Source organism: Eretmochelys imbricata, chromosome 10 (assembly GCF_965152235.1).
Source record: "Eretmochelys imbricata isolate rEreImb1 chromosome 10, rEreImb1.hap1, whole genome shotgun sequence".
Classification (NCBI taxonomy): Eukaryota; Metazoa; Chordata; order Testudines; family Cheloniidae; genus Eretmochelys; species Eretmochelys imbricata.
This window is the reverse complement of record NC_135581.1, coordinates 37,702,915-37,846,396: the sequence shown is the minus strand read 5'-3', so window position 1 is coordinate 37,846,396 and position 143,482 is coordinate 37,702,915. Positions and strand designations below refer to the sequence as shown.

The following is a 143,482-nucleotide window of genomic DNA, read 5'->3' as shown; positions in this document are numbered from 1 at the left end:
TTGGAGATAGATATATTAGCTCCAGGCTAAACAAATCCCTCGTACCAGGATAAGTTAAATGGCAGCTGCTCCAGGTCAATTAAGACACCTGGGGCCAATTAAGAACTTTCCAGAAGGAAGGGAGAACGCTAGGTTGATTGGGACACATGAAGCCAATCAAGGACTTGGCTGAAACTAGTTAAAAGCCTCCCAGTTGGTCAGGTGGGTGCGGATGTCAGGAGCTGTGGGAGGAAGTTGTGCTGTTGGAGAGACTGAGCAGTACACACCATATCAGGCACAAGGAAGGAGGCCCTGAGGTAAGGGTGAAGTGGAGCTTGAGGAAGTGGGGGCTGCTGTGGGGAAGTAGCCCAGGGAATTTTACGTGTCCTGTTTCTAAAAGGTCAGCTACCATAGCTGATACTATTAGGGTCCCTGGGCTGGAGCCCGGAGTAGAGGGCGAGCCTGGGCTCCCCCTTTTGCCCCCCCCCCGATTAATCACTGAGACTGGGAGACAACAGAGACTGTTGTAGCTCCTCACCTCCCTTGTTGGCTTAAGATGAAAATGGCTCAGTAGACTGTGACCCTTGTGTCTAGGGAGAGAAGGGTTACATGGAGGGTTACAGTGAGCCTCTGAGGCTATCAAAATCCACCAGGAAACATGGGACCCAAGGAGACAAGGACAGAGGTTTGTCACACCCTATTACATGGGTGGTACGCCCCCAGGAATGGTGTGTGGACCAAATTCATCCCAATTGTAGTATGTACATAAAAGGATTGAAACAACAATTCAGTTGGTGGGTGTGGGGACACACCTGGAACTGTCATTGGAAAAGGGGATTGTGGGCAGTGGGGAACACTATGCTGGTTACATGGAATCTGGGGGATGGGTGAGTAACCAAACAATTGGTAAGCCAAAATGTGAAATTTCAACAACAAATTAATGGCACAGCAACTATTGGCAGTTACCACAGGGTGGAGGACAGCAGTAGAGGTAAACTTGCAGTTAACTCATTGGACTTGCTGACATGGGTGGGGGATGGCTTCAGAAGACTAACATGGGGAGAAGTGTGTGTAGGTATTCAAAATGCTCAGTTAATAATGTTAATGGATATTATGAGAGATGCTTGGTCAGAACAATGGCCTTCAGTATTAAATCAGGAGGCTAGCCCATATTTATCCACAATTGCAAAAACATACCCATCTACCTGGAAAATAACATCCCCGACCTGTGGGGAGAGTTCTTGTGTAATTGTTACTATGATACCCTGGGAAGGAAATGCAAATAGGGTGGTCCCCCTTGAACCCTATGGGAGTAACTAGGGAAGGGGGAGCGCATTGGGAGCCACTAGGAAATAGGTGTGTGGGGGGGATGGAATGGGGGTAAATTGGACTGTCATCACATTATGCAGTTGTATATCCAGAGGAGGAATATGGATGTGCCCCTCTCCTATGACTATGGAGGAGCAGGATCAATGCCCTATTGAAAAGGGGGGGGCATTTAGGGGTAATGTATATGGGGTACAGTGTATTCTGTTGGCAATGTATGCAATCCTGGAATATAACACTGGGAGGCAAAATCCTTCCAGTGTATGACCAAATTATGAACTTCTATACACTGCCACCTGGACTGTGGTGCACCAATGGATCAGAGGACTTAATCATTGTAAACAATCAAACCAGCACCTACTACCCCATGCTGTACCAAGTAGTTGAATTGCTTTGGACAATACCAAATTTCACTGTGGATATTCAATGGTCACACAATATGGACAAAAGTACACAAAGATTACAAGAGCAACTTGCTGCAAGCGCCAACAGTTGGACACACTTACAATACACACTACAGGATGGCGCTGACAAAATTTTAACCTTATCAAAGAGGAGAAGCAGTGTTTTTGGTGGTGGCCAGGATGTTGGACCATACTGCAGTGGTCAGGACTCTCAGTGTTGCTGTGGATTATCATAGCAGCTGGTGTATTGTTAACTATATTTGTGTTACGTTGCATATGGAAACGATCAAGTGGGGGGCACAACCCCCTAGAGAACAGCCACTAATTATAACCTATAAGTAATGTAGTAAGCCCTCCCCCTCCAGTGTACTAGACAACCCGTACCCAATCTTCTCAGGCCCACTATACTGGGAAGTCTGGAACACTAACTGGAATAGGTGTAGTATGCCCGTACGAGAGAAGGTGCAGGGCACGGTACTACACAAGGGGCAGTGGGACAGATGGAGCATCGACACCTTCCACCTTGATGCCTGGTCCTATCAGGAAGTGTGTCACCATATGTCCTATGTTTTTCCAGGGATACCTGGGCAAGAGGATGGCAAAAGAAAAAAAAAAGGGGGGGGTTAGCGTGTTAGGATATAGATATTCAGGTCTGCCTGTAAAGACCTATACTTTAAGAATGTAGGTATATGTTTATCATTTAGCTAGTAATAGAGGTATACAAGAAAGAATCTGTGTAAGGGCCTTCTCTCACTGTCACAGTGTGAGGCCCTGTTCTTAGGCCAATGCCTTTGGCTAAGCAGCAGAGGCAGCCATAAGCTGGGAAGCGACTGGTCACATCCTCACATTCCAAACTAGTCAATATGGGGTTGTTAGCAAGGTGATCCGATCTATCACCTCCAGAGAAAGGGAAGAGTCTACAAGATGTAAAAGGAAATTTAGTTGGATAGTTTTCTGTCTGATAAGAACTTACTTATCAACAGTGGTGGATTAATGATTTTGCCGCCCCTAGGTCCTGAAATAATTACTGCCCCCACTGCCCCCCGTGCCAGCTCACCTCCGCTCCGACTCAGCCTCCTCCCCAAGCGCGCCGCCGGGTCCTGCTTCTCCCCCCTCCCTGCCAGCGCTTGTGCGCGAAACAGCTTCGCGCAGCTGGGAGGGAGGGGGTTGGAGGGGGGGACGCAGCACACTCAGGGGAGGAGGCTGGGCTGGGGTGGGGATTTGGGGAAGGGGACCAATAGGGGCAGGGAGGGGGTGGAGTTGGGACGGCAATTTTGGGGAAGGGGTTGGAATGGGGTCGGGGAAGGGGTGGAGTTGGGGCTGGGCCTGGGGGATGCAAGCACCCACCGGTGCCGGGGGAAGTTGGCGCCTCTGGCTGCACTTACAAATTTGCTGCCCCTGCAGATTTGCTGCCCTAGGCCTAGGCCTTAATATGCTGCTGCTTATCAATAGACAGCTGGGAAACCCCTATGTCTTTATAGGTATAGTTGTGAAATCCTCACTTCTGTATTGTTTTGTCATTATAGTTCCCACTTTGCTATTGTTTATTTGCATGGTCTCTGTCTGGTTCTGTGATTGTTTCTGTTTGCTGTATAATTAATTTTGCTGGGTGTAAACTAATTAAGGTGGTGGGATATAATTGGTTAGCTAATCATGTTACAATATGTTAGGATTGGTTAGGTAAATTTCAGTAGAATGATTGGTTAAGGTATAGCTAAGAATATTACTACATAAATTAGGGGCAAACAGGAAGTAAGTTGTGATTCTAAAATAAGGAAAAAGGAACTTGGATTTAAGCTTGCTGGAAGTTCACCCTAATAAACATTGAATTGTTTGCACCTTCGGACTTCGGGTATTGTTGCTCTCTGTTCATGCGAGAAAGACCAGGGAAGTGGGAGAGTGAAGGAATAAGCTCTCTAACAGTTGAGGTCAATACATTTGAGGGTGTGGAAAAACATCCAAAATATTTAATACATTTCAATTGGACTGCGATTGGTCACGATTAATTTTTTTAAGTTAATCGCTTGAGTTAATTGCGATTAATCGACAGAGCTACTGCATGCAGATGTGGTCACCCCATCTCAAAAAAGATATATTAGAATTGGAAAAAGTACAGAAAAGGGCAACAAAAATGATTAGGGGTATGGAATGGCTGCCGTATGAGGAGAGATTAATAAGACTGGGACTTTTCAGCTTGGAAAAGAGACAACTAAGGGGTGATATAATTGAGGCCTATAAAATCACGACTGGTGTGGAGAAAGTAAATAAAGAAGTGTTATTTACTCCTTCTCATAACACAAGAACTAGGGGTCACCAAATTAAATTAATAGGCAGCAGGTTTAAAACAAACAAAGAAAAGGAAGTATCAGGGGGTAGCTGTGTTAGTCTGTATCCACAAAAACAACAAGGATCCGGTGGCACCTTAAACAAACAAAAGGAAGTATTTTCCCCCCACAATGCACAGTCCATCTGTGGAACTCTTTGCCAGAAGATGTTGTGAAGGCCAAGACTATAACAGGGTTCAAAAAAGAACTAGTTAAATTCATGGAGGTCCGTCAATGGTGTCACGGAGTCACTGGGGTGCCCTGGAACTATTCTCTACGAAGCCAGTCAGGACTCTGGGGGAGCCTCGTCTCTCTGAGCATACTGTCTCCAGGGCAAGAAGCTTACACAGCTTCGACCTTCCTGGGTCTGACTTCGGAGCATTCAGCATCCCCTTCTTCACCGTGTGCTTCCTGCAGCGAGTCCACCCAGGCGGGGCTCCTGGGGAAGCCAGAGGGCCCTGCACCCCAACTCCACAGTCAGCAGTGACTCTCAGCCAGCTGGTAAAACAGAAGGTTTATTAGTTGACAGGAACACAGCGTAGGGCAGAACTTATTAGCACAGAAATCAGTGACTTTCAGCCAACTCCATCTTGGAGGGAGGGGAGCCCAGAGCCATGGCTCTGGTCCTCCCCCTGAACCCCCAGCCAGCCAAGACTGCCTCCTTTCCACCGGCCAAGCCTTAGTTACCCTCGAGCCCCTCCTCTGGCCTTTGTCTCTTTCCTGGGCAAGGAGGCCACCTGATCTCTTTGTTCTCCAACACCTTCAGTTGGTACCTTGCAGGGGAGGGGCCCAGAACTTCAGTTGCCAGGAGACAGGGTGTCGGCCATTCTCTGTGCAGACAGCATCACACCTGCCCTCTAGGGCTCTACAACAATTACACACCCTTATCCCACCACCTAAGATACTTAAGAAACACACAGGGGAAACTGAGACACCCACACAGTATTCAGAGAAAACATTAAGAACATTCCCACTTCATCACAAACGGCTATAAGCCAGGATGGGCAGGGATGGTGTCCCTAGCCTCTGTTTGCCAGAAGCTCGGAATGAGCGACAGGGGATGGATCACTTGCTGATTACCTGTTCTGTTCATTCCCTCTGGGGCACCTGGCATTGATTACTGTTGGAAGACAGGATACTGGGCTAGGTGGACCTTTGGTCTGACCCAGTATGGTTGTTCTTATGTTCTCCAGTTTACCCTGGCATGAGGGAGAAGAGAAGCAATGTTTTTACCTGACGTTTTGCCCAAGTGAGGGCAGGGCTTGACCCAATCTGGTAAAAAACCAGGAGTGATGAGTGTGTGTGGAGGGGGGTGGGGGGGGGGTAAGGATTCACTGTTCTTTCACTTTCCTTATTGTTCTATCTAGCGGTGCCAGACGGGAGTGCGTGACTCTCAGTACTTGTTCCAAGCCACTGGCCCTCACATAAGCCCACAGAAGTGTCCACATTTAGCACATAGTTATTGTGAAAAACAAGTCCATTGACCTCATTTCTACATCCTCTGGGCCTGCAAAGAAAGATGCAAAGAAAGTACTGCAACATCTGCTGCCTCATCATTAGGCCGTGTTCACTGAAACATCACTGGTAATTAGGGAATTAATTCTCATAGCCATTTGACCGCCATAAGGAAGGGGGTAAGGGACTACTGCTAGAGGTCACATTAAAACAACCTCTCTCAACTTCACACAGGCCACATTTGAAGGCCACAGACCAACCAAATGACCATTTCTTGGGAAAACCATTTATTTCTCAGCGCTCACAGGGAGAACAAGAGGGACGGGTCTAGAGTACAAAGGAAAGGAGATTGAAGAATCCTGGGCAAACCTCTGCCCCTTACCAGGCAGAACTTCTAAGAGGCCAAATCCTTACAGTCCTCAATTTTTAAATCACTTCTTGTGACTTCAGGACAACTTGCTCTGGTTTGCCTGAGTAAGCACTAGAGTATTTGAGACACTAAAGGCCATAGGAGTTTTGCTGGGAAAAGCCTAAAAGATCTGACCCCATTTGAACATAGAGCTGTAATTCTATCAAAAGGGTCTGGTTAGAGCCTGAGCAGGAGCAGCTGAATTTTCCACTCAGTCACATTCATTAATGTCTGTGGGATTAGTTCAGTTTTACACCAGTGAAAACAAGTGCAGAATTTTGCCCTCAGATTGCAACTCATTTCTTCATGTGCAAATTGTTTTATAGGGCCAGGCATTGCCTGAGTGGCTTTGTTCTGCATCTGCTGGATGTCGCTGGGAAACTCCATTGGATCCCTCCCTTTGAAAGCTCCAAAGCACAAGTCCCCCCACCCACTCATTCCCAGTCAGGGTACTGTCTGTCCACCAGGAGAGGAGGAGAAGAAGAGGCTCTTAAGGACACTATAACAGCACCACCCCATCTCATACACTGATGGTTACTGTGCTAGGGTCAACACCATGCTGTCTCCATCACAGCTCTCTCACTTTTCCTTTCTTTTCTGCTCTCCTCCATGGCTTTTCTCCTTTGAAGCACGAGCACCCCAAATTGGAGCCCATTCTTCAGCAAAGTTGGAGATTGGGTACTGGGAACTGCTGACAAGTCCATGTTGTTAGTGGGGTTTGAGAAAAGGCTGAGAAGGCAGCTGGCTTTCTGCCTATGCAGGGGACAGGCAATGGTTGGGACAAAGTGGGGGCCTTGGCCTGTCCCCAGTGATGGCAAAGGCAAAGGTCCCATTGACAGCAATGAGAACAAGAGTATGTTGTTAATGGGCCAAATTCTGCTCGCTCTTAAACTCAGAGAAGCCCCTTGATTCCATGGATCTAGAGAAGCCCCACGTTCGGCCTATTGTGCTTTTACCTCTCACGCACCTCCCCCGTGCAGCACGTGCCCCTCCTTGGGAGAAAGACCTTCATTCACACATTAAGACGGTGAAAAAACATCCTCCTGAGCGACAAAAGTTTTAGCGCTGAAAAGCACCATGGTGCTCCCAGCGATAAAGCTACTACTCCTCGTTCTGGGTGGTTATTTTTTTATCATCGTGACAGCTCTCCCCCGGCAATAAAGTGTGACTACACTGCCCGTGTCAGAGTCTCTCCACGGCAGATTTGCCACAGAAGGGCCACCAGCATTGGGTCTAGAGAAGGTGGCAGCTTTTAGCCTGCTCTTCCCCTCCTGTCTCAATGGTATCCCAGGAAAGCACCTCCTGCTCCAGTCACACTGCTTGCCTAAGTCTCTCTTAAGACCCTTATTTATGTTAGATAAGGGTCACTTGGCTGAGATGTGGTTGGGGCTTACAAGAAATCCACAGGGAAAGAAAGAGTGTTAAATCCCCAATGAAAATATCCTTAGCCCTGGAGTTTAACCAGGTATATGCCCTACCACAGAAGTTTGTGACACTAGGGAAAGTAACCACCTGTGCATTGTTGCACCCTGTATGGCAGACAGCACAACAACAGGGAAGGGCACCCATGTGTGTACAGGGAACTGATACTAGAACTTGGGCTTGTGCTTCTAGATCGCTTCTGAATGCATCTGGGATAGATTCTGGGCTGCATACTCTGGGACCAGGCTTCATCCCTAGGGAGTTTATGGAGGGTTGTCACAGACTCACCATCCTGGAGTGCCTCCTTCTGGCAAGAGCCAGCATCGCTGTCTCACCCTCCTCCTCCTCCAGACTGCAGTGACTTAGCCCTCCAGCCAGGTCATGCTGAAAGTCCCGCTCCTTCGGGGATAGCAGAGTCCTAACTCCAAGGATCGAGAACTCTTCCAACTCTCCCCAGATGTTTCTCCTCTCCCCCAGGCTCTGCAGCTCATCCTCGCTCTTGCAGACACTGCCTCGGAGGAAACCCAGCTCCTCCTGTGCCACTGACCCTCAGGCCTTCTTCCCCAGCGTTTCCCTTTTTTCCCAGGCCTGATTTAGGAACCCCCTTCTCCCCAGCTACCATCTCTTCCAACAGGGACAGGGTACAAGCTCCCTCAGTGGTTCCTTTCCCAGAGACAGAAAACTCCAGTCCCCGCTACCGCTCTGCTGGACCACCCAGCTGGCTCTAATCCATAATTACCCATCTCTTCTCCAGGTGCCACAGAATGGGCTAATTGGGGTCCCCAATTCCCACTAACCCTGTCATTGCCAGTGTGGGCTACTGGCCCATCACAAGAAGAGAGGAGTTTTTTCCCCTTAGCTCCACCTCCGATAGTGTGACAGAGATGGAACAATGTTTACAAAGCTTGACTCCATTATTAAAATGCCCGTGGAGCTCCATCAAGACTCTGTGCTTGTAACACTAGGAAATACCAACTGCCTGCAGGAGAAGTTTGTGTGAGCATTCTGTATGCCCTCTGCTACCCTACATGACTCTAGCACACCTTTATGAAAAGCAGCAGGGCTCACAAAACGTTGTATAACAAATAAATATTTATTTAACCCTTGATATTGCAGCAGAGGATATAGATCTGCTCTATGCCATGATTAGAGCTCAGCTGTCAAGGATTCTGGTCAACATCCCTTTGAGGAAGGAGCTGTTCTTTTGTTCTGCATTTGTACAGCACCTACCACAACGAGGCCCTGGTGGCCCATGCCATGGGTGAGCGCTTAGGCACTTCTACAGTACAAATAATGAATACTAACATGGTGTTATACTATTGATTGACAAATCACTCGGGGCCAGATTTTGGAGGCCTAACTGATGCGGGCCGTATCACCCTCAACCAGCAGTCAAAAATAATGGAGCAGGCCTCCCCAAAACTATGAGATTGGCTTAAAAGTCACGAGATACTAAAAGCAATACATTGGTGATTCTTTTATTTGCCTTCTGATTTGTGAGCCTTTCGGGCCATGTTTTCAAGATTTTATCCAGAAACTGTAAGGCTAAAAACATATTTGTTCTTAACTTAAAAGCAGAGAGTCTCACACAGTCATGTGACTCCAGGGGCTGAGACTTTAGGAAAAACACTAATTATGGCAAGACTTGCAACAAAATCCTGAGAGTTGGCAACACTACCTGTGATTCCAACACATTTTAAAAGAAGCTCTTTGCTGGGAACTCACTGTGCTCCAATATCTCCTTGCAAGTTCCCCTGGAGTTAACACTGCACCTCTCTACTGAGGCTTTTAAAAACATTGAGTCAGATCCTCAGCTGATGTAAATCAGCATGGGAGCTCTTCTGGTTTATACCAGCTGAAGGTTAGGCTCATAGGATCTGCTCCTATTTACACCAGTGTATATTTGGAGTAACTCCATTAACTTTAATGGAGTTGGTCTGACTTTATCCAAGTGAAATTGAGCACAGAATTTAGTCCAGAGAAGACAACAGGGAAAAGCAAAGAAATGGCAGAGAGCACTTCAGCTTGGTTATTAAATGAAACGAACAAGAGGCAACAGTAGCTCAGCTTTTATTGGTATTACCCCAATCACACACAGAATGCACTGAGTTTTCGGTATGTACATAGAGATATACATAAATGCAGGCATACAGCTTGATTTGGTACAATTTCCCCTGATACCCTTGAATCTGTGATCAGTTTTTCAGAGTCTTGCATCTAGTGAATCACTTATGTTCACATAACTGTGCTGTACCTCCAGAACTGTGTGGGTACGTCTACATTCCAGCTGGGAAGTGTCCTTCCCAGCTCCGGGAGATGTGCATGGGTTATCTCTGATTGAGCAAGCACACTAAACATGAGCAGGGTGGCTGTAGCAGCATGGGTGAGAGGCTGGGCTAGCCCCCTGAGTACAGTCCTGTCCGAGGTCTTAGGTAGGTACTCGGGTGATTAGCCTGAGCCGCCACACATGCGGCCACTACTATTTTTAGCTCAATTGGAGCTAGCGCATGTACCGCTCCTGAGGTGAGAACTACAGTGCAGACATGCCCAGCTCAGTCTATACATGAGCCCATGTGTATCTAGCCCCGCTCTACCGCAATTCCAGCTTATTCCTTGGGCTCCCTCCCTGAAGTTAATAGTAACCTTCCAATTCCTATTTTCTCTATGCTGCAGGATGTTGTGCCATCTCTAGGACGAGGTATCTATCCAGACCTCCAGTTGCAAGCATTTCTAACATGGACCTCACTCCTAACCTGATACAATTCTCATCCACTTCTCCTACCAATGATTCAAGTCCCACTCTATGCGCCTCTCCTTTGCACGCGGGCAGGCTTCCAGCAGGAGTGCCTTGTGATGTGGACATTTTCTCACTAAGGGTGGGCTTCACAAAGGCACGTAACTCCCATGAACTCAGTGAACCCCAGCCTAAGGGATTGAGATGTGTGATGTCAAAGGGACATTGCCAGACCAGGATTTTGGAACAGCCACTGAAGGGAATGTCATCCCTTCGAGAAGCCACCCCAGACTTTACACTGAGCCCAGTGTCTGCTTGGGACGGGACTTGGGGAGTCCTTCTTAGCACTTGGTGACTACTCATTAAGGGGAGCAGGTTACCCTGCACTGGAAGCCTCGTGTGCCACTTGAGTCCCAGTTGTATGTAGAACACCTAGCAGCACAACATGACCCTGCTGATGACTGAGTCCCAGGAGCCAAGACCAGGACTGTAATACAATGACAATGCCAGGTTCAGGCTTCTGCCTCTGGAACAAGGCTCCCCGCTGCCCATCACTATGGAATACCGTCCCCTTTACAGGAACTTTCTGTCACATGTCCCATGGAGACATTGCTATGGCAACACAGACCTCACAGTACCCAGAGTGCTTTAGAGCAGTCCATCCAGGCTAGCGCTGCTGACCGCCCATGATTGCACTGAGGGGCACTGGAGTCTGTTGTCCCGGGAGAATGAATTGCTGATGCCCAGTTGTCTTTCATCTCTCCCCAGCTGCGCCCATTCCAGATGGAGTCCTGAGGAACTTTTCTCTACTTACCTACTTTGGTTTTCCTCCTCCCACCCTCTGGATGAGAGGGCTCCGAATTGGGACCTGTTATTTTTTTACTGCCTGGCTCTGGGGGTAAGTCTAAGGCTGACCGATTTGAGGATAAACTATACCGTGAGCTAAATTCATCCCTGCTGTAACTCCCCTGACCCGAGTGGAGCACTGGGCATGGCTTATGCAGGGGGTGCTGTGTCCATTGGGGAAGTTAGGAAATGCTCCCATGTGGACCATTTCCCCACATCAGGATTCCAGGCTAATGACTCCTTACAGAGCAATAGCAGGATCTCTGACTTGGAGTGACAGCTCTAATAGGAATCTAACATCCCAGCTAGAGCTAAGGCCCAGCAGCACCCAGGGAACTTTGTACTTCCTCAGTGAAATAGATGCACACAGTGGATCCAGGCTCTGCAGCTCTCTGCCACTCAGCAGTGCTGGATTCAGGAACAACTTAGGGACTTGCACCCTGAAAACCAGCTGACACAGATACAATTTGGGCAGAGTGAGAGGTGGGACCTGCTGTTTCAAGAGCACCTCCTGCTGGCCAGTGGACATACAGCACTATCAGTGCTGCTCTTAGGGAAGGCAACACCTGACGGATTGTTGTAGGGCAGAGAAATGGTCAAGGATATAAAGGACTGACAGCAGCTCTAGAATGAAGGGGTGGGGATGCCAGTGTCTCCCTGGGCCTGGCCTTTGCACTGCAGTCAGGGGCTGAAACTGCTGTTGAACTGTTTCTACTGGGCAGGAGCAGTGGGCATCAGGCCTGGGGCAGTTGGCGGTAAGTTCCTCCCACAGGGCGTCTGCCCTCTGACTCCTAGCTCAGTCAGATTCCTACACAACACAGAGTTTAATTTACTGTACTATGCAAACCCCTGGCTTCCAAGTACCCTACGGAGGGTGAGTCTGTTGGAAGTGGAGGCTAAATAAAGCCTTGCTGCCTACTGATTTCTGTTCCCATTTACAGCCACTCCATTTAGGCAACAGGAAGTGGCTTTGGCTCTCTGCCCAGGACTAGATCCTGTGTGACACGCCGATGGCTAACTGGTTCCTTATGTGTCTGTAAAATTCCATTTCATTAAAGCAATAAGAGCACTCTGGCCATGCATATGAAGGGGATTATTGTACTCCTTGGACCATAGGCACCTCCTTGCCCGGGGGGTACTCAAGGCCCGCTCAGCCCCAGCCCGCACTCTACCCTTTCCTCCTAGCACCCAGGCCCACCCTGCCTCTTCTTGCCCCCGCTCCACCCCTGCCCCGACTCTTCCCACCCAGTTTTGCCCCCTCCCCCCGAGTGTGCCCCATCCCCACTCTTCCCCCTCCCCCCAGCACCTTCTGCAGGCCACGGAACAGCTGATCACAGCAGGAAGGAGGCACTGGGAGGGAGGGGGAGGAGGGGCAGTTGGCTGCTGATGGGTGCTAAGCAGCCCTGGAACACCCACGGAGTTGGTGCCTATGCCTGATGGTTCGAGTAACTTGCTTTCAGCATCACCTGAGATATACCTCACTGAAGTGGCCCAAGTTCCTGAGGCAACACACACCTACTGTGCACCCCTCCGTACCAGGCCTGTTCCTACTGAAGTGCCAAGATTCCAGCAGAACACTGGGAGCACTTCATTCAGCTGCTGCTGGGAGTCAAGGGCTGGGCTAGCAGGGGGCTGCAGGCTGGGAGTAAGGGGTACTGGCAGAGCTGTATGGGGAGCCCATGGCTGTGGCAAATCCATCAGCAAAGGGTGGCAAGCAGTGTTACATCTGAATGCATGACAGCTGCAATGCACCAGAGCCAGATTCTGCTCTTGGTTACGTCAGTATAAAACTAGACCATTTTCTGCAATGGAGTTGTTCTGGATTTATGGTGGTGTAACAGAGAAAAAAAATCTGATCCCCAATAGCTTACACTCAGAGGCCCAGCTCTCGGAGTGCCAAAGTAGCCAATGCTAAGCAACACGGTCCAGAGCAGCTTGCACAAAAAAGAAAACAGATACTGTAGCTTGCTAGCTAGAGACCTCTCGATTGCCATAAGAGATCAATGTTCAGACAGGAACCAGCACCATCAGGCCTTACAGTCACAGGATTGCAGAGAGCAAAGGGACCTATTGTGGAACAACACAGATTGTACAGGGGGAGTTTCACTCCAAACATCAAAAGGAAACTGACCAGGCCAAATAAATGAGAGTTTCTGGAGACAGTAGCTTTTCTTATTGTAAACGTTGCTCTCTCCTGCCAGTGCTGAGCACTGAACCAGCCACAGGGAGCCTGGGAGAAACTGCCCTCTTTGAGGAACAGGAAACAGGGCTTCCACGGAAGCAATCAGTCAGCCTGCAGCGACTGAATTTCAGAATGGATTAAGTATGCTGCTGTACAAACATATTGGGAAGTTTAGTCTCAAGAAACAGCAAATATATCTGACCTGGCCTCCCGGAGGAGATTGGGTTTTTGCCTTTAAAAAAAAAGTAAATGCAATGTCAAATGTGCAGCATCCCCCTCTTTGACATGCTCAGGGAGAGCCTTCTCTTCTTCATTTTACTCCAGGGTTTTTTCAGGAAGGCTGTGATGTCACTACTTCTGCAAGCTGCCACTGCACACATTGGGAACTGGAGCTGTCAGAGAAGCCAGTGAAAGTGAGTCAGTCTCGTGCATGGTGCAAACGGCAGCAGGAAGCAGAAAGAGTCTGGAAAGAGGAAAAACTAGGGCATGCCTCCTTCATCAGCATTCTGACGGGAGAGGGAAACCAGCCATTTGGATACTGGGCAAAAACATTTATAATTTCATGAAAAACTGCCAAATTGTTTCCATTTCATGAGGTTCAAAATTGAATCGCTTTTTCCATCAGTTTTCACAGAATATTTTTAAAAATCTTGAATTTTCAAAATTTCAATTTCCCCCTTTTCCCACAGATTGAAAGAAAGTAAATGATGTCTTGGGCAGAGTTGGATTAAGGTTTTGTGGGCCCCTCCCCACCCCTTTCACCTGTGGTCCCATCCCTGTTCTGCCCCTCCCCCCCATGGCCCTGCACCTGTTCCACCCAAGATCCTGTCCCATTCTGCCCCCAATGTGGCCCTGCAACCCGTTTGCTCCTTTCTGCACCCCCAAGACCAGAGAAGGTCTGTCTCCCCATCATGGCCCTGGGCTGCAGTGTGGAGTGAGAGCTACTCCAGTCCCAGGGCCACAGGCGGGTTCGAGTGCCTGGGCTTCCCCCACCACCCAGTGCTTCTGCCAGGGAGCAGGGTCAGGGCCCAGGGGCTTCCCGTGCCCTGTCTGCCCATCTCGCACTTCTGCCAGGGCTTCAGGCTTCCACCGCACATTGGCAGATTTTTGCCAGGGCCCTTGGACATAAGCCTCATTAGCCCGGTGGCTAATCCACCACTGGTCTTGGGGGGGGGGGGTCTTATCCTCCACCCCCAATAACTTTTCAAAACTTCCTCTACAGCACGGCAGAATTACAGTTTCCACTGGTCCCTGACACTCTGAGGTGCTGAGCACCCACAGCTCCCCATGGCTTTAGCTGGAGTTATGGGTACTTAGCATTTCTGACGATCCGTTACATAGCTTCTTGAAGGAGGGTCTGGCCCTTCTGTCTTGTGCAGCACTTCTTTGTGCCCAACAAGTCATTAACAGTGACAGTTACCTACATGCAGGCAGCCAGGGGGCAGTGGCTCCTGGTATCCCATGGAATGAGATATTTTACCATGGGGCAGGGAGGTGGGGCCGTGAATGAAGGAGCTGGAAAAGAACCACAGCTCTGGGGACTGGACTGGTCTTTCCAAGATCAGTTGCAGCTTTGTTACCTCTTTCCTGCTGTTCTCCAGACCGCCCCCCCCCCCCCCGCCCCTGGCTGGCGACTCCTAGCTCCCAGCACTGGCGTTTAGTGCTGATTTCAGCTTTGCCTTCACTGGAACAAGCCAAGTGCCCAGTGCACAGCTCTGCTTCTTTTCCTCCTGCAACGTGTAGTCTGTTCTCCAGGCACTGCCTCCCCAGAGCTAGTTACAGATGACTTTGCAAACGACTCCCCAAGCTGACTCAGTACCAAGGGCTGTGGAAATGGTGCCCAACTTGCTGCTGAGCAGATGGGTGCGTCAGCTACAAGTTTTCCCATTATATGCCATGTCAGCTGGCAAGCCCCATTCAGCAGCAGGGTAGGGCTGGACAGAGCGGCTCTTACTAAGTGAGAATTACTCAGAATGAGGGAACTCCCCCGTGAGCAGAGTGGGGGAGTAGATCAGAGTGGGGTAGACTGCGAGTAGATCAGAGTGAACAGGCATGTATGGCAACAGCTGGATTGCCCTCTGAGCAACGCCTCTGGGGATCACAGCTATACACCCAGGTCTCCATTTTATGCATGCTCCTAGGCAGGTGCCCTTGAGGGCGGAATGGGCAAAGGGGACCCCTTCTCTCCTCCCCCTCCCAGAGCACATTTGCAGATGGCAAGTGTAATTTGGTTGCTAGTGCTCTGGAAGTGCTGGGGGTGGGAGGAAGGGGGACCAGTCTGGCCAGCACTAACTGGCCAAGGGGGGATGTGCTGGGGCACTAGCATGAGTGCTGGGGAGAGCGCTGTAAAATAGCTAAAGCAAGTGCTGTAAGCACCCCCAGCACTCCTGCCATGTGCTGTGCCTTCTGAAGGCATAATGCGCCCCACATTGGCATGGTGCTGGCTCACAGAGACCACAGACATGAAAGCTGGAAGGAATCCGTTGGTTCATCTAGCCCCCTGCCACAACAGGCCTACCCCCTCAAGAGTAGCCTTCACGGCCTGGCTTTAACTGAAAGGTTTCCGTGGTCCTGAGTTCTAGCAGCAAGACAGACTTGGTTAGTGCCTGGGGCAGCAGAGTCAGTAGTTAGAAATTCAAGGCCCTACACAGACTGCTGTGAAACCAGCTGTGCTTCCAGCTCCAGCCTATCTCCCAAAGGGCCTGATGGTTCCATTTTGAGGCAGGTGAAACAATCATGGTCATTGAGCCAAGGAAGTACAAGGAGCAATGGTCTCAAGTTGCAGTGGGGGAGATTTAGGTTGGATATTAGGAAAAACTTTTTCACTATGAGGGTGGTGAAACACTGGAATGCATTACCTAGGGAGGTGGTGGAATCTCCTTCCCTAGAAGTTTTTAAGGTCAGGCTTGACAAAGCCCTGGCTGGGATGATTTAGTCGGGGATCGGTCCTGCTTTGAGCAGGGGGTTGGACTAGATGACCTCCTGAGTCCCTTCCAACCCTGATATTCTATGATTCTAAGTTCTTCTTTTTCTGGTCACTAATAAATACGATGGCTCTTGCTGCTGCTTGTGCTTGGCCTGGTTTTCCCCGGGCAAAGGGGCGTCGGAGGCTCTGAGTGAGTGGATGGCTCAAAGCGTTCTCCTGCTCAGTGTGGGGGATCTAACTGGAGATTGGTTTAATTCATTTACAGCCTTTGAAGTGAACAAGCAGATGTCTGAAGTGGCTCCCTTTAATCTTTACACAGCTGCTCTGGGTCACCCTCCCATCAGCCTCCACCAGTGCCTGCTGTGGTTGGGCTGCGAGTTCAGACAGCCTGCAGCCAGTTACCCCTCAGACCTGTGTTGGTCTGAGTACCTAACAGGCCTTCTTACAAACCACCCCGAAGGGAAGAGAAATGCAAACTCCTCGTGCCCCAAAATAGGGTGGTATATGGCATCATCCGCCATCCCTCTCTGAGAGCCCCCATGCAAGTCTGGGCAGGTGGGGGCAAAGCAGTGACATATCTGGGCAGGTGCAGGAATCTGAGGGGAATCCTTCATGGCCCCATCTCTCTTCCCCGCAGTCCTGTATTGCAGGGCAATATAATGCGTCACTGTCAGCGCCACTTACACACATTCTCCCCATGCTCTGAAATGCCTTCAGGGGGCAATTTAGGTCAATTCCGGCAAGGAAGAATGGGCAGCTGGGCTTCTGAGAAAGCTGTCCTGAATTGTGCTCTGACCACTGGTAGAAAGAACTTCTATGACCATTGCCAAGAGTGCCCTATCTCAGACTTGGCTGTGGTCACCAGTAAAGTCCCCACTGTTCACCAAGTCTATTCAAGAAGCCTCAGAAAGGTTCTTGAGCCTAAATAACAGTATAAACCCACTCCCATCTGCAGACAAAGTGTAATACCCTAGTTCCACCACTAGCTGCTGAGTGCAATATGGTTCATGAGTCTTATATAAGCAGAGGGAGAGAGCAAGTCCACGTTCTTGACCAGACTGATCCCTGGTGTAACTCCACTGGCGTCGCATTGCTTCCATCTGTGTGAAACTGCCAAGGGGCAGACTGGAGCTGCAGGGGAATACAGTTACTTTATTCAAGCTTCACCCACAACCCCAGACTCCTCCCCCATAGCATCAGGGTAGATGTTTCTGCTAAAATGACCAGCTGTGAAATAGTTAATAACGTTGATTTTAATTTATCAACATATGACTTCCTCGTGAACACCCCACCCTCAATACTCCAGATTAAATGGTGACACCCCCACCACACCCCCACGTAAACCCAACTCACGGGGCTTTTAGGGGAGGCTCCAAATGGCCATTCTTGTGGGCTCACTGATCCACAGGCATCTCTCTGTGTCCTGTTGAAGTGGCTCAGAGCAGGCTACAGTTGCTCACAGACCACGAGAGAAGAGATCCCAGGATGCTGCCCTTCAGTGGTTGGCCAACAGAAAGGAGACAGGATCTACTGCAGCTTTCAGCTCGAGTGATAACAGTTTGGAATGGAAGAAGCAGGGTTCTAGCCCTAGCTCCACAGAGGTATGTATCTGATTTATGTGGTAACTGTGTCCATTGTCTCTACAGCACATGGGTGAGTTACAAGCAGAAAGTACTTTACCTGCCATCTTTAGCTCAGCCGAGTGGATGGAGCTATAGGAAGGCCAATGGGCTAACAGGAAACACTTAACAGAAGCCCCTCTAGATTTTATCAGCCTTAGACTAAACAGTCATTTCAGACCTGCAAAAACAAATATGTGGCAGGAAGACAATTCACATCAGCAGGAAGAGGAGAAAAAATACCCGGGGGAAAAATTTTGCTGGACAGCCCTAGAGGAGAGCTCCACTGTGCACACTTTGATTAGCTGAGAGTATTGTTTCCAGCTCCTAAAGGGGAGATTTTCTTTGACATTTGCCCTAGTTCTTACTGAGTCTCAGAGCCATGACTTCAACACCAGTGCCTCGGTTCTGACCATAGTGGCATAACTCTGGATTTACACCAGTGTAACTGACCTTAGTGTGCTGGCTCTGCATTTACACTGGTGCAACAAATCCGAAGCAAGCCCTGCTAGTGCACATACCTGCAAACAGCCAGCCATTATGGCTCAGATTTTCAAAGCCAGTCATTGCATGTGGATGCTCAATTCCTGTTACTTCTAGTGCTGACTGGGTGTCCAAATCTTCTAGGCTGCCTTGCAAGTCTGAGCCCATATGTTCAACCATAGCTTACCCACTGCCTGGACATTAGCACTTATTTCAGTGCTGGTCAGAACACCAGAGCTATCCTGTACTCTGTTTGGGAAGCACTGCAAGATCTTTGATTTAAGTGCTACTAGGTGGAAGGGACTCAGAGTTCCCTGCTATCAGTCCCCGTAGAATGGAATATTTGCATTTACTTTCTGTAACTCCTGTTTACTATGTCCTTAAGGCAAACAGCCCAAGTTCCCAGCACTTCTGACTATTCCCTGGCCCCCATCCAGTCAGTCCTAAGCACATCCCTGCACTCAGTTCAGTCCCAGCCTTGTGCGCGGGGACTCATGTCCAAATCATATTTTGGGAGAGTGGATTCCAGAAGGATGCCTTCCCATGAGGTGACTGATATGGATTGGAGTTATTAACCAGGCCTCGGTACCTGTGCAGTGTGCCCAGCAGTCCCACATCTTTCCCTTACCTTGTAGCTATTGGGATATGTAACTCTCAGGAAATAGGCTGTATTAATAAATCAGTGGGTAGGTGTTTCACATGTTTCAGGAGGGTTACTTCGGCAATTGAAATGACCTTCCACTGAAGGGCTGGGGAACAGATCTGACCCCTTCCACTCAGAACGGAGGCGCACTCACTAGCTTGGCAGGTGATGGCAGCATTCCATGCTTCGAAACATGAGATCTTGGTCTGAGTCAACCTGCCTTCTTGTTCAGCAGGCTTGCAGGGTCAGGAGGACAGAGATGGGGACTCTTGATAATTAACAGCAACCCACTGGGGTTTTTAGTAGTAGTAGCCCATTCAGCCCTCTTCAGTTGTAAGGATCCTACAACTCAGGATCATGAGGGATTTATAGCGTCTGTGGGTGCAGGGGGAGATAAAGGTAGAATCTCAGAATTCTGCTGAGTGAAACAGAAGGCAAACACTGGCTGCATGTGTGTCTTTCAACTCTTATGCCCTGCCTACACTAGCCCTCAAATGGGGAGGGGCATACCCTTGTGGCTAAAACACAGGCCAGGGAGTCAGGAATACTGAGTTCTAGTCCCACCCTGCCTGTAACCTTAGGCAAGTCATATAATCTCTCTGGGGTCAAATTCCTTAATTGTAAAATGGGGATAATTCTATTTCATAGGGGAATGTGAGGATTGATTCCTTAATGTTTGTAAAGAACTTGGACACCAGCAGAAGAAGGTGCTAGAGAAGTGTACAGTGTTATTTAAATAGATTTTACTGAACCATTTTAACAAGCAATTTAAATATAACTGCTGCTAAAATGATTTAAAAACATGGATGAGGCCAAATCCTATTATAAACCATTTTAGATACTGTGAGCTAGCATAGGGGGGGTCTAAAATGGCGTAGAGTAGCAGAATTTGACTCCGTCCACCCTGGAGACCCAAACAACAGCTGAGCCATTTTAAGGGGTAGGAAAACTGCAGATGAGGTTTGACCCTCTTGAGATGTCATTATCTATCTCCAGTTCTCCATCTTTATTATTATTTGGTTTCAGTTGTGCTTCCACCATATCTCTATGAAGGCACACAGCCACATTGCTTTTTCTTTTTCGGTTTGCCTTAAAAGTATAGTCTTCTCATGGTAGAGAAGAATCTATATAATATAGTGCAGCATATTTCATACAGAACACCGACTACTATAGAATTGGACACAACACATACACCATGGTGTACTACTATGTAATACTGACTCTGTGCCAGAGTTAGACCTCGGCTACACTGCTGTAAATCCAGAGTCAGTTTGTTGGGGTGGCTCTAGCTTTACACTGGTATTACTAAGGGCTGGTCTATACTACCACTGAAGTCAATGTAACTTACATTGCTCAGGGGTGTGAAAAAGACACCCCCCAGAAAGATGTAAGTTACATTGATTTAAACGCTGTCCACAACAACGCTATGTCAGCGAGAGAGACTCTCCCACCAACATCGCTTCCACCTCTCATGGAGCTGGAATAATTATGCCAATGGGAGATTATCCCATCGGCATAGCATGCCTTCACCACACGCAGTGCAGCTGCACTGATGTAGTGCGGTAGTGTTGACTTGCCCTGAGAAAGGAGAACTTGTTTTTTTTAAAGAAAAGCCAGTCAGCAGAATGAATGATCAGAGTCAAGTGACATGTTTCTTGGCATAGTAACCAGCTAGAGTCATTGATAATTAGCTGTATTCACTGTCCCATAGGAGGTAGAAAATGGTCCCCTCCTCAAGTTTTCTATTCCAGCCCTAGCAGGTATTGGCAGGAACTATGCCAGAAGCTCATCCCACTTGGAGTAGGCCATCCAATACGGCCTTAGGTATCCTCCCTAACCATGAAGAGAATGCATTATATGCTGTACATATGGGATGGATGACAGACTGCACTGTACGTTCTGCCAGTGCCCAACCTTCAATTGATCTCCATTTCCTCGGTTACCCACCGCTGCCTACTGTAATGCCTGGTGGGGCTGCAGGAACATCCATGCTGCTGTGAGCTCCCTTGCAGGCAGTCATTCTTTTAGAAGCTTTGTCTCCTTTCTGCCGTTCACACAGAAAGAATTGGCCGAGCTTAGCAGAAATGGAAAATCCAGAAGAGCAAAGAAAAAGCTTATCTGAAGAGCCAAAGATCACTAAGCCAAAAGCAAATCCAGGATGAACTGTCTTTATCATTGACCCTCACAGTGGCTCCTGGGGATGGGCTAGTGCAGTCTTCTCACATACAACTCTGTGTATGCTGTCTCCTGTACAGCTTGTTCTGGAAGCAGGACACAGAAAAAGATCTCTCTCTCTCTCTCTTTGATAAGCTCTGAGACTGCCTTGCAGTACCAGCTCTTGATCAGGTTAACCATTGATGGAGGCTAGGACTTGAACTTCTGTCTTCCCTGGTGCTTATGAGTCCTGCATCTGACACAAAGCTCCTGCAAGCCTATAAAACATCCCTGAGGTTTCCTTTAGTTGGAAATGCCTTTATCATTTCAAAACTTTTTAATTCAGCATTTATTTTTGGTGCTGTATTTAGTGACTGAATACAATGACCTTTTGGAGAGCATTACACTCCAGCAGCACAAGAGAACATAGCACTCTCATTCCTCCAACATCAAGGAGGGGTCTCTAAGGACAGGACTGTGACCAGCCCCATGGAGCTACGCAAGGCAGCATTAGAGGGTTCTTGGCAAAATAATAGTCCTTGTGCTCCTAGAGCACACGACTAGACCCTACAGTGGCACTGGTCTCCAAAAGTGGGTGGGAGCTATGGATCTGTCCCCTCTCCTGTGCCACTTTGGCCAGGACAGCTGGTCTTACACCAGGCAGAGGGAGCACATCACACCCTTTCAGCAGGTGCAGCAAGGACTGTGCTTACCCTTCACTCCCCAGAGCTAAGGGAAGCACTTGAACTTGTTTCCAGGAGCTCCATTTAGGGCTATGCCACCCCCAATGCAGGGCTGTGCCTGAATGGCACAAGACAGACCAAGATGAGGGATATGGCCAAAACCAAAAATAATGAGCAGAGGAGGAAACGCTGTGGGTTCCTTTTCTTCAACATGTAGAGTACAAACTTCTGTAGAGAGCTAATTGAATAACATTCCCTGGATGCATAATTCGGCAGATCTGGGCTTTTTCTGTGAAGCCCTGGTGCATCGTTCACCGGCATTCAACCGATGTCACAAATGAATGAATGGCCATCTATGGAGCATTTATGTTGTGTCTAGTATTGGTACTGACTATCTAAGCTTCGAAACTGGCCATCCAGGTCACTCGTGGTATGACGCACCTATTCACAGTCAAACGCGTGTATGTGCAGCTGACCGCAAACACACAATGCCAAAGAGGTGTATTTGATAAAGCTGGAAGACATTTTTCTGGCAAGACATAATTCTGACAAATGAGACTTTTGGTCAAAAACAATTTTTTTGTGGAAAAAATTATTTTCAACAAACTATTCTGGTTTTTCATGGGAAAAAAATGGAAACCCAAACTTGAACATTTTTACTGAATGATTTTCAGATTTTGGAAACTGTACATTTTATCTGAAAATGGTTTTTGGTGTATCATTTTGGTTGAAAAATTCTCAAGAGACATTTGATGAAAACAAAAAACCCTCAAAATTTCAAGTAAAATAGTTACTGGCATTTTTTGACCAGCTCCAGAATTCAGCTAGATCATGCAAAACTGTTTCCCAGCTTTGCGAACACTAATGGGCTGGGGTGTAGTGGAATTCTGCATCTGAAATGAGAGCTGATTTGTAAGGGGAGAGGGTAATTTGATGAAATTTGATAAAATGAATGACATGCATCATGTAAAGCATACACGTACCATATGGGGAAGGCACTCTCACATCCTGGATTGACAGAATCATGTGTCAGGGGCTTTACATAGTCCCATACCCCTATGTAGAACTGGCTTGACATGAGTAATTAAACATGGAGGAGGCCTTATATCTTGGGAGACAGGATTAGGTAGGTAAATGGATAAGCAGGCTGGAAACAGAATGTCTGAGCTAGCTAAGATAAGAGGGAGAACACCCTGGGAATCATCTACTAAGAACAAGAGAACAATGGAGAAGAGAAGTCAGGAGTGTAAAGATGATGTAAAGAGTAAAGTTGAATATGGACAGCACGTGGGCAGAGCTTGCTATAAAGGGATTGGTTCCTGCAGAGTAATGCAATATATAGTGAATATAATGTATATAACGGAAGGGAGTTTCTGTATAACTTTGGATGTGTGGTATAGCCTGTGCCCACCCCCACATCTCAGTCTGATCAACTCAGCATAGCTTTGAGGTATGCCAAATAAAGGACCCTGAGTGATGAGACCAGTGTCAAACAAAGATCTTGGGGAACCAAGTGGACAAGGTCTCAGAGGTACCTCAACATAGTGGTTCCATAACGGATCAGATCCATTCATCTGAAGCAGGTAACACATGGTCTATTATACTTGGAGCTTTACTGTCAAGGATTGCAACCCAACAGGTTAGCAATGGCACTGGAAGGGTTTACATTTAAGAATGTTTCCAGGGCACTAAAGAAGTAAGTTAAGTCTAGGGGCGGACCCTAGGGACTCCCCAGAGAGGTATCAGGAGAACACTGGAATCAGGTGAAAAAGGAACTCCAATGGATAGTGCTTACTCCATAATAATAGTGCTGACTAGTGGCTGACTGCAGGCTCAGACCAGCTGAATGGCTAGGATGGCTGCAGCTGGGTGCAGTGTGATGAATGGCATTAAATGGGGGAAGAGGAAGCCCAGACTTAGTTTTAGGATTCCCACTTCAATCTACCACTTTCTGGAGTCACTGCATCCAGACGGTGAATGCTCCTTCCCTTAGCACACCCCAACTACGCTAACGCAGCCAGGACTCCCCTACACTCAAATTCTTGCATTTCCTCCCTCTGGATTTACTTTCTCTCCAGGGAAATCTCCATTTGGTTAGCAGGTTATACACTAGACCTGAACCCAGGACTCCGGGAGTTAACTAAGAAGAAATCACAATCCATTGCTGGGTGCTCACTGTGCTGCAGAAAGCAAAGCTAAGTGTGTTTGGTCTGTTGCGCCATTCTGCACGTGACAGACGAAATTACTCCAGCGAGCTCTGTGACGTCTGTGATCCCACTGATCAGCCCAACTCACCAATCTCATCCACAATATTCCCAAGGCCTCCAGGATGAGTGGCTTTCTCCTGTTTTAAAACAAACACACAGCAAAAACAAAAGAAACATCAATACTGCAGCCTTCTGTCCAGGACAGAATTAACTTCCTCTCCCTGGAATGATTAACCCCAGCTGCAGGTCTTTTACTGCAGTGTAGACATGCCCTATCGCTGCAGCAGCAGTGGGGCTAGAATTCATACCCTCCTGCTCAGAAAGCACAGACAGCTACTGCTTCAGCTAAAGGAAAATCTCCTTTACCTTTAGCAGTATTAGGGCTATGCCACACAGTCACCTGGTTCCATTCTACCAAGTAGAGGACACACTATAAGCCTATGAATTTTTTTTAAAATACAAAACAGTGACACTATTTCGTGCATCTGTTGCAAGACTGAAGCCCTAATTCAGGTGAGGTCTCTGCCAGTGTGAGCCTGAAAAAACACCACCACCATGAAACAAAGGGACTGGAGGGAGGTTAGTAGTGGAGCTTCCACAAGACTGGTCTTGGGCCCAATCTTATTCAATATTTTTATTAATGATCTTGGCACAAAAAGTAAGAGTGTGCTAATGAAATTAGCTGATGACACAAAGCTGGGAGACATTGTCAATACAGAGGAGGATTGGAACATTATGCAGAAAAATCTGGATGGCACTGATCAGAGATACAGAAATGAGATGACCTTCAATAGTACAAATTGCAAGGTCATGCTTGTGGGGTCTAATAATAAGAATTTCTGCTACAAGCTGGGGGCTCAACCACTGGAATTGACACAGGAAGAGAGAGACCTGGGTGTGCTGGTCCATCACAGGATGACAATGAGCCACCGATGTGATGTGTGAAAAATGTGTGATGTGTTATGTGTGAAAAATGCATCAGATGAGGCATTTCCAGTAGAGATAGAGAAGTGTTAATGCCTTTGTACAAGGCACTTGTAAGACCTTATCTGCAATAATGTGTACAATTCTGGTCACCCATGATCAAGAAAGATTAATTTAAACTGGAGCAGGTACAGAGAAGAGCTACTAGGATGATCAGGGGAATGGAGGGCCTGTCTTCTGAGAGGAGACTGGAAGAGCTTGGCTTGGTTAGTCTAGCAAAAAGAAGGCTGAGAGGTGATATGAGTGCAGTATAAAATACATTAGCGGCGTAAATACCAGGGAGGGTGAAGGCTATTTAAGCTACAGGACAATGTTAGCACAAAACCAAATGGCTATAAACTGGCCATGAACAAATCCAGGCTGGACATTAGAAGAAGGTTTCTAACCATCAGAGAGGTGCGCTTCTGGAACAGCCTCCCAATAGAAATTGTGGAGAAATTTATGAGAGCAGTTGTATGACAGGGTTGCTTGTGATGGTGCAGATCAGGGCAGGGTTCAAAAGCCCTGGGGCTCAATTCTGCTTTATGGCTTATGTTCCTAAAGCTCATGCTTCAGAGTTTCAGCTGGCCATCTGGAGGGGTCAGGAAAGGATTCTCCCACAATGTATTTGAAGACGGTTTTTTCCCCTTCCTTTGAAGGAATCCATCCATCAGGGATGGCCATGGCTGCAGATGAGACATTAGAGGAGTGGACCAGGGCTCTGTGGTGATACAGAGCATTGTCTCTCTCAGGTGCGGAACTGGCAGGTTCTTGTTCACATGCTCAGGGCCTGTCATAAATATAAAGAGAAGGGTAAACCCCTTTGAAATCCCTCCTGGCCAGGGGAAAGCTCCTCTCACCTGTAAAGGGTTAAGAAGCTAAAGGTAACCTCGCTGGCACCTGACCAAAATGACCAATGAGGAGACAAGATACTTTCAAAAGCTGGGAGGAGGGAGAGAAACAAAGGGTCTGTGTGTCTGTCTATATGCTGGTTTCTGCTGGGGATAGACCAGGAATGGAGTCTTAGAACTTTTAGTAAGTAATCTAGCTAGGTATGTGTTAGATTATGATTTCTTTAAATGGCTGAGAAAAGAATTGTGCTGAATAGAATAACTATTTCTGTCTGTGTATCTTTTTTGTAACTTAAGGTTTTGCCTAGAGGGGTTCTCTATGTTTTTGAATCTAATTACCCTGTAAGATATCTACCATCCTGATTTTACAGGGGGGATTTCTTTATTTCTATTTACTTCTATTTTTTTATTAAAAGTCTTCTTGTAAGAAAACTGAATGCTTTTTCATTGTTCTCAGATCCAAGGGTTTGGGTCTGTAGTCACCTAGGCAAATTGGTGAGGCTTTTTACCAAACCTTGTCCAGGAAGTGGCGTGCAAGGTTTTGGGAAGTATTCTGGGGGGAAAGACGCGTCCAAACAGCTCTTCCCCAGTAACCAGTATTAGTTTGGTGGTGGTAGCGGCCAATCCAAGGACAACGGGTGGAATATTTTGTACCTTGGGGAAGTTTTGACCTAAGCTGGTAAAGATAAGCGTAGGAGGTTTTTCATGCAGGTCCCCACATCTGTACCCTAGAGTTCAGAGTGGGGGAGGAACCTTGACAGGGCCTAACTGATTGCCATATGTGGGGTCAGAAAGGAATTTTCCCCCAGGTCAGATTGGCAGTAACCCTGGGGATGAGGGGTTTGCCTCCCTCTGCAGCGTGTGGCTGTGGGTCACTTGCCAGGATCATCTGTGTGTATCTCTGTGACGTTCTTCTCTGGCGTTATCTGGACCAGTGATCTGCTAGGTCACTCCAATCCTTGACTCTGGGAGCCAGCCTTACCCTGCTCTGCTGTGAGAACCCCCACTCCTGGGCTGTTCATGCACAGCCTCTGACATGTAAGCTGCTCCTTGGATTGTGCAACCAAATGACACTAGCGAATACCTCCAGTCCCAGACACAACCCTACGAACCTCTGTCTTGCAGTGTCCAGTTCTGCCCGCTGGATGCGGCAAGCTTATATGAGTTTGTCAATTTAGCAAAGAAATTGATATGTATCAGGCTTGTTATCACCAGGGGAGCCTCTGACACACTTCGAACCAAACACTGCTTCAGGTAGAATAAACAAACAAATTTATTAACTATAAAGATATGTTTTGACTTATAATCACTTAAAGTCTAACAAGTCAGATTTGGTCAAATGAAATAAAAGCAAAATGCATTCTAAACTGATCTTAATACTTTCAATGCCCTTACAAACTTAGATGTTTCTCACCACAGGTTGGCTAGTTGCTCTTCAGCCAGGCTCTCCCCTTTGATCAGTGCTTCAGTTGCTTGGTGTGGTGTCTGTAGATGTAGGTGGAAGAGAGAGGAACAGCATGGCAAATCTCTCTCCCTTTTATCATGTCCTTTTTCCCCCTCTTGGCTTTGCCACCCCCCCCCTTCAGAGTCAGGTGAGCATTACTGAGCCATTACCTTCCTTGCTGTTGCCTCTGTGGAGATAATATTTGGCTGATTCCCACAACTTACAGCATGTTTTAGTGACAACCATACTACACAATTCTCATAATTTCGTATGGATTAATGATACACATATATGGATAGAGAAATGACTTTCAGCAGATCATAACCTTTCCCCTGATATCTTACAAGGCATGCTTTATACGTAAACCACAATTATATGAAGATTAGGAATATGAGGGTTACAGCACCCTCCCCCAAGGTACAGAATGTCACAATCTCACAATCATTTCTGTGCTATTGCAGGGGACTTGGGCACTGGTGCATCTCAGTCCCTCCTATTCTCTTCCTGTGGCACAGAAGAGTCTAGTCTCCTGTGGGCTGTGATACTTTGGACTCATTTCGGTTGCTGGGGTGTGTCGGTGGCCTGTGAAATACAGGAGGTCAGAGTAGACAATCTGGCAGTCCCTTTGACCTTAAACTCTGTGATTCTCTCGACAGCAAGTCAGGACTCTTGGCTGCAGAGGCCAGTTGGAAGTGCCCCCCAGAACCTGCTTCCCAGCAGAAAGAGCAAGTCAAACCGCACACCTTTTAAAGGGGTCATTGCAGCAGGTTAGACACAACAAATCCTGCATCTTGGTTGGGCGTTAGGCTAGATGATCCTTGCGGTCCCTTCTAGTCCTATGGTTCTAAGATTTAACAAATGATGGTCCACCACAGCTGTCATTATGCTGCATATCACACCTATTCAAGAACTGCAAGACGACTAATCTTAGAATCTCCTGCTCTAGAAGAATAGACAGTTCTTGAGTTAAAGGAGAATCTGCATATATGGTTAGCAGTATAGAGCCTATGACAGGCAGTTGAGCAATTCTAATTCCAGCCAATACAGGGGACTGGTGCAGACAGATGCAAGCCAGCTCACTACAGTACTTTCCATTCCATCAAAGACAACAATTCACCTCCTGTGCAGTGTACCAGCGGTTGAGAATGCCAGTTCTACACAGAAAAAGATGTATTAAAAAGAGGAAATGAGGCCAAACTGGATTATGAAGTTCTGCACCAGTTCACAAAGTGTCTCACATGGGGGAGGAAATGACAACCTTCATGCGGTCTCCCGTTATGTGCAAAAACACAACCAATGTCATCAAATCAGCGACCAAACATCCTTAAAGGACCTCCAGGTCAGAAAATCAATGGCAATAATGGCCTATGTCAGAGCCAAACCTCCCTTCCAATAGGCCCATTGCTGCAGATTATGCAGTTCAATATCAAGGGACTATCCAATGCAAAGTATTATTACATCACAACGATACTGCAGACTCAAAACACTAATGTCCTTGCACTACAAGAAACACACTTGGAGAGTGCAGGCCACCAACTGATGATCAATTGATATGCCCTTGTATCTGGAAGCCATCATCCCAAGTATGGACTCGCAATGTACATAAAACATGACCTTAAGGATTCCATCCAGATCATGCCTATCACAAATCCCTACTCAACTGCCATCAAGATGGGTGATCTGACAGTTATAAACATGTACAAGCCACCATCAATGGAATGGCCATGTCCAGTGTTACCAACACCAAGCCATCCTACAATCTACATTGGCTATTCCAATAGCCATCATAGCCTATGGGGCTATAACAAAAATGACCATGCTGGAGCACAACTAACATGCTGGTCTTTCACAGAAGACCAGCACCTCCTCTAATGATGCCAAAAACAGTGGCATGTTCAGGCTGGCCCGACAGAGGAAGTGCTACACTCCCAACCTTTGTTTTTTGTCGCGTGACATCCGTGGCCACCTACTATCATCTACAAGTTCTCAATTACCTTCCCAACAGCCAACACTGCCCAGTTATGATTTCTGTAGATTTACATTTTCCACTCATTTGATTCCCTGCACTGGAATTTACAGTCTGCTGACTGGTCCTGCTATGCAATGATTGTACAGGGCTTGATAAACTAGATCTCACTATATCCAGCTCACCACTGCTTAGTAGGCCTACTAATATCAACCACCAAATCGAGGATTGCGAGGGCCTTCAGAAAAGCATTCACTCCTTGCTGGACAGAACAGAGCGAGACACTCTTCTAGCAATATCACGGCAACAAAAGCCCTGAAACTGCAATGGCACTGCTTGAGTCTTTGAACTCAGCAAGAAGGAAGAGGTTGTGTGAAACCGTGATGGCTCTTGACTTCACAAGGTCAAGCCACAAAACCCGGAAGCTCCTCTGTCTTTTAGGCAGTGTGGTTCCAGCAGCCTACCAACCATCTCAAGTAAAAATGTGAATGCCGTTGCTACACAGTTAACTGTCAACTCCCATGTGTCAATGGATAAAAACATCAGGTAAGTCCACAAACAACTTTACTAGGCATCAAACTAGTGCCAGTTGTCTTCACCCTTTTCTGCCCCCTATATAGAGTAGATGAAGTGGATATGGGTCTGTCCAACACTAAGGGCTGGTCTACACTACGAGGTTAGGTTGAATTTAGCTGCATTAGGTTGATTTTATAAGCAACGCTGTTCCGTCGACCTAAAGGGCTCTCAAAATCGACTGCAGTACTCCTCCCTGACGAGGGGAGTAGCGCTAAAATCGACCTTGTTGGGTTGAATGTGGGGTAGTGCAGATGCAGCGTTGTGCAATTTGACAGTATTGGCCTCTGGGAGCTATCCCAGAGTGCTCCAATGTGACCGCTCTGGACAGCACTTTGAACTCTGATGCACTAGCCAGGTACACAGGAAAAGCCCGGGGAAATTTTGAATTTAATTTCCTGTTTGGTCAGCGTGACGAGCTCAGCAGCACAGGTGACCATGCAGTCCCAGAATCGCAAACGAGCTCCAGCATGGAGCGAACGGGAGACACTGGATCTAATTGATGTATGGGGAGAAGAATCTGTGCAGGTTGAACGCCGATCAAAAAGAAGAAATGCTAATATATATGCCAAAATCGCATAGGGCATGGTGGAGAGAGGCTATACCAGGGACACACAGCAGTGCCGCGAAAAGTTAAGGAACTCAGGCAAGTCTACTACAAGACAAAGGGAGGCAAACAGTCGCTCCGGGTCAGAGCCCCAGACATGCTGCTTCTATGATCAGCTGCATGCCATTCTAGGGGGGGGACCCTATCACTACCCTACCACTGTCCGTGGACATCTGCAAGGGGGGAGTCTCACACAACGTGGAGGAGGATTTTGTGGATGACGAAGAGGGGGAGGAGGAGGAGGGGAATGTACAGCAGGCAAGCAGAGAATCTGTTCTCCCTGGCAGCCAGGACCTTTTCTTCACTCTGAAGCCAATACCCTCCCAAGGCGGGTTCCTGGACCCTAAAAGCAGAGAAGGCATCTCTGGTGAGTGCACATTTGTAACTTCAGTACAGGGGTGTGACGGATCCGGCACTGCAGCGCCCCTTTGTGGCGGGGTGGATGGGGTGTCGGGACCTCACCACTTTTACTTTCCCACGCCTGTCCTGTAAGGGCGTTCCAATGTGGCACAATGGCCGGTTTCCCTGTGCTCAGCCCTTAGTCGGGGTAGTGGGACCTAATGGCTGGAGTCCATGTGTCACCCTGAGTATCGGGCGGTGTGGCCCGACAGCCAGGGTCCACATAAATCGCTTCCTGCTTTGGAGCAGTGCAGCCTAGTGGCCGGAGTCCATACAATCCCCCTCGCAAGCGGGGTAGTGCGGCCTAGCGGCCAGAGTCCATACAATCCCCCTCACAAGCGGGGTGGTGCGGCCTAGCGGCCAGAGTCCATACAATCCCCCTCGCAAGCGGGGTGGTGCGGCCTAGCGGCCAGAGTCCAGATAACTCACCCCACACATCAGGGCAGCGTGGCCTAACGGCCAGAGTCCATATAACTCCCTCTCAGGCGGGGAAGTGTATCCCAATGGTGGGGGGCGGGTAGGGGGACCCAGGCCTGCCCTCTCCGCCGGGTCCCGATCCCAGGCTCTCCTATTGGTGGGGTTTCCCCTCGCGCTTAGCTTGGCGGGGATCCGCCCGCAACACGCCGAGCATCAGTGCAGCTTTAACGCTGCCCGTCTCTAAAATGCCCCTGGGTCACTTCCTACCCTCAAAGTCATCTTCTCCACTCCGGGGGGGGGGTGGGGGTGTTCCTATGAGTCCATCCCCTCCTGCCAAGACCTCCGTCTGGGATGTGGGGTGCGTCCCGGTTTGGTTGGCCCCTGGATCCGGAAGCCAATGTCATTTTGGGATGTATAAGTAGAGGCATTGCTAGCAGATCGAGGGACGTGATCATTCCCCTCTATTTGACATTGGTGAGGCCTCATCTGGAGTACTGTGTCCAGTTTTGGGCCCCACACTACAAGGATGTGGAAAAATTGGAAAACATCCAGCGGAGGGCAACAAAAATGATTAGGGGACTGGAACACATGACTTATGAGGAGAGGCTGAGGGAACTGGGATTGTTTAGTCTGCAGAAGAGAAGAATGAGGGGAGATTTGATAGCTGCTTTCAACAACCTGAAAGGGGGTTCCAAAGAGGATGGCTCTAGACTGTTCTCAGTGGTAGTGGATGATAGAACGAGGAGTAATGGTCTCAAGTTACAGTGGGGGAGATTTAGGTTGGATATTAGAAAAAACGTTTTCACTAGGAGGGTGGTGAAACACTGGAATGCGTTACCTAGGGAGGTGTTGGAATCTCCTTCCTTATAAGTTTTTAAGGTCAGGCTTGACAAAGCCCTGGTTGGGATGATTTAGTTGGGGATTGGTCCTGCTTTGAGCAGGGGGTTGGACTAGATGACCTCCTGAGGTCCCTTCCAACCCTGATATTCTATGATTCAGTGGCAGAGGCCAGAAAAGCATTCAGTGAATGTGACCAGAACACACAGGAGGGGATGCTGAGGCTAATGGGGGAGCAAATCGATATGATCAGGCACCTGGTGGAGCTGCAGGAAAGGCAACAAGAGCACAGACCGCCACTGCATCCATTGAATAACTGCCTGCCCTGCTCGCCAACTTCCATATCCTCCCCACCCAGATGCCCAAGAATGCGGTGGGCGGGGTGGAGGCTCCGGGCACCCAGCCACTCCACTCCAGCGGATGGCCCAAGCAACAGAAGGCTGTCATTCAAACAGCTTTGATTTGTAGTGTAGCTTTAATAAGGAATGTGGCCTTGTCCTTCCCTCCTCCCTCAACCAGTCCCGGGCTACCTGGTCAGTGATCTCTCTTTTTTTTTTAAATAAATAAAGAAAGAATGCATGGATTGAAAACAATAGGCAAACAGCGCCGGCAGGCTTTCAAACGTCCAAAGGCACATTCTACCACCACTCTGCACTTGCTCAGCCTATAGTTGAACTGCTCCTTACTACTGTCCAGGCTGCCTGTGTACAGCTTCATGAGCCATAGGAACAAGGGGTAGGCTGGGTCCCCAAGGATAACTACTGGCATTTCAACATCCCCAATGGTAATTTTCTGGTCTGGGAAGAAAGTCCCTTCTTGCAGCTTTTTGAACAGCCTGGAGTTCCTAAAGATGCAAGCGTCATGCACCTTTCCCGGCCATCCCACACTGATGTCGGTGAAATGTCCCTTTTGATCCACCAGTGCTTGCAGTACCATTGAGAAGTAGCCCTTGCAGTTCACGTACTGGTTGGCAAGGTGGTCTAGTGCCAAGATAGGGATATGCATTCTGTCTATTTCCCCACCACAGTTAGGGAACCCCATTGCAGCAAAGCTATCCACTATGACCTGCATATTTCTCAGAATCACTACCCTTGCTAGCAGAAGGTTACTGACTGCATTGGGTACTTGGATCACAGCAGCCCCCATGGTAGATTTGCCCACTCTGAATTGATTCCCTACTGACCAGTAGCAGTCAGGCATTGCAAGCTTCCACAGGGCTATCGCCCCTTGCTTCTCAGCTGTCAGGGCAGCTCTCATCTTGGTATTTCTGCACTTCAGGGTGCGGGAAAGCAACTTACAAAGTTCCAGGAAAGTGGCCTTATGCATGCAAAAGTTTCGCAATCACTGGGAATCATCCCATACCTGCAACACTATGCAGTCCCACCACTCTGTGCTTATTTGCTGGGCCCAGAATCGGCGTTCCACTGTATCAACCTGCCCCACTGCCACCATGATGTCCCAATTGCCACATCCCGTGCTTTCAGGAACATCTGTGTCCATGTCCTCCTCACAATTGTCCTCATGCTGGTGGCTTCTAGCCAGGTTCTGCACATACTGCAGGATAATGCACGAGGTGTTTACAATGCTCACAACAGCAGCGCTGAGCTGAGTGGGCTCCATGCTTGCCGTGCTATGGTGTCTGCATGGGTAACCCTGGAAAAAAGACGAGAAACGATTGTTTGCCATTGCTTTCAAGGAGGGAGGGAAGAAGGGAGAGGAGACTGACGACATGTACCCAAAACCACCTGCAACAACGTTTTTGCCCCATCAGGCATTGGGAGCTTAACCCAGAATTCCAATGGGCAGCAGGGACGGTGAGATAGCTACCCACAGTGCACCACTCCACCAACTTACTGCGCTTAGTGGGGACATACACAATCGACTGTATAAAATCTCTTTCCAAAGATCGACTTGTATAAAATCAACCTAATTTCGTAGCATAGACATATCCTAAGTCCAGGAAAGTGGCAGGAATGGACAGAATATACCCCAAGTTGCTGAAGAACCTTGGCCTGAAGGCAAGAAGTTGACTGGCAGATTTCTTCAGCAACATCCACTCTTTTGGCATAATACTGAAAGAGTGGAAGGTAGCCAAGCTCATAGCATTTTGAAGCCTGGAAAAGAGGCCACTGGCTCCAAAAGCTACCAGCCCATCTCCTTCCTTAACAGTTGCTATAAACTGTTGGAGCAGGTCCTATTTCAAAGGTTACAGCCAACTCTGGAGCAACTGGTTTCCAAAGAACAGGCTGGATTTAGAACTGGTCACAACTGCTGTGGCCAGGTGCTGGCTTTAACCAGCTACATAGAATCTGGCTACCAGCGAAAATTAAAAACAGCAGCAGCATTCACTGATATTTCTTCTGCATACAATACTGTATGGCACAAAGGTCTCCTGCTGAAGTTATCATTAGCTCTCCCAAGCCAATCAGCCACCAGACTCATCACCGAGATGTTGAGTAACAGAAGATTCACTGCACACCTTGGTGAGTCTTCTAGCAAATTATGAAGATTGAACAATGGCCTCCCACAGGGATCTGTTTTAATGCCTACACTGTTCAATCTCTATACCAGTGATATTCTGGTCACATCATCCCATAAATTCATGTATGTGGATGACAGTGTGCTAACAACACAAACGTCCTCTCTGAAGGCCACAGAAAAGGTCACGAACAATGAACTCTGGATACTTGAGACATATTTCAAAGTTTGGTGACTGAAACCCAACACTTTGAAAACACTTATTTCTGCCTTCCACTTGAACAACCACGATGCCAAAGTCTGCTGAAAGTGGACTTTTATGGTATACCTCTTTTACATGACCACAACCCATGGTACCTGGGAGCTACCCTGAATTGGATGCCGAGCTATCACCACCTTGACAACACTAAAAAGAAGATAAAGATGAGGGTTTGCCAGACGTTTGCTGGCACATCCTGGGGATGTGATACACATAAGCTTTGAACATCAGTACAAGCCCAGATTTTGTCAACAGTGGAGTATTGCATGCCAGTTTGGTGCAACAGCTCCCATACCAATCTCATTGACACTGAAATGAATGCTGCACTCAGGGTTGTTAATGACTCTCTCACATCAATGCTAATACCGAGGCTCCCACTTTAGGCGAGCATCACACCAGCCAACATCAGGTGAGACGTTGCTGTGGTCTGGAAGTTAAACAAGATTCTGGCCATTCCGGACCTGCCAATAAACCAAAACCTCAATTCACTGTCACTCTCCTGACTCATATCCAGGAAGCTTGCTGAATCAATGCATCAACGCCACAGGCCAACAGAAAGGAAGCTAGCACTTGCTGGATCAAATTGTGGAATGGTCCCAAACAAAGACCTCATTGAAGACCCAATAAAAGAATAATTCCAGGGTTCTGTCTTCCCTGTAGGCGGTGGACTGCACTGATCTTCATTCAGACAATGTATGGAAGGTATGGCTATCTCCTTCATGAATGGAAAAGTTAAAGAATCACCAAATTGTGACTGTGGTGAGGTACAAGCCATGTAACATCACAGATAACTGCCCCTCTCACGCTTACCGTGGTGGTAAAAGTGGGATCCGCCAAGCTCCTCTAGAAGCATCAGAATGGCTTTTGAATCTTAGGATTCAATTATAATCCCAGCCCACTTCTTTTTGATTGTCACATGAAAGAAGAAGAGGAAGTGGAAACTCATTGATGCTGTGACCCCCAACACACTGGTGCTGGAGGACTTGTGGGTTTGGTATTTGGGATAATAATAGGTGTGATATTCAAGAGTCTGTGAAGTTGAATGTAAATTTAAAAATTAACAAAAAAAAGAAACAGTAGTGATAAAAATAATTAAAAAAATATAAGAACTAGGCTGAGGTTTAAAAAATAAAAATTAAGATAAAAGAAGTTTAAATTAAAAAACAAAACAAAAACTCTCTCCCCCAAAGAAAAAGCTAACAACAACATGATGTAACTGAATCAATTTCACACACATACACATGGCTGAATCATATGACTTTCTACAATACTGCGGTAAGTAACTGAAGTCAACATAGCTTAGGTGGACTTACCACAGTGTCTACACCCCACTGTGTTGACAGGAGATGCTCTCCCGCCAACTTACCTTATGCTTCTCAGGGAGCTGGAATCAACCAGAGAGCAATCTGCCATAGGCTTAGTGGGTCTTCACCAGACCCACTAAATCAACACCAGCTGCATTGATCTCAGATCTACCTGTAAGTGTAGACATGGTCTTAGTACTGTTAACATAAGTTTCCCTATTTTCCCTTACTTGTTGCATCTTATTTTAACTTACAGTGTAAGCACTTCAGAACAGAGGCTGTGCCTTTCTATATGCCTGCACAGTCTAGCACAGTACAGCCCCAGTCAACAGTAGACACTAAAGTAATATAAACAATTACAATAATTATTAAGAACATAAGACTGGCTATACTGGGTCAGTGCAGTCCATCTAGCTCAGTACAGTGGCCAATGCCAAGGTGCTTCAGAGGGAATGAACAGAACAGGCAATCATCAAGTGATCCATCCTGTCGCCCATTCCCAGCTTCTGGCAAAGAGAGACTATGGACACTCAGAGCATCGGGTTGCAACCCTGACCATCCTGGCTAATAGCCATTGATGGACCTGTCCTCCATGAATTTATCTAGTTTTTTTTTTTTTTTTAATATAGTTTTGGCCTTCCCTGCCAACAAGTTCCACAGGTTGACTGTGCATTGGAATCTAAATCTGTATTGCCCATAAAAAGAGTCCATAATACAATCATATAAGTTGGATTTTAAACATAAAATCCTCTCTGGGTTTCGCACTGTGTTCTGCTTCTTCTGTATCACTCTTGCTTAGACTGTAATAACACTGGTAGTGTGGCCTTTGAGAACTGGACTAGGACTCAGGAGTCCTGGATTCTATTTGCAGGTCTACCACTGGCCTGCTGGGTTAACCTGATTGAGTCACTTCACCTCTTTTATGTCCCCATCTGTATAACGGGGATAATGATGCTGACATCCTTTGTTAAGTGCTTTCAGATCTACTGATAAAAAGTGGTAGGTGTTTATCTGGAGCAAGGACTATATTTACTGGACGTTCTGTATGATGCCAAGCCCCTTGATAATAATATGTTGAAATCAGATATATTTTTGCCCTTATGGACCAACTCCATGCTAACATCCATGGATTTGCCACCAGTCCTGCCACCTACTTTCTGAAGCCTTTAACAGCTTGTTGCTCTTTTGCTAAGAGCTCCTGGGGAGGGAGGACTCCTGGACAGCAGGCACTCATTAATGTCACTCTCTGGCTGTAACAGGAATCTCACATGAACCCCATTAGTTTCATTTGTTTCGAAGGGCTGCTGTGACTAACTGGGTCTCCTTGAATATGCCTTGGCGCTGGAGTCTGTATTTATCGCTAGCCCAGGAAACATGCACTGCCAATCTGGAACTGACCTTTGGGGTGGGGAAAACAGTTCAATTTCCCAACCCTTCTAAATGTCTTGAAGGGGCTCCTAAAGTAGGTGTTGCTGTTGGCATCGGCCTCTCCTGTCAGGTACCCACTGACCATCTCCTCCTGCTAGATGGGTCTCTTGATCTCTCCCCATCACCTATACTGCGGTAACGGCAGTGGCAGTTAGGTAAGAACCTACATAGATCAGACAATAAGCTGAAAGTCTGATGCAGACGGTTGGCTCACCCTGGCCCCAGTGTGCTGCCCTCTAGGATATAGAGATGGAAGTTTTTATAACAAGTTATCAAGCGGTGGGAGATATTGAACAAAGAAAGGAAAAATATAGCATGGGTGGTAAAATTATAGCTGATTATCTCTCCCTAGTTGCACTCCAGAAGTCCTGTCACTGGCAGAGACATGGTATGACATTAATTTGACCTTTTGGGTTCAAGGCTTCCAAGGGCTCCTGCATTTATGTAGCAGTCATGTGGAATATCATATTAGATCATATTGGTATAGCCTTACATTCCTGTGGGGGCCTGAGTGTAACTAAATATTGCCCATGTTGAGCAGTGGCATGTGACATCAGCCTTTCCTGCAAGAGCAGGAGTCTAAGATTCCTTCTCCACTGCTCACAGAATGTGTGCTACTGCTCAGCCAATGGCCCTCAGACAGTGTGTTATTACAGCATACAGGGATGGCACATTGTTTGGAACAAGTGTAAAGCAAGACCTGGCTTTCAGATCAGCAGCAGATGCACCCAGGGTTTTCACCAGTGACTTCGCTGATGTGTTACGAATTTAGAGTGGATTTAGGCATTGTAGAAACAAGCAGAAGGAGCAGCCTGGGGGTGGGAAGTCAGCAGTCTTTCAAAGAGCAAAGTTTTAACAGGAGCATTCAAGTGGCTGAAGTACGGGACAAAGGGCCAGAAACATGGACAGCATTAATCCCAGAACACTAACTCCAGATTGACGCAAATGCTTGGAAGGAGAGTGATGCCAGCTGAAAGGTACAGGCTTACCACCTGCTTGAAAAGAGCCTTCTCACATGTCTGCTGCCTAATGAATCTTACTCGTGTTCTGTAATTGCTCTGCCCCAACAGATTATTTCCCCCCATCTCCCTCTGTGACAATGTGCTATTTCAGGGCCCTCTCTGCTCCATCATCAGTTTTCACTGGCACTTCAGCTGCCTAGAACCTGAAGAAAGATATACGATTAGCTGTAAATCTGTCACTATGAGCACTGACACAAACACTTCATTATTATGTTTTGGCTAGCTAGCTGCTGTGCTAGATTCCATTCCGGTGCCCAAGGTTAGAAGAGAACTTGAAGCCTGGTTTGTCAAAACTTTGTTAATTTTCATTGGCTGGCTGAAACAACCTGCTATCTTGGTTTGACCTAGAATTCACCTTACATGTTCTTTCAGACTGGAGACTCTCTTCCCATCTGGCAGAAATGCCAAGGTCTAAATGTCCAATACACCTGCCGAGTCCCTCAACAGTTCAGCCTATCAAACAGTCTATTTTTGACTGCTGCAGCTCCTTGGGGGTGGATCCAAGTTCCAGTTTGATTCCAATTATGAGACAAAAGAATAGCATAAACAAGGCAATGTCTCTTTTCGACAAGAGCAGACAGAATAAATAGCTTGGGAGCAAAATCTGATAAGAAAGCTTGAGCCATACAGTTTCTTTCCTTGTGCACAACTGGGATAACTGCTATCCAGATTTACAAACAGGCTATCAGTTGATGGATCTGGTGATTAGCTCTTCTAAGATCTCATCTTTGGAATTTGTTTCCATGTATTGGACCATCATAGTTTGAATGTATTCACCTCTCAGGCAAAGCTGACCTGTTCACTCACAATTTTGCCTAATGGGGAGATTGTGGGAGTGTGTTGAGCTCTATTCTGTAGATGAAGTCTATGTTGTCTGACATGTCAATCAGTGAGAATATATATGTATTGTTTTTGACTTTCTGTCCATGCATCTAAAGAGGGTGCAATAGGCCAATTTTATAACAAACAAAATAAAGTTAGCAGACTGCAGTAACCAGAAGAGAAACATAATAAGCAGCATTTTTCACCACTGGAAAAACTGTGACCTGCATTCGATAATTAAGTTCAAAATTAAAAATTATGCCTTTAAAAATAAAGCAAATTTGGTACTTGTTTAAAAGTGTGAAGTTCGAAAGCCCTGGAGGCTGAAATCCTCTGGGTATCCACAAAAAGGTCTGACATGGACAGTAACAGTCTGTTTGCTATCTTACTTCTTGGGTTCTGAAAAGATTTTACTCATCTCCGCTAGTACCTTTGTTGACGTGTGTTTGCGAAGACCTGGACTGAGATCACAAACAGTCACACAAGCACTGAATAGTTGGACAGCAAGAATCTTCAGTCACTATCAACCTAGTAGCTTCTGAAGCAGCAACCTAGAGGTAAAAGGATCCCTATTGCCTCTACTCTAACCTTTGTGATATACACCCACCTGCTTAACTATACTTTTGTTATTGTTATTTACATCATTGGGAAAGGTTCTCTCAAAACTAAGAGCTGAAGAAAAGAGTTCCCCTCTGACACAGATGGCAAGGATATCAACTCTTGAGAACTATTACAGTGCCCAAAAGGCACCTCTGGTTGTATCTGTAGCATAAGTACTTTGGGATATGGATCCACTAGGAGACAATAACAACCAATTTCTATCCTGCCTTAATACTAATGTAACAATCACAAGAACTTTACTAGGCACAAGTTTGACATTTTGTTAAAATTCTTCCTCCAACGTTAAAGCAGTATGAAACAAAAGGCAGAAAATTGGGGTGCGGGTGCTATTTCCTCCAGACCAGGACTGCTCTAGAACCTGATCCAAAGCCCGCTGAATTTACTGGAAAGACTCCCATAGAGCTGTGGATCAGGCCAATAGTGCTGACATTTCATGCTATGGGTCAGATTTCCCCCTCCCATGGATAAACCAATGGCTCCTGTGGGATGGGCAGCAAAATGTCTTGAGATTCTCCTTGTGGAGTACCTTGCACATTATGATGACTGCTCATAACAATGCCAATTTGAATGCAACAGATTCTGCCCAAGAAATGCTTCCCATCCTGTGAGCTCCAATGACAGAACAATGAAAAGAAACTGTCACCCAGTTTTTTAATAAGAGAAGAACAATCCTTTAGAAGAAACAAAGATGGAGATAATTTGAAGGTCTTGTACAAACCTGTTTTAAGGGAATTTTGGTCTCCAACAAAATACACATAATATTAATAAAGCCAAATCCACTCCATGTTGATAGGCCAGTACATGAGCTGATGAAGGAGAATTTCTAAAGCGTTGTTACAGCCGAGACAAAGGTGAAGTAGATCTGCTGTGGTAGTGTTAAAATGTACTTCATGGAGAGCATTCATTATGATTCTTTTGATAGGCAAAGCCAGTCTTCAACTTTCTCCCATTCACTCACCTACAGTAGTGTCCAATCAGCATTGATAGAGAGGTGTGTGTGTATAAAACTAAACAGCAAAAATCCCATTAGCAGTTACTGGTAATGAGTGGCAAAAACATTAGAAACTTAAATTCAGCAGGCTTTGGATCAGCCTCTATAGCAGTTCAGTCTCAGAGGGGAAAAAAACCCACCCAATTTTCTGCCTTCCTTTCATACTGCTTGGATGGCAAAAAATATAAATTCAATTAATGCACTGAGAATTTATATGACACATTGCTTAACAACATGTTCCATGTGGTAGGACTGTTTTTCCAAAACTCCTGGCCAGAGCTCTGGTACAAACTCAATTAAAGGAGCTGGCCAAGGGCATATGACTGCACTCTTCGTTCCCTGTACTTTTCAAAATCCCTGGACCAAAGAGCATTAAATAAGTCATGCAAGCATCTGGTCAGTACCTTTATGTCTGGGACCATGGATGCATACATTACACACTTATATTACCATAAACTGCTTTTGTTAGCAGTGATGTCTCAGTCAATGCCTGACTCAAGTGGCAAGTAAAGGAAAAAGTTGAAACTATCCTAAAATTTCCCTAGTTATGATTAGTTCCTAACTCCCACAACTGCTCCCATTCTCTTCCTGAGAGAATCATGTCGTATCACACTCGCCTCCTTTTACCGCAGCTATACTCATCCAGCTAGGAGCAGAAGAAACACCATACAGCTAAGATGCTTCTTTAACCACACAGCAGTGATAAGACATGCAGCAAATGACCCAAAGCTGAAATATGTTTGCATAAAACAGTCACACAATTACGCAGTACAAACAAAGGTGGGGCCATTTGCAAAACTTCAGATCTGTGGTCTGATTTCAACCACTCCCTAAGTTTTAGGAATGATCAGATCTGTGGTTCTGATTCAGGCTCAGATCTAGTTTAAAAAAGCACAACTAACTTGTTTGGGACAAAACATAATTATTTTCTTCAGAATTCAAATATCCTTATGAATTTACATAATAAGCCACACCCACTCCCAATCCCTATACCTCCACTGAAAATTCTAGATCTACTATCATCGGGTTGGTTCAACATGACTAAAAACAGTGACAAAAATGGGGTGTCTTTTTAGACCTTATTTATTTGTATTGCCTAGCAGCCCCAGTCATGGCACAGGACCTCAGTGTGCTAGGCGTTGTACAAAAACACAGAACAGAAAGGTGGCCCCTGCCCCAGAGAGTTTACAATCTAAGATTGGGCTCTTTATTACTCCTCCATCTCCTAAATAGTGAACTGTAGTGGGCAAAACTGCAAGAAGTCCTGCCTCCTGCCTTACCCAAAGGACAAACTACTGAAAGACCTAACTAAAAAAGAGTGGTTGATGTTGCCATCTTCTCCTTGCTTGCAGAGCTGATATGCTAACATCAGCATTGCTGATTGTTGGATGATGTTATAAACTTCTGGGATATACTGGATTCTTACAGGGCCTCATAGATTACATGTTGATTTCATAGCCAAATGGAAGTTAAATCCTGCAAATTTATAAAGACTAATCTGCTATATTACAAATATAGCTGTATTTTAAATGTCACCAACAGCTGAGCTATAGGCCTGGTCCCAGGAGTGAGAAATTTTGGACCTGTAATAAATGATTTCTACTTATGATGAGCTCTGAACCTGCAAAAGATGTTATCATCCTACTGGATCTTCCACTCCTAGGCCTTGCCTTACAGCAAGCAAAAGGGGTGGGGTGTGTGTGTCAGGATGGATTCCTCACCTTAAAATAGAAGCACTAGAGTCCCTTGCTGCAAAATTCAAAGCGATTGGAAGTCATCAGAAGTCAGTTAATAGAAAGCCTACTAGTCTCTTTAAATTTGGGGTGAGTGAAGGAGAGGGGCCCATTCTTGTATCATAAGAGGCAACACTATCAAGTATGTATAATAAATACTTCCTTTCAGTTGTCCACTTGCTGTAATAAATGCCAAACACATATGACTTAGACTTATATTAGCACCGTCACCAAAAGAAGTTTCCTGGGTATAGCTTTCTGAGGCCTGCTAAGACCGTTTAGGAGGCCGTTTAGGACAGCCCTAGCCCTAATGCTGGAAAAAAGCTACTTGGTTCAGAAGCACTGGCTGTAGGCACGTCCACTGAAAGAAGTGACTTTACCTGACAATCTGACCAAAGGTGAATCCAGTCTGAACAAGAGAATAAATATATATACAGGTCCACATTCTGGTCTCAGTTACACAGCCAGGAAGTTACTATGGATTTACACCACTGATAATTTAATTTTACAGTCAATGATTGACAGCACGGGGTCTAGCTGTAAATACTCTAAGGAGACAGGCTAAGACATGCTTATGCCAAATTTTAATTTGCCCTATCATGCAGCCTTACCCCAATCTACAGCCAAGCAGATTTGGACACAACCCCCAAGTTGTCATTAGCTGGGTTACTACACTAGCCTGTCACCCCTGAATGACTAAGTTGGCATGCTTGGTTTTTAAAGCCCTTGGCTATACTGAAGACTTCCTATTTCTGCCTTGCCCTAATGGGTATGTGCACCCTGACACCTCTCTTCAGAGTACTTTAAGATTAGCAAAAACAACAAGGAGGGGATTAGCAGGGGATCCCACTCTTCCTGGGGGGAGGGAGAGGCATCCTCTGTGCCATCTGTCTCAGTTCATTTCTCTCCACCTTTAAAAACAACTTGAGAGTCTGACCCTGCTCCAAGAGACTTCAGTGGAGCGGGATTCCCCTTATTTGCATTGCATTTTCATAATATGACTGCTGTTGGTCCCACATTTACGACCTACACCCACCTAAGCCTCCTGCCCCTTATATTTGAGTATTGAATCCCTTCACGTGGTTTTGTGTGTTTGAATTGTAACAAGTGGTTCATGTTACTAGACTGTTCAGCTTCCACAAGTATGGGGAGGAGAGAGATGGTTTGCAAAATAAATGATTAAATTATCTAAAAATCAAGTGTAAAGTTCAATGTAAAGACAATTGGAGATCCCAAGGAAAAATTGATTTTTTTTTTAAGGGGCACCTATCCAATGGTCTGGGTAACTGCCATGAATTACAAAAACAACTCTAGTTCTTTGAGAGTTTGTCTGTATAACAGGATGACTAGCCCTGGTGGAAGATGGAGTAAGAGAAGGTGCAAATTTAACACCATTAATTTGGGTTTGAATAGGGACTGGGAGTGGCTGGCTCACTACAAAAGCAACTTTGCCTCTCCTGGAATTGACACCTCCTCACCAATTATTGGGAATGGACTACATCCACCCTGATTGAATTGGCCCTTTCAACACTGGTTCTCCACTTGTGAGGTAACTCCCTTCTCTTCATGTGTCAGTATAATAATGCCTGCATCTGTAATTTTCACTCCATGCATCTGAAGAAGTGGGTTTTTTACCCATGAAAGCTTATGCCCAAATAAATCTGTTAGTCTTTAAGATGCCACCAGACTCCTTTTTGTTTTTGTGGATACAGACTAACACGGCTACTCCTTGATACCTGTTATAGTCTTCGCCTTCACAACATCCTCTGGCAAAGAGTTCCATAGGTTGACTGTGCACTGTATGAAGAAATACTTCCTTTTGTTTGTTTTACACCTGCTGCCTATTTAATTTGGTGACCCCTAGTTCTTGTGTTATGAGAAGGAGTAAATAACACTTCTTTATTTACTTTTTCCACACCTGTCATGATTTTATAGACCTCTGTTGTATTACCCCCCATTAGTTCTCTTTTTTCCAAGCTGAAAAGTCCCAGTTTTATTAATCTTTCCTCATACGGAAGCTGTTCCATACCCCTAATAATTTTTGTTGCCCTTTTCTGTACCTTTTCCAATTCCAATATATCTTTTTTGAGATGGGGCAGCCAGGTCTGCATGCGGTATTCAAGATGTGGGCGTACCATGGATTTATATAGAGGCAATATGATATTTTCTGTCTTATTCTCTATCGCTTTTTTAATGACTCCTAACATCCCATTTGCTTTTTTGACTGCTGCTGCACACTGAGTGGATGTTTTCACAGAAATCTCCACAATGACTCCCAGATCTCTACCTAGAGTGGTAACAGCTAATTTAGACCCCATTGTTTTATATGTATAGTTGGGATTATGTTTTCCAATGTGCATTACTTTGCATTTATCAACACTGAATTTCATCTGCCGTTTTGTTGCCCAGTCACCCAGTTTTGTGAGATCCCTTTGCAACTCTTCACAGTCTGCTTTGGACTTAAAATATCTTGAGTAGTTTTGTATCATCTGCAAATTTTGCCATCTCACTATTACCCCTTTTTCAAGATCAGTAGTAGAAGATATACTTTAGTCAAACATAAGTTACTGGGCTCCATACAGGGGTAACTGGATGAAATTCTATGGCCTGTGTTATACAAGAGGTCAGACTTGGTCTAATGTTCCCCTCAGACTTTGAAAATCTATGTATCTATGAATGTATCGGTCTAGTTTTACAGAGCAAAACGAGTGTATTTGGAAAATACATACATACTTGGGTTACCAAATGTCAGTTGACCCATAGAACAATAGCAGAAATAAGAAACCCTAACGATCAATTTTCATAAATACCAAGGAAAGATAATCCATAATCAGAAATTAGATTTTGTATCCAACTCATCAAAAGCGGCTTCAGAGCATCCATAGTAACTATTTTACAAATGGGATAGTCAGTCACTTCAAACTTCTTACAAAACTCACGCTTTAGTAATGAAATGCTCCCCTTAATTTTGTTAGATTTGTTAAATTAGCTTAACTGGATGTTGGAATAACACAATCATATACTTTTACAAGACTTCAATTTTATGATTGTGGCAACTGACCATATTTAAAAATCATTCATTATCAGGTACCAGAAGTGAACAGCAGCTGTTCTTGAAAACTACTAGATTTCTTGGCACCCAGCGTAGCACGATATGGGAGAAGGGACAGCTGCAGATATATTAGCTGAATACTTCCACTGGAGGGTCCAAGATTTCCCATTGGAACTTCTATAATCAGCCACATTGGAAGCATGGAAATCTAGCTGGGAAGAGATGCATCCCAGTTCAGCTTGAGGCTCCTTGTCTCTGATGAAATGGCAGCTCAAGACTCTCAGCTGTTTCTAGCTCAGAACTAGAGCAAAGTATGTTTCAAAGTGAGTAAACATGGATGTAACGTTTCACTTCAGGTGAATATCTATAGGTTTTATACTGCTGCCATCACTATAGCATCTGAGAGTCTTCCATATAAAATCAACAGCAATAGCAAAGCCCCTAGCGCAGGGGCGGCCAACCTGAGCCTGAGAATTTACCAATGTACACTGCCAAAGAGCCACAGTAATACATCAGCAGCCCGCCGCATCAGCTCCCTCCTCCCGGCTCCCAGCGCCTCCCACCCACCAGCAGCCCTCCTCACACCGCCCAATCAGCTGCTTCGTGGCATGCCAGAGGCTGGGGGCGGGGGCAGCGAGGACACGGCAGGCTCAGGGGAGGGGGCGGGAAGGGGTGGAGTGGGGGCAGGGCCTGTGGCAGAGCCAGGGGTTGAGCCGTGAGCACCCCCCGGCACACTGGAAAATTGGCGCCTGTAGCTCCAGCCCCGGAGTCGGTGCCTGTACAAGGAGCCGCGTATTAACTTCTGAAGAGCCGCATGTGGCTCCGGAGCCACCGGTTGGCCGCCCCTTCCCTAGTGGGCTTCCCCTCTGACTAGATGGCATAGGTACCTGGCAATGTAATACAGCACCTTTCACTCAAAGGTGCTGGTTCAAATCAGTGGTGTCTTAACATTACCATATAAAGGCTGTTGGGCAACCCCTGTGAAATGAATTGGTCTTGGTCCAGTTCCTAATGGATAATGATCCACATCTCAAAAATCACCAGCTCAACTGCCGCTACTGCTGGCACTTTCAGGGCTGAGTGAACCATGGAGACTGAGCCCCAGAGGTGGCCAGCTCAGCAGAAGGTTGCGGCACGTAGTGGGGTAAGCGTGCATGCTACCTTCCAAACGGTCTCTGCTCAATGAATAAATGGAAGACTCCAATCCTGTGAGGTCCCAAACCACCTCCTTCCACCAACACTAAATTCACTTTGAATTATTATAAGACATTAAAAGGTGAAAACACCCTCAGACTGCTAGTACAGTGGAAGGATCAAAGTGTCTCAGAGCCTCCTGGATCAAGACCCAAAAGTCTTCATCTACAGCTGCACTTTCTGGTGCATCCAAATGGTCCATTAATCAAAGCCCTTACACCCCCTTTCTGGGGAGGTCTGAGAATAATAGCCTAACCAATTGGTTACAAAGTGAACACAGACCCAAATCCCTGGATCTTTGGACACTGAAAAAAAATAAAAATAAATCAATCAGTTCTTAAAAGAAGAATTAAAAAAAAAAAAGAAAAAGAAAAAGAAAGAAAAGGTAAAAATCCTCTCTGTAAAATCAGGTTGGAAGATAACTTTACATGGTAACAAAAGATGCACAAAACACAGAGGAACCCCCTTAGTTTCAAAGTTACAACAAAACAGGGATAAACCTCCCTCCAGCAAAGGGAAAATTCGCAAGTTGAGAAAACCAAGATAAACTAATATGCCTTGCCTGGCTGTACTTACAATTTCTGTAATATGAGAGACTGGTTCAGGATGGTTTGGAGGACATGGATTGATGTCCGGTCCCTCTTAGTCCCAAGAGCAAACGAACACAGAAACAAAGAACCCAAAACAAAGCCTCCCCTGCCCCTCCCCAGATTTGAAAGTATCTTTTGTCCTCATTGGTTCCTTTGGTCAGGTGCCAACCAGGTTATTTGAGCTTCTTAACCCCTTACAGGTAAGGAGGAATTTTAGGCTACCTTATGGTTGTGACAGGGTCTATAAACAAAAACGAATGCCATTATTCCACTGGATGAGCCACAGTACTTCAAACACAGATCTTTGCCATTTTCAGCCTACTGAAGAGAGAATAAAACTAACAGCACCTACACTTCAAAAAAATACATGCCAGGGAGTTTGTCGTTAACCGAGTTATTGGGTCTCTCAACATATGCTGCATGAAATAATCTCACATATGGATATCCTCCACCTCTACCTCCCTTTAGGTAGATTATTTTAATCCATAAATAGCCACTCTGTCAGCTGCTGATGACTGGGAATTTAAAATGGGATTTCTTAGTCAGCTGCTCAGAGTCTAGCTAACTGAAAAGGCAGTATACAGTGGTAACTCATACCAGGGGAAGTTGGGAGCATCTCTTGCTGCTTTGACAAGAAATGGGATATTGACATCAAGTGCCTGTCTGACCCTCTGGACATCAGGGACTCAGACTTTAGAATATCTTCCCTTGAGCAAAGAATTTCTTATCTCACTAGTGGGGTACTGGCAATGGAAGACAGCTGCTAGCAGAGAGTTAATAGAGTTTTGCAAAACTGCCACAAAACTGTCAGCCCAAGCACAAAAATCTGATTTATTGTGATGAGAGCAATGATTAAAAAAAATAAAGGTATTTAACTTGTCTCCAACCCTTGTAACTTTAGCGCCCTCATGGCCAAGATGGACTCTGCTCTGCAGGCAGCTCTGGCCAAGAGACAGAGCGTGCAGGAATGCAGCAGGAAAAATTCCTTCCACCCCAGGGACACCTGTTCCAACCCCCCCAGAGTGAACACACACACCCATAGGAAAAGTACAATGGATATAACAAAGGGAGATATTTATTTACAGAGGGACGAGAGGAAAAAAACAACAAGAGGAAAATGTAGGGGGAGAAGTAGAACAGGGTTGCATCCAAACCAAGGCCCCACAACCCAGTGGTAGCACAGTCTGAAAGGGCAGACGCTGAGCAATGTGTCTGAACACAGAGTTCAGGAGTCCTGAGCAAAGTTCCAGTCCAGTGCTGAGTCTTGGGTGCTCCTGGTCGTCTTTGGCGCCAGTCAACTTTCCCCAACAAACCCCTCCGGTGCCCTCTTCTGCTGCTCTCTGCAAAGCCATACAGGGCGACAATCTCCTCACTTAACTAACTAGCAGCCTCCCTCCTTATTCCCAATGTAGAGTCACAAGCCCCAGTACTCACAGCCCCATGCAGCTCTGGGCAGCAGTGATAATGGGTCCAGCTCCGGCCTGTCCTTCTCGGGCAATTCCTCCCTGGCACAGTGCTCCTCCTGGCTCCTGTCCTGGGGTGTCCCCGATCGGCCGCCCTGTCCTTCCCAGGCTTCAGGCAGGTTCTCTCTCCTTCACTTTGTCCAGGGCCTCCCTGCTGCAGCCCTTCTCTCCCTGGGCTCCACAGCCACACCCTCAAGTTTCCCTCCTTTCTCTCACTGCTCCCCCGCCCCACTAGGGAAAAGATTTAAAAGGGCCATGCTCTCTAAACCCCAAGGGGTTACACCCTTAAAAAATTACTTGCCCAAGGCAAGTTGAATTTTACAAGTCTACAACAGCATTTTTCATATTCTTAGGAGTTAGGAACAACACCAAAATAATATGAATTATCACCCCACATAAGGGCAAATATATATATAAACACTGTCCATCATTCAGTATTATGCTTGCAACAGGCAAGGGTGGGTGTCAGAAGAGCATCTGTACATATTGGACCAGATCCTCAGCTGGTTTAAATGGACACAGATGCATTAAAGTCTAAGGAGTTTTGCAGATTTGTACTAGCTGAGGATCTGGCCCATTATTTCTTAAAATAAAAAAAATCCTAGTTACTTATACGCTTAGTACAGTCAAAAATAAGGTGGATTTACCAGGTTCATATACACACAAGTGGGAAATATCTATAGCCCATACACACTACATGGAGCTTAGGGTTGAACTGTTGGATCATGTTGAAATACAGCATAAGCCTGTGTGTTTGTGTGTGTGTGTGTGTGTATATGTGTATTACATACACACATACACATCCCCACCCACCGACCCACCATATATATTTCAACAAGACTCAATATATCAACCAAGAGCTCAATGTAGTGCTGACTCTGAAATTCTTGGGTGGCCTTGCTCCATTACTTGAACCCTCTGCTGGCTAGATAGATGCTGGGAATGTCCTGGCCCCTTTCCCATTAGCTCTTTAGTTTCAGACTCTGCATCAGGTGCTTTGTGATGGTGATAGGCTTCTGCCTTTGCTGTTTTCTGCTCATGGTGGGTTTCCCTTTTTCTAGCGTCCACCTCAAACAAGATGCTGGTTAGCCTCTCCAGGGATTTCTCCATCTCTTCTTCGGTGTATTCCAGATGTTTGCCAGCACCACTGGAATAATAGGTGGTTGGCACTGGGGTGCTTCGTGTTTCTGTAACTTTCTTTGCGGCCTCCAAATCTGGGTCACGCTTCCTTAAAATAAGCACCAAGACAAGCAAGAACAGGCACAAGTAGACAACCCACACTTCTTCCATCTCGACACTTAGACACTAGGAAGATAGGTGCCTTAGACAGACCTGAGAGAGAGAGAGAGAGAGAGAGAGATCTGCCAACCAACACAAGGGTTCAATTCACAAGCCTCACTGTTTTCACTGTCAAGGGGGAAAAGGTCTATTACTATGAGGAGGATCAGTAATTAAACTACCCTCTAATTTACCTAGAAAAATGTTCAAAAAAAAAAAAATTTAAGCAAACTTAGCTTAAAAAGCATTCTTCAGATGAAAATACCAAAGTAAGAAAATAGCATAAGCAGTAAACAACCAATAAAACAGATATTTTCTTCAAGAGAGGAAAATAAAATGATTTCTTCTACCTTTTGAAAAAAACAGCTTCAGTGGAAAGTTACAAGCTTATGCCTGCCAGCTCTTTACGGTCCCAAATCACCAATATTTCTTTTTTTACTGGCTTGAAACTTTTAGTTGCAGTCTCTTGGGGGGGTGGGGGGGATATCTTCAGGGGAAGAGAGTCCCAAAGAATCCTAGGTCAGGAACTTCACAGCTAGTTTCTATGTGAAATTAGGTAGCTCCAAGTCCAATTCCTCCTTGGAGCCTGAATATTAAGTCTTTTCTTTTATTATGTTTAAATCGAGTATTGATTATTTCCTTGGCTGCTGTTTTAATTAAATATCAAGGTTTTCTTTTGTTTGATTTAAAAAAAATTGTAATTCAGGATTCATTTTTAGTTGAAGATATAAAATATTTTCTCCCCCAATGATTGTTAAATGCACTTTTCCCCACCCTCTTTAACACTATTAAAAAAAAAAGATTAAATGACCAAGGTGAATGATAAACAAACTGTTACTTTAGATAAAGGTTCAGTGGGAGTGACTTCAGGTGGCTTCTCTCTCTGCTGGCCTTGGGGAGAGGCAGTCAAAGCAGATGATGGAAGTGGTTGCTGGGACTCCACAGATAACTCCAGCTGCACCTTTGCAGGGAGCCCAAGATCTCCCGTTGGCTGTTCTTCTATGTCTAGGCACTCGAATGCTCTGCTGTCACACCTGATTACTTCATGCACAACATGGGCAGCCCAGGGACCAATCAGTTCACTCCTTCAACCAATCCCAGGGGGAAGGAGAAGGAGGCAGTTGGCCAATCGGCTCTTAGCATTGGGTATCACAGCCAAAATGGAAACTGATAAAAGGAGCTGTCAGTACTGGGCCAATCAGTGAGTAGGGAAAGCTTGACTGGTGGTGCTGCTCTTTCCAGGGCCTGACTGGAATGGGATTGTGTTTCAGAGCCCTTGCTGTGGGATATTATTACAGATGAGGGTGCCAAGCCAAAAAGGGACAGAGACTGTGCCCAGGTGTTGGCTGCCTCCGCCATCTAACACTCCTCAGCTCAATGACCAGCAAAAACAACTCCAACTCCTCAGTTCTGCCATTTCCAACCTTTTGACTCCAACCTTAATATTCTTTTAACATAATTGTTTTGGATGTAATTTACTAGTGTAAAAAAAACCCTGAAAAAACAAATGCCATCACATGAAACTATATCGATTCCCCCTCCAAACCCAACCCCCCGGGTTCACCCTTTATATCTTCAGCACAGATCTCTACCACCTGAATTAATGCAGTGAATGGTAGCTGTAGTAGGCTGTTACCCTATGCAGACCAGTCACTAGACCGGGGTTTCAAACACGTGGCCTGTGGGCCACATGCAGCCTGCGGAGTTATTTTCTGCGGCCTGCCAGCTCTCCACGGCACCCCCGCCTCCCCAGCATTTACATAGAGTGGCTCCAGCCCGGCGTGCACTGGAGGCAGGGCAGGCTCCCTGCCTGCCTGCCTGCTCTGTCCCTGCGCTGCTCCAGGAAGCGGCCGGGACCTGGGGGGGGTACAGGAGTCTGTGTGTTGCCCTGGCCGCTCCTCCAGGTACCTCCCCCAAAGCTCCCATTGGCCGGGAACGGGAAACCGCGGCCAATAGGAGCTTCAGGGGAGGTAACTGGAGGCGTGGCCAGGGCAACACACAGACCCCTGTGCCCCCCCAGGTTCCGGCCGCTTCCTGGAGAGGCATGGGGGCAGCGGAGGGCGGGGCGGGGCAGGGAGCCTGCCCTGCGCCCAGTGCGTGCCGGGCCAGACCCGCCCCCTGAACCCCTCCTGCAGCCGAACCCCCTGCCCTAAGCCCCCTGCCACACCCCTCCTGCACCCCGACCCCCTGTCCTGAGCCCCCTGCCGCATCCCGCACCCCTCCTGCACCCACTGGGGGCAGGGAGGGGGTGGAGTTAGGGTGGGGATTTCAGGGAAGGGGTTGGAATGGGGGCAGGGAAGGGGTGGCAAGAGGTGGGGCAGGGGTGGGGCCTCACAGAAGGGGTGGAGTGGGGGCAGGGCCAGGGCAGCGGGGGGGGTGGTGGTCAGTGGTGTGGCCCTCGGGCCAATGTACTAGTCCTCATGTGGCCCTCGTGGTCATTTGAGTTTGAGACCCCTGCACTAGACACACACTTTGCCAATGGATTTCACAGTTATTTGCTGACAACAGAGGAATGTAGAGACTGAGGACTTCTGGATTCAGCTCCAAGTTCTGGAGGAGAGTGTACTCTAATGGTTATAGACCCTTCAGTTTATGTGTCCCTGGCCAGTCTCTACCCACCTCCAGCTCCTTTCCCCCCTCTACCCACAACCTCCTCATTCCCAGATGCCATTCCTCACCCCTCTGTATTCCAATAAAGTATCCTCCTCCTCCTTGCTGCCAGGGCGCCTGCAAGGGTGGACCCTGAGAGCCCAGGAGAGACAGACAATCTCCCTGCTCAGTTCTGGCCCCCAGCACCTCAGTAGCCTCTTGGCAACCAGGAGGAGCAATTGAAAGGAAAGTGCTGCTCAGCTCTTGCAGCCCTAGGATGGAACATGCTCAATCGCTCTGTGGGGAAGGAGCATACTTAGTGCAAACAGAAAAAGATGAGGAGTCATGGCACTTTAGAGACTAACAAATTTATTTGGGCATAAGCTTTCATGGGCTAGAACCCACTTCATCAGATACATGGAGTGGAAAAGACAGAAGCAGATATAAATACATGAAAAGATGGGAGTTGCCTTACCAAGTATGAGGTCAGTCTAACGAGACAATTCAATTAACAGTAGGATACCAAGAGAGGAAAAATAACTTTGAAATGGGCCACTCTCATTACCACTACAAAACAGTTGACAAGAAGGTTGAGTAACAGTAGGGGGAAATTAGGTTTAGGTTTTGTAATGACCCAACCACTCCCAGTCTTTATTCAGGCCTAATGTGATGGTGTCCAATCTACAAATTAATTCCAGTTCTGCGGTTTCACGTTGGAGTCTGTTTTTGAAGTTTTTGTTGTTGAAGAATTGACACTTTTAGGTCTGTTATTGATGGTTTCTAACCTTTCCATAAAACTGTTGTTCTTTGAGATGTGTTGGTCATGTCCACTCCAATGCCGCATGCACCATTGCCGGAAGTTTTTCCCCTATTGGTATCTGTTGGATCGACTCTGGTGCCTCCTGGAGTGGCACCTTCATGGCGTAGTATATAGGCACCTGCCGACCCGCCGCCTCCTCAGTTTCTTCTTGCCAGCAACTCCAACAAAGGTGCAGATGGGTTGGTTGTGGAATGGACATGAGCAACACATCTCGAAGAACAACAGTTAGGAAAGGTTAGTAACCGTCTTTTTTTCTTTGAGTGCTTACTCATGTCTATTCCAATGTAGTTGATTCCCAAGCAATCAGTTAGGTGATAAGATCAGAGTTTCGCTGCGACACAGACCAGAGGACTGCTGTGCCAAAAGCTGCATAATTTCTGGACTGTGAGTCATGGCATAGCGTGAGGTGAATCGGTGTATGGAAGACCAGGTTGCAATCCGGCAGATAACCAGGATTGGGATTTGAGCCACGAATGCTGCTGAAGAGGCTTGAGATCTTATGTAGTGTGGAGGACACCAAAAATCCAATCCTGGCCTTAAAAAAAGTAAATTTTATTAAAGGCTGTCAAGTGTGGAGGTAAAAAGAAAAGGAGTACTTGTGGCACCTTAGAGACTAACCAATTTATTTGAGCATGAGCTTTCGTGAGCTACAGCTCACTTGGCATATAGAATATCTGGGTTGGAAGGGACCTCAGGAGATCATCTAGTCCAACCCCCTGCTCAAAGCAGGGCCAATCCCCAATTTTTTCCCCAGATCCCTAAATGGCCCCCTTGAGGATTGAACTCACAACCCTGGGTTTAGCTCATCGGATGCATACCGTGGAAACTGCAGCAGACTTTATATATACATAGAGAATATGAAACAATACCTCCTCCCACCCCACTGTCCTGCTGGTAATAGCTTATCGAAAGTGATCATCAGGTTAGGCCATTTCCAGCACAAATCCAGGTTTTCTCACCCTCCACCCCCCCACACAAATTCACTCTCCTGCTGGTGATAGCCCATCCAAAGTGACAACTCTTTACACAATGTGCATGATAATCAAGTTGGGCCATTTCCTGCACAAATCCAGGTTCTCTCACTCCCTCACCCCCCTCCAAAAACCCACCCCCATACACACACAAACTCACTCTCCTGCTGGTAATAGCTCATCCAAACTGACCACTCTCCAAGTTTAAATCCAAGTTAAACCAGAACATCTGGGGGAGGGGGGTAGGAAAAAACAAGAGGAAATAGGCTACCTTGCATAATGACTTAGCCACTCCTAGTCTCTATTTAAGCCTAAATTAATAGTATCCAATTTGCAAATGAATTCCAATTCAGCAGTTTCTCGCTGGAGTCTGGATTTGAAGTTTTTTTGTTTTAAGATAGCGACCTTCATGTCTGTGACTGCGTGACCAGAGAGATTGAAGTGTTCTCCCACTGGTTTATGAATGTTATAATTCTTGACATCTGATTTGTGTCCATTTATTCTTTTACGTAGAGACTGTCCAGTTTGACCAATGTACACGGCAGAGGGGCATTGCTGGCACATGATGGCATAAATCACATTGGTGGATGTGCAGGTGAACGAGCCTCTGATAGTGTGGCTGATGTTATTAGGCCCTGTGATGGTGTCCCCTGAATAGATATGTGGGCACAATTGGCAACGGGCTTTGTTGCAAGGATAAGTTCCTGGGTTAGTGGTTCTGTTGTGTGGTATGTGGTTGTTGGTGAGTATTTGCTTCAGGTTGCGGGGCTGTCTGTAGGCAAGGACTGGCCTGTCTCCCAAGATTTGTGAGAGTGTTGGGTCATCCTTTAGGATAGGTTGTAGATCCTTAATAATGCGTTGGAGGGGTTTTAGTTGGGGGCTGAAGGTGACGGCTAGTGGCGTTCTGTTATTTTCTTTGTTAGGCCTGTCCTGTAGTAGGTAACTTCTGGGAACTCTTCTGGCTCTATCAATCTGTTTCTTTACTTCTGCAGGTGGGTATTGTAGTTGTAAGAAAGCTTGACAGAGATCTTGTAGGTGTTTGTCTCTGTCTGAGGGGTTGGAGCAAATGCGGTTGTATCGCAGAGCTTGGCTGTAGACGATGGATCGTGTGGTGTGGTCAGGGTGAAAGCTGGAGGCATGCAGGTAGGAATAGCGGTCAGTAGGTTTCCGGTATAGGGTGGTGTTTATGTGACCATTGTTTATTAGCACTGTAGTGTCCAGGAAGTGGATCTCTTGTGTGGACTGGACCAGGCTGAGGTTGGTGGTGGGATGGAAATTGTTGAAATCATGGTGGAATTCCTCAAGGGCTTCTTTTCCATGGGTCCAGATGATGAAGATGTCATCAATATAGCGCAAGTAGAGTAGGGGCTTTAGGGGACGAGAGCTGAGGAAGCGTTGTTCTAAATCAACCATAAAAATGTTGGCATACTGTGGGGCCATGCGGGTACCCATAGCAGTGCTGCTGATCTGAAGGTATACATTGTCCCCAAATGTGAAATAGTTATGGGTAAGGACAAAGTCACAAAGTTCAGCCACCAGGTTAGCCGTGACATTATCGGGGATAGTGTTCCTGACGGCTTGTAGTCCATCTTTGTGTGGAATGTTGGTGTAGAGGGCTTCTACATCCATAGCGGCCAGGATGGTGTTATCAGGAAGATCACCGATGGATTGAAGTTTCCTCAGGAAGTCAGTGGTGTCTCGAAGGTAGCTGGGAGTGCTGGCAGCGTAGGGCCTGAGGAGGGAGTCTACATAGCCAGACAATCCTGCTGTCAGGGTGCCAATGCCTGAAATGATGGGGTGCCCAGGATTTCCAGGTTTATGGATCTTGGGTAGTAGATAGAATATCCCAGGTCGGGGTTCCAGGGGTGTGTCTGTGTGGATTTGATCTTGTGCTTTTTCAGGAAGTTTCTTGAGCAAATGCTGTAGTTGCTTTTGGTAACTCTCAGTGGGATCATAGGGTAATGGCTTGTAGAAACTCGTGTTAGAGAGCTGCCGAGCAGCCTCTTGTTCATATTCCGACACTTTAGCTAGGTCATAGCACATGCGGATGCAGATGTGATCCAAGAGGAGATTCTCTGTACTGAGACAGGGTTCCCCTTCATCCTGTCTGCGATAGCGATGAAAAGCTGGAGTTGTCTTTCAGAACGGCTTGGTCCTTTCTATGTAAAAGGCCAATGCACCTCTAACGTCCAGAGAGTGTAGCAGCCCCTGCTCTTGCCTATTAGCATGAGGCTTGGGATAGAAGACTGGAAGAAAAATGTCCTGGCTACTGTGAAAATGTGAGACCACTTTCAGGAGAAAAGGACGGATGTGGTCAAAGTCAGACCTTAAATATATACAGTGGTTCAGAGGGGAGGGCCTGGATTTCTGAGACTCTTCTGGCCTAAGTAATGGCTACTAGAAAGACAGTCTTCCTGGATAAGTAGAGCAAGGGGCATGTTGCCACTGGCTTGAACGGTGGTCCCATCAGTCTTGACACTACCCGGTTGAGGTCCCAAGGAGGCAAACGTTGGTGCACTTGTAGATACAAACACTCTAATCCCTTCAAGAATTGGGCGCAGATCAGGTTTGAAAATACCGACCGGCCATTCGCCACTGGGTGGAATGCTGAGATTGCAGCAAAGTGAATCCTGATGGATGATACCGCAAGACCTTCCTTTTTCAAGTAGAGCAAGTAATCCAGGACAACGGGCAGTGGGGCCTCCAAAGGTAGGATCTTTCTCCACAGTGACCACAGCGTAAACCGCTTCCACTTAGCCAAATAGGCCATTCTAATTGACGGCTTTCTGCTATCCATAAGAAAAGCACGCACCAATGCTGAGAAACTCTGTTCTGCCTCATTCAGCCATGGTGCTTCTGGGCTGTCAAGTGTAGGGACTTGAGGTTGGGATGGAGTATATGTCTGTGCTCCTGGGAGTTCAAGTCTGGCAGCACCAGAAGGCTGACTGGCGTGTCTATCGAGTGGGCCAGCAAGGTTGTGAAACAATGCAGGCGCAGCCATGCTGGTGTTATAAGGATTATGTGCATCTCGTCCCTCCTTACCTTAAGCAAGACCCTGTGGATGAGTGGGGGGGTGGGGGGGGAAGGTGTAGAGAAACCTCCCTCCCCAGGGAAGGAGAAAGGCACCTGAGAGTGAGCTCAGGCTGTTTCCTAGGTACAGGCAAAACTGGGGACATTTCCTATTGAACCTGGTCGCAAACAGCTCCACCTAGGGAGACCCCCATTTCTGGAAAACTGCATTCAAGATGTCTGGTTGGATGGACCACTCGTGATGATTGGTGAAGAATCTGCTCAGGTGGTTCGCCACCCCGTTCTGGGCACCTGGTAGATAGGAGGCTTCCAGGTGAATGGGGTGAGCAATGCAGTATCCCCATAGAACCAGCACTTCCTGGCACAGGGGAGAGGAGCGAGCCCCCCTTTGTTTGTTTATATAAAACATCATGGTCGGTTATCGGAGGACTGACACGCATTTGCCATGTAGGTTGTGACAGAACACCTGACAGGCTAGGCTCACCACTTTTAGCTCCCAGACATTGATTTGTAAGGCTAATTCCTCTGGCGTCCTGAGGAGTGAGCTCCCCATCCCATGTCCAAGGCATCAGTTACCAGAATCATTGAAGGGGCGGGCATTGTGAAGGGGACTCTGGCACTCACTGTGTCCTGGTCCAGCCACCACTGAAGAGTGAGCGTTACTGCTCGGGGAAGAGTGACCACCTTGTCCAACAGGTGACAGCCTGGTATACATATCAATGCCAGCCATGCTTGAAGAGGCCACAGTCTGAGCTGCGCATGTTGCACCGCGTAGGTATAGGAGGCCATATATCCCAGGAACCTCAAGCATCTTCGTGTCACGGTGATGGGAAAAGGACCTCGGGCCGTTTATGATCTCTTTGAAGGCTTGGAAGTGGTTCTTTGGCAAGGAGGCTCTGGCCTGGTTCGAGTCGAGAACTGCTTCTATGAACTCCTTTGTATAGGAGAGAAAGTCGACTTGTGCTTGTTTATCAGCAGCCCCACGTTCCTGAAAGTGGATTGTATGAGGTTCACGTGCCCTTCCACCACCTCTCTGCATTGTCCTCAGGCGCGCCCTCATAAGGACTGCTTAGACCCTGCAGGTTGTTTTGCAGGTGCAGACATGGATGTTGAAGGGGGGTAAGGTGTATGTCTCCTCCTAAAGCCCTTGTTTCTCTGCTGACTGAAGTCCTGCCTCTGCTGTTGAGGCTGGTGGAATCGGCTCATAATGTTTACGAACCGGGGCCAGCATGTGAAGTCCTAACGATTTCAGAGTGGCCCTGGAATCCTTCAGACTATTTAGGCGGGCGTCTGTCTAGTCTGAAAAGAGAGAAGCTCCCTCAAACAGCAGGTCCTAAATTGTTTCCTGGACCTCATGAGGGAGTCCAGAGGACTGGAGCCAAGAGCTCCACCTCATCATGACGGCTGTGGCCATGGCCCAAAAGCCGCCTGGAGGGATGCCTTGGATACAGCCTTACCGTCCTCCACCAAAGCTGCAAACTCTGATCTGGACTCTGTTTATGAGAGTTCCCTGAACTTTAACATGGCAGACCATGAATTAAAATGGTAAGCAACTTAGGAGGGCCTCCTCAGTTGGAGGCTCTGCATAGAGCAGACTTTTCTCCCCAACAGGTCCAGTTTCCTGGCCTCCTTTGCCTTAGGTGAGGGTCCTTGTTGTCCCTCTCTCCCCCACTCATTGGCAGCAGCCACAACTAGGGAACACAATGGGGGATGGGTATAAAGGTACTCATAGAATATCAGGGTTGGAAGGGACCTCAGGAGGTCATCTAGTCCAACCCCCTGCTCAAAGCAGGACCAATCCCCAATTTTTGCCCCAGATCCCTAAATGGCCCCCTCAAGGATTGAACTCACAACCCTGGGTTTAGCAGGCCAATGCTCAAACCACTGAGCTATCCCTCTCCCCTAAAAAGCAGGGCCAAGCCCCAATTTTTGCCCCAGATCCCTAAATGGCCCCCTCAAGGATTAAACTCACAACCCTGGGTTTCACAGGCCAATGCCCAAACCACTGAGCTTTCCCTTTCTTCCGTTCCACCTGCAAAGCCTTGATGGGCTAGAGAATGACCTCGTTTAAAGGTAGGGCCACTCTGGCTGGACCTGAGTGTGCCAGTATGTCTACAAGCAGAAGAGATAGAGGAGTCAGCCCTGGCACATTCAGGATTTGAGCCACCCGACACAAGAGCTCCTGATGGGCCTTGTAATCATCTTGTGTGGGTGCTATTGACTACCTCATCAGGGGAAGATGATGAGGAGGCTTGTACTGTCATCTGGGCCTTCATGTCTTTCGTTGCTGGTCACTCCCCAACGGGGGTATCCTGGGTCTCATCCACTTCTGCGCCCGGAACTGAACCCCTCTTCGAAGGGGAAGGTTGAGGTGCCCTTGCCTTCCAGGGTGCCGAGTGGGACCGATCAATGTGGAAGGCTCGGTAGGATCGTGCTGCCCATGGAGTCCACATTGGCCACTGTAGTGGCCTCTGCCACTGCACAGGTGGCCATGTTGGCTGGGTCAACCCCTGGGTCACCGGCACAGGATGCCCAAGGTCTTGCTAGATGTCTGCTCCATTGCAAGGTATATGACCTTGCCATCGACTTTGAGCTTGAGGACCCACTTCTGGGTGACCACGGAGGTGCCTTACCCACCTGTGCCGTGTGGTGGTATCACGACTGAGGAGCGGTGCCTTGATGAAGATTTGGTCCAGGAATGTGACTGGTGCTTCAATGTGGGATGGTGCCAGGGTCATGACTGTTGTTGGGATTCCAATCGGTGCTGTGATTGCGAGCAGTGCCAGGACTGTGATCAGCCAGGAGTGGAGTCTCTAGAGGATGAGTGAGATACCAGGCAGTGTTTCACCATCATTGAAGGCTTGCCCAAGATGGGTACTTGCATCCATGGGACAATTCCTGCGGTACCAGGCCTACCTCCGATGGCCCTCATCTCAGAGAAGGTGCTGGAAGGGACTGAAAGCCTTTTGCTGGCTCATATGCCTCTGGCGTAGTTGGCATGGCCAGGGCTGAGTCATCTTTCTGGCTCACCCTAGGTGGGGAATCCATGCGCACTGGACTCGATGGGTCCCTTCCCGGGGTCAGAATCAATGGTGCAGGCTGGTCGTCACCAGTGTGAGAGTAGCCTGGCACAGGTCTCACTTTGTCTGTCACTTTTCCCAAAGAGGATCGTCCCCGGTCCAACTTCTTTGTCCTTTTGTTCGGCACTGGCGATGAGTATTTGCTTGCAGCGCAAGAGAACAAGAGCGTTCCAGCAACTGTCACAGTCAGAAAGAAGGAACTGAGGAGGCAGCAGGTTGGCAGGTGCCTATGTACCAGAATTGACCCGACAGAAACCACCAGCAGGAAAAATTTCCGGGGATGGTGCACGCAACACATGCACACCTATATTGGAATCGACATGAGCAAGCACTCAAAGAAAAACCTCAGATTTAGCTATTAAACTCTAACAAGTGTCCACTGAGTCTGAGCAAACTGAGATTTATCAAAGGTTTATAACTTGGCCAAATTTAGTAAGATATTCACAGGGATGTCAAAACACACGTTCCTGATACAAGGGCCAAGCTCCTGCCCCATTCCCAATGAAATTTCAAGTCCCCGCTCCACAACATGGGGACACTAGAGCGTCTCAATGAAATGGATGTAAGATTTTCTTTTTTCCAGCACAAGCAAATGGCGTATTTTCCCCAGCCTCATTCTTAGAAATGGCCACTCACTTTTAACTAAAATTTTAAAAAAATTAAATTAAAATAAAAAAAAATTGCAGCCTGAGGCAAACAGCTGGCATGGAAAATTTCTGCCCAAATAGCTGGAAATTTGGCAACGTTATGAGTAAGGCTAAGTTTTTGTCGGGGTATTTTTAGTAAAAGTCAAGGACGGGTCACGGGCAATAAAGAAAAATTCACAGAAGCCCGTGACCTGTCCCTGACTTTTACTAAAAATATCCATGATAAAATGGGAAGGGGCTGGGCAGCTGCGCGGCCCCCACCACCTGTGGGGGCTCAGAGCTCCAGGGTTTCCCTGTCTCCACAGTGGCGGGGAGCTGCAGGGATCCCCCTGCCTCCCCCCCCATGATGGGGGCCAGGGAGCTCTGGGGGTCCCTCTGCCCCGCTGGGGTGGCCAGGGAGCTCTTGGGGTCCACCTGCCCTGCCGATCCCCCTGTCCTGCTGCAGCTGGCGGGGAGCTGCAGGAATCCCCCTGCTGCCACGGTGGCCGAGGAGCTGCAGGGGTCCCCATGTCACCTGTAGCAGCTGGGAACTTCAGGGTACCCCTCCTGCCCACAGTGGCCGGGAGCTCCCTGCCGCTGAGGAGGTGACAGGACCCTGCAGCTCCCAGCCCCCGGGGCTGAAGTTATGGAAGTCTTTGGAAGTCAGATTCCCTGACTTCTGTGATCTCTGGCTCAAAATTGTAGGCTTTGTTATGAGCAACCAAAAACACATCTTATAATGGAAAGTGGCAGACAATCTTAACTGCAGGCAGTGCTATCAGCTCTGCCTATAATGAAGATCAGCCTCAACTTTTTCTAGTCTATCATCTGTCCCTTTGATCTATTCAAAGGAAATAAAGTCCCCAATTCGGCAAATCACTTTAGCATTTACTTGACAGCTATGTGAATAGGGACCACTCACATGCTGAAAGTACTTTGGTGAATCAGGGCCTTAAATTTGCACAATGCCACTTTGGGCTCTAACAGGAAAACCTCTCTCTCCAGTGGGTCACAGTGCACATTCATCAGTGGGTACTACTGAATTTTAATTCTCCACCCTCTTCAACACCCTCACTTTCCCACAACTATAAGATGCATCATTATAAGAGGAGTTAGCAGCACTCATTCAAAACAATTGCTTCAAGTAAAAATATACAGCTCGGGTTAATCCACTCTCTAGGCAGTCCAACAGCAATTAGCAGTATAAATGAATCCATTCCATTAATTAATGACATTTCTTTCAAACAATCCAGCTTGGTGAGCAGTTGGATCATTATTGCCTGGTAAGAGTTTTGAAAAGTAAAAATTAAATTATCATAAAATAATCCATAGAATTTTCTTTTAGAAATTGCTAACACCAAATCAGAGGTGCACAAAGACTTCAAAATGCAACTTTCCTCCATCTGACTGCCGTATCATAAGGAGGGACCCACCGCACTCTGATTGCCATACTTGATTCCCACAGGAAAAGGGGTTGACAAGCAACCGACCCCCCACTCCCCCGACCTTCCAGCCTTCTTGCTTCCACAACCCACTCTCTTCCTCACCTGAATGATAATTCTTAGGGCCCAGACACTTCAGTGCTATGCTGCAGTATGTGACTGCCCATCCGCAGACTAAATTTCACTGGAACAATGCTTTAGGAGTTGGAGCACCTCAATTTTGCACAATTCACTTGTAGAGGCAGCCTACACACCAGGAAGCAACACAGGCAGTACGAGCTGAAAGTTCCCCAGTAAGGAAATGGTTGGGGTGTTACAGCAGAAGGCTGGTTAGATCGTTATAAGAAAACCAGAACAAACACCTACTTTCAGTGTAACTCGGCCAGCACTATAAAACCAGACTATCTAGTCAGCCTGTGCTACAAGACTTTCATTAACACTCAGCCAAGTACAAAAGCAACTCCTTTGTGAGATGTCCATGATCCCTACCACGCCAAGCCAACTGCACAAGCAAGCCTACAGATGTGGCCACAAAAGGCCCAGCAATGCAAGGCTACAAAGAATCATATATAAATGCAAAGGGTGGAAGGTATCCAAGAGATGCTCATAATTTACAGGGATAGTCACATAATCTAGGCGCCATATTTTTACAAACGGTGACAAGGAAAGTCCCCCAAATTCCAAATAGATAACAAAATTTTAAATTAAAAGCCACTGTGTCTTTGCTATGAAACAACATTTTTGTGGAACCCACAGCATCTGGTTTGTGCGGTTTCAACCAAAAACAGTCAAGAGATACATTAACAACTGATAATGGTCCAGAGATGTTTCAAGCATGAGAAAGCAACAACGGTGGAGTTAAAAACTGCTGTAAGCTCGCTTCTTATACAGCGATTATTTATTAACTAACTTTCAACAAGTCTTTGAAATAGGCAAGCAGTATCCCCATTTTACAGTTGGAATGACTTGCTCAGGGACACAGTGCGTCTGTGGAAGAGCCATCAACTGAACACAGCCTATTCCCATTCTTGTGATCAGTCAACTTTCCAACTTACAAAGGTAAGGTATCGTTGCCTGGGACTGTAATGTACCCCCTTTACTGAACAGCTGCATTCTAGATCCTCCCATGCTGCAGCACAAGGAAATGAATATGGGAATATGGCTTTATAGACCAGCTTTATACAGGTCCAAAGCACAGACCTGTAAAAGCCCACAGAATAGCTCTCCCAAGTTTTGGAAGAAGTTTTCATGTCCCCTGCCACCTTTGGAGATAACAGGATTTTATGGTAAACTGCTATATTAATTCCAGCTTCTTTGGAAGCAAGACAAAAAAGACAAAATTTGCCTAATGGAGACCACAAAACTAGTGAGGATAAAAGACTGTCATAATTCTACAGCAATGGAAAAAAATTATTGCAGTGTCTTTGTAAACTGCATCAAAATGCTAGAACTTTGGGAGTGACACAGCTTTTTCATGTTTAATACAAAAACTTTTTATACCCACAAGGAGTTTCAATCCTACTTTGTTACTCTGTTCCATACAGCCAGCATGAGAGCTGCACTTCGCATACAACAGAAGAATTGCCTTCAAAGTGCTAAGCTATCACCCTTCTCTTCATCTTTACTTATCCCTTTTCTGACCATATATCTTCTCCTTATCAAATTTGTTTCCAAGCTCTAGGTGTTCCTCAGGGGTGCAGCCATAAATATATATATATTTTAAAGATTTTTAAAAATATATGCACACCCCAGGAGGCAATTTATTATACCTGAGTCAAGGATGAAATAAGTTCCTTGTTATGTTCAGCAACAGTTTTTTGAAGTCCTCTCCAGCAAATATTCTTGCTCTCAGTACATTCAAGAATCTGCTTGTACAGCTGTTTGTTCTGACGATTTACTGGGCCACAAAAAGGGAGGAAAAGAAGATTCAAGCGGAGCTCTTCAGGGACAAGTGATGTCAGGTCTCCATTTAAAACATGGCCTGTTCCTTCAGATTTTCAAACTCCCTCACTAGGGAGGATGCTCTGCATGCACACAGCATAGCATACACATAGGCACATTAACTGAAGTATCATCAAGACTTTGGAAACAGACTCATTTAATTGTCCAAAAAATAAAAATATTCACTGATTGGATATTGATCATATAAATATTTTTATTTCAGTAAGTCCTCTGCTGGGCTCTCCCACTTTATTTCACCTCCACCCAAGGCTTGGCATGGAGCTGACTCACCCTTCTGGTGAAAGAAAGCTAGGTATGGTCAGTCATTACTGTTCATTAGTTGGCTGCTCAAGAGCAAAGCTTCTTTTTCCAAGATTGACTGTGCTTCCTTCACAGAGCTCCCACCAACTGGCCCAGAGAGCAAGGGACTGCGGCTCAAACTGAAATCCTTTCTTGTCTGGTGGTAGTTGGTGCTGTCCCTATACCACTTTGTTGGTTTAAGTTAATCTGTAGACCTTCATCATAGAATTCTCCTCTCAGACTACACTCTGAATGGCCAGTAGCCTGTGATTCACACTCTCTCTCTCTCTCTCTCTGAGTGATGCTGAATCTTTGCACACTGCAGAGGATGGGGATACCAATACTGACCAGGACCTGTGAAACCATCATAACTGGTTTGTGCTATTTAAAAAAAAAAGGGGGGGGGGAATCTCCCCTTTACAAAAAGATTATCCCATGGAATTGCCATGAAGATAAAAGAAATGCAAAGTCTAACTCATTCCATACTGATCATTTGCAAAGGCACCTCCTAAAGGTGTGTATGAGGAAAGGAGCCAGCCCACAGACTGAGTCTGTGGAGTTGTATGCATTATAGGTAGAGCTGTTACATACACTTGATCTAAGGCACTTAGTCTCTTTTCACTATGAACCTATGCATGTTTCCCACAACATGATCCTTTTCCCCTGCTCAGCATCCTTCCACCCCCTAAGATTATACAGGTTTTGGCAACATTTTCATGTTGAAACAAAAACAATAAATGTTCAACGGACTTTCCTAAAAAAAGTTAAAGCGGAATTCCTCTTGGGAAGTTGGGAACATGAGCAAGTTTGTGCCAGACACCTGTGGTGACTCAGAATGGCTGGGAGGATGAAAAGGGGATCCTGCAGAACTTGGGCTTTTCCTGGACGCCTCTGAACGCTTCCTGAAGACCTGGCTGCTCTTTCTGCGGGCATTCTCCCTCACCTCCACGACCTGAGCAGACTTCGCAGCTTACAGAGTGGAAGAGAAAGACAGAAAGAAAAACCATTAAGGCTTCTCATGCACCAGAATTCCATTCTCTAGGGCTACATGGACAATGGAGGGATTAGTATTCCTGCTCCCTTTTTTCAGGCATGGTTTCCCATCCTGGACCCTTATGTAGGTCTGCCTCTCATACCTGCCTGCATGAGCTTCAGTTGTTTCTGTCTCTCCTCCTCCATCTTCTTCTTGTAATCTCCAAACATGGCTCGCATGACCTGACACTTCTTTGCCAGCACAGCCTTGTCACTGCGGAGTGTCTTGATGGCATGGAGAGCTTCTTCAGCTGAATCATTGGAAAGGAGAGACATGCGCACACAGAATATAACTCTCTCCCTTTGCTCTTTCCCTGCATCACTGCTTCTGCCTCCCTTCCCTTCCAACAAGACACTCTCTGGCTTACTCACCCTGTTTTGGAGTGGATTTTTGTGTCTTCAGGCCAAGTTCCAGCTGTTCCACACACCAATCCACTTCCTTCCACAGCTGTTTAACTGACTGCTACATAAAACAGAACACAGAGAGGGGAGGAAATGAAATTGCCCCAAAACTAAAACTGCATCTGTTAGTCAGCAAGGAAAATCAAGGATCTACAGATTTAGGAGTTGAATGTTCATGTTTTCACACCCTCAGAGCTGGCTTCACTTCATATTCCTGAAGCCACTTTATGTCCAGCACCTTCCACCTGATGATCTCAAGCCTTTGCACAAACAGTACTGAAGCCTCCCAACACCTGTATGTGGAAGGTTTGCTTGCCTATGTTTGTCCAGCACTATGGGAGCCTTTGGTCTGACAGCAGTTATACAAACATAAAATAAGTCATTTTCCAGTGGGAAAACTAAGGAAGAGAGAGGTGAAGTGACCTTCCCAAGGTTGCACAGTGAGTGAGTTACAAAACCCAGAAGAGAATCTAGTGTCCTGTCTCCTATTGCCCTGCCCTCCCAGGGATGTGCAAGTGTTAGCTAGTTAATGTCTGTGAAAACAGAAGGAACTATCCAAACACTAAGGCCTGGTCTACACTACAAGTTTAGGTCGAATTTAGCAGCATTATCTCGATTTAACCCTGCACCCGTCCCACACGACAAAGCCCTTTTTTCCGACTTAAAGGGCTCTTAAAATCTATTTCTTTAATCCACCCCCGACGAGGGGATTAGCGCTGAAATCTGCCTTGCCGGGTCAAATTTGGGGTACTGTGGATGCAATTCAACGGTATTGGCCTCTGGGAGCTATCCCAGAGTGCTCAGTTGTGACCGCTCTGGACAGCGCTCTCAACTCAGATGCACTGGCCAGGTATACAGGAAAAGGCCCGCGAACTTTTGGATTTCATTTCCTGTTTGGCCAGCGAGGCGAGCTCATCTGCACAGGTCACCATGCAGAGCTCATCATCACAGGAGACCATGCAGTCCCAGAATCGCCGAAGAGCTCCAGCATGGACCGAAAGGGAGGTACGGGATCTGATTGCTGTACAGGGAGACGAATCCGTGCTGGCAGAACTCCGCTCGAAAAGAAGAAATGCCAAAATATTTGAAAAAATCTCCAATGGCATGAAGGACAGAGGCTATAACAGGGACCTGCAGCAGTGCCACGTGAAAATTAAGGAGCTCAGGCAAGCCTACCAAAAAAACCAGAGGCAAACGGCTGCTCCAGTTCAGAGCCCCAGACATGCCGCTTCTATGATGAGCTGCATGCCATTCTAGGGGGTGCAGCCACCACTACCCCAACCCTGTGCTTTGACTCCATCCAAGGAGTGGGAGGCAACCTGGAAGCAGGTTTTGGGGGTGAAGAAGATGATGATGAGGAGGAGGTTGTAGATAGCTCACAGCAAGGAAGCGGAGAAACTGGTTTCCCCAACAGCCAGGATCTGTTTATCACCCTGGACCCAGTACCCCCCCGAACCCACCCAAGGTGGGCTCCCAGACCCTGAAGATGGAGAAGGGACCTCTAGTGAGTACACCTTTGTAAATATTATACATGGTATAAAAGCAAGCGTGTTTAATGATTCATTTGCCTTGGCATTCGCGGCCAGTTACAGCTACTGGAAAAATCTGTTAACGTGTCTGGGGATGGAGCGGAAATCCTCCAGGGTCATCTCCATAAAGCTTTCCTGGATGTACTCCCAAAGCCTTTGCAAAAGGTTTCTGGGGAGGGCAGCCTTATCCTGTCCTCCATGGTAGGACACTTTACCACGCCAGGCCAGTAGCATGTAGTCGGGAATCATTGCAGAACAAAGCATGGTAGCATATGGCCCTGGTGTTTGCTGGCCTTCAAACAACATCCATTCTTTATCTCTCTGTGTTACCCTCAGGAGAGTGATATCATTCATGGTCACCTGGTTGAAACAGCGTGGTTTTCGTAAGGGGACATTCAGAGGTGCCCATTCCTGCTGGGCTGTTTGCCTGTGGCTGCACAGAAATCTTCCCCGCTGTTAGCCATGCGGTGGGGGGAGGGGGTGAAGCCATCATCCCACAGAATTGGGTGTGTGTGGGGGAGAGGGCTGGGGGGGGGTTAGTTGGGTTTCTGCTGCACGTGAACCTGAAAACCACAGCCCTCCTTTTAAATTGCCAACCCATTTTTAATGGGCAACCCAACGGCTACTTCATATGGGAAATGAGGGCGCTGGTGTTTGAAACCATTCCCACGTTATGAAGCTTAAAGAAGCCAAAAGACTGTGGCTTACCATGGTTGCCTGCAAGCCGAATTCTGCTGCCCAGCCCTGTGTGAGTGATCTCTCACACCAAACCAGCATACCCTCAATAAGAGGCAAAATGCGACCTTGTAATGAAAGCACATGTGCTATGTAACGTTAACAGCAAGGTTTACCGTGAAAGAGTGTTCTATAAAATGTGTCTTTTTAACTACCACTCTCCCCATTTTTTTCCCCTCCACCAGCTGCATATGTTTCTCCTTCCCAGAGGCTAGTGAAGATTAGAAGGCAAAAAAAAAACCACTCGTGATTAAATGTTCTCTGACCTCATGCTGTCCTCCCACACTGACAGAGCACAGCAAAATATGTGGAGGCAGACAATCTCAGAGTGCTGGAAAACACAATATGACCGCGAGGAGAGGTGGTGGGCTGAACATGGTAGGTGGCGTCAGCTTGCTGAAAGAAGGCAGGAGTCAATGCTCAGGCTGCTGGAGGATCAAACTCATGCTCCAGTGTATGGTTGAGCTGCGGGAAAGGCAGCAGGAGCACAGACCACCGCTACAGCCCCTGTGTAACCAACCGCCCTCCTCCCCAAGTTCCACAGCCTCTTCACAGAGACGCCTAAGAATGCGGAGGGGGGGCTCCAGCCACTCCACCCCAGAGGATTGCCCAAGCAACAGAAGGCTGGCATTCAATAAAAGCTTTAAAGTGCTATGTGGCCTTGTCCTTCACTCCTCCACCACCCCACCCGGTGCTTCCCTCCTCCACCACCTCCCCGGGCTACTTGGCAGTTATCTCCCTATTTGTGTGATGAATAAATAAAGAATGCATGAATGTGAAGCAACAATGACTTTATTGCATCTGCAAGCGGTGATCAAAGGGGGGAGGGGAGGGTGCTTAGCTTACAGGAAAGTAGAGTGAATCCGGGGGGGGGGGGGAAGGGGGGTTTCCATCAAGGAGAAACAAACAGAACTTTCACACCGTAGCCTGGCCATTCCTGAAACTGGTTTTCAAAGCTTCTCTGATGTGCACTGCGCCCTCCTGTACTCTTCTAACCGCCCTGGTGTCTGGCTGCACGTAACCAGCGGCCAGGCGATTTGCCTCAACCTCCCACCCCGCCATAAACGTCTCCCCCTTATTCTCATAGATATTGTGGAGCACACAGCAAGCTGTAATAACAGTGGGAATATTGGTTTCGCTGAAGTCTAACCGAGTCAGTAAACTGTGCCAGCGCGCTTTTAAATGTCCAAATGCACATTCTACCACCCTTCTGCACTTGCTCAGCCTATAGTTGAACAGATCCTGACTACTGTCCAGGGTGCCTGTGTATGGCTTCATGAGCCATGGCATTAAGGGGTAGGCTGGGTCCCCAAGGATAACTATAGGCATTTCAACATCCCCAACGGTTATTTTCTGGTCTGGAAAGTAAGTCCCTTGCTGCAGCTGTTCAAACAGACCAGAGTTCCTGAAGATGCGAGCGTCATGTACCTTTCCCGGCCATCCCACACTGATGTTGGTGAAACGTCCCTTGTGATCCACCAGTGCTTGCAGCACCATTGAAAAGTACCCCTTTCGGTTTATGTACTTGCTGCTCCAGTGCCAAGATAGGGATATGGGTTCCGTCTATGGCCCCACCACAGTTAGGGAATCCCATTGCAGCAAAACCATCCACTATGACCTGCACATTTCCCAGACTCACTACCCTTGATAGCAGCAGCTCAGTGATAGTGTTGGCTACTTGCATCACAGCAGCCCCCACAGTAGATTTGCCCACTCCAAATTGATTCCCGACTGACCGGTAGCTGTCTGGCGTTGCAAGCTTCCACAGGGCTATCGCGACTCGCTTGTGAACTGTGAGGGCTGCTCTCATCTTGGTATTCTTGCGCTTCAGGGCAGGGGTAAGCAAGTCACAAAGTTCCATGAAAGTGGCCTTATGCACGCGAAAGTTTCACAGCCACTGGGAATAGTCCCAGACCTGCAACACTATGCGGTCCTACCTATCTGTGCTTGTTTCCCGGGCCCAGAATTGGCGTTCCACGCCATGAACCTGCCCAATTGTCACCATGATGTGCACATTGCAGGGGCCCGTACTTTGTGAAAAGTCTATGTCCATGTCCTCATCACTCTCATCACCACGCTGCAGTCGCCTCCTCCTTGCCTGGTTTCGCTTTTCTTGCAGGTTATGGTTCTGCATATCCTGCTGGATAATGCATGCGGTGTTTACAGTGCTCATAATTGCTGCAGTGATCTGAGCGGGCTCCATGTTCCCAGTGCTATGGCGTATGCGCTGAAAAAAGGCGCAAAATGATTGTCTGCCGTTGCTCTGACAGAGGGAGGGGCGACTGACAACATGGCTTACAGGGTTGGCTTACAGGGAATTAAAATCAACAAAGGGGATGGCTTTGCATCAAGGAGAAACAGAATGGCCCCCTCAAGGCTAGAACTCAAAACCCTGGGTTTAGCAGACTGTTGATTTCACAGAGAGAGGGAGGAAGGGAGGAGAAAATGAATACAAAACAAATCTGGTCTATTTCTTGTTTTGATCCATTTCATCTATCTTTATAGATCTTGCTGGCAGCAAACGGTTCAGTACGACTGCTGGCCATCATCATCTCCTCGGTGCTCGGCAGAAGACGGTGCAGTATGACTGCTGGCCATCGTCGTCTCCTGGCTGCTCATTAGAAGATGGTGCAGTAGGACTGCTGGCAGGACTGAATCTCCATGAGACGAAACTTAAAAGGGAAATGACCTGGCTGAGTCACTCCCATGTTTGCCCAGGTGCCCCGACCAACCGCACCGAGGTCAGCTAAAAGAGCACCCTGGAGTACAGCGACGATGGCTACCAGTCATACTGCACTGCCTGCTGCCAAAAGGCAATGAGCTGCTGCTGTGTAGCAATGCAGTACTGTGTCTGCCAGCACCCAGGAGACATACAGTGACGGTGAGCTGAATGGGTTCCATGCTTGCCGTGGTATGGCGTCTACATGGGTAACCCAGGAAAAAAGGCGCAAAATGATTGTCTGCCCTTGCTTTCACGGAGGGAGGGAGGAAAGGAGGGCCCTGACAATATGTACCCAGAACCACCTGTGACAATGTTTTTGCCCCATCAGGCATTGGGATTTCTACCCAGAATTCAAATGGGCGGCAGAGACTGTGGGAACTGTGGGATAGCTACCCACAGTACAATGCTCCGGAAGTCGACGGTTGCCTAGGTACTGTGGACGCACTCCGCCGACTAAATGCACTAAGAGCATTTGTGTGGGGAGACATACGCTCGACTGTATAAAAACGCTTTCTACAAAACTGACTTCTATAAATTCGACCTAATTTCGTACTGTAGACATAGCCTAAGTGTTATCCAGCATACCCAACAGACTGGATTTAATTCACGGTTACCTAGGAAAGCTACCCACTGGTGCCTTATATACAGTGCCCACCTGAGGGATGGATACCTCAGGAGACAGGTAAAGGGCTGTGGGGCTTTTCACCCCAGGCTGGTCTGGTCTAGGGCAGTAGTTGCTGAGATTCATCTTCTGAGGTGTGTCTGTGCGTCTCAGTCCAGTTCCTAATGGACAGCTGTCCACATCGCACAAACCACTGCAGTTGTCTGTCTCAATAGAGAGGCCAGTAACAGAATGGCCAGAGCTTGAACCCTCCCACCTCACACACACACTCTTGGAGGGGGGCTCTCAAGGTCAGGGTTGAGGCACAGCAGTTGGGTGATGGAGGAACCTCTCACAGCTGTTTCCTGTGTTGCAGCCTTCACATTCCAGCCTTGCTGATCTGGGACCATTCATGAGGCCTAAATTCACTGACATTTTAAAGAAAAACATAACAGAAACTATAGACTTCAGTGCAGCATTAGCAGATGGTAAGGTGTACTTTAATGATCTCTTAAAAACAGGACTCAGAGCAGTTGGTGCCTTCAACCTCTTTCCGTGCCATTATAAATCTAGAGACAAGGACTGGGACGCAGGAGGTCTTCTGGGCTCTGTTCCTGGCTCTGTGACAATCTTGATCTTGGCCAAGTCAGCTAACCTCTCTGTATCTCAATTTCACCATTTGCACAATGAGGATAATACCTACCAGCCAGGGATGCTACAAGGTCTAAATCATTACATGTCTGCAAAGCGCTTGCAGACTCTCAGACATGGTTCTAGGGAAGGGAAAAGTAACATCAACTTGAGCCACCTAGTCCACCCCCACTTGTTAGGTTTCTGGTCACAGTGAAACCCTAATGGGATAAGCAGCAATAAATGGCTATTCATTTCCAGCCTGTGCCACCACACAGATTTAGAAACCCCACACATACATTAACTTTCCCTTCCAACGAAACTATGGAGCCTTAACAGTGAGGTTATGTTTATTAGCCAGAAATTAATTCACATACCTGCATGGTCTTGTCCTGGACGGACAAATCTGTGTCTTCACACCCACTGGCTCCCACCTTCACCTTCTTGCTGACCTCAGCTTCTGCCATCTCCTTCTTACTATCTGATGGTTTCTTTTTCTTCTTCTTCTTCTTCTTCTTGGGCGCTCCAGCTGCTGCTGTCTTCCCTGCCTTCACCTCATCTACAGAAGCAATCTCTGGTTTTGGGGTCTCAAAAATGAGAGCCTCTCTCCCTAATCCTCCACCCACACAGCCCACAACCTCAGGCATATTAGCCTCCAACAGGGTTGAATGCTTCATTGGTCCTGCAGATGCTAAGACATGTGATGTCACATTTTCTGCTACACTCCCCGCTCTTTGGCCTGTAACAACAGACGGCATCATGGGGCCATCTTTATCTGGGATGACAAAATTGAAAGCAAACTTGGGCTCTTGTCCAGTGGTGGAAAAGTTCAACACTCCCCCAGAACTAGAAGATTTGAGTGAACTTACACTGATGGGCCTCTGTTCAGAGCCACCTACCCCCTGGGCCTCTTCCAAAGTTCCATTGGTTGCTTGTGGATCCATCTCAGGAAGTGCAAAGCTGAATTGGAAGCTATTATCAGATGGTGTGAACCAGTTTGTTGCTGTCTCAGAGGTCTGTCCAGATCGCTTCCTATACACCATGCTCCCTGAAGCAGGCGCCTTCCCTTGCTGTATTTGCGCTTTCCCAGGTTTCATGGCTAGAGAGAAGAGGAAGATTTGTGTTTCTTTTACTTCTCTGATTTCTTACCATGTTGGTGCCACATTAGAACAATTCACTTCTATAAGGGACACCCAACCCATGTGAATGCAGAATGCTATTGTATTTTGGTACCAGCAAAGGATTGTGGGCAAAATACTGTAGCAAACTGCCGGCACTACTATGATGGGTCTCGCGATCTCTCTTCTTGGGGGGGGGGGGGTTCAGGGCACCGTTTCGTGCCCCTGAACTGGGGTATTAACTGCCCCACTAGTGTCCTAGAGGAGGGGAGTGGAAAGGGAGGGACCCGGGCCCATCCCCTACTCTGGGTTCCAGCCCAGGGGCCCTAGGGATAGCGGTAAACCACTAGAACTAGCAGTTCCTTCCCCTGGTCTACTTCCCTCTCCTGCCCTTCAGCTTGCGGGGCTTCCTGCCCTCCCTCTGCACAAATCAGTTGTCCCTTTACCTAGCGTCTTGGTCTTCTTAGCCCACCGCAGCACTTCTCCAAACTCTCCTCTGCTTCCCTCCAAACTGCTCTCTGCTCCAACACCAATCCACTCTGCTTCAACTCCTCCTCTTGTCTGATTGAAGCACGGAGTTTTTATCATGTGACTGGCTTCAGGTGCTTTAATTAATTTATAGCAAACTTTCTTCCCTCTACAGGGAATAAGGCTCCCTTCTAACACTCTCCTGTTGCCCTCTGGCCATGCTGTATCACATATCCCCCCCCCCCCCCTTTGCTCAACCATGGGGTTGGGCTACTTCAGACGAGAGGCAGTGCTGTCATGATAGGCCATCAGTATTGCCGTATTGGCTTCCGGCCCTACACTGTACCCGGAAATGGAAGGGCTGCAGGGATAGGAACAACCTAGTCACTCTTGCGTTCTTCTCCTTGTTTCTGTGCATCCACTGGAGTGGGGCGTGGTCTGTTACGAGGGTAAACCGCCGCCCCAGTAGGTAGTAGCGGAGAGTCTCCATAGCCCATTTTACCACCAGACATTCCTTTTCAACGACGGCGTACTTTTGTTCCCTGGGGAGGAGTTTCCGGCTGAGGTACAAGATCGGGTGTTCCTCTTCTCCCACCATCTGCAAAAGGACGACTCCTAGCCCTACCTCAGAGGCATTTGTTTGTAGGATGAATTCCTTCTCGAAGTCTGGAGCTATGAGTACTGGATGGCAGCAAAGGGCTGTCCTTAAATCTGCAAATGCTCCTTCTGCTGCATCAGTCCACTTTACTATCTCGGGGCCCCGAGCCTTTATGAAATCCGTCAATGCTCTTGTGGCAAAATGAGGGATGAATCTCTGATAGTATCCTACCACCCCTAGAAATGCTCTGACCTGCTTTTTGCGGACTGGTCGAGGCCAACCTTGTATTGCCTCCACTTTATTCCATTGGGGTTTCACCAAACTTCTCCCTACTACATACCCAAGGTATCTGGCCTCAGCTAGTCCTATCACGCGCTTGAGAGGGTTGGCAGTGAGGCCGGCCTTCCGCAGGGCGTCTAGCACCGCTTCTACTTTTCCTAGGTGCATTTCCCAGTCAGAGCTATGGATGACTAAGTCATCTAGATAGGCATACTTGGCATGGGGTCGCAGCAATTTGTCCATAAGTCGTTGGAATGTTGCAGGGGCCCCATGGAGTCCAAAAGGGAGGACAGTGTATTGGAACAGGCCATCGGGTGTAGAGAAGGCAGTCTTTTCCCTGGCATTCTTGGCCAGGGGAATTTGCCAATATCTTTTGGTCAGGTCCAGAGTGGTTAGGTACTGGGCCTTGCCTAACTGATCAACTAGCTCGTCAATGCGTGGTATCGGATAGGCATCAAATTGGGATACTTCATTCAACTTCCGGAAGTCATTGCAAAACCTCAGGGTGCCGTCAGGCTTGGGAACTAGGATGATAGGGCTGGATAACTCACTATGGGATTCTTCAATAACCCTGAGTTCCAGCATCTTCTTCACTTCTGTCCTAATTTCTTCCCTTTTAGGTTCCAGTATCCAGTACAGTCTTATCATCACCCTCACTCCAGGCCTGGGGACAATATGATGTTGGACAGTGTCGTACGGGCTGGCTGTGTATAGAACACATCCTGGTTCCGTTGCATCATATCAATGACCTCTGTTCGTTGTTCTGGGGTCAACTCAGGAGTATCTTCACCTGCTCCTGTGGGTCGTCTGTCTGGGATGGAGCTCCCCGAATGACTAGGCACATCTCTCGGTCACGCCAGGGCTTCAGTAAGTTGATGTGGCAGATTTGCTCTGGCCTTCGGCGGTCTGGTTGTCTGACCTTATAGTCCACCTCCCCAATGGCTTCCACTATCTCACATGGTCCATGCCAGCTGGCGAGGAGTTTGCTTTCTGCTGTCGGCACTAGCACCATCACCCGTTCCCCCAACTGAAATCTCCGTATTTTCGCCCGATAGTTGCAGTATGTCCTTGGTCTGTCAGGATCTCCTTAGGGATGCCCACTCTGGCAAAAACCTGGAGTAGTTCTTTTTCTATTGCCTTGGATGTGGGGTTTCTTAAAGGAATGGCTTCTGGATACTGTGTGTTGTAGTCAAGGATGACTAGTACGTTTCGGTGGCCCCATGCCGATCTTTCCAATGGGCCCACTATGTCTATGGCTATCCTCTCGAAAGGGACTTCAATAATAGGCAAAGGTACTAATGGGGCCCGCAAGTGAGATTGGGGGCTATGCAACTGGCATTCAGGACAGGAGGTACAATAGCGCTGGACCTCTGCATGTAATCCTGGCCAATAAAACCTCCTTAGGACTCTATCCAGTGTCTTGTCTACTCCTAGATGTCCCCCAAATAGATGACTGTGATCTAACTCTAGTACTACCCTTGTGGGTTTCTGTGAGACTAAGTTGTTCTACTTCTTCCCCTCGTATTTGTGCTATCCCGTACAACAGATTGCGTTTGAGCACATAATACGGTCTTGGGCCTTTCCTTCCACAGGTACGTCATTTACTTCCACTACCTCCTCCCTCACATTTGCATATAGCGGGTCATTGGCTTGGTCCTGCCCAAAATTCTCATGTGCGGTACCAATCTGACCTAATTCCAGGGGGCCTGTTTCTACTCCGCCCCCTGGGTTGCCTCTACTTGGGCTAGGAACTGCCTCCGAGTCCTCACTGGCCTGAATTATCTCCTGGCCTTCTGAACAGGTTCGTCTACCTACAAGGGAGGTTTTCTGGTTCTCTGCTAGAATCCTGGACCCCAATCTTTTATCTGCCCTCCTTTCCTGCCTAGACTTTTGGGGTTTTCCGGGGGATGAGAATAACTCTGGGACAAATTCGGCAAACATTGGGGTGAGGCTATCTGTAGGTGCCTCCGTCTCAACCCAGAGGTTGCTACCCTCCCCTGGCTCTACTGGGGGGACTAAGCTCTCAAACCCAGGGAAGTCCCTACCAATTAAGACAGGGTAGGGGAGCCTGGGGACCACCCCTGCAGTCACTCTGGTAGTATTCCCCTGGATCACAATCCGTACCGGGATTGTGGGGTAGAAATTTACGGTGCCATGAACGAACGTTACCCCTGTGTTTTTGGCCTGGGTTAGTTGGTCTTGCCCCACCAACTTCCCTGAGACCAGCATGACAACACTCCCGGAATCTATTAATGCTGTGGTCTCAATACCATTCATTTTTATTGATCTTGTATACCCATGCGAGGTCATTGCGACCCCTACCAGGTCGATTAGGCCACATTGCTCCCCATGATCCTCAACATTACATTGCATAGACTCTTCCCTGTTGGGGCACTGGGCTGCTCTTTCAAAAGCCAGGAGGTATGTCTCCACATCATCCTCGTGTGTCATTTTCTGTAGGCAGTGGTGGGCCCGTACGATCTGGGTCCCGTCGCAGTTGTGGTTCAGCTCCATAAGGGCCTTCATCTGGTTCACCAGCTCTTGCAGCAGGGCTCGGTCCTGGGCAGCCTGACTCATCAACAGATGATTAGTCTCCTGCTGCATCCGAGTCGCCTCCTGTTGGGCGGTTGCTTGGACCTGGGTAGCCTCCTGCTGGGCTGTGGTGGCTTGTATTAGGGCCTTGACTTTAGGGATGGCTAACCCTGGTTTAAGTCCCCAGCGCGTAGATCCCACTTCTCACACCACGTGCAGCAAATTGCTGGCACTACTATGAGGGGTCTTGCGCTTTCTCTTCTGGGGGGTGGGGGAAGGCATCGGCGCACCGTTTCTTACCCCTGAACCGGGGTATTAATTGCCCCACTAGTGTCCTAGAAGAGGGGAGTGGAGAGGGAGGGACCCAGGCCAGCCCCCTACTCCGGGTTCCAGCCCAGGGGCCCTAGGGATAGCGGTAAACCACTAGAACTAGCAGTTCCTTCCCCTGGTCTACTTCCCTCTCCCGCCCTTCAGCTTGTGGGGCTTCCTGCCCTCCCTCTGCACAAATCAGGTGTCCCTTTACCTAGGGTCTTGGTCATCTTAGCCCACTGCAGCACTTCTCCAAACTCTCCTTTGCTTCCCTCCAAACTGCTCTCTGCTCCAATGCCAATCCACACTGCTTCAACTCCTCCTCTTGTCTGATTGAAGCAGGGAGATATTATCATGTGACTGGCTTCAGGTGCTTTAATTAATTTATAGCAAACTTTCTTCCCTCTCCAGGGAAGAAGGCTCCCTTCTAGCCATGTCCTGCTGCCCTCTGGCCTGGGCTTTCCTTGCTTTTTGCCCCGCTTTAGTTCCCCCCCCGCGACCGGGCCAGGCGTTTTTTCTTCGTTTTTTTTTGTTGTTGTTGCCATTCGAGTGCTGGTCGGCTGCTAGCTTGCCTGCCAGCCCCCCCACGCCTGCCCTCGGACGCTGCTATTGCTCCAGCTGCAACCCCCGGAGGAGGGGGGCGGGGAGGACTGCCGACCAGCTCCCCGGAGGAGGGGAGTGGACGCCCCCAGATCCAACCGTTTTGCTGTTCATTTGTGGACCCGCGATTACCCATCTTCTTATCTTTGCTTGGCATTTTTGGAATGCTCCACAAAGACCGGGAGAGAAGACAGCTGACAGAGACATCGCCCAGGGAAGCTACAAATCATTGTGGAGGGGGCCGTAAGACTGAGTAACTTTTGAACTGTACTCTCGTGTGGGGGGAGTTTGACTGTGTCTTAACTGCGTTTGTAGGGGCACAGGGGGTGTGGCACGGAGCTGCTCCCCGATCCATCGGTGCCGCCCCCCCCCCCAACACTACTACAACCGTCACGGCCCCTCCCGCCGTCCGTCCCTGCTGGCAACCTGCCATCTGCCTCTAGCCTCAACTGCTTGCTTTGAATTCCATCATCCGGACCAGACACAACAGCTGACCAAATGAGACTCTTTGGATAAACGCGCGTGGGTCCGCGTTCCCCCCCACCCACCCCCGGACTGCCCACCCCACAGTTTGCCCCTATTACCTGACCCCAACTCCTGTTTCCTTCCCCTGTCCAGTCAGACCCATTTGGCCACTCCCTGCCTGCAGCCCAACTGGGAGAAGTGGTTAATCTGCTTCCCCCTCCTCCTTCTGGTGTCTCCCCATCTCATTCCCTGCCATTGTGAGCAGGGAGAGAGGGGTGAGACCCCTCTAACAACCTCTGTTGCCCCTCCCCCACCTACCCCCCTGCCCAACCCCCAAGCGCCCCTCCCCACCACTGCTGCCAAAACACCTGCCACCGCCCCCGCTGGGGCATTGGCAGCCGGAGGCACCAGGGTGACTATTACTGCTGCTACGCCCACCGCCCCCCCCAAATTCTAGGAAAGCCCCCCCCGGTTAGCCGGAAAGGCCAGGGTGCGAAGAAGGGGAAGGGCCCCGCCACAACCACCAAGCCCTCCATGGCAGAGGCTGCCCCCATCGCTGTGGCATCATCATCAACCATGGCATCCCTCCCCGCTGTTCCCTCCACCAGCTCTGCGAGCGTCCCTCCCCCGGCCCCCAGGCGTATGCCCGGGCGGTGGCGGCCCCGGCCCCACCCCCACCTGCCGCTTCGTCATCTCACCCACCCCCCGCCTCCGCTACAATTAATAGCGGCCAGGGCCCCTTTCCCACCATGACCAGGAAGCATGGCGTCCGTTGCCTCCTAGTGCCCGCCTCGCGCCACGTGGAGACATACGTGCAGGCGTTGGCGACGGTGCTAGGACCCACGGCTATTGTGGCAGCCTCCAAAATGTATGGGAAGGTCGTCTTTTTCTTAGCATCGGAGGCTGTCGCCCAGGAGGCGGTGGAGAAGGGCCTGGCGGTGGGGGGGGTGTTTGTCCCCCTGGAGCCGCTAGAAGACCTGGGTGTCCGCCTAGTCCTGACCTCCATCCCTCCTTTTCTACCCAATGCTGCCCTGTTACCCGCTCTCTCCACCCTGGGGAAACCCGTTTCCGTCATCAGTCCTCTCCCGTTGGGCTGCAAGGACCCTGCCCTCCGTCACATCCTTTCGTTCTGCCGGCAAGTGCAGCTTTTACCACCGCCAGCGGCGCATGACGGAGAGGTGCTCGAGGGGTCCTTCCTAGTCCCCTATCAGAGAGCCCGCTATTGGGTCTACTATTCCACAGGAGAGGCCCGGTGCTACCTCTGCCGCTCAGCGGGGCATGTCCAAAGAGACTGCCCCTTGGCCCGGCGGGGAGGGGCACCCGAGACCCCCGAGAAACAGCAGGACATCGGCTCCGTCGTTGCGGATACCCCTGGCCACCCGAGATCTGAAACCACCTCTCTTCCTGCTCGATTCACTGCTGCTCCTGCCTGGGCCCAAGAGACACCTCCCCTACAATGCCCAGACGAGCGAGGGAGCCCCGCCCTTGCTGTTAACAATCCAGCAGAGCCTACGGAGGAGGGTGCAGCAAAGATATTACCGGGCATAGGAGAGAGCCCGCCCCCAGGAGAACCACCCCCCCCATGTTGCCTCACTGTTACCCCCCCGAGCCCCTGAATCACCGCCTCAGCCCCCCGACATGACCCCTGCTAACCAGCCCCCGGACGATGCTATGGAGGGCTGGACCCTAGTCCAGGGAAAGCGAGGCAAGCGGAAGGCCCGAGCTCCGCTGCACCCATCCGATGCGGGGGTCCCCCGGAAGACCAGGAAGGGAGGCACTGACACTGAGTCTTCCACTATGCCCAAGAGAGACATCCATCCGCCGGTGTCAGGAGTGGAAGCCAAAATAGCACTGGAAGGTAAAAATCTCCCCTTCACGGGAGACTCTCCCCTCCGAGACCCCTGAGGAAGCCCCTTCTGCCCGAATATCACCCGAACCCCCCGCGAACCCCAAAGCGACCGTCGTAGCGGCTGCCAGAGGCGAGTCCCCCGGGGTGGCAGAAGACAACCTTTCCTCCCTGTATGAGGAGATCGAGGCCCTAGGTTTGACCCCGGTCACCCACGGAGAGAATGACCTACTACCGGCTGGCCTCGATCTGGGCAACCTTACCCCAGTCCCCCTTTCCCCATGCTCCCTCCCCCAACCGCCTTCCCCGGCGAGCACCCTGCAGAAGGTGGTCCACCACCTGAAGCCATGGCTGCTAAAACCACCACAGAGCCTGCGCCTAGCATCACTGGGAGCCCCCTCCCCATCTCCTTAACCCTCGAATCTGTTCGGGAGGCACCACCTCTCAGCTGCTTGCCTCCCGAAGCCCAGAGCCTCGCCTCTGCCCCCACCCCCACCCGTGTCCCTGCCCAATCCACCTCCTCCTGCAATGCTATTGCTGCCCCGGGGTTATTTCTTTCCCATTTTTTGCGGATCCCCCCCAAGGAGCAGTCTTTGCATTTTCCTGCCGCGACCCATTAGGAGCTGCAATTTTCCCTCCGCCATCCTCTTCTACCCCAAGGCTTGAGATGGACCTAATAACTTTAGCCTGTCAGACGCCCCGTCGGTGGTCTGCACCCTGCCTGCCCGCCTCAGCGGACCACAAGCCTGCACCAAGAGCCCCACCAGGGAATAACCTGGAAATCGCAACCCCACCCCCCCATGAGCTGCGAAAAGCGTTGCGGGAGTTTTTAGAAGACATCCGTGGCTCCCGCAACAGGGTACAGCTAGCTCTCCAGCTATGGGGGGACTTTGATCACATCATCCAGGCCACAAGGGCCCTCTTAAAGGAGGGTAAAGGGAAAGGAAGGCACGGCGCTGCAGCCTACGGGCGGGCCCGCAGCTTCTGTGACGATTTACTCACTTACGGGATGGGTCACGGATTGCTGCGCGACCCGCCGGGGGCTGCAAACACCCCCGCCAACAAGAAACCCACAGCCCACTGCATGATGCCCCTCATTATTGCAACTTTGAACACAAGGGTCTGTAGGATGGCTCTCCGCAGGTCCCAGGTGCTCTCTTACCTTCGGGAAGGGGGGTACTCTGTGGTTTTCCTGCAGGAGACCCATATGGATCCGACCGCCGAGGACAGCTGGCGGCTGGAGTGGGGGGACAGGGTCTACCTCAGCCACTTCAAGATTCGACAAGCTGGAGTGGCAACCCTGTTCTCCCCCAACCTACAGCCCGAGGCGCTAGGGGTCACTGAGGCCGCGCCAGGCCACCTGCTGCATCTCCGAGTCCATATGGAGGGGCTCGTGGTCAACCTCGTCAACATCTATGCCCCGGCAATGAGCCCGAAGCGGCCGCAATTCTATCAGCGGGTGTCCGACTTCCTCAGCACCCTAGATTCTCACAAGTGCTTAGTCCTGGGAGGGGACTTTAACACCACCCTCGAGGAACAGGACCGCTCAGGGGCCGATTCAGCCCAGCCGCTGCAAACATTCTCCGAGAAATAGTTGATTCCCTAGTAGACGTCTGGCGTGACCACCACCCAGATGACACTTCCACGTTCACCTTTGTCTAGGTGGAGGCCCATTGGTCACACCACTCTCGGTTGGACAGTATTTATTTATCCCATTTCCATCTTTCACAGGCCCACTCCTCCGACATTCGGCCAGCCCCATTTTCTGACCATCATCTAGCCACCATAACGGCCTCCCTCCGTGCAGAGAGGCCGGGGCCGGCCTACTGGCACTTTAACAACAGCCTGTTGGAGGATGAGGGCTTCGTGACGTCCTTCTGGGAGTTTTGGCTGGCCTGGTGAGAGCAGCGGCGTGCCTTTCCCTCGGCGCGGCGATGGTGGGATCTAGGGAAGGTGCGCGCCAAGCTCTTCTGCCGTGACTACACCCGGGGCACCAGCCGACGGAGAAATGCAGCGATAGAGCAGTTGGAAAGGGAGGTCTTAGAGATGGAGAGGCATCTGGCCGCCAGCCCCGAGGACCCATTCCTCTGCGGAGTGTGCCGGGAGAAGCGGGAGGAGCTCCGGGCCCTCGAGGACCATCGGGCCCGAGGTGCCTTTGTTCAATCCCGCATCTGCCTCCTTCGGGAGATGGATCGCAGCTCCCGTTTCTTCTATGCCCTGGAGAAAACGAGGGGGGCCAAGAAACACGTCACCTGCCTTCTAGTAGAAGACTGCGCCCCCCTCACGGATCCGGTGGAGATGTGTGGGAGGGCCCGTGACTTCTACATAAGCCTTTTCTCCCCAGATCCGACCAATCCTGGCGCTCGCAGGGTGCTCTGGGAAGAACTCCCCACGGTCAGCGTGGGCGACCGAGACCGACTAGAGCTGCCTCTCACCCTGGCTGAGTTCTCGGAAGCCCTCTGTCGCACGCCCACCAATAAATCTCCGGGCATGGACGGGCTGACCGTGGAGTTCTACCGCGCGTTCTGGGACATTCTTGGCCCAGACCTAGCCACTGTCTGGGCTGAGTCTTTGCAGGGCGGGGTCCTCCCTCTTTCGTGCAGGTGAGCGGTGCTCACCTTGTTGCCAAAGAAGGGGGACCTCTGCAATTTACGAAATTGGCGTCCCATCTCGCTCCTTACCATGGATTACAAAATCGTAGCGAAAGCACTCTCGCTGCGGCTAGGGTCCGTGATGGCGGACGAGATCCACCCAGATCAGACCTATGGTGTCCCGGGTCGCAGCATTTTTGACAACCTATTTCTAGTCCGAGATCTTTTGGAACTCGGCGTAGAGATGGTCTGTCGTTTGCCCTCCTGTCTCTTGATCAGCAGAAGGCGTTCGATAGAGTGGACCATGGGTACCTCCTGGGCACTCTGCAGGCTTTTGGATTCGGACCTCAGTTTGTGAGTTTTCTCCAGGTGCTGTACGCTTCCGCGGAGTGTCTGGTTAGGCTCAACTGGACCCTGACCGAACCGGTCAGCTTCGGCCGAGGAGTACGGCAGGGGTGCCCCCTCTCGGGCCGGCTATATGCTCTGGCGATCGAGCCCTTCCTCTGTCTCCTCCGCAGGAGGTTGACGGGGTTGGTGCTGTGGGAGCCGGAGCTGCAGCTGGTCCTGTCGGCGTACGCCGATGACGTGCTCCTCCTGGTCCAGGACCCGGGGGACTTGGCACAGGTGGAGGCTTGCCAGGCCATCTATTCGGCAGCCTCCTCTGCCCGAGTCAACTGGGTCAAGAGCTCTGGCTTGGCGGTGGGGGACTGGCGGCAGGTGAGCTCCCTCCCACCCGCGCTTCAGACCATCCGGTGGAGCGTGGGCCCACTGCTCTACCTAGGTGTTTACCTTTCTGCCATGCACCATTCTTCACTGGAGAACTGGCAAAATTTAGAAGGCGGGGTGATAGAGCGGCTCCGGAAATGGACGGGGCTACTCCGATGTCTCTCCCTCCAAGGCAGAGCGCTGGTGCTTAACCAACTCGTCCTGTCCACGCTCTGGTCCCGGCTCAACACCCTGGTCCCGGCCCCGGGTTTCCTGACCAACCTCCAGACATCAATTCTAGAGTTCTTTTGGTCAGGAATGCACTGGGCCCCTCTTGGGGTTCTTCATAGAATCATAGAATATCAGGGTTGGAAGGGACCTCAGGAGGTCATCTACTCCAACCCCCTGCTCAAAAGCAGGGCCCATACCCAATTAAATCATCCCAGCCAGGGCTTTGTCAAGCCTGACCTTAAAAACTTCTAAGGAAGGAGATTCCACCGCCTCCCTAGGTAACGCATTCCAGTGTTTCACCACCCTCCTAGTGAAAAAGTTTTTCCTAATATCCAACCTAAACCTCCCCCACTGCAACTTGAGACCATTACTCCTTGTCTTGTCCTCTTCCACCACTGAGAATAGTCTAGAACCATCCTCTCTGGAACTACCTCTCAGGTAGTTGAAAGCAGCTATCAAATCCCCCCTCATTCTTCTCTTCTGCAGACTAAACAATCCCAGTTCCCTCACCCTCTCCTCATAACTCATGTGTTCCAGACCCCTAATCATTTTTGTTGCCCTTCGTTGGACTCTCTCCAATTTATCCACATCCTTCTTGTAGTGTGGGGCCCAAACTGGACACAGTACTCCAGATGAGGCCTCACCAATGTCGAATAGAGGGGGACGATCACGTCCCTCGATCTGCTCGCTATGCCCCTACTTATACATCCCAAAATGCCATTGGCCTGCTTGGCAACAAGGGCACACTGCTGGCTCATATCCAGCTTCTCGTCCACTGTCACCCCTAGGTCCTTTTCTGCAGAACTGCTGCCTAGCCATTCGGTCCCTAGTCTGTAGCTGTGCATTGGGTTCTTCCGTCCTAAGTGCAGGACCCTGCACTTATCCTTATTGAACCTCATCAGATTTCTTTTGGCCCAATCCTCCAATTTGTCTAGGTCCCTCTGTATCCTATCCCTGCCCTCCAGCGTATCTACCACTCCTCCCAGTTTAGTATCATTCGCAAATTTGCTGAGAGTGCAATCCACACCATCCTCCAGATCGTTTATGAAGATATTGAACAAAACCGGCCCCAGGACCGACCCCTGGGGCACTCCACTTGACACCGGCTGCCAACTAGACATGGAGCCATTGATCACTACCCTTTGAGCCCGACAATCTAGCCAACTTTCTACCCACCTTATGGTGCATTCATCCAGCCCATACTTCCTTAACTTGCTGACAAGGATACTGTGGGAGACCGTGTCAAAAGCTTTGCTAAAGTCAAGATACAATACATCCACTGCTTTCCCTTCATCCACAGAACCAGTAATCTCATCATAGAAGGCGATTAGATTAGTCAGGCATGACCTTCCCTTGGTGAATCCATGCTGACTGTTCCTGATCACTTTCCTCTCATGTAAGTGCTTCAGGATTGATTCTTTGAGGACCTGCTCCATGATTTTTCCAGGGACTGAAGTGAGGCTGACTGGCCTGTAGTTCCCAGGATCCTCCTTCTTCCCTTTTTTAAAGATTGGCACTACATTAGCCTTTTTCCAGTCATCCGGGACTTCCCCCGTTCGCCACGAGTTTTCAAAGATAATGGCCAATGGCTCTGCAATCACAGCCACCAGTTCCTTTAGCACTCTCGGATGCAACTCATCCGGCCCCATGGACTTGTGCACGTCCATCTACCCCTGAAGAAAGGAGGGCAGGGCCTGAAGTGTCTGCACACTCAGGTCCATGTCTTCTGCCTCCAGGTCCAGCAGAGGCTCCTTTATAGTGCAGGTAGTTCGACATGGAGCATATTGGCGCACGCCTTCCTGCATTGTTTCCAAGAGCTCCGATACGACCGGCAGCTCTTTTATCTTTGTCAGAGAGGTTTTCCGCGAGACCTCTCTGGGCTGCCCGTCTTCTACCAGGACCTCCTCCGGACCTGGAAACTGTTTTCAACGGCCAGGTCCGTGGCGGCCACCGTGGGAGCAGATCTCCTCACGGAGCCCCTGCTACACAACCCCCAGCTCCGTGTGCAGGCGGCAGAGTCCCGCTCGGTGCGCCAGAGTTTGGTCCTGGCAGAAGTCACGAGAGTCGGAGACCTCCTGGACTACGACCGGGGAGACTGGCTGGATCCCGTGACGCTCGCTCAGCATATGGGGCTCTCCAGACCTCGTACCCCCCGGCGCCTACTTCAGGAGGTGAAGGCCGCCTTTGCACCCGCTGCTCGGGCTTATCTCAACTGAGCCCTGCGCAAGGGCGCACCCCGCCCACCCTCTACCCCAGGCCCACCGGACCTTTCAATTGGGTCCCTACCCCGTAGATCCCAACAAACCCCTCACCCTTTCACTGCAAGCCGGCTGCATGAACTGCAGCCGGTCAGCTTCCAAATCGCGCGATGGAAATATCTATACACACTCATGCTTCACACCCATCACGCCCACACCCTGGTGTCCCGCCCCGATACAAAGTGGTGGGACCTCCTGCCACCTTTGGAGGGTGAGCAACCCCTGTGGGCCAGCCTGTATTCCACCTTGGTCCCGAGGCCCATCAGGGACATTAGTTGGCGGCTCCTTCACGGAGCTGTGAGCACGGGCGTGTTTTTGACATGGTTCACCCCCATCCCGGATACTTGCCCTTTTAGCAACGTGAGGGAAATCCTGGTGCACGTATATTTAGAGTGTGCCAGGCTGCAGCCCCTTTTCCGGCTCCTCACGAATATTTTATTACGCTTTTGGCTACACTTTTCCCCTCATCTTTTTATCTACACACTCCCCATCCATGGCCCCACAAAATCGCGAGATCTCCTGGTTAACCTCCTCCTAGCCCTAGCTAAAACAGCCATTTATAAAACCAGAGAGGGGAGGTTGGCTAAGGAAGCGTCCTGCGATTGTAGGGCCGTTTTCCGATCCTCAGTACATTCACGTATCCGGGCGGAGTTCCTCTGGGCGGCGTCCACCGACTCCTTTGACACCTTCAAGGAGCGGTGGGCGCTGTCCGAGGTTCTCTGCTCGGTGACCCCGTCCGGTTCCCTCCGTCTGACCCTTTGATTGAGGAGAAGAGCAAGAGACCCCAGCCCCAGCCGTTGCCGCTGTGGATACCATCATCACTGTCACCAAGGAGGGGTCCTATCACACGCAGTGTACGTCCCCCTCACCCCCAAACCGCCCACCCCGCAACCGTGCCCATCTTGTCGGGCACTCTCAGGAGAGGAATAATTGGTGACACTGGGCGTGGCATTAGGTAACTCGAGGGGGTGGAAGACCATGAGTGTCGAGGAAGCCCCCCTGCTCTAGGCCCAGGCTAGCCTGAACACTTCTCCCTCCTGAAGGTTGCTGTGTTATACCTTGTGTTTGCTTTTGTTTTGTTGCATAGTTTTGCCTTATCCTTTTTGGTGATTCCTTGTAAGTGTTACACAAATAAAATTCTTTTCTGCTTCAAAAAAAAAAAAAAAAAAACCACACTCTCCTGCTCCCTCTGGCCATGCTGTATCACAATACCCAGTGCAGCAGAACTAACTTTTTCTCCATTTCCATATGGGACTGCCTGACATGCAGCGGGAATGGGGGACTCGGTCCTATTTATTCAGGCCTTGTGCACCACCACCCTCACCAATCTCACACACAGATCCATAATGGATTCTTGGAGGAGTCCCATCTTCTGCTATTTTCATCCTGCTCAGTGCCATGTTAGGCCTTACTCTAGCTGTCACTAATAGGGCTTCCAAAACTATGAACTTCTCCTTAACACTGGACCCCACACCATGGTGATGCCATGAAGTTCAAACAGATACAGCCTTTACTTCATCCTCAAAACCCCCTTCAGTCCTGGGATTACATGTGTTTAAAGGCCCTTCCACTTTAATGGCATCTGGCTGGCCCCTTAAAGAACAGGACGGGGGAAAGGAGGTTTATTCCTCATGGGAATGACTGGACGAGAAGCCTCAAGAAAGGCCATTTGCTAACACCTGGACACCACATCAGAGGGAACCAAATGGTTCTGTAGACTTTAAGGATGGCCCCAGCCTCACCTGCTTTCTCCGTCCTCTTCTGCTCCTCAGCCATCTTCAGTCGGTAATCCCCAAACACGTGGTTCATCACCTGCCGCTTCTTCACAAAGGCAGCCTTGCGGGAGCGCAGGATTTTGAGGACGTGCCGTGTCTCCTCTGCTGCACTCAAGAAACCGACCAACACAAAGACAAGAAACGGGATCACAGTGAGTCCTACGAATCATAGTCAGGGAGGGAAATGATGGCGATTTTTCCCTCGGCCAGGTACTCAGATAGGAGAAAAGTCTCAAAGCGGCAGTACTTACAGACGTGTCCTAATCGCTATTCTTTGACTGCATAAGGACTGGAATGGCTACTGGTTAGGACACTGGGTATTTATACCACATACAGAATTAGTCCCTTATCAGTGGTTCAGAGATAGCTATTTTCAGGATTTTTACAAATGGATGCAATACCATGTAATACTTTTCCAGCGAGCACTCTTATGTGCTTATTGCATATACCTTTCTATTGTACCTGTCCCCATAGTATGTGGGCATCGACTACAGCAGGCGTTCTCAAACTTCACTGCATGGCACCCCTCTTCTGACAACAAAAATTACTTCACAATCTCAGGAGGGGAACCAAAGCCTGAGCCTGCCCAAGCCCCATTGCCCCGGGTGGGGGGCCAAAGCTGAAGCTCAAGGGCTTCAGCCCCAGGCTGGGTGCCTGCAACCTGAGTCCTGCTGCCCAGGGCTGAAGCTCTGGGCCCCAGCAAGTCTAAGCCAGCCCTGGCAACCCCGTTCAAATGGGGTTGTGACCCACTTTGGGGTCCCAAACCACAGTTTGAGAACCGCTGGATTACAGGATACTAGACTTGTATGACCAATAGCATATGAAGCAATGCTTTAATATATAAATGATCAAATCTCATGCTTCTGCATAAACCAATGGCTGCAGCGTTCAGGAAAGAATTTTGTATCCTTATGTGCACCACAACAAAGACAGCCAAATGCCTTACAAGGGAAGTTTCACTTTCCTTTGAACCACTAAGCAGTGGTCACTGGGAGAGGCATGATACAGGGCCTGGTGGATCAACAGATATGAAATCTTGAAACGTTCCGGAATACACCTGAAGCCAGTATTTCAATGTTTCTCTTTTAAGTGATTTCATCTTTTTCCAGGGACAATGCTTAAAAAAAATAAAGCTACAAGCATTTAAGGGGTATCTCTATTGATACTATGCAGCAGCAGTCACTTGAGATTGTGGGATTATACCACAGATAAGTAACAGATACAGAATGTGATAGATCAACGCACCGAGGGGGATAAAACCACTGTCTGAGCTGCAAAGCAGTGTAGGAAGCCTGAAGTAGCTGAAGAATATGTAAGTGGAAGAGTACAACTAAGGGGAAGGGAGGAATGAGGCAAAGGGGCTAAAAGGAAAATGAGGAGAGACGAAACAATGCATAAGGAAGGAGACAGTCCAGGTTACAGGAGTAAGGGCGGATAGGCAGATGGAGTTCAAAGTAGAACAGATGTAAAATAAAGCCAAAATGTTTAATTACATTTCACGTTTAGAATGAATTCCAATTATAATTCAACAGACAGAGAAATTAGAAAGGCTTCTGGGTGAACTGAACCAGCATAGATTTTGATTTTAGCCAGAAATCTTGGGGGGAGGCAGCATACCTTGTTTTGGGGTTGGGTTGAGATGAAGGAGGCCTGTTTCCAGCTGCAAAATACACCACTCCAGCTCATCTTGGAATGTCCCTTGGGGAGCCTGGGATATTGGGAAGTGCACAGATGGGACAATGTTTATTTTTAATGTACGGACGTGTACATAAACCAACCCCACACCCTTGCATCCGACAAAAAATTCCCTGTCCTGAGCTACGATAAGATGATCACAATGGTCCCTTCTGGCCTTAAATTCTATGAATGTTGCATAGGCTGCAAAGCAATGAAGAATAAAAGTACAATGGGCCCAGTATTAATCCAGGCTCAGAGTGAGGGTGGTGGTGGTTTTATGGTTAAATTGTTAAAAGCCTATTGAATGAGGCCCCTGTATCATAGAAATTAGTGACAGAAAAGATGTATTCACTGTCTGTCATCCTGTCCATTTCTATGCCATCAGGATTTTCCCTATAGGATTTTTCTAGTTCGATGCCCTGTTTAATTTAAAGATCCTAAGTGATGGGTTCCCACCAATCCTCTTTGCAAAACAGTCTCCAGTCTAACAGATCTCTTGGTCAAGAAATTATCTCCCTTGTAAAAAGAAGGACTTGGGGCACCTTAGAGACTAACAAACTAACTGCGATGAAGTGAACTGTAGCTCATGAAAGCTTATGCTGAAATAAATTTGTTAGGCTCTAAGGTGCCACAAGTCCTCCTTTTCTTTTTGCGGATACAGACTAACATGGCTGCTACTCTGAAACCTATTTCCCTTGTATAACTTATACCCCATCCCTACCCAATCTCTCTTGGTTGCATTAAATAACTTGCATCTATGTTACAATGTAAAGAGCAAAGTATGTCAAACAAAATCAAACAGATAATTTAAATACATTTGAACATACATAATTAAATTACATTGAACAAACAGAGGACTCACTAAACCCAAAAGATTAAGGCCAAGATTTTCAAAACTGACTAATAATACTAATACTTCAACGGGGCCTGAATTCAAGAGGGCAGGTGCTCATCATTTTCAGAAAATCAGGCTTCTTTAAGGTGTCTCAAGTTGGGCTCCCAAATTCACTAGTCAGTTTTAAAAACTTTGGCCTGGATTCTTTTTCATTATTACTATAAAAGTGGTAGACCTTAGGACTGATTGTCTGCCAAAACTTCTTATATTCCTCAAGAATATACCATAGGTAAAATTAAAATGAAAATAGTTTGTGTATGTTTAAAGATGACAAGTTTAAAGACAAGTTAGAAATTATATTGGTCCCTTTTTAATTTTCTGAAATGTTTTAAATTAGAGTTTAATTTTGCAATCGCATGAAGTTGGGGATCAATACAAACTTTTCTACCTGAATGTAATACTGTTAGCAAAGTGCTGTACTCTGAACAGTATGTTCCATTGCATTTATCATTACAAAAATATGAAAGCTTAAAAAAAGCCATTACAAGTATTAACAGATGGACATATGGTCAGCCTGTTGATATGTGGAGAATTGGGGGGCGCTTTAAGGAGGGGAAACAACGCATGGCAACCTCTCCACAGGGCAGCAGGAAGATGCCTTGAAAGATCAGGGCAGATGGCAGTTTTAATTGTATCAATTAACTTGAGTGCAGAAAACAGAGAAGAGCACACTGAATTTTTACCTCTTCCATTAGGAAAGTTGGCCTTGCTGACATTCAGCTCTGGAATCCTCCTACATCGCTCCTGTTACCTAGAAGCACAAGACAGTAAGTGAGCTTTTGCTTCCTTTATATCATAAGGAGGAATGAAGAAATCCAGAGGCAGCAGAAAGCAGTGATGGAAGCAGCCCTTGACATACTTCAAAAGTAACATTTCAGGAGTGGGAAAGGAGTAAAACCATTCTACCTAGTTGCTTGTTTCAGAAAGCTCCCTATTGTGGGGAATTTCTAAGGGCGGGAGGAAAGAATGGGATCAAAACTAAGGTGGCTACTTTCAATTGGCGCTCCATCTCTGACAGACTCCAGCTTCTTCAGCAACCAATCACTGATGTCATTAGGGGAGGCGGCAGTGTCAGTTGACTGGTTTGCACAGAATGCAAAGTGACTGTTTTTGTCTTTTAATGATCGGCTGCACACCTAATATGGCCAACCAGACTTTTAGCAGCTGGAGCTGCCAGTGTCCCTTTTAGACTGGACGTTCCGGTCGAAAACTGGTCACCTGGCAACCCTATGCTCACAACTGAGGGTCAAAGCCCAACAGAATAAAAGATGCTGCCAGTGGCTGTTGACCCAACCCATCATCATGATTAAGTTATGTCTAGTGCAATAATGTCTCCTACCAAACTCTAAGAGCTTGTATGTTTCTTTACTAACAGATCCCACTGGAACCATATCCACAAAACAACCACCCAGCCCTCCACAAATTCAGTACCCTACTTCTCCTCCCCAAATATTCATGCCCCATTCAACCTACTCAGGGTAAGTCCAGGTTGTAGATACATTTTGTTCTGATAAAAAAAAAAATCAGGGCTCTGTGGAGCAGGGGGAAGAGACTAGAGTTCCACAGCCAAGGAATCCTTACTGAAAGCACACAACCCCCCACTGCAATGGGCTACAATTGAGTATTGCTCAAGTGTGCAAAGTGCTACACAGTAAAGGGTCAACAGCCCACAGCCCAGTTGGCACAACTGGGTACAGAGACCCCTTGGTCTGTTTAATGATGCAAGAGATGAACCAGTAACACTATCAGGTTGGTGATGGCTGTCAAAGCTATAACCTACTCCCTGCCAGCCTCAACCCCATGAGCACCAGGACAGCCACTCTCCCCAACTCCACATACACCCCGTGGGGGGGAAGGGGCGGCTCACTGGGAAAGCTCCCTCAGCTCTGTAGACAGACACTCCAGGGCAGGGCTCAGCACCGGGACAGCCCCCCGAGTTCTGTAGATAGATACGCCCCCCGGGGAGGGGGGTGTCTCAGCACCGAGACAGCCCCCTCAGCTCTGCAGACAGACAGACACCCCGGGGGGGGGTGTGGGGGGAACTCGGCACCGAGACAGCCCCCCTCAGCTCTACAGACAGACACACACACACGGGGGGGGGGGGGGAGCTCGGTACCGGGACAGCCCCCTCAGCTCTACAGAGACAGACAGACACACCCGGGGGAGGGCGCCTGGTACCGGGACAGCCCCCTCAGCTCTACAGACAGACAGACACATACACACCCGGGGGGGGACGGGACGGAGCTCGGCACCGGGACAGCCCCCTCAGCTCTAGACAGACACACACACACACCCGGGGGGGGGGGGGAACGGGACGGAGCTCGGCACCGGGACAGCCCCCTCAGCTCTAGACAGACAGACAGACAGACACACACACACACACCCCCGGGGGGTGGGGGGGACGGAGCTCGGCACCGGGACAGCCCCCTCAGTTCTACAGACAGACAGACAGACACACACCCGGGGAGCGGGGGACGGAGCTCGGCACCGGGACAGCCCCCTCAGCTCTGCAGACAGAGACGGGCGTCCCTTCCCCCAGCCCTGCACACAGACACCCCGAGGCCGGCTCTGCTCCTCACCTGTCGATCTCGGGCGGGGCGGTCCGGTCCGGCCCCAAACTCCTTCCGCCACCGCGCTCCTTTCCCGCAAGTTCCGCCCTGCGCTCTGGCCCGGCGCGCTGCACTGTGCGGGGATTCCCGAGCCGGGGCTGGGCCGGGCGCGGCCTGGAGTGCGCTGGGGAAGATTGGGCTCCTAGGGGGTTACTTACCTGGCGTAAGTTGCAGGTGAGACGCGGGGTGTGTGGATGGGGCTGAGCCAGCGCCTGTGCTGGAGGCCAGCCAGGCAGGGCGTCCGTTGCGCGTGCCCGGGTAAATGGCGGCGTCAAGCAAGAGGAGCGTTTTGTGCAGGGTGTGGGCTGGGGCCCCAGGCCGGGGCTTGCCCGCCACCCACCTGCATGTGCTTCAGCAGCTGGGTCCTATTGACCAAGGTGCGCTCCTTTGTCACCCCTCATTGCATGTATCTCCACTCGGTCCCTACAGCTGGGTAAGGGCACAACAGGCCACAGCTCCCTCCTGGGTGTTACTGGGCTCAAGCGGCTGTGGTATCTGAGCAGCTCCCCACAGGAAAGAGGCATCTCCCTTGTTCCCAGGAGAACTCATTTTAGATGTAGGGGGAAGGTGTGAGCATCTCTGCTTCTAGCTCTGCTCTTGGTGTACTGGGTGTATGTGTTAAACTAGAGCAGTAGTTTCTGTACCCCAAGCACTGAGGAGTGAGAGAGAGAGATCTGGGGCAAGGCTACTTGCCTTGGAGGATAGCAGCAGCATGGTCCTGGTAGCAGGGAACCTTGTCCCCACTCTGCTCCTGTAGTGGGGGCAGGAGGTGGGGAAAAATGGAAGTTCTCTAGGACTGATGCCCCTGCCCAGAATACAGTAGTCCCAACCCTGAGCTGTGTCTAGTGCTTCATGCCTGAAGAACCAAGGGAAAGACCAAACAGCACCAATCCACAGTATAGCAGCAGACTGCCTCGGAACATACTACTCCTAAGAGGGATTCTGTCTCTCCCCTTATTACTAGACCAGTAATAGAGATCAGTGAAAAAACACAGAAGCAGTTTATTGCACACAGATGCACTCTGCTGGATACCACAGCCCAAGTGCACAGCCTCATTTTCCCCTCAGCTGGCAGTAGTTGCTCCTTCCTTCTGCAAAAAGCCTTCTGGAGCAGAAGGATGAGCTGATTTTATTAGCACTGGACCAGGTGAGCACAATTATTAAAGGGAAATCTGTAATAAGAACATTTTATTGGGGATGGTGGGGGGATGAGAAAGTGAAGCAATAATATCTAATTTGAAGCTGGGCAGGCAAACATTAAGCCCCTAAGCCTGCATTTTGCAACTGCTTCAATAAAGAGTATCCCCAGGAGTGCACTGCAGCTACTCAGCTGTTAAAGTTAAGCACATTTAGGAGTGTTTGCAAGACTGAGGCCACTTCAACACTTACCAGTAGATCAGGGGGCTTCTGCAATCATAGAATCATAGAATATCAGGGTTGGAAGGGACCTCAGGAGGTCATCTACTCCAACCCCCTGCTCAAAAGCAGGACCAATCCCCAATTAAATCATCCCAGCCAGGGCTTTGTCAAGCCTGACCTTAAAAACTTCTAAGGAAGGAGATTCCACCACCTCCCTAGGCAACGCATTCCAGTGTTTCACCACCCTCCTAGTGAAAAAGTTTTTCCTAATATCCAACCTAAACCTCCCCCACTGCAACTTGAGACCATTACTCCTTGTCCTGTCCTCTTCTACCACTGAGAATAGTCTAGAATCATCCTCTCTGGAACCACCTCTCAGGTAGTTGAAAGCAGCTATCAAATCCCCCCTCATTCTTCTCTTCTGCAGACTAAACAATCCCAGTTCCCTCACCCTCTCCTCATAACTCATGTGTTCCAGACCCCTAATCATTTTTGTTGCCCTTCGCTGGACTCTTTCCAATTTATCCACATTCTTCTTGTAGTGTGGGGCCCAAAACTGGACACAGTACTCCAGATGAGGCCTCACCAATGTCGAATAGAGGGGGACGATCACGTCCCTCGATCTGTTCGCTATGCCCCTACTTTTACATCCCAAAATGCCATTGGCCTTCTTGGCAACAAGGGCACACTGCTGACTCATATCCAGCTTCTCGTCCACTGTCATCCCTAGGTCCTTTTCCGCAGAACTGCTGCCTAGCCATTCGGTCCCTAGTCTGTAGCTGTGCATTGGGTTCTTCTGTCCTAAGTGCAGGACCCTGCACTTATCCTTATTGAACCTCATCAGATTTCTTTTGGCCCAATCCTCCAATTTGTCTAGGTCCCTCTGTATCCTATCCCTGCCCTCCAGCGTATCTACCACTCCTCCCAGTTTAGTATCATCCGCAAATTTGCCGAGAGTGCAATCCACACCATCCTCCAGATCATTTATGAAGATATTGAACAAAATCGGCCCCAGGACCGACCCCTGGGGCACTCCACTTGACACCGGCTGCCAACTAGACATGGAGCCATTGATCACTACCCGTTGAGCCCGACAATCTAGCCAACTTTCTACCCACCTTATAGTGCATTCATCCAGCCCGTACTTCTTTAACTTGCTGACAAGAATACTGTGGGAGACCGTGTCAAAAGCTTTGCTAAAGTCAAGAAACAATACATCCACTGCTTTCCCTTCGTCCACAGAACCAGTAATCTCAATCAATGCAAGAGGTGTCTATTTAGTGGGTCTAGTGAAGACCTGCTAAATTGATGGGAGAGCGTGCTCTCCGGTGGACTCTGGTACTCCAGATCCCCGAGAAGCACAAGGGAAGTTAGCGGGAGAGCGTCTCCCATCAACACAGTGCAGTGTAGATGCTGCGGTAAGTCGACCTAAGCTACATCAACTTACATAACTGGAGTAGCATAACTTAGGTCAACTTACCACGGTAGTATACAGTATACTGTGACGTTCTGTACCTTGGGGAACATCCAGCACCCTCATGTTCATCCTTATAATATGATTGTGTGGTATCTAATGCAAAGTTTGTCATGTCGGGTGTCTTTGGAAGGCTCATGATGCACTGAGCATTGTTGTTATAGTAATGTTATAAGTTGTAATTTCATGTATATCGTTAATGGACTTAACCTCCATGAATTTATCCAGTTCTCTTTTAAACCCTGTTATAGTCCTAGCCTTCACAACCTCCTCAGGCAAGGAGTTCCACAGGTTGACTGTGCGCTGAGTGAGGAAGAACTTCCTTTTATTTGTTTTAAAGCTGCTGCCCATTAATTTCATTTGGTAGCCCCTAGTTCTCATATTATGGGAACAAGTAAATAACTTTTCCTTATTCACTTTCTCCACACCACTCGTGATTTTATATACCTCTATCACATCCCCCCTTAGTCTCCTCTTTTCCAAGCTGAAAAGTCCTAGCCTGTTTAATCTCTCCTCATATGGAACCTGTTCCAAACCCCTAATCATTTTAATTGCCCTTTTCTGAACCTTTTCTAATGCCAGTATATCTTTTTTGAGATGAGGGGACCACATCTGTACATAGTATTCAAGATGTGGGCGTACCAGGGATTTATATAAGGGCAATAAGATATTCTCCATCTTATTCTCTGTCCCTTTTTTAATGACTCCTAACATCCCGTTTGCTTTTTTGACTGCTGCTGCACACTGCATAGACGTCTTCATTACCACCAAGCGACTGAAGCACTGATCAAAGGGGAAAGCCTGGGTGAAGGGCAATCAGCTAGCCTGTGGTGAGAAACATCTAAGGTTGTAAGGGCTTTGGAAGTGTTAAACTCAGCTTAGAACGTGTTTTGCTTTTATTTCATTTGACCAAATCCGACTTGTTATGCTTTGACATATAATCACTTAATATCTATCTTTGCAGTTAATAAATCTGTTTATTCTACCTGAAGTAGTGCGTTTGGTTTAAAGCCTGTCAGAGACTCCCCTTAGGATAACAAGGCTGGTACATATCAATTTCTTTGTTAAATTGATGAACTCATATAAGCTTGCAGTGTCCAGCAGGCATAACTGGACACTGCAAGACTGAGGTTCCTAGGGTTATGTCTGGGACCAGATATATCGGCTAACGTCATTCGGTTGCACAATCCAAGGAGCTGCTTACATACCAGAGGCTGTGTGAGAACAGCCCAGGAGTGGGGGTTCTCACAACAGAGCAGGGTAAGGCTGGCTCCCAGAGTCAAGGATTGGAGTGACCTAGCAGATCATCAGTCTGGATAACACCAGAGGGGAATGTCACATATTCATAGTGTGATGGGGCAAAGCCAGATGGCTATAGTAAAGTAATGGGAGACATATTAGCCATAGGCTAAACAAATCCCTGTTACCAGGATAAGCAAATGGTAGCTACTCCAGGTCAATGAAGATACCTGGGGCCACTTAACATCTTTCCAGAAGGCAGGAAGGACAACTAGGTTGATTAGGACACCTGAAGCCGATCAGGGGCTGGCTGAAACTAGTTAAAAGCCTCCCAGTTAGTCAGGTTCACCCTCCACCCAAGAGACATAGATATTAAGGTCAGAAGGGACCATTATGATCATCTAGTCTGACCTCCTGCACAACGCAGGCCACAGAATCTCACCCATCCACTCCTGCGAAAACTTCTCACCTATGTCTGAGCTATTGAAGTCCTCAAATCATGGTTTAAAGACTTCAAGGAGCAGAGAATCCTCCAGCAAGTGACTCGTGCCCCATGCTACAGAGGAAGGCGAAAAAGCTCCAGGGCCTCTTCCAATCTGCCCTGGAGGAAAATTCCTTCCTGACCCCAAATATGGTGATCAGCTAAATCCTGAGCATATGGGCAAGATTCACCAGCCAGACATCCAGAAAAGAATTCTCTGTAGTAACTCAGATCCCACCCCATCTAACATCCCATCACAAGCCACTGGGCATATTTGCCAAAATCATGTTATTCCATCATATCATCTCTTCCATAAACTTATCGAGTCTAATCTTAAAGCCAGATAGGTCTTTTGCCCCCACTGCTTCCCTTGGAAGGCTATTCCAAAACTTCACTCCTCTGATGGTAGGAACCTTTGTCTAATTTCAAGTCTAAACTTGAAAAAGAACACCTGGAAACACCTTTGAAACAAAGATTGAACTAGGGGGAAGTGCTGGTCCCAGGCTGGAAGAGGGGATTCCTGCCTGCACATAAAACGTCTATAAACTGCTTGTACTGTAAGGTGGAACCTCCATCCTTAGAGGTTTTGACAAAGCCCTGGCTGGGATGATTTTAGTTGGTGTTGGTCCTGCTTTGAGCAGAGGGTTGGACTAGATGACCTCCTGAGGTCTCTTCCAACCCTAATCTTCTATGATTCTATCTAACAGGGTGAGATATTGTTTGATTCAAATCCTGTGTAGTGTGTAGTGGTCAGTTTGGATGAGCTATTGCCAGCAGGAGAGTGAGTTTGTGTGGGGGGGGGGGGTGGGGAGGGGGTGAGAAAACCTGTATTTGTGCTGGAAATGGCCCACTTTGATTATCATACACCTTTTAAAGAGAGTGGTCACTTTGGATGGGCTATTACCAGCAGGAGAGGGAGTTTGTGTGTGGGGGGGGGCGGAGGGTGAGAACCTGGATTTGTGCTGGAAATGGCCCAACTTGATGATCACTTTAGATAAGCTATTACCAGCAGGAGAGTGGGGTGGGAGGAGGTATTGTTTCATGGTCTCTGTGTATATAATGTCTTCTGCAGTTTCCACAGTATGCATCCGATGAAGTGAGCTGTAGCTCACGAAAGCTCATGCACAAATAAATTGGTTAGTCTCTAAGGTGCCACAAGTACTCCTTTTCTTTTTGCGAATACAGACTAACACGGCTGTTACTCTGAAACCTGTGTAGTGTATATGATTACTTAAACAAAATACAACCTTCTTTGATCTGTTTGCTATCACTTATAATAAATCTATTTTATATTTTACCTAAAAACAGTGTGGTGTGAGTGAAGTGTTTGGAGGAAAATCTCAGCTCAGTTAACAAAGGTTTGTACATATTCCTTTCCACTGAGGGAAGGGCAGACTGGATAATTGTAATCTTTACTAGTCAGGCTTTTTTGGACCAGCGCAGGATGCCAGGGTCCTGGCCTGGGGGTATTTTGGCTGGAGCCAAAACTACTATTGTTAGTTCATGTAGTGGCTGGCCAGAACATTCATGAACACAGCTGGGTGTGGCCCCCGCCTGTGGATGTTTGTGTGAGGGCAAACTTGAAGGGCTTTGCAGCTTATTACAATGGCATTCTGAGAGGGAACCCAGATTGGTAAAATAAAGTGCTCAGCAGTACCCCAGTTCCAGGTTGCACCGGGGGGGCGGGGGGAGAGGAACTGTCACAGTGACCACCACACAGCAACTGACAGTCTGAACACTAGCCTGTTAACATGCCATTTCAGTCTACAACACACTATGTATGTACATAAAAGGGTGGGTATGGGGGAGTTTCAATCATACGTGCATATAGTATCGTTAATTCTCTGCATTGGATAACTGATCCCCCTCATTCTTAAAGTCAGACTATATTTATACTGCAGTTTGAGCACTTGAATCTATAACGTTTATTCAATTAAAAACATTCTCAAAATTAGGGTCTATCAAACTTCTTTGTCCTGACATTTCCTCCAATTTTATACAGAGGCCCCATAGCAGTCAGAAGTGCCAGTGGTGAGGGGTGGAACCCCAAAGTGCTGCACATGCTCGCACACTTGACATCTCCTTCAAATGTTGCAGCCTGGGAGGGCAGAGTATCCGCTGATCTAGGCAGCAGATGTTAGAAATTCTCTGAGGAGACCAGTGATGCCAGCAGGGGTTACATCTACAATGAGGCCTCATTCAGATGTTTTTTCCAGTGAACTTATAAAAAGGTATGGCAAGGAAGAACAAATCTAACTAAAACCCACCAGATTTAAGGTTTCTTTATGAACTTGAAACTTGCTAAGATGCCCCACAGGTTTTTAAGTCCCATCATTGAGATGATTTAGGTCAATCCGACAGACACTGTCTCCTCTACCTATGAGGGGGTGTTTCAGATATGTTTTTCTTGGTGGTAAGTTCATAATCAAGATCAGGTTTAGAATGGAAACTCTCTCTCTCTCCTATAGAGAGGCAGAAAGCTAACTGACACATCAAGTGAAGGTAATTATGAGAATGAGCAGATAAGCAACCATCTAATCCCATGCAGAGCTTCTAGTGAGGATATAAACCCTGAGAGAACCCCGCACCTCAAGATGGAATGGCGTCCAGTTACATCACTGCCATTTTGGATACATTCCCTACAGCAAAAGCATCTCGCCTCATCACTGACACGTAGGGCTTGTCTACTTACATTTTATAGCACTCTAACTTGCTGGCTCAGGGGCGTGAAAAATCACACCCCTGAGCGCAGCAAGTCTGAGCGCTTTAAAGCGCTAGTGTAGACGTGCTCCCAGCATTCTGAGCTAATCCCCTCGTGGAGGTGGATTACCAGGAGTGCTGGGCAAACTCTCTCCCAGCGCTCATGCATGACCATACTCGCACTTCAAAGCGCTGCCGTGGGAGTGTTCCCGTGGGAGCGCTTTGAAGTTTCCAGTGCAGCCATGCCCAAAGAAACTAACAGACCAGCAAGCTGTGTGGAGTCCTCAGGAAGCTCTCCAGCCATATTAGTTTAATACAGATGGGAATATATACTAGAGCCTGTAAGACCCACTTTGCATGTGTATATAGTTCAAGACCAACATTGCTTTCTGTTGCAGAATGAAGTCCATGCACCCAGCAGACAAACTCGCCGCCAAAGCAGCAAGATAGCATGAGGAGCCAGCAGCTCCTGCTTTTCTTGGGTTTGTACACACCCCTGAGGATTCAGCCCAGGAGGAAAGTTGGCGGTGTGGGTCTCACCCCAGGAAGCAACACAAGGCACTAGGGCTGCCCACAGCCTGAGCAAGGCAGTGAGTACTGTGCTTCGGGGTACAGGAAATCAAGGGTGCCACATGAAATCACGGCCCTTGGCTGACAGTGCCAGGTGAAGAAGTCGCCCCTCCACAGGCTCCCAAACAGATTGCAGGCTGTCACCAGAGCTGCTTCAAGGCCACTGGGATTTCTTTAGAAAATGGGCAGATTAACATTAGGAAGTCGACATGCTGGTACTAAGAGGCCCAATGGTGAGAGACAAAGGGCACAGCGAGAGGCCTACCCTGGGAGGTGAAGTTAGCGTTGTGTGTCTGCAGTGATATGCACACAGACCTATGTGGTCACATATAGACACAGAACGCGCATGGAGCAGCTACCCTTTCCTCTACAGCAGGGCTCAAATGCAGTGCTCTGGAGAGGACAAGGAGACAGACAGGCACCTTGTCCTTCAGGTAGCTCCATCATAGAGTGATCCCAGCAGCAGAGCTCCACCCACTCTTGTCTAGCAGAGAGCTGATGAACTCATTGCAGGCAGGGCTGTCAACTGAAAGCAAGGGCTGCCCTGGGACATGCAGCTCTTTGGTACTTTCAAGGGTGACCCAGGAGGAAGAAACACCAAGGTCTTAAAGCATTCTTTGAGAGGGAGAGGACAATGCGGCTGCCAGTGACCACTGAACATGGCACTTGGGGGAGCTGGTAGTTGGCACCAGGGTTGCAGGAGTGCTGCCAGTCCCAGGTGAGTCTCTGGTTTCATATAGTGAAGATGTCTTGACTCCAGACCCGTTCACCTGCGATGTACGTGGCTCGCACGTGTAGGCTGTTGTCCAGCAGCAGGAAATCTGCAGCAGACAGAAGAAGCGGGAATCAGAGGCAGCAGGAGTGGTGCTTAATCTGTTGGGGTTGCCATGGGAAAGGACTGTAGGGGTTACATTTCCTGCTCATGGAGGAGACATTCCAATATCCACAGAGACTGCAGAGGATTTACAGTAAGGCACGTACCCCAACAGTGGTAGAACTGCCCCTACCCAGGCTGGCATCTCCACCATTCTGGGGGTGGCAGTTACATCTTGGGTCTGTACAGGGAGAGCGACCTCCCCTGGTTTACAGGTACCACAGGGATGAGACAGAATGAGAGGAATTGATTCAAATAGAGACAATAGAAATCAAAGGAGCCATTTCCCAATCCAAGTGCCAAGGCCAAGCTTGAGAGGGCATCATGTTACTGAGCCTCAGACAGCCGATCCCAGCCCCAACCTGTATCAGTAAGAAGCACTGTAGGGAATGGTGTAGCAGTCCCAATGGTGAGGGAGCTCATAGGTGTCTCAGCCTCAGCTCCTTCTAGGAGCCACCCCCCTGGGAAATGGTGATGGTGGGCTGGGGAGCTCACAGCTACTCCAGCCCTGGCCTCAGCCACCAGAAGACACGGTGGAGAATGATGAAGTGGCACATCAACCTGCCATCATGCTGATACCTGCATCGTTGTCATAGTTCAGCGTCCCCTTTTGGTGCTCAATTCCCAGGAGCTGGGCAGGGTGGAGGGATGCTGCCTCCAGGGCTGTCTCCACAGTGCATCCTTCGGGGAAGAACAGTGCCTTGTTATGGCAGTTAACAAGCATCCTCTTTCAGGATCCCCCCACTGCTTACCACAGCGGGCAGCCCTTCAGACAAGGTAGGGCTGCTGGAGCAAGGTGCCAGCTGAATCAGGGTCCTGCCAAGATACTGACAGCCATCTCTGTGGGAAACGGAACAGCAGGGGGCTGCTGGCTGCTATCCAGCCACACACTGAAATCCAACACATGCTGGGTCTGCTGTGACTACTAGGCCCATAACATTTACCCCCGTTGTAAGCTCAAATGTACAAAGCATGTGAAAGCTCATAAGACAAAATGCTAACCAACAATTTTTGCCTACTTGGAAATTAACCATGAACAGTAGGTTGAGTTGCCAATAAATGAATTATAAACAAGTGCAAGAGTACCAGACAAAGAAGCTAGGTTAGTCTAAACAGAGACCTGATGGTATGACTCAAGGACTGTGTTGAAATCATCCTTGGTAAAAACAGAAAATGTGGAACCAGAAGTTAATGGACCAAAATTGGTGTGAGGGATATTGGGTCTAGGGGGTAGAGAAAATAATGTGGGGGATGAACTGTGCCACCAGCATTTCCCCTTTTGGGACTTCCTCAAACAAAAGACTTTGAAAAAAACCATCTCTTCTCCCATTCCCCCCCAACCTTGTCTCATCTCATCTTCCCTCACCCCAAGATGGAAGGAGCAGACCAGACTGAGAGACTTTCTTCCAGGCAGAATGCCAGCTGGCCTTGCTCTCAGTTAAGGAATTTTATTTTCACCTGAGTTCTGAAAATCATCACAGCATTATGACACCCAGTCCTTAGCCCACCAGTGGGGATACCTCATTGCCAGCATCGCACAGATGCACAAGATCCTGTTTTGTCTCCCTTCCTTTCATGTTGTTCCCCCCCAATGTCCCCCTTCCTGCCCTATTTCTTATTCTCTTGGCTTTCTATCATCCTGAAATCAGCTGCACTGCATCAGCACAGTGAGATGAGCTGACCAGAGCCTTGCCCCATCTAAGGAGAAAAGACCCAACCAGAGGACATCCCTGATGGGAAAGTGAACCAGGATCTAAGCAACTGGGGCCGTGGTCGACCTGCCAGCCAAAGCATCCATTTAAGACTGACCAACCAGCCAGTATTCCAAAGATGTCAACAAAAGTCTTTGATGTTGCACACCATATGATTTTACAGAAATATGGTTATGAGTGTGAATATAATGCAACTGGAATATGCTTTATGTAAAAGGTCTCTTGTAAGATATTACAAAGCTTATCTACTGAGTCTGTTCATCCTATTTGTATTTATGTATCATTTTTGTATCTAAAAATAGAAACGATGTTAACTCTGAGGTCCTATTGTAATTATGCAAAGTGTGGGACATTAATGGTGGTTTAGAATCTTGATGGCACCCATTGCCTAGGACAATGGGCTGTAGATGGTTTATTTACCTGCAAGCCTACTTGTGGACATGGGGGGCCAGCCTATGGGTAATGAAGAATGAGGTCTTACCATGTCACCTGATACTGAAATCCATCTTAAACCTGGTGCTCTTCCATTTAGAAGGAGGGGTAGGAACCCAGAGAGACAAAGGATTCCCGCCTTGGGCCAAAGCTATAAAAGGGGGTGAAACAGAACAAAGGGGGCTGCAGTCATGAGAAATCCCCCAGCTACCACCTGAGCTGGAACAAGGACTGTACGGGGAAAAGGATTAGGCCAGACTAAGAAGGAGTCAAGTCTGAAGCTTATTGGAACATCTCTGAGGGTGAGATTTTATCTAATCAGTTTCTTGATGAATTAGGCTTAGATTTGCGTGTTTTGTTTTATTTTGCTTGTAACTTACTTTGTTCTGTCTATGACTTATCATAGAATATCAGGGTTTGAAGGGACCTCAGGAGGTCATCTAGTCCAACCCCCTGCTCAAAGCAAGACTGATCTCCAATTAAATCATCCCAGGCAGGGCTTTGTCAAGCCTGACCTTAAAAACTTCTAAGGAAGGAGATTCCACCACCTCCCTAGGCAACGCATTCCAGTGTTTCACCACCCTCCTAGTGAAAAAGTTTTTCCTAATATCCAACCTAAATCTCCCCCACTGCAACTTGAGACCATTACTCCTTGTTCTGTCATCTGCTAGCACTGAGTACAGTCTAGATCCAGCCTCTTTGGAACCCCCTTCCAGGTAGTTGAAAGCAGCTATCAAATCCCCCCTCATTTTTCTCTTCCGTAGACTAAACATCCCCAGTTCCTTCAGCCTCTCCTCATAGGTCATGTGTTCCAGTCCCCTAATCATTTTTGTTGCCCTCCACTGGACTCTTTCCAATTTTTCCACATCCTTCTTATAGTGTGGGGCCCAAAAATGGACACAGTACTCCAGATGAGGCCTCACCAGTGTCAAATAGAGGGGAATGATCACATCCCTCGATCTGCTAGCAATGCCCCTACTCATTCCAAAATGACATTGGCCTTCTTGGCAACAAGGGCACACTGTTGACTCATATCCAGCTTCTCATCCACTATAACCCCCTGGTCCTTTTCTGCAGAACTGCTGCCTAGCCCTTCGGTCCCTAGTCTGTAGCAGTGCATTGGATTCTTCCATCCTAAGTGCAGGACTCTGCACTTGTCCTTGTTGAACCTCATCAGATTTCTTTTGGCCCAATCCTCTAATTCGTCTAGGTCCCTCTGTATCCTATCCCTACCCTCCAGCGTATCTACCTCTCCTCCCAGTTTAGTGGCACCACTTATACTTAATAAAATCACTTTTATTAACCCAGAGTAAGTAATTAATACCTGGGGGAGTAAACAGCTGTGCACCTCTCTCTCTGTGTTATAGAGGGCGGACAATTTAGGAGTTTACCCTGTATAAGCTTTATACAGAGTATAACAGATTTATTTGGGGTTTGGATCCATTGGGAGCTGGGTGTCTGGGTACTAGAGTCAGGAACACTTTTTAAGCCATTTTCAGTTAAGTCTGCAGATTTGGGGCGTGAGGTTCAGACCCTGGGTCTGTGTTGGAGCAGACTGGTGTGTCTGGCTCAACAAGGCCAGGTTCCAGAGGCTCACACTGGCAGAGAAAATGGTCTCAGAGGTAGTCTCAGCATATCAGGTGACAGTCCCAAAGGAGTCTCTGTGACCAAACCTGCCACAGCCTTATGTTCCCCACCTTTTCTGTCCTATCTGACCTCCGCCTCATGTGGGTCTGTCTGTCAGACACAGGAGAAATGAATACACTTTCCAGATCAGGACTGAATGTAAATTTAACCCTTTCCTTTTACTTAAAGAAAGGTTGTTCTGAAAATGAGACTAATTTTTCTCCAAAAGGAGAGCGACTTTAAAGGGTTTGATTAAGCTTGTTTTGTGTAATCACTCAGTTTTAATATAAATGCTTGTTTTTCTTTCTTGTTCCTGATAAATAAACTTTCAGCTTTAGAATGAGTGCTTTTGTATGTTTGCCAAGAAATCTAGTACACCAAGACCCTGGTTGACAGACCCTGGGCCTCTTTGCATCACTCATTTTATGTTGGACAGTGGAACACTTTATCTCTTCTGACCCTTGAAGTTAATACAACAGGCCACAACTCAGCCTGGTAACCCCCTTTGCTCCCTGAAAAGGAGGGTGGAGGAGTGAACAATCATAGAGAGAGATGGACACTTTGCTGAACCACTGAGGACACAAACGTGTATGAGGAAGAGCAACTCAGACACAACTTTTTAATAGTTACTTTTGGATGGTGCTTGCAGGGAAAGGCCCAGAGGGGTTGCAGGAGAGGGATAAGCAGTTGCAGTGTGGCTGGAGGGAGGAAGGGAGGAATCAGAAGTTGTGGACAAGATTATTCACCTTTGGTTCCTTTGTACCTGTGACTACAGAGGAGCTCGCTCATCCTCATTGCAGTAAGAGTAAAGCCTAATCTCTCCCTGGCTGGCACCCAGTGTGGCTCTGCTGACTTGAGGGCTTGGAAAGAATGCCACAGCCAGCCTTGTCTGGGGAGAGGATCTCCCTCCTATGCTCTCTGGATATGTGTAGAGACCTTTGGCCCTAGGAGAGGTGATAACAGCAGGGGGTCCCGTACTCCATCCCAGAGCCTGCAAGCAGAGCAGTAAGTGAGTTGGGCTCACCTGTGGCTTCCAGGAAGTGCCGAACACAGGAGTCCATGGTTGCTACACTGCCACTCAGTGTCTTTGTCCCTGAGCAGGAGAAAAGACAGGAAACTGAGCAGATCCACCTGCCATCTAACAGCAGCGGTCCTCGTGGGGTTACAATCCTATTCCACAAGTGGAATGAATCTGAGGGCTCTCAGCCTCAGCTCCAGAGAAGCCATAGCAGATTTTGGCAATAGGCTGGGGTTGCAGGGGGTGCGACAGGGCAGGACTGAGGAGTATGGTGGGAAGGAGGTTCTGGACTGGAAATCACAGGTTGTTAGAGGTGCATGGCCAGCTCCTGCTCACCCCATGCCTGACTCTGCCCTGTGCTCCTGGCACCTCACTTTCATGGGCACCACAACCCTAGGGGAGGGTTTGGCTTTAATGGGGATGAAGTAGCTGCTATTGTCCCATATAGTGCAAGGAGACCTCCCATAATGGCAGAGCATGTGCCTCATACCAGTGCCCTCTGGCACCATTGTGGCACCATTTGCTCATATTTCCTCCCCAGCCTTTCCCTTCGCAAGGTACCTCATCACTAGGGGGTCAGGATTTCAATCAGCCAACAGCGAGTGAGAGATAGCCAAAGGGCACTCCCTTCTGGGCCAGGCAACAGCGAGCTCCCTCATAGCACTGTCAGCCTTTGCTAGCTCAGCACATGCAGGGCTCACACCTGCTCTGCAGCCAGTGGAGCCATCTGGAAGGCCCAGGGATCTGCCTTAAACACACGTGGCCCTAGGTGGGGGCTGAAGATGACAGGGCTGCGTATGGAGTACTCACCTGCAATGTATGTGTTCAGCCCGTCCACCTCAACCACCTGCTGGCCCAGGGTGTGCCTTCCCGGGGCCAGCCCCATTCCAGCAATGGCGTCTGTCACCAGCACCAGGCCTAAGGGAGACAAGAAGGGGCTACATTAGCTCTAGCCTGCAGCCAAGCTTTGCAGGAGGTTTCTCTCCAGTTCTTTGGCACAAGTCCCAGGCATTTCATTCTGCTGGGAGTGGTAATGGCACCAGTCAGAATGTCTGTGACCCAGCAAGGAGGACTCTCCCGAGAGCACGGTAGCTTCTGGGTGCAGGGCTGACTGTAGCTTAGGAAAGTGGGGAGGGAAAGAAAATTGAGAAGCAGGGAGACGACAGACTGTTTCACAAGACAGCATAAAGTTTTGGGCAGGTCACACAGAGGTTTGGGCTGAAGGACCTGGCTGTGAGCTGGGTAATTCGGAGCTACAAAGAACGTGTAAGTGCAGTAGGGGGTGGGGAGTGACACTGGACTCTACTCGTAAGGGGCCATCAACACACAGGATTCCCTTCCCGCAGCACTGGAGAAGGGTGCAGGGGTGCCCTGGTGCCTGAAGTCCCCTGGTTATCCACAGAACAGGTAGAGCATGGGTCACTCTTCACCTCCCATTGGGCTACCAATCGGCCTCCCCCAAGCTGGGAGGCCGCATTCCCAGGGCAAGAACTTGGGACGTTCTCTGGGCATCTCTCCTGAGATGGTCAACAAGGGGGCAGTTAACCCCACTCTCTATGATGGTGTGCTATGCAGACACCTATTCTTTGAGAGTTGGAGGGAGCCCCAACAGCATGGGCCATACCTCAGAGAGACTCCGGGAGCCTGCTCCTCCCAACACTCCTGACCACAGAACAGCCTTTGGGCAGCTACAGCAACTGCTCACATGGAAACAATAGCAACTAATCATAGTTTTTCAGCTTCTTTTAGCAGGAACGAGGAGGAACCACCAGCACCATGCACAGGCCATACTGGTATGAAACCAGTAACCTAGAGGTGAAAGCTCCCACTATCCAGAGCCAGCCAGGTCCCTGACACACACCATTCTTAAGTGGAAGTAATCCCATCTGGTACCATTTGAAGAGGATGCTGCATGTCAGCTGGGAGAAAAGCAATCCACATGGGCACAGCACTTGGGTTCAGAGGCCTTGTGCTGTCCAGACCAAGGGGATCCCCAGTGATTCACCTTTGGGGTGCGCTCGATGAGCAATTCTCAGAGCCGCAGGGTTGGTGTGGATCCCATCTGATATCATGCCATAGAACACCCTCCGCCTGGCAGGAATCTGGTCACTCGTCAGCAGCCCCACGATCCCAGGGTCGCGATGGTGGAACTGTGCAAAGGGATGAGAAAACAGGTGTGATGACTGCCATGAAGAAACCCACAGGCTGCCAGTGCCAAGTAGGGTGACCAAATGTCCCAATTTTATAGGGACAGTCCTGAAATTTATGGCTTTGTCTTATATAGGCACCTACTGCCCCCCTAACTTCTGTTCTGATTTTTCACACTTGCTGTCTGGTCACCCTGGTGGCCCGGCTAGGGGGTGCTGCCATGGGGTGGCGGGATAGTTCAGTGGTTTGAGCACTGGCCTGCTAAACCCAGGGTTGTGAGTTCAATCCTTGAGGGGGCCATTTAGGGATCTGGGGCAAAAATTGGGGATTGGTCCAGCTTTGAGCAGGGGGTTGGACCAGATGACCTCCTGAGGTTCCTTCCAACCCTGGTATTCTATGAGGGCAGCAGCTGGACGTAGTGACAATGAATAGCCATGCATGGTGATATAATCCACTCAGGGTGGCACTTTATCCCCCACTAGTGGTGGCTGGCCCATGTAAAAAGTTTGATGAGCCTGCTACAGCCTTAGCTAACAGAGCTGGGTCTTCAGCTCAGGCAATAGGGGCTTGTGCGTTTAGACTCAGAGTCACATCCCCCTGCCGACAACCCACCCAGATGCGTGGTAGAGAATAAATGTTCATGGAGGAGAAGACAAGCCAGAGTGAGCCACGGGTCCCCTCGGTTACTTACAGGTAACATGGCATTGAACAGATGGGTGATAAAAGTAGCACCATGCCGGACAGCTTCCTCTGCCTGAGACAGATTAGCTACAGAATGTCCTGTGAATAAAGAGCACCAGGTGACTTCTCTTGCTATTTCCCCCTTTACTCTCTCCATTTACTCCAATAACACCGAGAGGCAAGTGTGCTCAGTCCACAAATCACTAGAAGTTTGCTGGAAATCCATCTATTATCCAATCATGCTACACTCCAGTTCTGACAGCCTCATTCAGAACCCAGCTGGACCATGGAAGTTCCAGTTCCAGTGCTTGAGATTAATTTGGATCCCTACTGCAGCGTACCAGGCACGTAGAGTGCTTGGCTTCCAAGGACTTCAGCAGAAAGACAAGATGGGTGAGGTAATATCTTTTACTGGACCAACTTCTGTTGGTGAGAGAGACAAGCTTTCGAACTTACAAGGAGCTCTTCTTCAGGTTGCAAGGGTGCTGATAAGATGAGACTGCGGGGCTTTGTTACAGTGATGGAATGAGCTTGTTTTTCCCAATGAAGATGAGAACCGTAGTCCTTTCCAGGGGCCTTGAATCCTGCTGGAGGCAGAAATTTGCCCTTCTGGATTTTTCTTTTATACGGCTTGTAGGGCAGCGTTTGCTATGGCTGATTATATACAGATTTACTGGCTCTGTGGATGAGGGGAAAGCGGTGGACACATTGCTAAAGTCAAGGAACAAAGCTTTTGACACGGTCTCCCACAGTATTCTTGCCAGCAAGTTAAAGAAGTATGGGCTGGATGAATGGACTATAAGGTGGATAGAAAGTTGGCTAGATTGTCGGGCTCAATGGGTAGTGACCAATGGCTCCATGTGTAGTTGGCAGCCGGTATCAAGTGGAGTGCCCCAAGGGTCAGTCCTCGGGCTGGTTTTGTTCAATATCTTCATAAATGATCTGGAGGATGGTGTGGATTGCACCCTCAGCAAGTTTGCAGATGACACTAAACTGGGAGGAGAGGTAGATACGCTGGAGGGTAGGGATAGGATACAGAGGTCCCTAGACAAATTAGAGGATCGGGCCGAAAGAAATCTGATGAGCTTCAACAATGACAAGTGCAGAGTCCTGCACTTAGGATGGAAGAATCCCACGCACCGCTACAGACTAGGAACCGAGTGGCTAGCCAGCAGTTTGGCAGAAAAGGACCTAGGAGTTACAGTGGATGAGAAGCTGGATATGAGTCAACAGTGTGCCCTTGTTGCCAAGAAAGCCAATGGCATTTTGGGATGTATATGTAGGGACACTGCCAGCAGATCGAGGGACATGATCGTTCCCCTCTATTCGACATTGGTGAGGCCTCATCTGGAGTACTGTGTCCAGTTTTGGGCCCCACACACAAGCAGGATGTGGAAAAACTGGAAAGAGTCCAGCGGAGGGCAATATTCTATGATTTCATAGAATATCAGGGTTGGAAGTGACTTCAGGAGGTCATCTAAAAGTCCAATCCCCTGCTCAAAGCAGGACCAACCCCAACTAAATCATCCCAGCCAAGACTTTGTCAAGGTGGGCCTCAAAAACCTCTAAGGATGGAGATTCTACCACCTCCCTAGGTAACCCATTCCAGTGCTTCACCACCCTCCTAGTGAAATAGTGTTTCCTAATATTCAACCTAGACCTCCCCCACTGGAACTTGAGACCATTGCTTCTTGTTCTGTCATCTGCCACCACTGAGAACAGCCTAGCTCCATCCTCTTTCGAACCCCCCTTCAGATAGTTGAACACTGCTATCAAATCCCCCCTCACTCTTCTCTTCTGCAGACTAAATAACCCCAGTTCCGTCAGTCTCTCCTCATAAGTCACGTGCCCCAGCCCCCAATCATTTTCGCTGCCCTCCACTGGACTCTCTCCAGTTTGTGCACATCCTTTCTGTAGTGGGGGGGACCAAAACTGGATGCAATACTCCAGGTGTGGCCTCATCAGTGCCAAATAGAGGGGAATAATCACTTCTCTCAATCTGCTGGCAATGCTCCTGCTAATACAGCCCAATATGCTGTTGGCCATCTTGGCAATGAGGGCACACTGCTGACTCATATCCAGCTTCTCGTCCACTGTGATCCCCAGGTCCCAGATCCCCAGCGGTGTATGGGATTCTTCCTTCCTAAGTGCAGGACTCTGCACTTGTCCTTGTTGAACCTCATCAGAAGGCCCAATCCTCCAATTTGTTTAGGTCACTCTGGACCCTATCCCTACCCTCCAGCGTGTCTACCTGTCCCCCCCAGCTTATTGTCATCTGCAAACTTGCAATTAACCCCATCATCCAGATAATTGATAAAGATGTTGAACAAAACCAGCCACAGGACTGATCCCTGGGGCACTCTGCTTGATACCAGCTGCCAACTAGACATTGAGCTGTTAATCACTACCCAGACAATCTAGCCAGCTTTCTATCCACCTTATAGTCCATTCATCCAATCCATACTTCTTTAACTTGCTGGCAAGAATACTGTGGAAGACAGTATCAAAAGCTTTGCTAAAGTCAAGATACATCACATCCACTGCTTTCCCCGTATCTGCAGAGCCAGTTATCTCATCATAGAAGGCAATCAGGTTGGTCAGACATGACTTGCCCTTGGCAAATCCATGCTGACTGTTCCTGATCACCTTCCTCTCCTCCAAGTGCTTCAAAATGGATTCCTTGAGGAGCTGCTCCGTGATTTTGCCAGGGACTGAAGTGAGGCTGACCCATCTGTAGTTCCCGGGGTTCTCTTTTTTCAGTTTTTTAAATGTGGGCACTATATTTACCTTTTTCCAATTGTCCGGAACCTCCCCCGATCGCCACAAATTTTCAAAGATAATGGCCAATGGCTCTGCAATCACATCCCCCAACTCCCTTAGCACCCTTGGATGCATTAGATCTGGACCCATGGACTTCTGCATGTTCAGCTTTTCTAAATAGTCCTTAATCTGTTCTTTCACCACTGAGGGCTGCTCACTTCCTCCCCATACTGTGCTGCCCAGTGCAGCAGTCTGGAAGCAGACCTTGTCTGTGAAGACCGAGGCAAAAAAAAAAAAAGCATTGAGTACTTCAGCTTTTTGCACATCATCTGTCACTAGGTTGCCTCCCCCATTCAGTAAGGATCCCACACTTTTCCTGACTTTGCTGCATAAACCCTTCTTTTGCATGGTTCATCAATTTCAGCCCAAAGAGGAACAATGGGAGTTGGTGGGGTTAAGCTTTTCTATCCTTGATCTCAGCCCCAAAGGAGAGCTTGTGAGGAGACCATGAGCAAAATCCAGCCAGTGCTAAGTTATCAGTGTGTGTGTATGGGGGTGGCGGTGGGGGGAGGGGAAGGATTCTCCGCACACACGGCTTCCACTTTAAAAAAAAAAAAAAAAGGACTGTGCTAAATTTTCCAGAGATTAGTGATGCCTCCATTTTTGGGTGTGTAACTTGAAACACAGTAAAGGCCCTAGTTTTCAGAGGGCAGGTATTTAAGGTGGCTACAACTGGACACTTAAGACTTTTTGTGCAAGGAGAATTCAAACAGGTTAACTTTAGAAGTTGAACCTTTGCATGTGGTTGGCCCTCACTGAGGTCTTAGCTAAGTTTAAGACAAGAAAAGGTCAGGATCATATTCTTCCCTCAAATACAGATGACCCACCCACCCCACTCCTCCATTTTGCTGGAGTCAGAGTTGCTCACTCTTATCAAAGTGGAATTTGGCCCTTATTTACAAGCACTTTGAAACATTAAGACACGCACACCGTCAGATGTGCCCACCCAGTTTAGAGCCATGTTACACAGATGAGTTTTTGTACTTCTGTTTCACTGCAGGGCTCCAGAGCTTTGAAGGACATTGACTCTGCACAGTTGTGGACATGAGGAGTGGAAGCAGAAAGGTTTTCCTTTGAGGTTGGAAAAAAGACAGAGGGAAATCCAATGCAGATAACTTGCACTAATGCACGATTACGGTTACTATTCAAATAGTACATCAGGAAATGCAGATGTTAGGGTTCTCATAGCCATGTTGGCTTGAACACACAGCTTGCATTTTGCACTACAGACAATGGGCCTGATTTGCTAGGGTAACTCCATTAACCTCAATGCACCTGCACTGGCATGAGACCAGTGTGACAAAGCAGAGGATCAGGCCCAGGGCAAGCAATGTGAGCAAACAGATTGGGCCTCTAAGGGACTGCCCAGACCCACCCACATAGCCTTCCAGGCCCTAGCCAGCAGACACCCTTACCCAGCGAGACACAGATGCCCCGTCTGGTAAGTTCCTGGATCACCTCACTGCTCCTCTTCATCTCAGGGGCCAGGGTGACGATCCGGACACAGTCCAGGTACCTGTAGGTGGCAAGCAGGTCCTGGAAAGCTCCCGAATCGAAGGTGCTGAGGTAGTGCTCTGGGTGCGCCCCCTTCTTCTCCTTGCTTATGAAAGGCCCCTCCAGATGGGCACCTGCCCACCAGGGAGGGAAAAAATATCCACAACTGTTTCCCTTTCTTTCCCTGGGGATGAGGACACCCCCACCTCAGCCCAGCCAATCCCCTCTCCCAGCCAGCCCCACCTCAGAATTTACCAATCCTCCTCCCTCTGCAAGCTGGCTCCGAGAATGAAAAGACAGGCAGCTGCAGTGTAAGAGAAAGTCAAGGCTCCTTCGCATCTCCCTGTAACTGTTATCCTGCTCTATCCCCTACCCCAGACTCCTTCCCCTCGCCATCCACTCTTGTCTGGCTTTGCTTGACCTCACCAGTGCTGGCACCTATAATCTTTACTGCCCCAGCCCACACCTCCCCACAGCCCCTTCCTGCTGCCTGTTTCCCACTCTCCTCAACGAGCTTGCCCCAAATGCCAGCAGCTCAATTTTAAGTAGCAAAGCAAGGTCCCTGAGGTGCAGCCTTCCCCAAGGTGCCTCACCCCCAGTTGTCAGGCCGAGATCTCCCCACTCCTCAGAATGATGAAGGCCCTTGGGCTGCTCTCGTCAACATGGCAAGAGAGATGGCATCGCTGCCATCATGGGCAGTCTGCCCTCTCACAGTGACCCACTGCCACACACTGCCTAATTCCAGCAAGGCCGACATGTTGGATGCAGAGCCCAGCGGAGAGGAGTGCAGTAGCAAGTACCATGGGGTGGAACTGAGGGAGGAACATGGCAGCCAGCGTACAGAGATCTCTGGGAGTCCTGGCTAGGCTGCACCTGGCCTTGCACAGGGTAAAAATCTCAACCCCACCCCCACTTCCCTGTGGCACAACACTCCCAGCCACAGTGAATGCTTTCCACAGCAGCTGCTTCTCCTCCCTCCATAGAGGAGTGAGGCCAAGAGGACAGGACCTTGCTGTTCACTTACCCAGGATACCAGCCCCATGAGGCCCTCCATTTCTTACGCTGATCTGAGGAAGAACCTAGAAGGATGGGGATGTGTTAGAAGCCTCACAGACACAGTACCCTGCCTGCATTAGGGCCCCTAGCATAATGCCTGAGTGCCAAAGGGAACTATTTCACCCACTCAGCCCCAGGGCAGTGAGAGAGAGGTAACTACCCCAGCTGGAATCGTAAAAACTAGCCCCAGGGTTAAATGTGCTTTTCTGCTGGGTATGGCCTGGTCAGTTCTCGTAGCGGTGGGGCAGAGTGAAGGACTGGACTTAAGCAGAAAGGGTTAATCTCTGCTGGAGGGGGACACTACTTCAGAACCCACCTTCTTGTGGGCCCATGTACCCCAGCCCCGGTTCTCAAAAGCACCCAAAACAGATCACTGTGGATGACTTGCAATAATACACTGTGCTCTGAGAAAAAGCACGTCCCAAGCCCTGTATAACTTGTCTCATGGGACACTGGGAATATTGCAGCGTCAGCTGCCTAAATGTGCAGACAAGCCATCTGGGTTTAGAACCCAGCTCCTCACACTCCCTCCCCTTCCCAACAGGCAGCTGACATCACAGAGCCCACACATTCCACTTCTGTGGTGAAGCCCCCAAGGCTTAGCCACCTGATCCAGTGGTGCCAGCCCCATTGCCCTGAGTATTTTGGTGCCCTGTGGGGCTCCCCTTACCTTGTGATAGACGGATGGCGGGGAGGTCACCAGGGTTGGGCAGAAAGAGGTCACGCCATGGGAGAGAATCTTCTGACTCACCAGAGAGATCCCTGATTGGACGTCATCCGTGGCCAAGGAGAAATCCACCCCAAAGCCCCCTGCACCATAAAGGAAACAAGGACAGCTGTGCACTCGGGAATGCCAAGTGGTGACATGGCAATTGGCTCTAGAAACCAGGGAGGCCAGCTCTGGAGGCAGGACTGTAAATGGTGCCTAATATAACATGCAATTGAAGATTAGCTTTGAGAATAAAGGGTGTGCTACAAGCCAGCAGGGTGCGGGAGGATTTTGGGTTCCACAGATTATTTAGAAAAGCTGGACAAGCACAAGTCCATGGGGCCGGATGTGCTGCATCCGAGAGTGCTGAAGGAGTTGGCGGATGTGATTGCAGAGCCATTGGCCATTATCTTTGAAAACTCATGGCGATCATGGGAGGTCCCGGACGACTGGAAAAAGGCTAATGTAGTGCCCATCTTTAAAAAAGGGAAGGAGGAGGATCCGGGGAGCTACAGGCCAGTCAGTCTCACCTCAGTCCCTGGAAAAATCTTGGAGCAGGTCCTCAAGAAATCAATTCTGAAGCACTTAAAGGAGAGGAAAGTGATCAGGAACAGTCAGCATGGATTCACCAAGGGCAAGTCATGCCTGACCAAACTGATTGCCTTCTATGATGAGATAAGTGGCTCTGCAGATGAGGGGAAAGCAGTGGTCACGTTTTCCTTGACTTTAGCAAAGCTTTTGACACGGTCTCCCACAGTATTCTTGCCAGCAAGTTAAAGAAGTATGGGCTGGATGAATGGACTATAAGGTCGACAGGAAGCTGGCTAAATTGTCAGGCTCAATGGGTAGTGATCAATGGCTCCATGTCTAGCTGGCAGCCGGTATCAAGTAGAGTGCTCCAAGGGTCGGTCCTGGGTCCGGTTTTGTTCAATATCTTCCTTAATGATCTGGAGGATAATGTGGATTGCACCCTCAGCAAGATTGCAGATGACGCTAAACTAGGAGGAGAGGTAGATACGCTGGAGGGTAGGGATAGGATACAGACGGACCTAGACAAATTAGAGGATTGGGCCAAAAGAAATCTGTTGAGGTTCAACAAGGACAAATGCAGAGTCCTGAACTTAGGATGGAAGAATCCCATGCACCGTTACAGACTAGGGACCAAATGGCTAGGCAGCAGTTCTGCAGAAAAGGAGCTAGGGGTTACAGTGAACGAGAAGCTGGATATGAGTCAACAGTGTGCCATTGTTGCCAAGAAGGCCAACATTTTACATTTTGGGCTGTATAAGCAGGGGCATTACCAGCAGATCGAGGGACATGATCATTCCCCTCTATTTGACATTGATGAGGCCTCATCTGGAGTACTGTATCCTGGTTTGGGCCCCACACTGCAAGAAGGATGTGAAAAAATTGGAAAGCGTCCAGCGGAGGGCAACAAAAATGATTAGGGGACTGGAACACATAACTTATGAGGAGAGGCTGAGGGAACTGGGATTGTTTAGACTGCAGAAGAGAAGAATGAGGGGGGATTTAATAGCTGCTTTCAACTACCTGATAGGGGGTTCCAAAGAGGATGGATCTAGACTGTTCTCAGTGGCAGCAGATGACAGAACGAGGAGTAATGGTCTCAAGTTTCAGTGGGGGAGGTTTAGGTTGGATACTAGGAAAAACATTTTCACTAGGAGGGTGATGAAGCACTGGAATGCGTTACCTAGGGAGGTGGTGGAATCTCCTTCCTTTGAGGTTTTTAAGATCAGGCTTGACAAAGCCCTGGCTGGGATGATTTAGTTGTGGATTGGTCCTGCTTTGAGCATGGGGTTGGACTAGATGACCTCCTGAGGTCCCTTCCAACCCTGATATTCTATGATTCTAAGCCAATATAAAAGGAGATGTGGAGTACCCGATTGCACTATCTGTCCTGGTCACTAATCCCCAATGGCAAGCAGGCAAACCCACCAGAAGGGACCTGACCCATCTATTTCATTCCCCCACACTGCCCCCTAATCTTTCTTAGGTACTTACCTGACCTCTATTCCCACAGTATATGAGCACCTCATGAGCTATTATTCATTTATCCTTACACACACCTGGGAAGCAGGTTAAGACTCTGATCCCATTGTACTGAGGCACAGAGAGGCCCAAGATAATGCAAGAAATCTGTGGTGGAGCAGGGACTTAACTCATGTCTCCCAGGTCCTTGGCTAGTGCCCTAACCACTGGACCATCCTTCCTCTCTGATCCTTTATGCCACACTACACATCGTCCTTCAGATCCCTCCTCAAAACCCAGCCCATTTCCACAATTCTCCCAATGGCGACCCACCCGGCTTTTATACCTCCTAACTTAAAACTCTGTAGTGTACACATGGACTGTCAACAAAAGTTATGCTGCTTTAAACAGACTGCTACTGCCTGCCCAGACTATGCTCCTTGTGTTGGAGGAGCACATCCACACTAGCAGCTCTTGCATTGACACAGAGAGCACTGATGGTAGCTATCCCACTGTGCAACTGGCCACGGGGTGCTTTGGGAAAGGTTTGCAATGCCTCATGGGACAAGTACAGCATCACATGATGCAGGTTTCTCAATCCTATGTTCCATGGGCATCCTACTAGATCGTCAGCCACTTTTCAACTGAAGTGTGTGCGTGGGGGAGGAAGGAGAGCGTGAGAGACAGGGAGAGTTTGGTGAGAGGACAGGGAAGGAGAGACAGAAAGAATGTGTGTTGGGGAAGAGTGTGTCCGCACGCTCTCTCTTAAGTTCAGACAGCAGGCTGAGCAATCATTCCTGGAAGAGGGGACACCATCCCCGCTTCCCATCAGCCCCCGGCTCTGCACAGCAGTCTCTCTCCCTCTTCCACCCCATAGCAGCAGCCTGCTCTGCCTGCCTGTGGTTCTGGGATTCCCTCCGTATTCTCCCACAGCAGCTCTGTGAGCTCTCCAGGCTGAGGAATGTCAAAGCTTCAGAGCTTTGAAAGTGGAGAGGCACATGCCTGTAGGGCAGCCGAGTTCAAAACAGTGAGCAGAGCGGTCACAATGGGCATCGTGGGGTACTGGAGGAGGCTAATTATGTCGACATAATGAATGGCAGCATCTACACTGAGTGTTTGCCACTTTAACTTTGCTGCAAAAAGCTTTATGCCTCTCATTGAGGTGGTTTTATTTTATTGGCAAAACAGCAGAGTTTTGCACCAAAAGTAGCTTTGTAGTGTGTACACCTCCATTGTTTTGTTGGCAAAATCTGCTTTTTGCCGACAAAACTGCAGAGTGTAGACAAGGCCTTAACACAGAGAGCCAGCCAGAGACTGCTAAACTAGAAGCTCTGCAAACCTTATCTGCTGACGCAGCTGACGTCCCAACAAAGTCTGTTTTCAGGAAACAGGTGCACTGTGAGTCAGAGTTCAAAGGGCAGGAGGGGATACGTTTGTGTTGGAACTCATTGGTCTGTTTCTAAATGGCACACGTGGAGCCTGGTTCTCACTCAGATCTGCTCTAGATCAGTTGGAATGCCTTACCATTAATCTGCACATCAATGAATCCGGGGGCGATGATGCTGTCCTTACAATTCAGCTGAATATCAGCAGATCCCTTCTCATCAAAGAACAGCTTCTCTGGGTTAAGGATCTTCCCTTCTCGCACCCACAGATCCTCCCTGACGGAAGAACCACACAGAATAAAAGATGAACAATTCCTCCCAGCAGCAGGGGAGAGGCCTGGACTGCTTTCCACACTATTCAGTCCCCCTTTACCTATTAGCGCATAGACCACCCCAACACAGGGGCTGGTGGTTAACCCACCATGTGCTGTTATGGTCAGCAGGTGGAAGAACCAAATCAAAACCAGGCACTCCCGCCCCAGGGAACTGCATGTGTCACCTCTAGGAAGTTTCCCACATGCCACCCCAACATGAACAATGCCTATACAGTTTCACTGGAAGGGCTGGCATCCTTCCTCTCTCCCTGCAGAGGGAGGATGTAGGAAGAGGTTAGCATGGATCAAATGATTCTAGCAAGAGTCTATGCCTGTTCTGATTGTTACCTAGGTGGCAACCTAAAACATAGTTGAGACCTCTAGGTTTCTGCTACAGGGAACAACTGCAGCTTTACAAAACAGAGGGAAGTTGGGGTATTGTAGGAACCAGCAGCCCTGTGGTTAGTGCTCTTTGCTGCCATGCAAGAGATCTGCATAGGTTCAACTCCCAGGCCTGGTTTTTCCAAAGAGCAGCACTCTGGGGTCCAATATCTTCTATACCTCGCATTCCACGGCATCGGAGGAGCATATTTTGGTATGCAGGCAGCCATCCCAGGGCAAACAGCCCTATCTGCTCACCTTTGCAGCTGGTGACTCCTCAAAATCCGGCAGTTAGTGAACTGGAAGATTGGAGCATCCGAGACAGACTTATTAGACGGCATTGTCGGGGCTTGGAGAAAACACCTGAAACAGGGAAGGGGAATGATGCAGAGGATGGGATACTTCCAGTAACCCTCATAGAAGGACAGACAGAAGAATGAGAAAGGAAGGGTGGTTTGCACACAGGGTTGAGACTCAGGAGACCTGGGGCAGGTTGGTGGAAAATGAGAGAAAGGAGGTGCTGCTTTACAAAGAAAAAAGCAGAATGAGAATACAGTAGAGAGAGGTCAGCCAGATGGGGCAGGGATCATCAGTGAGTTCAGACAGTGCCCAGTGCAATGGGATCCTAACCTTGATTGGGACCAGAGTGTGCTACTATATCACAAATAAATAATTGTGGGGCAAAAATGGAGATAATGTGTTGGAGATGGAAGTAGAAAAAAAAGGGGGGAGGGAAAAGCAAGAAGATAGACAACTTAATTTAGTGAATATCATTTCTTTGTGCTCTTTTGTTTTACTGTACTTCCAGGACCATGATTCTCCAAGCTGCTCCACGGAGACCCTTAAACCTGCAAGGAGCTCTTATGAAGTCAACGAGGCTCTGAGGGGCATGGATCAGCGTTCATGTCATGTTCCCCATCAGTACCCGGCCCGGGTCAGGGAACCTAATGATCCAACCAGTGGAACAAATTCAGTGATGAATCCTGGTCACATGCCACCTGAGGCACATTGCACATATGCTAAGAAGAACGAGGCTCCAAGCAGTGGTTCACCCATATGGAACAGTGGATGGGACAGCTACTCAGAGCCCTTAGGCTGGAGAGAGAAGTATTTGGAGGAAGACAGAAAATAACCTGATCTCTGTCAAACTGCACACAAAATGCTCTGATAGGTGGGGGGTCTGGTTGCTCCAGGGCTCCTTATTTACTTAGAGCATTTCCCCACTGAAAGGTTTCAGGTGTTTGCAACTCCACCAGGACCTTCACAGCTGCAGCTCGGCTCCACTTATCCAGCAGCACAGGAGGATACGGGGACGGGGAGGCAATAAGAGGAGGAATCTTTAGGTCACCAACACACACATTTTGTTTCACATGAGTCTCTGTTTAGAAGCACCCCAAAATCCTGAAGTCCTGCTGACAAACAATTGATCCAGGCTAGTCTTAAAACACCCTTCAATAGTCACACCAAGTTAGAGAGACAAGGAGTCCGGTGGCATCTTAAAGACAAACAGATTTATTAGGGACTGTCCGGTTTGGCCAATGAACATGGCAGAGGGGCATTGCTGGCACATGATGGCATATACAATATTAGCAGACGTGCAGGTGAATGAGCCTCTGATGGTGTGGCTGATGTGGTTGGGTCCTCTGATGGTGTCCCTAGAGTAGATATGGGGACAGAGTAGGCAACGAGGTTTGCTACAGGGATTGGTTCCTGGGTTACTGTTTCTGTGGTGTAGTTGATGGTATTTGCTTCAGGTTGGGGGGCTGTCTGTAAGTGAGAACTGGCCTGCCTCCCAAGGTCTGGGAGAGCGAAGAATCATTTTCCAGGATAGGTTGTAGATCGTTAATGATGTGCTGGAGAGGTTATAGCTGGGGACTGTATGTGATGGCCAGGGGTGTTCTGTTATTTTCTTTGTTGAGCCTGTCCTGCAGTAGGTGATTTATGGGTACCCGTCTCGCTCTGTCAATCTGTTTCCTCACTTCCCCAGGTGGGTATTGTAGTTTTAAGAATGCTTGATAAAGATCTTGTAGGCTTTTGTCTCTGTCTGAGAGATTGGAGCAAATTCAGTTGTAAACTAGGGCTTGGCTGTAGACAATGGATCGTGTGATGTGTCCTGGATGGAAGCTGGAGGCATGTAGATAAGTATAGCTGTCAGTAGGTTTCCGGTATAGGTTGGTGTTTATGTGACCATCACTTATTTGCACTGTAGTGTCCAGAAAGTGGACTGGTCCAGCCTGAGGTTGATGGTGGGGTGGAAATTGTTGAAATCCAGGTGGAATTCTTCAAGGGCCTCCTTCCCGTCCCTCCAGCTTCCATCCAGGACACATCACACAATCCAGACCACAACAGACCTTTTACTAACATGTTACTACCCCTAAGGGATGCTAGAAATAATTAAGTAAGATGCTCCAATTTACGATTCTGTGAACAGGACGTAAAAGCTGACAATGTAACCAAACTGCCCCAAATGCCATGATTTTGAAACACAACATGGTACCACAGGAAAGTCAAGCACAGAGAGTGGAGACAATGAATAGAAGTCATTTGATTTCTTTTCAACTAACCTTAGTTCCTGGGAAGATCAATTTGAGCTCTTCAACCTTTTCAGCTTGTGATACTGCTCCTCTCACTCAGCATCCCATACTGACTTTGGAGGAGGACTGCATTGACAGTCTGCTGGTACCTGTGGAAGAAACTGTTAAGTATAACACAGTGGAAATGAAAGCAGAGAGTCTCTGAGTATCCTACTCCTTGACAGACAGTTAGACCAGACTCCTACTTTAGTAATTGAATAAATTATATTGTATTATGGTACAGTCGAGAGGCCCTCGAAGGCATCAGAGCCACTTTGGGCTAGCACTGACAACACAGAATGAAAGATAGTCCCTGCCCCTTTATTCTCTCCTTCCCCACTCTCCATATTTTTGGGTCCTCCAGGTAGTTTCAGTGGCATTGCAGCAGCTCTTCTTTTCAGAGATACCTCGCTAGGCAGATGAGAGGGGTTATGCAGTCCAGTGCAAGTCCCACTATTGCTGTCCTACTGGGAAAAAAATATCCACCCCCCATATCCAGGTACTGAGAGGGAGACAGTGTCCCTGCAAGGAGCCAGCACAGCGAGAAGGCAGCAGCAGACAGAGCTGGGGGCAGGCACAGAGAGGGTACTGTGGAAGGAGCTCAGGCCATGCTCCCTCGCTGGCACCCCAACGCTCTGGTAGAGTATTGAGGACGCAGAATTAGCAGAAAACGGGGTGGCTGGTGCAGCTCAGCTGAGCTCAAGTCTATCTCCCGGCTCCCTAAGGCCCGTCAGGGCAGGGCAGGGCAGAAGGGGTAGGAAGCTGGAGGGGGAGAATGGAGGTCCTTAAGACAGCTTAGCCCGGGCCCGGTTCTGCGGGTTCTGACCGGGCCGAGGGTGCGGGGGCAGCCCAGCCATGCTACTCCCGGCGCGGGGGCAAGGTCCCCACCTTACCCCTGCGGCTCTGCCCGCTCCTGCTGCAGTAGCGGCTCCCCAACGTCCGGTCAGGTGAGTCTACTCAGCTGATTGGGAAGCGACGGGAAGGCGGGGTTACCCTGAGCACGTGATCGGCTGCCGTCATGGGAAGGGCGAAGTAAAGGAGGGTAGTCAGCTGCTGCCGCCCTCTTAGGGAGGTCGGAAAGCCAAAGGGCTCAGATAGGGAGCTTGACCCTGGGAGCAGGTCTGGCGGGTGAGTTGCTGGGGGGGATGTTTGGGGGACGAGTGGGGCGGGTGGGTAGCGAGGCAGGTTTGGGGGCGGGTCAGTGGGGGGGGGGTAGCTTGCAGGATGGGTAGCTAGGGGCAGGTTTGGAGGGCAGCTTAGCGGGTGAGTTGTGAGCATATCACTGGGGGTGATTTGTGATGGGCTGCCGGTAGGATTCTGCCAGGCGGAGCCAGAGATCCTGAGGGTGGCTAGACCCAGAGGGTTTTGAGGTTACGGGAGATGTGGGGGAGGGAACTTGGATCCATTTGACCCTTTTCTGAGTTTGTGAGCTGGGGTGAGCTCTGCTGCCATGAGAGGAGGTTGTGTTGCCAGTTACAAAAATGCAATGTGAAGCAGGGTATCAAAGTCACATAACTGAAATCAAGCTGCCAGCATGTTGTAATGCAATGCTCCGCTTTTAAAAACATCTTTATTCACTTTTCTCATCTTAGTAGACTAGAATAGGGACAAGCTACCTTTGCCTTTACAAATGCATGTTACCAGGATCTGGAATGGTCCCCTGCCCTCATCTCAAAGTGCTTTGCAAGTAGTCCCTGGTGAGATAGGTATTTTTGTTCCATCAATATAATGATTGGCCAAAAGTCACACAACAAGTCAGTAGGCTTTAATTTTGTACCTCCTCACAGATCCGTGCTACAGCACCAGTCAGTTCACAAATGTAAATACATTATTTGGAATGGCTGCAGTCAGTTCTGTGAAAATTCTCCTCTAACAACCCGTCTATGGCTGCTCAGCTCCTGTGGCGATCAGGCCATGGATACGGGGAGCATTGAATTTGTTTGGTAATTTTGTATTTCCAGGGAGCTGGGGCTATGTGGGGTGGCTATCAGGAGGAGATTTCGCCTGAGGTTGCATGGGCTGTTCGGAGGAATTTCTTTTTAAAAGCTTTTTTGATAGGGGATTACTAGGGCATTGCACACTTCATTACTTCTGTAGGCTGAGCACATTGCATTCCTCCATCCCACCCCACCAGCCTCCTCTATTTCAGGGAACCACCTCCACTCCCTCTCCCATGCAAGGGGCTCTCTGTGACCCCCTTCCCCCATACCATTGTCTTTGACTCCCCCGCTCCTTACTATGCCGGGGCTCGGTATGTTCCCCAGTCCTTCCTCTCCCCATACAGGGGTCCCCCATTCTCCACCCCCACCCCATGTGCCAGGGGTGTGTGTCTCTTTCATACCTTTCTTCCCCTGCAGATCGGAAGGGACGGGCAGATGGTTGGTGCCATCTCTCTTTCTCTTTGCCTCCCCCACTACAGAGCAGGCTTGGGGGGAGGCAGCACGCTTGGATGGAGGAAGGAATGAAGGCTCCTTTACATCTCTCTCCCTCTGGCTCCCCTGACGGCTGAGCATCCAGTTCTTAGCTAGCTCTCCACAGGCAGAGCCAAGAGCAACTTTTTAAGTGAAAACAGCTTTTCCAGTTATGACATTACACCACACCCCAAATTCTTCATAGAAATATTGTTCTGATATGAATATGGCATGACTAAGATATGTTTTATGCAAGAAGGGTCATGTGAGGTATCATTGAAAAGGTTATGATCTACTGAATGTGTTTATCCAATTTGTATGCATGTATCATTTTTGTATCTGAAGCTAGGAATATTGAACATGTATCAGTATTTCAAATGTGCTACTCTGGGTAACACCCATAACTAGCCCTTCAGGTACAACAATGAAAAAGTCAGACAGGGCTGATGGGCCATCAGCATAGACAATGGACTGTGAAAGAGCTTAGTCTTCATGTGGACGCTCCAGACAGCTTGTGAGTAATGGCTGCTATGACCCTGTAGAGACATGTGACTGAGTCACCTGGTACTGGACCCCACCTTGGAATGCCAGTGTTTTTTCACTGGAAGACAAAGGGTTCCTGTCATACACAAAAAGCTATATAAGGCAGGGGAGTGACATCATCGTGGTTGTCCTCTGCCTCCCCACCCAAAAAGATGCTGGGAAACACCTGAAAATAAGAACTGAACTTGGGGGAAAAGAATAGAGCCCAGGCTGGAAGGGTGTCTAGTCTGTGAGTAAGAATACCTGAAGTTTCACGCTGCATGCCAGTGCAGCTGGCTTCCAAGAACCTTTGCAATCTGCCTGAAACAACATTTAGGATAAGTTTCATAGTTTCATAGATACTAAGGTCAGAAGGGACCATTATGATCATCTAGTCTGACCTCCTGCACAATGCAGGCCACAGAATTTCACTCACCCACTCCTGCGAAAAACCTCTCACCTATGTCTGAGCTAATGAAGTCTGTTAGAGGGCTTATTCCTTCACCCACTTACTTCCCTGGTCCTTCTCGCATGAACAGAGAGCAACAATACCCGAAGTCCAAAGGTGCAAACAATTCAATGTTTATTGGGGTGAACTTCCAGCAAGCATGATTCCAGTTTCCTTCCTTAGTATCCTCCTTCCCAGCTCTGACACCACAGAGCCTTACACCTGTGTCCCTGTTCCCATTACTACCCTTAGCCAAACATGATTCCAACTTCCTTACTCCCATTCCCTGTTCCCATTTCCCCGTTTAGCAAAACATGATTCCAATTTTCTTACCCCCATTCCCTGTTTCCATCTCCCTCACCCCCATGCCCATGCCCATGCCCATGCCCACGCCCACCCCCACCCACACCCACACCCAGTCACTTCCTCATTGACTACAGATTATATAGTAAAACTTGAGTTCTGCTTAGCTATACCTTAACCAATCATTTTCCTGAAATTTAACTAACCAATCCTAACATATTGTAACATGATTATGTAACCAATTATATCCCACCACCTTAATTAGTTTACACCCAGCAAAATTAATTATACAGCAGACAGGAACAATCACAGAACCAGACAGAGATTATACAGACAAACAACAGCAAAGTGGGAACTATAATGACAAGACAATACAGAAGTGAGGATTTCACATCCCAGCTATTGATAAGTGAGTTCTTGCCAGACAGGATGCTATCAAACTAAGTTTCCTTTTACATTTTCTAGGCACTTCCCTTTCTCTGGAGGTGATAGGAATACAATCCTGTCCTGATAGTGCCTAACAGCCCAATAGCACCTTATTTCAATGTGACTAGTTTGGAATGTGAGGATGTGACCGTTCGCTTCCCAGCTTATGGCTGCCTCTGCTGCTTAGCCAAAGGCCTGAGCCTAAGCACAGGGCCACAAACTGTCACAGTAAGAGAAGGCCCTTACACTGGCAGACAGTGGTTTTGATTCTTTCTTTTATACCTCTATCACTAGCCAAGTGATAAGAATACACCTAAATTCTTAGAGTATAGGCCTTTACAGACAGGCCTGAATATCTATATCCTAACAAAGTCTTCAAATTGTGGTTTAAAGACTTCAAGTAGCAGAGAATCCTCCAGCAAGTGACCCGTGCCCCATGCTACAGAGGATGAGAAATTACTATTTGTAGCTAATTTCTTTAGTGAATCAAGCTTAGTTTATGTGTTTTGTTTTATTTGCTTAGTAATCTGCTTTGTTTTGTTTGCTATCCCTTATAATCACGTAAAATCTGCCGTTTATAGTTAATACATTTGTTTATTATTAAACCCAGTTTGTGCAATTTCTAACAGGGCGGGGAGGGGGGCAAGAAGTTGTGCATATCTCTTTTCACATTGAGGGAGAGGGCGAACTTTTATGAGCTTGCCCTGTACATAAGACATATTGCACAAGACAATATACCTTAGGGTCTGCACTCCAAGGGAGGTGGGCACCTGAGTGCTGGGGCAAGTCCCTTAAGATGAATCTTCTCAGAGCTAATCTCAGGGTATGTCTACACTATGAAATTAGGTCAATCTTATAGAAGTCGATCTTTAGAAAGCGATTTTATACAGTTGATTATTATGTCCCCACTAAGCACATTAAGTCGGCGGAGTGCATCCTCAATACTGTGGCTAGTATCGACTCATGGAGCGGTGCACTGTGGGTAGCTATCCCACAGTCCCCGCAGTCTCTGCTACCCATTGGAATTTTGGGTTAAGCTCCCAATGCCTGATGGGGCAAAAACATTGTCACGGGTGGTTTTGGGTATATGTCGTCAGTCTCCCCTCCCTCCTTCCGTGAAAGCAATGGCAGACAATCGTTTCACACCTTTTTTCCTGGGTTGCCCATGCAGACATCATAGCACTGTAAGCATGGAGCCCGCTCAGCTCACTGCTGCTGTTGTGAGCATTGTAAACACCTCGCACATTATCCTGCCATATGTGCAGAACCTGCCTAGGAGACACCAGCACAAGGATGATTGTGAGGAGGACATGGACACAGACATTCCTGGAAGCATGGGATGTGGCAGTTGGGACATCATGGCAGCATTGGGGCAGGTTGATACAGTGGAATGCTGATTCTGGGCCCGGCAAACAAGCACAGACTGGTGGGAATGCATAGTGTTCCAGGTATGGGATGATTCCCAGTGGCTGCGAAACTTTCTCATATGTAAGGCCACTTTCCTGGAACTTTGTGAGTTGCTTTCCCACACCCTGACATGCAGGAATACCAAGATGAGAGCTGCCCTGACAGTTGAGAAGTGAGTGGTTGTAGCCTGGTGGAAGCTTGGAATGCCTGACTACTACCGGTGAGTCAGGAATCAATTTGGAGTGGGCAAATCTACTGTGGGGGCTGCTGTGATCCAAGTAGCCAATGCAATCACTGAGCTGCTGCTATCAAGGGTAGTGACTCCGGGAAATGTGCAGGTCATAGTGGATGGCTTTGCTGCAATGGGGTTCTCTAACTGTGGTGGGGTAATAGATGGAATGCATATCCCTATCTTGGCACTGGACCACCTTGCCAACCAGTACATAAACCACAAGGGGTATTTCTCAAGGGTGCTGCAAGCACTGGTGGATCACAAGGAACGTTTCACCAATATCAACAGGGGATGGCCAGGAAAGGAGCATGATACTTGCATCTTTAGGAACTCTGGGCTATTCCAACAGCTGCAAGAAGGGACTTGCTTCCCAGACCAGAAAAATTAACGTTGGGGATGTTGAAATGCCAATAGTTATCCTTGGGGACCCAGCCTACCCCTTGCTCCCATGGCTCATGAAGCTGTACACTGGCAGCCTGGACAGTAGTAAGGAGCTGTTCAACCTCAGGCTGAGCAAGTGCGGAATGGTGGTAGAATGTGTCTTTGGACATTTAAAAGCTCGCTGGCGCAGTTTGCTGACTAGGTTAGACCTCAGTGCAGCCATTATTCCCATTGTTATTGCTGCTTGCTGTGTGCTCTATAATATCTGTGAGAGTAAGGGGGAAGACATTTATGGTGGGGTGGGAGGTTGAGACAAATCACCTGATGGCCAATTTTGAGCAGCCAGACACCAGGGCAATTAGAAGAGCACAGCTAAGTGTGCTACACATCAGAGAGGCTTTGAAAACCAGTTTCATGACTGGCCAGGCTAAGGTGTGACAGTTGTGTGTGTTTCTCCTTGATGCAAACCTGCCCCCTTTGTTGATTTTTAATTCCCTGTAAGCCATCCACCCTCCCCACTTTGATCACAGCTGGCAAAGGAAATAAAGTCACTATTGTTTTGAAACCAGGGGGAGGGACAGCTCAGTGGTTTGAGCATTGGCCTGCTAAACCTAGAGTTGTGAGTTCAATCCTTGAGGGGGCCATTTAGGGATCTAGGGCAAAAATTGGGGATTGGTCTTGTTTTGAGCAGGGGGTTGGACTTGATGACCTCCTGTGGTCCCTTCGAACTCTGATTCTTTATTAATTAAAAAAAAGTGAGATAACTTACAAGGTAGCCCAGTGGGGGTAGGGGAGGAAAGGATAAGGCCACATTGCTTATTGAAGCCACACTACAAAATCAAAGCTGTTTGAATGACAGCCCTCTGTTGCTTGGGCCATCCTGTGGAGTGGAGTGGCTGGGTGCCCGGAGCCTCCCACCCTGCGTTCTTGGGCATCTGGGTGAGGAGGATATGGAACCTGGGGAGGAGGACAAGCGGTTATACAGTGGATGCAGCGGCAGTCTGTGCTCTTGTTGCCTTTCCTGCAGCTCCATCAGATGCCTGAGCATGTCTGTTTGCTCTCCCATTAGCCTCAGCATCGCTTCCTGCCTCTTCTCATCGTGCTCACCTAATGCTTTCCTGGCCTCTGACACTGAATGCCTCAGTGCAGGAGGACTGCACAAGCTCAGAAAACATGTCATTGCGAGTGCGTTTTTTTCACCTTCTAATCTGAGATAACCTCACGGAGGGAGATGATGCGGGAGCATAGAAACATTTGCACCTGCAGGGGAGATAAAAAGGGAGAGTAAAATTTATGAGGATACATTTCTGAGAACAAAAGGGAGACTTTCACAGTAAATCAGGCAATTAACAGCAGACAGCACGTGTGTTTTAAGTACAAGGTCGCATTTTGCCTTTTATATTGAGTGCCTGCCCGTATGGTGACACATTATACACAGCTGGGCAACAGAATTCTGTTTCTAGGCAGCCATGGTAAGCCAAAGGCTATGTGGGGTTGGCTTCTTCTGCCTTCATAACATATGGGAATGGCTTCTGTCCTAATATAAAGGGAAGGGTAACCACCTTTCTGTATACAGAACTATAAAACCCCTCCTCGCTAGAGGAAAAACCCTTTCACCTGTAAAGGGTTAAGGAGGTAAGAACCTCACTGGCACCTGACCAAAATGACCAATGAGAAGACATGTTCCTTTCAAAGCTTGAGTGGGGGGAACAAAGGGTCTGTGTGATGCTTTTGCCAGGAACAGAAAGGAATGCAGCTCAGAACTCCTGTAAAAAGTTAGTAAATAATCTGGCTAGAAATGCGTTAGATTTCCTTTTGTTTAATGGCTGGTAAAATAGGCTGTGCTGAATGGAATGTATATTCCTGTTTGTGTCTTTTTGTAACTTAAGGTTTTGCCTAGAGGGATTCTCTATGTTTGGAATCTGATTACCCTGTAAGGTATTTACCATCCTGATTTTACAGAGGTGATTCTTTTACCTTTTCTTTAATTAAAACTCTTTTAAGAACCTAGTTGTTTTTTCATTGTTCTTAAGATCCAAGGGTTTGGGTCTGTGTTCACTTGTACAAATTGGTGAGGATTTTTATCAAGCCTTCCCCAGGAAAGGGGGGTGTAGGGCTTGGGGGGATATTTTGGGGGAAGACTTCTCCAAGTGGGCTCTTTCCCTGTTCTTTGTTTAACACGCTTGGTGGTGGCAGCATACAGTTCAAGGACAAGGCAAAGTTTGCACCTTGAAGTTTTAACCTAAGCTGGTAAGAATAAGCTTGGGGGTCTTTCATGCAGGTCCCCACATCTCTACCCTAGAGTTCAGAGTGGGAAGGAACCTTGACAGTTTCAAACCACAGCGCCCTCCTTTCCCATAGCAAGCAATGCTGGTTGAGTTTGCCATTTAAAAGGAGGGGCTGCGGTTTTCAGTTGGATGTGCAGCACACTCCTCTCCACACCCCACCATGTGGCTATTCTCTGGGATGATCCCTTTTAGGCAAGCGCAAACAGTCCAGCGTGAACGGGGTCCTTTTACTGTTCCCTTACAAAAATTCTTTCAACCAGGTGACCATGAACAATATCACTCTCCTGATGCTGACACAGAAAGATAAAGACCGAATGTTGCTTGAATGCGACCAAAACCCAGGATCATTCGCTGCCATGCTTTGTGCTACAATGATTCCACACTACTTGCTACTGGCTTGGCATAGTAAAGTGTCCTACCATGGGGGACGACATAAGGCAGCCCTCCTCAGAAAACTTCTGCAAAAGGCTTTCAGAGTCTTTTGGAAACTGGAAAAAGGGCTAATGTAGTGCCCATCTTTAAAAAAATGGAAGGAGGAGGATCCTAGGAACTACAGGCCAGTCAGCCTCACCTCAGTCCCTGGAAAAATCATGGAGCAGGTCCTCAAGGAATCAATTCTGAAGCACTTAGAGGAGAGGAAAGTGATCAGGAACAGTCAGCATGGATTCACCAAGGGCAAGTCATGCCTGACTAATCTAATTGCCTTCTTGACGAGATAACTGGCTCTGCGGATGAGGGGAAAGCGGTGGACGTGTTGTTCCTTGACTTTAGCAAAGCTTTTGACACGGTCTTCCACAGTATTCTTGCCAGCAGGTTAAAGAAGTATGGGCTGGATGAATGGACTATAAGGTGGATAGAAAGTTGGCTAGATTGTCGGCCTCAATGGGTAGTGATCAATGGCACCATGTGTAGTTGGCAGCTGGTATCAAGTAGAGTGCCCCAAGGGTCGGTCCTTGGGCCGGTTTTGTTCCAGATCATTTATGAAGATATTGAGGATGGTGTGGGATTGCACCCTCAGCAAGTTTGCAGATGACACTAAACTGGGAGGAGGTAGACATGCTGAAGGGTAGGGATAGGATACAGAGGGACCTAGACAAGTTAGAGGATTGGGCCAAAAGAAATCTGATGAGGTTCAACAAGGACAAGTGCAGAGTCCTGCACTTAGGATGGAAGAATCCCATGCACCGCTACAGACTAGGGACCGAATGGCTAGACAGCAGTTCTGCAGAAAAGGACCTGGGGTTACAGTGGACGAGAAGCTGGATATGAGTCAGTGTCTCTATCACACTCGGGTGCCTGCGATTCATCCTCTGTCGGTAACTTTGCGAGTAACTCTGCTGCCATGCGCAATGCCCTCACGACAGTCAGGCTTGACAAAGCCCTGGCTGGGATGATTTAGTTGGGGATTGGTCCTGTTTTGAGCAGGGGGGGGTTGGACTAGATGACCTCCTGAGGTCCCTTCCAACCCTGATATTCTATGAGAACCTCCAGGAGAGCTTCATGGAGATGTCCCTGGAGGATTCCTGCTCCATCCCTGGACACGTTAACAGACGTTTCTAGTAGCTGTACTGGCCATGAATGCATCCCAATTCTTCAGGGCAAATCAAACATTAAACATAATTGCTTTTAAACCCTGTACTGTAGTTACAAATGTGCACTCACAGGAGGTAATTCTCCAGCTTCAGGGTCCAGGAACCTGCCTTGGGAGGGTATTGGCTCCAGGGTGAGGAAAAGGTCCTGGCTGCCTGGGAGAACAGATTCTCCACTTGTCTGCTGCGCATTCTCCTTCTCCACAAAATCCTCCTCCCTGTTGTGTGAGACTCCCCCCTTGCAGGTGTCTACAGACAGTGGCGGGGTAGTGGTAGAGTCCTCCCCAGAATGGCATGCAGCTGATCATAGAAGCGGCATGTCTGGGGCTCTGACCTGGAGTGACCGTTTGCCTCCTTTGTCTTTTGGTAGGCTTGCCTGAGTTCCTTAACTTTCACACAGTACTGCTGTGTGTCCCTGTTGTATTCTCTGTCCATTATTCCCTGTGTGATTTTGGCATATATAGATAGCATTTTTTTTTAAATCAGAGTTCGGCCTGCACAGAGTCTTCTTCCCATGCAGCAATAAGATCCAGTGTCTCCCATTTGCTTCATGCTGGAACTCGTTTGCGATTCTGGGACTGCATGGTCACCTGTGCTGCTGAGCTCGCCATGCTGACCAAACAGGAAATGAAATTCAGAATTTCCCCAGGCTTTTCCTGTGTACCTGGCTAGTGCATCGGAGTTCAAAGTGCTGTCCAGAGCAGTCATATTGGAGCACTCTAGGATAGCTCCTGGAGGCCAATACCGTTGAATTGCATCTGCACTACCCCAAATTCGACCCAGCACGGTCAATTTTAGCGCTACTCCCCTTGCCGGGGAGGAGAACAGCAGTCGATTTTAAGAGCCCTTTAGGTCGATGGAACGGGGTTGGTTGTGTAGACGCGTTGCTTATAATATAGACCTAACGTGGCTAAATCCGGCCTAACCTCGTAGTGTCTGTCTTTCTGCAGCTGGGTGTCGCCCTTTCTGTGTGTGTGTGGCAGAGGAGGCTTAAGAACCTGGCTCAGCAAGACAGGTTAAAGGGGACTCAGGCCGGCAGAACAGGCAGGCTCAGTGGTATCTCAGTACATCAGGTGGTACCTTGAAGGGGGGCAACCCATCACATCGGTGTTCCTGATTTTTACCAGAATCAGGAGAGTTCTGCCCACGGGTGCCTAGAACATCCACTGAACATTTTGGATTGATCAGATATGGTTTCAAAAGTTATCATGTTACACCCAGACAAATAGAGAAATGCCATTGGCTTGAGCATTTGGCCAGTTGTCATCAGTATTGTGATAGTGCTGCTATAGAGCCCCAGGCATACTCCGTTGTGCTAGGCACTATACAACTACAGAACAAAAAGCTGTGTGTTTTAGATCATGTAAATGCTTAGAGAGCTGGCTCACTATGCCCACTAATAAACAGAAATAATTCAGTGAAATGTTAGCCCTTTCTTTGTTTATGGATGTGACGGAGTTGGGACTCACCACCACAGCGCTCCTGCTGTTCACTCGGGGAATTAGCTCAGTTCATGCAGAGCGCCCTCTGCAAGTGGTGTCCCGTCCATCTCTCGCCCTAGATTGGTGTCTCGACCCACGTTGCTCCCAGATTGTGGTGTCCTCTTCAGGACACTGCCCTCCAGCAGTGCCCACTGCTCCGGTCTCACCCCCTTCCAGGGGTTTGGTGTTATGAGCAGTCCTTCTCTTTGCCCCAGCCACAATGGCTAACCACACCCCAAAGTCTAACCTTTTTGGCAGAGGTCTGGTGCAGTCCGTGATGACCACTCCAAACAGCCAGGTGGAAGTGCAAGGGGGGGGGGACCCAGGCCCGCCCTCTACTCTGGGTCCTGGCCCAGGGACCCTTTGGTAGCAGCCTTCCTGCCTGCCCTCCTTCTCTCCCTTTGTCCGTCTCTCTCCCTGGGCCGTTTCCCCTTCAGCCCCTTTGCACTGGCTAGGCCATTTTTCTCAGGGCCTGCAGCCCGGCAGGTACTGGGCGGGAGTCCCCTTCTGCTCCCCTCGCCCACCGACTTCCCAGATCCCAATAGGGCTAGTCTCCTCACGCAGGAGACTGTCCTTCACCCTCTGAAGGCCTGGGAGAGACTGCCTGCTCCCTTCCTGGGCAGTCTTTATATAGGGCCTAGCCTAGCCCTGATTGGCTGGCTGTAATACTGGCCCTGATTGGCTCTAACAGGCCCTCCCTGATTGGCTGCTGCCCTGCGCAGCTGCTCTGGTCTGTTATAACCCAATCTGGCATGGGGGTGGGGCACTGCCCCACCACACACCTCCCCCCTTAAGACTATTCTCACGGGGACAGGGGATCCCTATCGCCCCAGCTTCCCTTGCAGCTGGGCCCGCAGGGCATCCCTCTCCTCTCGCAGGCCCTCCACACTCTGGAGCCACCTGCTTCCCTCTTCTAGGGTCTGGGTTCCCACCGTAGACCACCCTGGTTCTACGGGGGTTCCCCTCTCCATTTGGGTCCTCACTGTAGCCCTCCTGGCCCCAGTGTAGGTTTCTTGGTTTAGGCGGGGCCTCTCTGCCCCAATCTCTTTCTCCCTCGTGGCCCCAGTCTTCACCACCCCTTCCCTGGGGCTGGTCTCAGACCAAGCCCTTGTCTCGGACACTTCCCCCTTCCTGCCTTAGGGAGCAGCGTCCCTTTAAGTGGCCCTCTGTGGCAGTGAAACCACCACTTGTGTCTTCCCTTGGCCGCGGCCCTACCACAGCCTGTTTGGGCCCTAGCCCTTCCCTCTGGGCTAGCCCGGGCCTTGGGAGCCCTGCAGGGGCACTCCCTCTTGAAGTCTCCCCACAGACCCAACAAGCTGAAGGCCCCCTTCTTGCCCTCACAGGGGGCACCTTGTCTGGGTGGGGCTCTCTGCCCCCTCCCAGTGGGGATACTCCCTCCTGAAGCGTCCCAGTTGCCCACAGGTGAAACAGTGCTTGAGCCCAGGCCCTAGCCTCCCGCTCTTGGTGCCTGGTCTCTTATAGGGCCTGGGTGCCCACCCCCGCAATAGCCAGAGCAACCCTCTCTGCTGCTTGGCAAGCTGGGACCCCCAATAAAAGTCCAACTTCTCCACCATTTTCTTCTTTCTCTGTTCTGTCCCACAGTCCATGCCCTGCCCCTTGTAGCGGGGCAGACTGCTAGTGCCTGCATTCTCCACCACTTGTAAAGGAGCGGACTCACCCCTGCGGCACCTCCTGCTGGTCGTTGGGAACTAGCTCTTTTCCAGCCTGGAGCACCCTCTGCAGGCTGGCGATCCGCAGAGCTCTGGCCCTTGTATCCCTCACAGACCCCAGTGCCCCTTTCTCTGGGGATCTGCCCCCTGTCAGTACCTGTACACTCTGCCTCTGGGTCTCCCCTTCCTGGGGAACCCCCAACCCACTATCCCCACCTTGCCTCAGTCCAGGCTACTGCTAGTCATCACCAAGCCCCCACTCCCTGGGGCAGACTGCCGTGTAAAGGCCACTCATCGTAGGCAAGGGGGTTCAGACCTGCTGCCTTCCTCTCAGTACCTCTATGGGCCTTGGACCAGGCCCTACAGCCTGGGGAGTTGCCAGCCTGGAGCACGCCTGCTCCTTCCCCAGCACTGCACCACCCTCAGTACCCTGTCAGACAGGCCCTGCTCTCTCCCAGCCTGGAGAGAGACTCCTTGGGACTCTGGCTCACAGCCTTTTTATACAGGCCAGCTGGGGCCTGACTGGGGTGTGGCCCAGCTGCAGCTGCTTCCCCAATCAGCCAGCCCCAGCCACACCGCTCTCCAGGGCTGCTTTTAACCCCTTCTATTTTATAAAACCAGAGAGGGGAGGTTGGCTAATGAAGCGTCCTGCGATTGTAGGGCCATTTTCCAATCCTCAGTACATTCACTTATCCAGGCGGAGTTCCTCTGGGCAGCGTCCATCGACTCCCTTGACGCCTTCGAGGAGCGGTGGGCGCTGTCCGAGGTTCTCTGCTCGGTGACCCCGTCCGGTTCCCTCCGTCTGACCCTTTGATTGAGGGGAAGAGTGAGAGACCCCAGCCCCAGCCGTTGCCGCTGTGGATACCATCATCACTGTCGCCTAGGAGGGGTCCTATAACACGTGGGTGCAATCCCCCCCACCCTCAAACCGCCCACCCTGCACCCGTGCCCATCTTGTCGAGCACTCTCAGGAGAGGAATAATCGGTGACACTGGGCGTGGCACTAGGTAACTCGAGGGGGTGGAAGACCACAAGTGTCGAGGAAGCCCCCCAGCTCTAGGCCACCAGGTAACTCAGGAGGGTGGAAGACCACGAGTGTCGAGGAAGCCCCCCGGCTCAGGGCCCAGGCTAGCCTGAACACTTCTCCCTCCTGAAGGCTGCTGTGTTATACCTTCTGTTTGCTTTTGTTTTGTTGCATAGTTTGCTTTACCCTCTTTGGTGATTCTTTGTAAGTGTTACACAAATAAAATTCTTTTCTGCTAAAAAACAAACAAACAAAAAAAAAACCCCTTCTATTTTAGGAGTAGGGTAGCCACCCCGCTACAATGGAGCAGAGGTAAATATATGATTCCAGAACCTCTAACTTCATTTCTCCAAGAATTTTAGATCTTATTGGAAAAATATTACACCTTTGAAAATCATGTCCACATGTGGTGTCTGGAACTTGAGCAAGGCAAGTTATTTTTCAATATTATTTTTAACCTGACTGTGTCCCTTTAACCTGACTGTGTCCCTTTACCTGAGGTCACACAGTGAGTCAGTGATAGTCTAGAATAGAATCCAGGTGTTCTGACTCTCAATTCTAACTTTTAGTTACCTGCTCTTTTCTCTCCAGTGATTATGATGATAACAGCAAAAGGGCTCACTTTTATAATGTTTTCAGTCTTTCCATTGACTTCAGTGGGAGTTGGAACAGGCCCCAAATATTTCAAACAGATAAATTACAAGCTGGGGACACTTGGGAACATCATCCATATTTCCCTTCAGTTTAAGCAAATGTCCCAAATAGTCCACCTGCTAAATCGTTCGTTTCGTTTATGTTCTTCTTGTCCCTTAATTGATGGCTCCCTGCATGAGATGGTTCCTTTCTTCTCAAGAATTTTTTAATATGTAATTTTTGCTTGTCCATTTGCCTGTTGGTTCACACTCCAACAACACAGCATAGAAAGACAAGTTCCTTAACAAGTTTTGTATTTGGACGGGGCACTGATGCAATCTGCTGTTTAATGAATCACATTGCACACAGATAAATGATAAGGAATTGAATTTTGTGTGTGTAACATCTCAGGCTGGCCAGCAATCTAATTTAGGTAAAGTTTTATACTGCGCTCAGCACCATAATAGCTGACAATAATGTCCTCATCTACACTATGGAAACTACCCCTTGCTGCCAATGGGTGACAGCAGCAGGGCAGCTACAAGTTCAGCCAAGGAAAAGCCATGCTCAGCAGCATGTTGGAAATCCTTAGTTAAGAATTGCTCAGAGCAGGTTTGGAACACAGTTTCTGAGTGTGTGTGCGATACAGGTTGTTCCTGCCCTAATAGGTAGTTAAACCATGTTCAGCGGCACCCATCACTGACCCTTCGGGACTTTTACTGTGGTTTAACCCATTACTGAGCCCAGCTGTTGTCAGTAATGGTTCATTTTCACAGCATGGTCATAAGCTGAAGAAACAGCGCAGCCATTTGGAAGAGAGAAATTGCCATCCACAAATACATTCCAATGCCAGGCTGTTTGCTCAAGAGGGAGAGCGCCTTCTGAAGGTGCAAAATTGTGTGTATGCATAAAAAGGTGAGTGTGGGTTCATACTCTACTATGGGTATGTCTACACTACGGAATAAGGTCGAATTTATAGAAGTCGTTTTTTTAGAAATCGGTTTTATATATTTGAGTGCGTGTGTCCCCATAGAAAATGCTCTAAGTGCATTAAGTGCATTAACTCGGCGGAGTGCTTCCACAGTACCGAGGCTAGAGTCGACTTCCGGAGCGTTGCACTGTGGGTAGCTATCCCACAGTTCCCGCAGTCTCCGCTGCCCATTGGAATTCTGGGTTGAGATCCCAATGCCTGATGGGGCTAAAACATTGTCGCGGGTGGTTCTGGGTACATATCGTCAGGCCCCCGTTCCCTCCCTCCCTCCGTGAAAGCAAGGGCAGACAATCGTTTTGCGCCTTTTTTCCTGAGTTACCTGTGCAGACGCCATACCACGGCAAGCATGGAGCCCGCTCAGGTAACTGTCACCCTATGACTCCTGGGTGCTGGCAGACGCGGTACGGCATTGCTACACAGTAGCAGCAACCCCTAGCCTTGTGGCAGCAGACGGTACAGTACGACTGGTAGCCGTCATCGTCATGTCCGAGGTGCTCCTGGCCACGTCGGCTGGGAGCGCCTGGGCAGACATGGGCGCAGGGACTAAATTTGGAGTGACTTGACCAGGTCATTCTCTTTAGTCCTGCAGTCAGTCCTATTGAACTGTCTTATGGTGAGCGGGCAGGCGATACGGACTGCTAGCAGTCGTACTGTACCATCTTCTGCAAGGCAGGCAAGAGATGAGGATTGCTAGTAGTCGTATTGTACCATCTTCTGCCAGGCAGGCAAGAGATGAGGATGGCTAGCAGTCGTACTGTACCATCTTCTGCCGAGCAGCCATGAGATGTGGATGGCATGCAGTCCTTCTGCACCGTCTGCTGCCAGCCAAAGATGTAAAAGATAGATGGAGTGGATCAAAACAAGAAATAGACCAGATTTGTTTTGTACTTATTTGCCTCCTCCCCTGTCTAGGGGAATCATTCCTCTAGGTCACACTGCAGTCACTCACAGAGAAGGTGCAGCGAGGTAAATCTAGCCATGTATCAATCAGAGGCCAGGCTAACCTCCTTGTTCCAATAAGAACGATAACTTAGGTGCACCATTTCTTATTGGAACCCTCCGTGAAGTCCTGCCTGAAATACTCCTTGATGTAAAGACACCCCCTTTGTTGATTTTAGCTCCCTGAAGCCAACCCTGTAAGCCGTGTCGTCAGTCGCCCCTCCCTCCGTCAGAGCAACGGCAGACAATCGTTCCGCGCCTTTTTTCTGTGCGGACGCCATACCAAGGCAAGCATGGAGGCCGCTCAGCTCACTTTGGCAATTAGGAGCACATTAAACACCACACGCGTTATCCAGCAGCATATGCAGCACCGGAACCTGGCAAAGCGATACCGGGCGAGGAGGCGACGTCAGCGCGGTCACGTGAGTGATCAGGACATGGACACAGATTTCCCTGAAAGCATGGGCCCTGCCAATGCATGCATCATGGTGCTAATGGGGCAGGTTCATGCTGTGGAACGCCGATTCTGGGCTCGGGAAACAAGCACAGACTGGTGAGACCGCATAGTGTTGCAGGTCTGGGACGATTCCCAGTGGCTGCGAAACTTTCGCATGTGTAAGGGCACTTTCATGGAACTTTGTGACTTGCTTTCCCCTGCCCTGAGGCGCATGAATACCAAGATGAGAGCAGCCCTCACAGTTGAGAAGCGAGTGGCGATAGCCCTGTGGAAGCTTGCAACGCCAGACAGCTACCGGTCAGTTGGGAATCAATTTGGAGTGGGCAAATCTACTGTTGGGGCTGCTGTGATGCAAGTAGCCCACGCAATCAAAGATCTGCTGATATCAAGGGTAGTGACCCTGGGAAATGTGCAGGTCATAGTGGATGGCTTTGCTGCAATGGGATTCCCTAACTGTGGTGGGGCCATAGACGGAACCCATATCCCTATCTTGGCACCGGAGCACCAAGCCGCCGAGTACATAAACCGCAAGGGGTACTTTTCGATAGTGCTGCAAGCTCTGGTGGATCACAAGGGACGTTTCACCAACATCAATGTGGGATGGCCGGGAAAGGTGCATGATGCTCGCATCTTCAGGAACTCTGGTCTGTTTCAAAAGCTGCAGGAAGGGACTTTATTCCCAGATCAGAAAATAACTGTTGGGGATGTTGAAATGCCTATATGTATCCTTGGGGACCCAGCCTACCCCTTAATGCCATGGCTCATGAAGCCGTACACAGGCAGCCTGGACAGTAGTCAGGAGCTGTTCAACTACAGGCTGAGCAAGTGCAGAATGGTGGTAGAATGTGCATTTGGACGTTTAAAGGCGCGCTGGCGCAGTTTACTGACTCGCTTAGACCTCAGCGAAACCAATATTCCCACTGTTATTACTGCTTGCTGTGTGCTCCACAATATCTGTGAGAGTAAGGGGGAGACGTTTATGGCGGGGTGGGAGGTTGAGGCAAATCACCTGGCTGCTGGTTACGCGCAGCCAGACACCAGGGCGGTTAGAAGAGCACAGGAGGGCGCGGTACGCATCAGAGAAGCTTTGAAACCCAGTTTCATGACTGGCCAGGCTACGATGTGAAAGTTCTGTTTGTTTCTCCTTGATGAAACCCCCCGCCCCTTGGTTCACTCTACTTCCCTGTAAGCTAACCAACCGCCCCTCCTCCCTTCAATCACCGCTTTCAGAGGCAATAAAGTCATTGTTGCTTCACATTCATGCATTCTTTATTCATTCATCACACAAATAGGGGGATGACTACCAAGGTAGCCCAGGAGGGGTGGTGGAGGAGGGAAGGAAAATGCCACACAGCACTTTAAGCATAGCACTTTAAAAGTTTACAACTTTAAAATTTATTGAATGACAGCCTTCTTTTTTTTGGGCAATCCTCTGTGGTGGAGTGGCTGGTTGGCCGGAGGCCCCCCCACCGCGTTCTTGGGCGTCTGGGTGTGGAGGCTATGGAACTTGGGGAGGAGGGCGGTTGGTTACAGAGGGGCTGCAGTGGCAGTCTGTGCTCCAGCTGCCTTTGCTGCAGCTCAACCATACACTGGAGCATACTGGTTTGGTCCTGCAGCAGCCTCAGCATTGAATCCTGCCTCCTCTCATCACGCTGCCGCCACATTTGAGCTTCAGCCCTGTCTTCAGCCCGCCACTTACTCTCTTCAGCCCGCCACCTCTCCTCCCGGTCATTTTGTGCTTTCCTGCACTCTGACATTATTTGCCTCCACGCATTCGTCTGTGCTCTGTCAGTGTGGGAGGACAGCATGAGCTCGGAGAACATTTCATCGCGAGTGTGTTTTTTTTTTCTTTCTAAGCTTCACTAGCCTCTGGGAAGGAGAAGATCCTGTGATCATTGAAACACATGCAGCTGGTGGAGAAAAAAAAAGGAACAGCGGTATTTAAAAAGACACATTTTATAAAACAGTGGCTACACTCTTTCAGGGTAAACCTTGCTGTTAACATTACATACATAGCACATGTGCTTTCGTTACAAGGTCGCATTTTGCCTCCCCCCACCGCGTGACTACCCCCTCAACCTTCCCCCCTCCCTGTGGCTAACAGCGGGGAACATTTCTGTTTAGCCACAGGCAAACAGCCCAGCAGGAATGGGCTCCTCTGAGTGTCCCCTGAAGAAAAGCACTCTATTTCAACCAGGTGACCATGAATTATATCTCACTCTCCTGAGGATAACACAGAGAGATAAAGAACGGATGTTGTTTGAATGCCAGCAAACATACACTGCAATGCTTTGTTCTACAATGATTCCCGAGTACGTGTTACTGGCCTCGAGTGGTAAAGTGTCCTACCATGAAGGATGCAATAAGGCTGCCCTCTCCAGAAACCTTTTGCAAAGGCATTAGGACTACATCTAGGAGAACCGCGAATGCCAGGGCAAAGTAATCCTTTCACATGCTTGCTTTTAAACCATGTATAGTATTTTCAAAGGTACACTCACCAGAGGTTCCTTCTCCGCTTGCTGGGTCCAGGAGGCAGCCTTGGGTGGGTTCGGGGGGTACTGGCTCCAGGTCCAGGGTGAGAAACAGTTCCTGGCTGTCGGGAAAACCGGTTTCTCGGGAAAACCGGTTTCTCCGCTTGCTTGCTGTGAGCTATCTACAACCTCATCATCATCATCATCTTCTTCGTCCCCAAAACCTGCTTCCGTATTGCCTCCATCTCCATTGAAGGAGTCAAACAACACGGCTGGGGTAGTGGTGGCTGAACCCCCTAAAATGGCATGCAGCTCATCATAGAAGCGGCATGTTTGGGGCTCTGACCCAGAGCGGCCATTCGCCTCTCTGGTTTTCTGGTAGGCTTGCCTCAGCTCCTTCAGTTTCATGCGGCACTGCTTCGGGTCCCTGTTATGGCCTCTGTCCTTCATGCCCTGGGAGATTTTGACAAAGGTTTTGGCATTTCGAAAACTGGAACGGAGTTCTGATAGCACGGATTCCTCTCCCCAAACAGCGATCAGATCCCGTACCTCCCGTTTGGTCCATGCTGGAGCTCTTTTGCGATTCTGGGACTCCATCATGGTCACCTGTGCTGATGAGCTCTGCATGGTCACCTGCAGCTTGCCACGCTGGCCAAACAGGAAATGAGATTCAAAAGTTCGCGGTTCTTTTCCTGTCTACCTGGCCAGTGCATCTGAGTTGAGAGTGCTGTCCAGAGCGGTCACAATGGAGCACTCTGGGATAGCTCCCGGAGTCCAATACAATCGAATTGTGTCCACAGTACCCCAAATTCGAGCCGGCAACGTCGATTTAAGCGCTAATCCACTTGTCAGGGGTGGAGTAAGGAAATCGATTTTAAGAGCCCTTTAAGTTGAAATAAAGGGCTTCATTGTGTGGACGGGTGCAGGTTTACATCGATTTAACGCTGCTAAATTCGACCTAAAGTCCTAGTGTAGACCAGGGCTATGAGATCAAAAGGAAACCTTGGTATATGCAAATAAGTGTGAATAGGCTTGTTCTACCTCCAGAGCCAATTTGGGGAGAACTTCCCAGATTATGGAAGAGAAATTTATTTAAAACGTAAATATTCATTGTTTAAAGATGTTTAAACCGCTGTCAGGAATGGTCTAGATATACTGAATCGTGCCTTGGCGCAGGGGGACAGACTAGCTGTAATCCCTTCCAGCCCTACATTTTAGGATTCTGTTTAATATCCATTGATTAAGGATGTTCTGACTTGATCTGGCATGTTAATAAGGCT

The 143,482-nt window shown here is 48.7% G+C and overlaps 2 protein-coding genes across 9 annotated transcripts; both read right to left on the bottom strand.

Annotated features, from left to right (window-relative positions):
• Window positions 1-48,406: 48,406 nt before the first annotated feature.
• LOC144270875 (uncharacterized) lies at window positions 48,407-93,494 on the bottom strand. 6 transcript variants are annotated; one of them, XM_077827751.1, is made up of 9 exons: window positions 93,346-93,457; window positions 91,569-91,636; window positions 89,931-90,021; window positions 88,281-88,418; window positions 72,916-73,637; window positions 66,292-66,382; window positions 66,024-66,170; window positions 65,708-65,856; window positions 48,407-50,142 (listed from the first exon to the last, which is right to left on the bottom strand). In XM_077827751.1, the coding sequence occupies exons 2-9, from the start codon at window positions 91,599-91,601 to the stop codon at window positions 50,116-50,118; spliced, it is 1,398 nt and encodes a 465-aa protein (XP_077683877.1). In that variant the 5' UTR covers window positions 91,602-91,636; window positions 93,346-93,457; the 3' UTR covers window positions 48,407-50,115. The 6 variants fall into 6 exon arrangements, with proteins under 6 accessions (XP_077683877.1, XP_077683879.1, XP_077683875.1 ...); XM_077827749.1 differs by lacking the exons at window positions 48,407-50,142; window positions 93,346-93,457 and adding an exon at window positions 93,465-93,494 and having other exon boundaries at window positions 62,070-65,856; window positions 88,281-88,438; window positions 89,932-90,021; XM_077827748.1 differs by lacking the exon at window positions 48,407-50,142 and having other exon boundaries at window positions 62,070-65,856.
• A 6,456-nt stretch (window positions 93,495-99,950) lies between these two features.
• AMDHD2 (amidohydrolase domain containing 2) lies at window positions 99,951-123,517 on the bottom strand. Of its 3 annotated transcripts, none has more exons than XM_077828341.1 (13): window positions 123,423-123,517; window positions 122,521-122,639; window positions 120,215-120,319; window positions 119,401-119,537; window positions 115,849-115,988; window positions 115,147-115,201; window positions 114,044-114,256; window positions 109,819-109,907; window positions 108,985-109,129; window positions 107,790-107,897; window positions 106,986-107,054; window positions 102,771-102,872; window positions 99,951-102,138 (listed from the first exon to the last, which is right to left on the bottom strand). In XM_077828341.1, the coding sequence occupies exons 3-13, from the start codon at window positions 120,295-120,297 to the stop codon at window positions 102,050-102,052; spliced, it is 1,230 nt and encodes a 409-aa protein (XP_077684467.1). In that variant the 5' UTR covers window positions 120,298-120,319; window positions 122,521-122,639; window positions 123,423-123,517; the 3' UTR covers window positions 99,951-102,049. The 3 variants fall into 3 exon arrangements, with proteins under 3 accessions (XP_077684467.1, XP_077684468.1, XP_077684469.1); XM_077828342.1 differs by lacking the exon at window positions 123,423-123,517 and adding an exon at window positions 123,356-123,373; XM_077828343.1 differs by lacking the exon at window positions 123,423-123,517 and adding an exon at window positions 122,937-122,984.
• Between the last annotated feature and the right edge of the window lie 19,965 nt (window positions 123,518-143,482).

Coding starts and splice junctions, on each gene's coding strand:
- AMDHD2 (XM_077828341.1), bottom strand. CDS start 120,297: ATGCCGTCTAATAAGTCTGTCTCGGATGCTCCAATCTTCCAGTTCACT. Junction 107,055..107,789: donor GCTGAACACATACATTGCAG/GTGAGTACTCCA, acceptor TCTCCTGCTCAG/GGACAAAGACACTGAGTGGC. Junction 102,873..106,985: donor GCACTTCCTGGAAGCCACAG/GTGAGCCCAACT, acceptor TCTTCCCCGAAG/GATGCACTGTGGAGACAGCC.
- LOC144270875 (XM_077827748.1), bottom strand. CDS start 91,601: ATGTCAGCAAGGCCAACTTTCCTAATGGAAGAG. Junction 73,638..88,280: donor GAAGAGGACGGAGAAAGCAG/GTGAGGCTGGGG, acceptor TCTTCTCTCTAG/CCATGAAACCTGGGAAAGCG. Junction 66,171..66,291: donor AAAATCCACTCCAAAACAGG/GTGAGTAAGCCA, acceptor CCAATGATTCAG/CTGAAGAAGCTCTCCATGCC.